Source organism: Callithrix jacchus, chromosome 3 (assembly GCF_049354715.1).
Source record: "Callithrix jacchus isolate 240 chromosome 3, calJac240_pri, whole genome shotgun sequence".
NCBI lineage: Eukaryota > Metazoa > Chordata > Mammalia > Primates > Cebidae > Callithrix > Callithrix jacchus.
In genome coordinates this window covers 63,956,107-64,100,285 of record NC_133504.1, presented here as the reverse complement: position 1 = coordinate 64,100,285, position 144,179 = coordinate 63,956,107, and the positions used below count along the sequence as shown (strand labels likewise).

At 33.9% G+C, this 144,179-nt stretch overlaps 1 protein-coding gene and 3 long non-coding RNA genes across 5 annotated transcripts; 1 reads left to right on the top strand and 3 right to left on the bottom strand.

Moving 5' to 3' along the window:
• Positions 1-16,727: 16,727 nt before the first annotated feature.
• LOC144581930 (uncharacterized) lies at positions 16,728-53,463 on the bottom strand. The gene is made up of 2 exons (XR_013533380.1): positions 53,317-53,463; positions 16,728-18,516 (listed from the first exon to the last, which is right to left on the bottom strand). It is a non-coding gene; the product is annotated as an uncharacterized LOC144581930 (long non-coding RNA).
• On the bottom strand, positions 39,695-43,907 carry LOC144581931 (uncharacterized). Its single transcript, XR_013533381.1, has 3 exons — positions 43,863-43,907; positions 40,166-40,180; positions 39,695-39,829 (listed from the first exon to the last, which is right to left on the bottom strand). It is a non-coding gene; the product is annotated as an uncharacterized LOC144581931 (long non-coding RNA).
• A 9,452-nt stretch (positions 53,464-62,915) lies between the features above and the next one.
• Positions 62,916-74,875, bottom strand: LOC103791840 (uncharacterized). Its single transcript, XR_004740646.3, has 7 exons — positions 74,791-74,875; positions 72,942-73,015; positions 71,323-71,464; positions 68,526-68,597; positions 68,140-68,226; positions 66,381-66,454; positions 62,916-64,833 (listed from the first exon to the last, which is right to left on the bottom strand). It is a non-coding gene; the product is annotated as an uncharacterized LOC103791840 (long non-coding RNA).
• Positions 74,876-75,054: 179 nt separating this feature from the next.
• On the top strand, positions 75,055-132,761 carry PCDH10 (protocadherin 10). Of its 2 annotated transcripts, none has more exons than XM_035292938.3 (5): positions 75,055-78,542; positions 80,126-80,184; positions 80,722-80,828; positions 88,913-89,218; positions 132,233-132,761. In XM_035292938.3, the coding sequence occupies exons 1-5, from the start codon at positions 75,909-75,911 to the stop codon at positions 132,301-132,303; spliced, it is 3,177 nt and encodes a 1,058-aa protein (XP_035148829.2). In that variant the 5' UTR covers positions 75,055-75,908; the 3' UTR covers positions 132,304-132,761. The 2 variants fall into 2 exon arrangements, with proteins under 2 accessions (XP_035148829.2, XP_035148830.2); XM_035292939.3 differs by lacking the exon at positions 132,233-132,761 and adding an exon at positions 115,189-119,702.
• The last annotated feature ends 11,418 nt before the right edge of the window (positions 132,762-144,179 follow it).

Here is a 144,179-nt window from a genome sequence, read left to right as displayed (position 1 = left end):
GCATGCACATTTTCAGCCATTCTTCATGATGTTTTGATGGATACAATGTGTGAAACCAAATGTGTCCCTTTTTTCTTCTTTATGGAAAATAATAGGCCTATTATTTTCTTCATATTGGAATGAGTGAAAGGTGTGTAAAACTTTTTGCCAAAGAAAACCAAAAGTATACTATAAAAATAGCACAAAAAATAGAAAGAAGTGGTTTAATATAAATAACATTTCCAAATTGGATAGACAATACTAAAATTTAAGATCATGATGATAAAAATAATGTTTTCAAATATCTCTAGTTTTTCTAGCCACAAAAGTTTCATTTCATAGGCTAACAAATTATGCCAATAAACATATATTTACAAAAAGGTTAGCTAATAAATCTGGTGTTAGGTTTCATACAATTAAAAGAAACATAAAAAAAGAGAAGTTAATAATTTTATCTGTAAGGAAATTATAACATCATTATGCTAACATATAAATCCTAAATAAATTTTTCATTGAAATCAACATGACCTACAATGTATTAAATCCATAGCATGGCAAATTAAAATGTCCTCACTTCCCCAAAACAGGCTGTATTAGCCTATTCTCAAATTCCCATAAAGAACTACTTAAGACTGAATAATTTATAAAGAAAAGAGGTTTAATTGACTCAGTTCTGTGGACTGTACAGGAAGCATGGCTGGGGAGGCCTCAAGAAACTTATAATCATGTTAGAAGGCAAAGGGGAAGCAGGCACATCTTACATGGCTGGAGAAGGAAAAGAGGGAGATATGGGGGAAATGCTACACACTTTGAAACCACCAGATCTCATGAGAACTCACTCAGTATGCAGAGAACAACAAGGGGGAAGTCTGCCCCCATGATTCAACCACCTTTTGCCTTGCCCCTCCTCCAACACTGAGGATTACAATTCAATATGAGATTTGGGTAGAGACACAGAGCTGACATATTCTGTCCCTGGCCTCTCTCAAATCTTATTTTTTTCTCATACTTCAGAACACTATCATGCCTTCTGGACAGCCCCCAAAGTCTTAACTAATTCAAGCATTAACTGAAAATTCCAGATCCAAAGTCTTATCTGAGGAAAGGCAAGTCTCTTCTGCTTATGAGTCTGTAAAATAAATTAATTAATTTCAAGATACAATAGAAGTACAGGTATTGAGTAAATGATCCCATTGCAAAATGGAGAAATTGGCCAAATGAAAGGAGCTACAGGTCTCATACAAGTTTGAAACCCAGAAGGGAAGTCATTAAATCTCAAAGCTCCAAAATAATTTCTTTTGACTCCATATCTCACATCTAGTCCACACTAATGCAAGTGGTGGGCTCCCAAAGACTTTGGCAGCTCCACTCCTGAGGCTCTGCAGGGTACATCCCTCAGCTGCTTTCACAAACTGTTAATGAGTGCCTGCAGCTTTTCCAGGTGCATGGTGGAAGCCGTCTGTGGATATATACCGTTCTGGGTCTGAAAGATGGTGGCCCTCTTCTCACAGCTCCACTAGGCAGTGCCCCAGTGCAGATTCTGTGTGGGGACTCCAACCCCACATTTTCCTTCTACACTGTCCTAGTAGACATTCTCTATGAAGGCTCTGTCCCTCCAGCAGACTTCTTCCTGGACATCCACACATTTTCATACATCCTCTGAAATCTAGGCAGAAGTTCCCAAGCTCTCTCAACTCTCCCTTGGCACACTTGCAGGCTTAGCCACAGGTGGAAGCTTACAAGGCTATGACTTGTACCCTCTGGAGCAGCAGCCTGAGGCATATCTTGGGCCATATTAGCCAAGGCTAGAGCTGGAGCATCTGGAATGTAGCGAGCAGTGCTTCAGGACAGCAGGGCAGCAGGACGCTGGGCCTGGTCCACAAAAACCATTCTTCTCTCCTAGATTTCCAGGCCTGTGATGGGAGGGCTGCTGTGAAGGTCTTTCAACTTCCTTCCAGGCCTTTTACCCACTGTCTTGGTTATTAACATTTGGCTCCTCTTTACTTAAGCAAATGTCAACAACTGGCTTAGATTCCTCCCTAGAAAATGGGTTTTTCTTTTTTACCACTTGGCCAGGCTGCAAATTTTTCAATTTTTATGCTCTGTTTTCCTTTTAAATATAAGTTCCAGTTTCAGATCATCTCTTTGCTCACTTATATGAGTTTATATAGTTCAAAGGAGCCAGGTCACATCTTGAATGCTTTGCTGCTTAGGAATTTCTTCCACCAGATATCCTAAATCATCTCTCTCAAGTGCAAAGTTCCACAGATACCTAGAGTCGGGGCACAATGCCTCCATTCTCTTTGCTAAAGCATAACAAGACTTATCTTTGCTCCAGTTCCCAATAAGTTCCTCATGGCTATCTGAGACCACCTTAGCCTAGATGTAATTGTCCATATCACCATGAGCATTTTGGTTGCAACAATTCAACAAGACTCTATGAAGTTCCAAACTTTCCCTCAATTTCCTATCTTCTTCTGTGCCCTCCAAACTATTCTAATCTCTGTGCATTACCCAGTTACAAAGCTGTCCCCACATTTTCATTTATCTCTATAGCAATGCCCCACTTCGCAATACTAATTTTCTGTATTAGTCAGTTCTCACATTGCTAAGAAGAACTACCTAAGACTGGGTAATTTATAAAGAAAAGAGGTTTAATTTACCCACAGTCGGTACAGGAAGCACAGCTGTGGTGGCCTCAGGAAACTTATAATCATGGTGAAAGGCAAAGGGGAAGCAGGCACATCTTACATGGCCAGAGATGAAGAAAGGGAGAGATGAAAAGGAAGTGCTACACACTTTTATACAACCAGATCTCATGAGAACTCACTCAGTATCAGGAGAACAGCAAGGGGGATGTCTGTACCCATGATCCAATCACCTCCCACCAGGGCCCTCCTCCAACACTGTGGATTATAATTTGACATGAGAATTTGTTCTGTCACAGAGCCAAACTGTATCAGAAGTCATTTGCTTCCTTTCCCTTTGATTCTGGACAGGAGCCACAACTTTCTTGGACCACTAGAACACAACAGAAGTGATATTATATAACTTATGAGGTTGAGCCATAAGAGATTTGCCATTTTTGCTTTGACTTGTTTAGAAAGCTCCTTCTTGGAACTCATTCATTATGCAAAGAGAACATAGGAAAGCTATATGAAGGACATCCATAGTGCTCCTATTGACAGTCCCAGCTAAGCATTCAGTCAACCGCTGGTGCCAACAACCAGCCATGTTCTGTGAGCCAGCTTCTGTGTTCCCTTCTTTGAAACTCCTACTGACTAGAGCCTCAGGAAGTACTATGTGAAGCAGAAGACCCACTCAGTTGAGTGCAGTCAACTCTACCAACAATAAGAGATACCAAATGTGATTGCTTTTTAGAGCAAATCAAATTTTTAATGGTTTGCTATACAGAAGCAGAAACTGAAATAGAAATCAAGGTTCAACTCTGACTTTGGAGTCAGACTGCTTTTGATCCCTGGAATGGCAGGAGTTGTATGACCTTGGCCAGTTCACAATTCATTCCATTTCTCTGAGACTCAGTTTCAATAGAAATCACATCATAGGATTGTTATGAGAAGTGGAAAGAAGAGTTCCGGCAAAACACTTACACTGTGTCCAGAACTTAATAAAAAGTTCTATAAATGTTGGCTGTTGCCGTGTTGTTGCTATTGATGTTGATGGTAAATTTTTCTTTAGAAAGTATCATATATGAAGTTTTAGTCTGCTGAGGACTTCTCAGTGTTAAGCAGGGGATGAAGAAATAAAAAAAGCATAGGATCAGAAGGACTTGGTCTCGAAACATATTTCAAAGGGTATCTTTTAAATAAAAGCAATATTTTGCATGTAAAGGCAATTTGGAAATTGCGTCTATAAAGCTATGACTTATTTTTCATAAATTACATTTTTACACAAAGTATATTACTCTATGCCTCCTTTTCCAGAACTATTGAAAAACAAACATTTATTATGATGTTTCTGTGAAGCCTGAATACCTAAAGGTAGTCAATTATCTATAGTTTGGAATGATAACAGAATTGACATTTCTACTTACCTAATGTAAATAATTGTTTTAATTATGTAACATAAAACTGAAGTTATCTCAGAAATATGTTGTAAATCATAGAATTCATACATAATGTTTCATGATATGCTCCTTCATTCTTCATTTCTCAGATTAAATTTTACTTTCTGACAAAGACTCTCATTTGTACTGGACAGTCATAAAATGCTTTTCCTTCTTATTTATACCTTACAAATTTCCCAGTGGTATTCTCTAATTAGCTCTAAATATTGACTTCACATTCAAAATGTTTCTTTTTTTTTTTGTCCATAAGGGAAAATTGCTATTGGATTGGTACCAATACATGGTATATATTTGTGTATCCAAACAAGTATATTTATCATTATCTTTGACCAACTGCATATTGTAAACCACTAATTTCACTTGCAATAGTCAAACTCTTAATTTTCTCCACATCAACCCTTTATAGCTCAGCAGGACATGTCTCTTCTCTCAAGACCATTACAGATTTAATTTACCCAGTAAGGAAGGGCAGTCATTCTGATACATGAATAACAAAAATTCTGCTACTGCTTCCTACTGATCTTTCCACAAAACCACATGGTCATCTCCTTCAATATTATTTCCTTAAACCTCTCTTATACTTAACTAGTTTCTATAGGGTTCATAATGTTAACATAAACTTAGCATGGATCCAACATATCATGAAAAAATGCAAAAGGAAGTAAATTAAGCAAAATTAAATCATATTTATAAAAATGACTAAGAGAACACACATATTAAAATTTATCCAGCAGTTCCTAAAGACACTACTTTATTTAGTGCAGACTAAAGGTGGCTAAAACTCAAGCTTGGCCAACCCAATTTGTTCAGTTCTTTCTCTTAGAATTGGCCTACTCAGAAACCCTTTGATCAGTATAAAAGCTGCCTTTGAATTCTGATTTTCTCTAATTACATGAATCAACAGGAAAAAATATCTGTTGTTTAATGACAGTAAACATCTTAGTGTTTGCTGCAATATGTTTCAATCATTAAATAGGAAATCCTCACAACCTCAGAAATATAAGGAAATTCACTTTAATGATAAGGATTCAAGGATAAGATAATTGGCCAATGCCACCTATCAAATTAATAATTAATGACTAAAACGAAATGTATGCTTTTAGATTCTCAATCACTAGACATGTGGTTAGGTCTCTTAATATTACTTTTTAAATTTTAAATGGCATATACGAGTTATGTCATTTGGAAAGCATTATGAGGATACTAGAAGAGAATTTCTTCAGTTTGTCCAGGCTGTGAAGGAGGAAAACTCACAACTCAATCTTACTGATAATTTTACAGTGAATATCTTTACAAGAATAAAATGCTTTCCATGCAAGACAGATTCATAGTAAGTGTAACTTAGATGTCAGAGAAAAGCCACAGCCTCACGGCAAATAAATAATTCTGATTGCATTTCCAGCAGAGAGTCAACCAAGGACTACATAAGCTAAGTTGTCCATCATCAGTTAGGTGTCATAAGATTTATCAACCATAAAGATAGACATGACCAGTGATGAGCTTCAGGACATGCTACCCCAAAATATGACATTTTGGTATATTAAGTATTTTAAGTGGAAGGAATTTGAGAAATTGAATGTGAAAAGGTCTCTGTGACTTTCCCCTACCTTTCCTCCCTGAAAGATCATAAAACCTAGGAAGATTTTTCTGACTTTCCCCTGAGGCCAGTCACAAGATTCTCAAGTTAAAGGTACCCTTTTTATATCCAGAGGAAAGGAGTATTTTTATCTCTGGAGAAAGAGGGACACAGAAAGCTAAATTAACAAGCCTTGCTAAATGTCTTCCTTGCTTCGTTTCTTACCTTTAGCTCATACCAGCTTCCTCCCATATTTCTCCATGATGCTCTACTTTTCATCAAACACTATAAAAAAGCCACCAACATTTAACTCTTTATTCAGTCTTCATTTCTTTATGACGGATACAGTGTCACATAAAATTTATATTAAGTAAATTTGTATGGTTTCCTTTTGTTAATCTGCATTGTCTTAAAGGGGCCTCACTCAATGAACCTAAGATGGGAAGAAGGAAAAGATACATTCCCTCTCCTATACCAGCAATACTTCAATACCAAGTGGAGGTAGTATATAAAGAATAGAAACCAAGAATTTCCTGCAGGCACAGCTAAGTTGCATGAGGAACAGGCTCATGTTCTCAGTTCCATCTATTCTTGCTGCATTGCCTCTCCCTCAGATCACAACTATGGCCCCCTGACTCTCCAAATTCAAACCTAGCTCAAGGATGGTGCCACAGGTTGATACCATCCAGATACAGACAGCAGTCCCATCATATTTAGGTGGCATTAAAGGACAGTGGAGAAGGAAATGTTTTCCTATAGCCAGAATTTCAAACAATACATTTAGTTGTCCATTTTACCTGAAGGAGAGATGACCTGAGACACAGATTGAAGGAGGAAAGGTGGTCCTCTTTTTCTTGCCTTGGTGGGTAGAAATTGGGGAAGTGGCCCGTGAATGAACACTAAGATTCTGCATGCCTAGGATCCAAAATGTGAAATATGAGAAAGCTATGCAAAGATACAAAGTCCAGCTAGAAATTATTTGCGCCATCTGTCAAATTATTTGCGCGGGAGTCAAATATAACAAGGACAGTGGCAGCAGCAATAAGAGTCAGCTGAAGGTAGAGCCAGTGGTAACATTCCAACTAGGCAATTTCTCTGGATTGTTCTCACATTGGTCTTGCCCAAGTCTTGTTCTACAGAGTCCTCTTAAATTTCGTGATCTTGCAGAATCCTTTCTAAAACTTATTACTTTATTCGAAACAACCAGAGGTAATGTTTTGAAATTAAGATGTATGGTACATTGTCCTTTGCCTCTGTGTATAAATAATATAATTTTTTTAAATTCATCAAGTCCCAGATTCTGTTTAAGTGAAGGTTAGTTTTTCCTATGCCCATAGGCGCAATTCTTTGTAAAATCCAATTTTAGCTCAATATTTGGTAAGTCATTTTAGCAAGAATCCCCAACTGCTGATTTCTTATCACCCTAGACATCTGATCTGCTTCCTTAACCTCTACCATCTCCAGGTAATGTCTGATCATTGTGGTCTATGTCCAAAAAGAACCATTCTAGGTAAGTTTAGCTAGATTCTCCTCTTACCCACATGTTTCTTTTTAGTAATTTTTCATCCACCAACAACAACCTAACTACTTAGCTAGAAATTGCCATTTGGTCATGCTATATTTGGAATAGAGCCCAATTTCCGTTGGCCCCTAAAAAAATCCCATTGCAATTGTCCCCATACCTATCATAATAGTCCTCCCTTCCCATAGACACATCTTGAATAATGTCTGCCTTATCATCTTTAAAAAGCATCTTAATCTTATTTTAACAAAATAAATAGGTTTTATGGGTTTATCTTTAAAAAGCATCATAATTTTATTTAAATATAAGAAATATGTTTTATGAGTTTAATGCTGGGTCTATTAAAAAAGGAAAAATCACTTCTAATATATGAATACCTATGTACAGAGATTTGTGTTTCAGAGCTAAATTGATATTCTATAATTACATTTTATGCATAAGATAGCCGCAATAGTTAATAACAAATTTACATACATGAAAATGCACTAAATTACTATTTGCATGTTTTTGTTTATAATGTAAAAAAAAATTGATAAGTGATTAGATTTCTAAAATGTTGAAAGAATCATATACTAATTGGTACTTGGTGGCTGAGTTTGATATGTTTTTTCCTAAAAGGAAATATAAAGATTTTTCAGAACACGTGAAATAGAATGCAAATTAAAATATAATCCATACATTTTAATTGGTTTTAACACAAGAAGTAGTTTAAAGTCTGCTAATGTGGCATGACTGAAATAATCAGTAAGTAATAAAATAAATTTTTAAAATGCCTAATTGAAAAGTAATAATAAATAATGTTTACTTTGTTTTGAATGGTCTATGAACCATTATTGCTGCTTCTGTTTATTCATCTCTGGCTCAAAAATATAAACCAACTTAAGGCCAAGTAGGCTGCTTTCTTCTTCTTTTGACCTTTTGAGGAGATTTTTCATATTTTTTGTTTTTGAATTTTTGCAGGGGGCAGAATTTCTGCTTCACTCCTAAACTGAAAGAAGACTCTGCTAAACCTATAAATGAAAAACGTAATTTAAAACTTAAGTGCATCATTTAAATTTGCCATTTGACTTATTATAATTAAGCATGTTAGATGGTCCATTGCTTCAATGTCTGAGATTTTCTGTGTTCAGAGTACTCGAATATGAATACTGAAGATATTTTTTACCACTGAGCCAATAAAGAAAGTATCATCAAAGGGAGCATGTGACCGAAAGGAACTGTGGCCACTACAAATGTCAATGAAGCCAGAAATAGTCCTTTAAAAGTCAGCTATGCTGCCAATGAATGCAGAAATGGCAGAGCTTATGAGTCATTGACATAATCAACATAATAGTATAATACTAATCAATTAATACCACAGCTAGGATGTTCCAGCATTTTAATTCATTTTGACATGTTCAATTTAAAAGACCACATTATTTTATGTCTATGCAGATAAAATATTTGTATTACCAAAATAATTTATATTTACCTTTAAAAAATAATAAAAGGGATTTAACACAGTCTTTTGAACTTTACTCTGTTCTTAAAGGAGGAGAGGGGATCAGGGAAGCATTAGAAATAATAAAGAACATTCTTTTTCCAATCTCCAAACACATATTTAATCGGAATAATGTAACTGATGGATGTCCTCCACAAAAACATCTAGGGGTGATGGACGATGCCCAAATTGCTCACAAGGCTCTTAATAAATGAGGACAAGAGAGAGAAAGAAACAGAGACAGAATAAGAGAGCACTTCAGATGGAGGAACTTCCAGCTTTTTTAAAGTATAGACATAAAAATGTCAGGATTATTTTAAACTCTTTGATATATAAATAGGTAATAATGTCTCAGTATCTCAAAAGAAATAATGCAACTTAAAAACATTCTTCGGTCTGAATGTATGTACTGATTTTTTTCTAATTCAGAATCTAAATTAAAACAAGCCTTGACTCTGATTACATACTGATGCCATTTAGTTTGCCAGAGTTATCATGATAAAATATATGCTTATACAAATCCATAGGCACACATTGATACTACCTAACACGGTACCCCAGTTGGTATTTTGTGAAATATATTCAATTTACAATTAAAATGATAACAAGACAATAGCTTCTGCCAGGCTCTCTCCAGTTCACACTAAATACCTATGAAAAAATATTTTAAAAATCACAAAAGCTTACTTTTTTGAAAGTAAAACTATTGCTGCTTTGGAAGTAGTTTACCTTAATTATAATGTCTAAAAAATTTCATGAAGAAAAAAATATCCAACTGCTCTTTTACATCTTACATGGATCAGCTTCACAAACAGCAAAGAAAGTAGAAAGATGTTTTTCCCTTTGTTAACTGCATGTTTAGAAACCAGAAACCCTTAAACTATAACAGCCACACTTTAAAAGCTGGCAGTGTTCTATTACTGTAGATTGGTAATTGCTAAGAAATACTATCTCTTATTAATCCTCTGTTTTCCATGTCATGAAGATATATTACTGCTTTGACATTCAAAATATTTTAGGTTAAAACAGAATTTGGGGATTGGCAGTGTATGTTTTCTATTACTGCTGTAACAAATTACCATCAACTTAGTGCCTTAAAACACAATTTTAATATCATACAGTTCTAGAATTCAGAAGTCTGTAAAAAGTCTCACTGGACTAACATTGAGGAGTTGGCAAAGCAACATTCCTTTATGGATGCTCTAGGAAAAAAATCTATTTCATGGCCAGTTCCAGCTTTTAAAGTTTGCCTGTATTCCGTGTTTTGTGGTTTACCTCTATCAACAAAGTGAGTAATGGCAGGCTGAGTGTTTGCACTGTATTACTTTAACCTTGCTTCAATCATTGCATCTATTTTTCTGACTCAGGCTCTGACACTTTTACCTACTACTTCCACATTTAAATGACCCTTTGATCCCATTTGACACATTAGTATAATCAAGAAAATCCTATTTGAAGGCCAAAAGATTAGCAACTATAATTCCATCTACAATGTCAATTCTCCCTTGCCATGTAACCTAACACATCCACAGATTACAGAAATTCAGACACAGACATCTTTGCAGGTAAGGGTTGGGCAGGTAGGGGCACAAGGGGGAATTACTATACCCACCAAGCACTGTAATATTGTTTGATGGAAACTATTAAGAAATTATGTAGTTTGAAGTCAGGTAGCGTGATGCCTCCAGCTTTGTTCTTTTTGCTTAGAATTGTCTTGGCTATACAGGCTTTTTTTTGGTTCCATATGAAATTTAAAGTAGTTTTTTCTAATTCCATGAAGAAAGTAAATGGTAGCTTGATGGTGATAGCATTGAATCTATAAATTAGTTTGGGCAGTATGGCCATTTTCATGATATTAATTCTTTCCATCTATGAGCATGGAATGTTTCTCCATTAGTCTATGTCCTCTCCTATTTCTTTGAGCAGTGGTTTGTAGTTCTCCTTGAAAAGGTCCCTCATAGCTCTTGTAAGTTGTATTCTTAGGTATTTTATCCTCTTTGTAGCAGTTGTAAATTGGAGTTCGCTAATGATTTAGCTGTTTGTCTGTTACTGGTGCATAGAAATGCTTGTGATTTTTACACATTGATTTTGTGTCCTGAGACTTTGATGAAGTTGCTTATCAGCTTAAGGAGATTTTGGGCTGAGATGTTGGGGTTCTCTAAATATACAATGATGTCATATGCAAGCAGAGACAATTTGACTTCCTCTCCTCCTATATGAATATCCTTTATTTCTTTCTTCCTATTTGAATATGTTTTAATTCTTTCTCTTGCCTGATTTCCCTGGCAAGAACTTCCAATACTATGTTGAATAGAAGTGGTGAGAGAGGGTATCCTTTTCTTGTGTTGGTTTTCAAAGGAAATCCTTCCTGTTTTTGCTCATTCAGAATGATATTGGCTGTGGGTTTGTCATAACTAGCTTTTTATTTTGAGATATGTCCATCAATACCTACTTTATTGAGAGTTCTAGCATGAAGGCGTGTTAAATTATATTGAAGACCTTTTCTGCATCTATTGTGATAATCGTGTGGTTTTTGTCATTGGTTCTGTTTTTGTGATGGATTACACTTATGGATTTGTGTATGATGAACCAGCCTTGCCTCCCAGGGATAAAGCCAACTTTATCATGGTGGATACGCTTTTTGATGTGCTGCAGGATTTGGTTTGCCAGTATTTTATTGAGGATTTTAGCACTGATGTTCATCAGGGATATTAGTCTGAAATTTTCTTTTTTTGTGTCTCTCTGCCAGGTTTTGATATCAGGATGATGCTGGCCTCACAAAATGAGTTAGGGAGGAGTCCCTCTATTTTTATTCTTTGGAATAGTTTCAGAAGGAATGATATCAACTCCTTTTGGTACCTCTGGTAGATTTCAACTGTGAATCCTTCTGGGCCTAGGCTTCTTTTGGCTGGTAGGCTATTAATTACTGCCTCAATTTCAGAACTTATTATTGGTCTATTCAGGGATTCGAGTTCTTACTGGTTTAGTCTTAGGAGGGTGTATGTATCCAGGAATTTATCTATTTCTTCTAGATTTTCTAGTTTATTTGTGTAGCCATTATGGTACCTGACTTAAAACTATACTACAAGGTTACTGTAACAAAAATAGCATGGTACTGGTACCAAAACAGATATATAGAACAATGGAACAGAACAGAGGCCTCAGAAATAAGCCCACACATCTTTAACCATCTGTACTTCAATGAACCTGACAAAAACAAGCAATAGGGAAAGGATTCCCTATTTAATAAATGGTGTTGGGAAAACTGGCTACCCATATGAAGAAAACTGAAACTGGAACCCTTCCTTACACCTTATACAAATATTGACTCAAGATGTATTAAAGACTTAAACATGAGACCTAAAGCCATAAAAACCCTAGAACAAAACCTAGGCACTACCACTCAGGACATAGGCATGGGCAAAGACTTCATGACTGATAGACCAAAAGCAATGGCAACAAAAGCTAAAATTGACAAATGTGATCTATTAGACTAAAGAGCTTCTGCACAGCAAAAGAAACTATCATCAGAATGAACAGGCAATGTACAGAATGGAAGAATATTTTTGCAATCTAGCCATCTGACAAAGAGCTACTGTCCAGAATCCACAAAGAACTTAAACATACTTATGAGACAAAAATAAAAAAAAACAACACCATAAAAAGGTGGGCAAAGGATATGAACATACAATTCCCAAAAGAAGACATTTATGCAGCCAACAAATATATGAAAAAAAGATCATCATTACTGGTCATTAGAGAAATGCAAATCTAAACCACAATGAAATACCATCTCATGCTATTTAGCATGGCAATCATTAAAAAGTCAGGAAACAACAGATGCTGGAGAGGATGTGGAGAAATAAGAACGCTTTTACACTGTTGGTGAGAGTGTAAATTAGCCCAACTATTGTGGAAGACAGTGTGGCCATTCCTCAAGGATCTAGAACTAGAAATACCATTTGACCCAGCAATCCCATCATTGGGTATATACCTAAAGGATTGTAAATCATTCTACTATAAAAACACATGCACATGTATGTTTATTGCAGCACTATTCAAAATAGCAGAGACTTGGAACCAACCCAAATGGCCATCAATAATAGACCATATAAAGAAAATGTGGTACATATACACCACGGAATACTATGCAGCCTTAAAAAAGGATGAATTGATGTCCTTTGCAGGGACATGAATGAAGCTGGAAACCATAATTCTCAGCAAACTAACACAGGAACAGAAAACTAAAAACCTCATGTTCTCACTGAAAAGTGGGAGTTGAACAATGAGAACACATAGACACAGGGAGGGGAACATCACACACCAGGACCTGTCAGGCATTGGGGGTCTAGGGAAGGGATAGCATTAGAAGAAATACCTAATGTAGATGACAAGTTGATAGATGTAGCAAACCACTACCATGGCACATGTATGCCTATGTAACAAACCTGCATGTTCTGCACATGTATCCCAGAACTTATAATTTTAAAAAGAAAAAAAAATTAATAATGGACATAAACTGAAATGCTGGGAGGAGTAAAATCTTCAGATTATATTTTAAAGGTACTCTAACAAGTTATTATAGAAGCAATACATGGGATGCAGTTAATTTGCCTCAGGCTAGCAAAGTCATAAGAGATATATGACAATGTAAGAGTGAAATGAAGTTGTGAACAAAACGTCCATCAGCATGGTATGCTAAGCTAATTAGAAAAGTACTCCCAGGGTCCTAATGCAAACATATAGGTATTGTGGATAAAATTTATTATCAAAATGTTTTAAAATACATAGCTGATTTCAAAATGAGAAAAGAAAAAGGGAAAGAATTTTTTTTTAAAATAAGTAAAGAAGTAAGAGGGGGAAACAATTAGCAAAGGCCAGAAGTACAGGAGAAATGGAAAGCCTTTGCTGTGAAAGGGAGCTGATATAATGGTCTAAGAAGATCTGAGTTCATGCATATGCCTTAGAAGTCCCTGAATTGTGTTTTAATGTGCTCATAAAGATGAGGAGCACTACCTTGAGCTAGCATGAGGTGGTAGGCTGAATCTGACAGACGTAGGCTCCAAAGTAATATTTTCCTGATTTAAAAAAATTGTAAAAATGAAAAAACTACTTCGATGCCTTCTCCTACCTCTTACTTGGGCTAGTAGGTGTTTAAAAATATACCTGAAAAAATCACATCTTGATCCACTCATAGTGTGAAGTCTGAATTTGAAATATATTTTTGATGCTGAAATATTAATTTACGAAATTAAAATAAAATCATCCTTGGAAAGGTGAGACAACTAAGGACTTCCGCAAAAAGATTATAAAAAAAAAAGAAAAAAATTTTACCAAAGTTTTTGCAATCCAAAGAACAAAGGGCTACCTAAAGTAAAACATTCAAATGAAAAGGATACAAAAAAAAAAAATCATCATCTCCTTTAAGGAATGAAACCCTAGTAAAGTTTGTCATAAGACATAGCCATCATGTTATTTAGAGATCCCATGACTCTAAATGGTAAAAATCATGAGATTATGAAATTAATATGTTTTAAGTAAATAGTAAGAAATAGATACCTTAAAGAAAAAGGACACTATAAGAAAGTGATTTTTAAAATATATAACTTCAAAAATGAAATCAATATATTTTTATCACAAATAAAATTCAATAGATAATTAAAATAATAGATTTATTTTTTTAAAGAAAAAAATAGTGACCTGACTGTTTCAAAAGACATAATCACCCAGAATAAATTACAGAAGGTTATACAGAAATACAGCACTATAGAGACTGAAGTAACATCATCTTTAGCAGATTAAGGGGAAATAAATCCACAACCAATATATTCTGAACAGAATGTAATAGCTTTCAGTACTATTATTACCGAAAAACAAAAGGAAAAGCCAAGCAAAATGGAAAAAAACATTTTCTAAAGAAAATCAAAAAGCTTCAGAAGCTTGAAGGACCAGAGAGGCCAACATTCTGGATAGAAGTATGTCATAGAAAATTGAGCTGACATTCTACATATACATTTTTCCAAGAGGTATTTACCAAAAGTGTGCACCACAAAAGAGATTGAAAATCCAGGCTTAGCTGAGACAGAACAACTGCTGAGGAATGAAAAGACATCAGAAGAACTTTAAGCAGTCTCCAGTGCTAGAGATAAAATTGGAGATTTGAGCAGCATTAAACAAGCTGTCAGATTTACGTTTATTCCTCAGAATCTGATGTGACAAGAGCTAGAAGGTTACAAAGCTAAGTTGAATGTATATTGAAAGAAGGGAGTTTTCTATCATCAATTAACACTGAAGAGTCAAAGATTTATGGTTAGGGTGCAGCTAAGCAAAGGGTCCAGCTAAGCAAAGGTCCCAGGGAACATTCCAGAACTTTGTTGCAATTTATTGCAATTCCTGACTAGCTACACCCAAGGAAAATGGCTAAAGGGAGAGAAGGGAACTCTTAAAAAATATAACCTTACCTCAACCAGGCTCAACCCTGATTAAGGTCAAATTTCTTAAAACGTCATCTGCATATATGAAATATCTTTTCATCATAATATTAAGATGCCATTTACCTTTTCCATTGTGTTGACATCTGCAATGCAATAGCAATGGTGGTTAAAAGTGTTGGTGCGGTAACACAAATTAAAGCAGTGGCATTAAGCTGTACTTAGCTTCACACTTGCACTCTGCTTCACAGCTTGGACCCACAATTAAAATTCCCACATAGTTTTTATTTTTTAAATACCATTTTCACTTATGAAAAAGCAGTAAAAAGTATTAATTTTATTAAATCTTGACTATTAAGAATATAATTCTTTATGATGATAATGCAATTACGAATAAAGCAATTCTGCCCTTTTCTAAAAGTAGGGTATTAACTTCAGAAAAAAACAGTCATGTATGTTTTTGAATTGGATACACTTTTTTCATGGGACATAAACGTTTAATATTTGAAGAGATAATGACCAAATTATTTCCTAAATTGGATGTAATAAGGAATCCATCACTGGAAAGAATAATAAAATATTAAAAATGTAATTCACCCAAAAGAAAGACAGAACAAAGAAAGACAAAAGCGGAATAAGTAGAAGACATACAATAAAGCGATAGATATACATTTAAATGTATCACCTCTTTAATACAAAGCAAATAAGTACTCCAAATAAATACAATCTTATCAAACTGAGATAAAAATTCCCATATATCTGCTGCTTTTAACAGACATGACTTAAAACTAAGAAAACAAACAGATTGAATATAAAATGATGTTAAAAATAAAACTATAAACAAGCACAAAAAGATGATGTGAAACAAAAAGAACAGAAAATGTAAAATCTGAGATTTAAATCACTAGTACATACAAAGAGGGCCATATCCTAATAATATAGTCCATAGGAAGACATAAGAGTTATAATTATATTATGCCTTGTAATATAGCTTTAAAAATGCTGAACCAGTAATTGGGCAGTAATAAATGAAGAAATGAGTAAATTTATAATCAAAGGATTCATAGTAATATACGATTGTCATATATATTGGCAAATGATAAATAACATCAACACATTGACTTAAATAGAAAGCTGTACCCTACAATGACAGACTTTAATTATTTTCAAGTGTATATAAAATAATTACCAAAATTGATAATTTTCTTGATTTTTTAGCAAAGCTTAACATGTTTCAAAAGATTATAATTATTTAGAGAATATCCTCTGACAAGAGTGAAATTAAGCCAGAAATCAGCAAAAAAAAAAAAAAACTAACTAGAATATCCCCAAATCCTCGAAATTACATTTCAAAAGAATGCATAGGTTGAACAAGAAATCATTATAGAAAGTTGAAAGTATTTTAACTGAAAGCTAATTGAAATAGACGTTTTCAGTTTTGTAAAAGGCAGTTAAAGCAGAATTTAAAGGAACACTCAGAGCTTTAAACACGTATTGTAAAAGAATGCAAACTGAAAATAAATTATTTTTCTATGCTTACATCTCAAGATGACAAAAAAAGCACAAAATCTTACCAAAAAAAAGGAGGAATTACTAAACATAAAAGTAAAATCAAGGAAATAGAAAATAAATGTACAGTAGAGAAAGTCATCTAAGATGAAAGATCTTTTATTTGAAAATATGAATTTTTAACAATTTTAACTTGAACTCAGAACAATTTTAATAAGTTATTTGCAGAACTAGTCCAGAAAATAGAAACAGAGACAATATCAATTTAAATGATGAGAACACTAAACATCCTGTAAACATTAAAATATAATTAAAGAATATTTTCAAAGTTACACTATTAAATTTTAAAATATAAGTGAAATGGTTCTATGTCTTGGAAAACACAACTTAGAAAAGAAAAACTGGAATATTCTAACATGGTTAAAGAAATTGAACCAATTTTTAACACTTTCTACAAATAAAACTTCATGTACAAAAAGCTCCGCTAGTCAAATTCAAAATTTAAGAAGCAAATAGCATCAATTTTATATCAACTTTTCCAGAAGACAATGAAAGAAAGAAATGTTTCCAACATGTTCCAAATTGCAAACACAAACCTGAGAAGGGCTTTATAAGAAAGAAAAATTACAGAACCACCTCTCTCATTAGGTAAATGATAATACTCTAAATAAATTATTTTTAAATGGCATCAAACAATGTAAGAGGAAAATAACATCACAACCAAGTGGGTACTATCTATCTATGCTAAGTTTGTGTAACATTTGAAAATTATAGATTTTGGTACATCATCCATGAAAATATTATCTCAACAGATTTTTAAATGATTTGATACTATTCAAAAATCTTTATTTATTAAAAAGAAAACTCCTTTTGCAAAATAAATCTTATTCTTAATAATGAATTTTTTAAAGATTTAATCCTGAGATCAGAAGGAATATAAAGATACCCACTGTCCAAAATTTGTTCAGCACTACACAAGAGGTGGTAGACAACTGCAATCAGACAGGAGAGGTTTAAACAGTGGCTGAAGTTGAAAATTTAAAAAATATGTATTATAACTTTCATTATTTACATGTGACATGACTATAATTGCAGAATCTCTAAAAATATTTTCAAAATATTAAAATTAATAAGTGAAGCCAAACACGGTGGCTGACACCTGTAATCCCAACATTTCGGGAGGCTGAGGCAGGTGAATCACTAGAGTCTATGAGTTTGAGACCAGCACAGGCAACATAGCAAGACCCTGTCTAAAAGAAAAAAAAAATAGTGAATAAGTGCATTTAGCTAGGTTTCAGAATACAAAGGCAATATATTACAACCAATAGTGATTTTCTATATAGCATAAGAAATTGTAAAAAGATAAAAATTTAAAATATAATACAATTTTAAAAACAAAAATCAAGTATCTAAAAGTCAATGTGCAAACTAGTACACTGAAAACTTCATGAAGTTAATGATCTGTATCTATCAAAATCTTAACTAGAAGAATATAGCACATTCATGAATTGGAAGCACACTTGATTGTTGGGAAAAGCTGCAAAGGAGAAAGGACTTACAGAGTGCCTACATAAATTGGTTATGAGTAACATATGAACAAGGAACAACAAACTGCGAAAGGCCATAGGAGGCCTCTGAGGAGGAAGTCCTCTCCATGCCTCATGTTCCACTGCAGGGCAACCTAGGCTCTGTTACCATAAACATTGTGCTCAAGGACATAAAACCCCTTTGTAGCACTATGACACAGCCAGACTTGTAAGGTCCATGTTCCACAAGCTGTACATAGATAATAAGCTGAAGAAAATCACATGTTCTTGTTCTGTGAAACTCCCAAATCGTCGCTGTTATCAATCCTTAGGGTGACACACCAGTTCAGGCTCACTGATTTACTTCCAGCTCACTGATTCATTCCACCATCACTCCGTCCTTACCCTGTAGATCAAAGTGATTGTAATCAATAAATAGTGTGGATGATCAGAGCTCAGGACCTTCACTGTCACCTCCAGAGTAATAAAGTGATGGCCCCCAGTCCCAGTCCCACCTTTTCTCTTAATTTGTCCTTTTCTCATTCCTTTGTCGCCACTGAACTTGGGGTACCCATGGGTGATGTAGGTCTGGCTCCCTACATTCTGGTGCCCAATGTGGGGCTCATAGATCCCTATATTCTGGAGCACCAATGTATGGGGCTCATGGATTCCCTACATTTGAACACACAAATTTCTCCAAATTTATGTATAGCTTTAATGCCATCCTAATCAGGATCCAAGCTGGTGCCTGTGTGGGTTCTTGTGTGTCTACATAAAACTTGGCAAACTGTTTCTAAAGTATATATGGGAATGTAAAGAGCAAAGAGTAAAAAGACGATCTCAGAGGAGAAAGCTGGGTAAGCTACATTACCAAGTATCAAGACTTATTATTAACTACCACAACCTACAAACTGTTTTATCAAGCCTAAAAAATATTTTTTAAGTATTTATATAGGGTCTAGAAACAGATACATGCAAGGTCACATAAAAATAAATCAATGATGCGATACATTAGGTAAGAAAGATAATTCTAAAAATGGCACCAAATCAACTAGACAGTTACATTAAAAATGAATCTTAATACCTGAAATCATAAACACAACTCAGCTGCAGAGTTGCAGATGGTCTATAGATCTAAGTATGGAAGGTAAAACAACAAGGGTTTTATTAGAAAATATAGGCAACTATCCTTCTGATCTTGGGTATTAAAGATTTCTTGTGAAAGAAAAAGAAGAATAGTATAAAAAATAGTACCTTGGGTTACATTAACATTTATTTGGTTGAAATACACTATTGAGAATGAATAAAAAGACTGCGCATGGTGGCTCACAACTGTAATCCCAGCACTTTGGGAGGATTGCTCGGGTCTAGGAATTTGAGAACAGCCTGAGCAACATAATGAGACCTCCGATTCTACAAAACCTTAAAAAATTAGCCAGGAGTGATGGCGCATGCTTGTAGCCCGACCACTTGAGAGGCCAAGACAGACAATCACTTGAGCCCAGGAAGTTGAGGCTGCAGTGAGACGTGATTGCACCACTGCTATCCAGTCTAGGCAAGAGAGCAAGATCCTGTCTCAAAAAAAAAAAAGAAAAAATTATTTAATATGTGCATATTAAAATCAGTATCTTCAATATTTATGTCAAATATTTAATTTTGTTGAATATATGTTATATCCAACCAAAACATAAATAAAATAAAGACAAACTCTTAAAAGTCAATATGAAAAAGTAGAAAACAAAAGAAAAAAATACTTAGACTCTTCAAAAAAATCCAAGTGACAAATTTTTATATATGAAAAATACTGAAATTCATAATAGTTATTAGAGAGATGCAAAATAAAATAGGTTGTAATAGCATATTACAACCATGTATATCCACCATGATATTAAAATGAAAACTAATTTCAAGTGTTAGCAGGTGTATAATATATAGAGAAATTTGACCTCTCTTATACTGCTGATGGAAGTTTGAACTGTATTATTCATAAAATTTTTAGGCTGTAGTTCCACAGCTTAACCCACACATACCCTGTGACTCCATTGTTACCATTCTACATATAAAGGTAGAAAACAAAAGGGAAAAATATTTAGACTTTTCAAAAAAAATCCAAGTGACAAATTTATTTATATGAAAAATGCTGAAATTCATTAGTTATAGTTATTAGAGAGAAGCAAAGAAAAATAGGTGCAATACCACTGTATATCCACCATTTTTTATTTTATTAAAATAAAAAAATGAAACTAACTTCAAGTGTTAGCAGGTGTATAGAGAAATTTGACCTCTCATATGCTGCTGATGAAAGTTCAAACTGGTACTATTCATAAAATTGTTAGCCTGTAGTTCCACAGCTTAACCCACACATGCACTGTGATTCCATATTACCATTCTACATATATATATATCTACAGAAATTTCAAAACATATTTGTCAAAATATATACAATGTATATTCATAGCAGTAACATTTAATATGAATTAGGAAAATAACTCTAATGTTCATTAATAACACAGTTAAGAAATAGTGATATATTCATGCAATGGATTGCTGTATGGCAAGGAAAATGAACTGTTAAATCTTTGTGCTACAACATGAATATATCTCACAAACATACTGCTGAGGGAAAGAATCAAGACACGCAAAAAAGACAGGCTGTAGAGTTTCATACATATAAAGGAGCAGCAGCAGCAGCAATAGTTAACTTCTGGTGTAAGACATCAGGATAAAGATTATCCTTTGGAACTGACAGTGACTCCAAAAGGGTCAGCATAATGTGGAACACTTCTGGAATGCTGGTGAAGTTCTGTTTCTACATCAGATGGTAGTTCCACAGATGTGCTTTTTTGTGTGTGAAAATTTGAGCCTAACATTTAAATTTAGTGTACTTTTTATCAAAGTATGTCATAGTTCAGTAAACATTTATACAAAATAGCTTACAGTACAAGTTGCAATTAATAAATATCAAAGTTTGAAATGCTTATTTCAATACATGTAATTTATGCATTTGTTTTTACATTTTAATTGAATATTAATGTGTATTTTATAAAATAATGCTATTTGAGATTTAAATGTTCAACGGTCATTTCATTGTCAATGAAGATTTTACATGTCATATACGTCCTGTGTAGAGACACAATTTCAAGACAATTTCAACTATTGAGAGTTGCAAAATGTTTCTTTTTTGCTCTGCGGAACTTCTGTGAATACCACATTAATGAATGTGTAACTCCAAACCATGAATTGCAACACTGAAAACTTTCTGCACTATGTAACTTGATATGCCATTGTGCAAAACCTCTTGCTCTGGTCCTTTCTAAAGAAAATATTTGTCAAGTTAATGTGTCTTCTATCTTTCCTTTGCACTTCAGCTGCTCAAATCCTCCTTGTGCTCAATAGCAAAGTCCATCTCCAACAAAGGGAGCAGCCCAATCTATACATTTCATAATGAATGTGGTCACCTTTTTGGTTTAAAACATAAGCCAAGAGATGTGGAGAGTGCTTTCCTGTAACCTGGAAGGTGTGGCAAATGCATGTTTAGTACTATGAGTTGTCATATGGCAGCAGTGAGTCCTGCATTCTGCCAGCAGATGTGCCAGGGATGTAAGTGTTAGAGTGTGTTCACACAGGCTCTAAAGACCTGCTAAATTTTCAAAAGTTTTGCAAACCAACTTTTAACATAGATACTACTAGAAGTTAAACTTTATAAACTTGTATTTAAATAAATTATATTAAAAGTAAAGAAATATTCCAAATTCACCAATTCCTAATAACTTTAATACAGTTTGCTGTTTTATATGCTCTTGAGATTATATATCTCCATCTAATCTGTAATACCATACAGTGTTGTGCTATTGTGCATCTCTTCCCACACTGGAAGCTTGAAATTAGCCATGCTGGAAGAATTTACATAAAATCAGAGCAAATACTATAAATCAGTGTTTGATTTATTGCTTTTGTTTTCTAAACTTTAGAAAGTCACAAACAAAATGTTAATCACATGCATTAAGCCTAAAAGTGTGTCTTGTCTATAGCCATTACCTTGCTAAGAGAAAAAAAAATGAGAAAATATTACTCCATTATTCTAAACCTATTATCTGATTCAGCAAAGAAGTTGCTCACATCTCTGATGAACAAGTGAAGTTCAAATACATGTCTGTGTTATTTCACTGTCCTGTTAATGTAAATAAAAACATCAAGCAACATTCACATCAGGACTACACTTATTAGTTAGTGAATACACTTGCAAGTTGGCTCCATATACAGGAGTTCCTCAAGTCATTGAAAACATTCTGTGAAAAGCAATTGGCTATACAGACTTTATAATAGATAATATTGAGTATTTTATTATTATTTATAAGTTGTGTGTTAAACAACCTTTATATCAATAAAATTTATGATAAATATATCTGCATATATATACACATATTTATGTGTATATGTAACTATATAAACATACATATGCATTTATGAGAGTCTATTAAACATTCACCACCATAACAATTAGAGAAACCTGAGGAGTGTTATCCAATGAATTAGATCTAATAATACCTTTTTGTGATTGTCATGCAAAGGACCTTCCAAAGGCTTGGCCTAGAGAAGGATCCCTATTGCCAGGATCTAAGATTGGTACCCATTATGAAGGTTCAGTAACTCTCCTAAGACCCATAGTTATTAAGGGGCCATAGGGAGGTCCTAAAATCCAAAAGTCTTAACTCCAGAGGCTACTTTTTGACTCTGCAATCTTTCATGAGAACATAGCATTCATCTCAGAAAAGCAAAAATCTTTTCATACTAGAAAATAAAAGCAAATAAGACATTTTTTAATTGCACATGCATTTATAAGAAGAAACTCTTAAAAATAGAAAAGAAATAACTTTGTAGTGTTTACTTACTAAAACTTAGAGCAAGCATCTCATTGACATTTAATACCAATATTTAGAAACTTTTTTTTAAATATTAGGTACTAATCAACACTTTTAGAGAAGTTGCATGTGCATTTAAAATAAAAAGTTCTTGAAAATAGACAAGAAATAACTTTACAGTGTTTAACTACTAGAACTTACAGCAAGCATCTCGCTTATATTTAGTAGCATTTTATTTAATATTAGGTATAAAACAAGATGTACCACTGTCACCCACAGCAATCAACATTTTGTTGAAATTAGCTAAGGCTTTATGAAAGCAAGTACAACTGAGTAGTTTAAAAATTTTAATGTATTTGCCTTATGCACACATGATATTATTGTTTACTAGAAAATCCAAAATACTAAGCCAAGAGTAGAATCACTAAGAAGTTGGGCAAAGTTCTTAGGGAGACAGTATCAGATACTGGTAACGATTTCAAGCTCTGGAGACAAAATGCATGGATTCAAATAAAGCTTCAAATTCAAATTAGCATGTGTTACTTAAGCTCTCTGTGCCTTGGTTTTCTTATTTGTATAATGGAGTAATAATGCTCCGTTTCCCATAAGAATATGTAATAAGTTGATATATGGATGGAACATTGACATCTGTCACATAGTAACCACCATGTAACTAATTGTTATTGTTATTTTTATTACTAAAACCCCACAATAATATTCAAAAGTGAAAATAAATAACATGCCCATGGTTATAAGAATGTGGAAATTCATATCATGCCATAAGAATGTCAATTTTCTACAAGTTAGTCTATAAATTTCATGCAATTCAAATTCAATTCCCAAAAGTGATTTTCAAAGCTGATAACTGAACCACAAATCTATATGGAAGAATAAAAAGAAAAGCACAAGGAAGACAAATTTAAAGCTACAGCATTAGAAGGAGTACTTCATCCTCTCAATATCAGAATACTATATTAGTACCAATTATATGATACTGGCACAGGAATAGACAAACAAATAATGAACAGATTAGAGAGCCATGATTCGTATTCTCATATATAAATATTTGTATCTAGTATCAGTGCCTTTAGAAATAATTAGGGAAATGCCAAGATATCTTTTCAATGAATTATGCTGGAACAATTGATTACATAATTACATGAAAAGAATAAGTAAATCTGTTCTCTATATGATATCATATAAAATAAATTTTATTTACAATAAAACTCCTGAATGACAGCATTTAGAGATAGAACGCTGTATCAGGTCAAACTCAATCCTACATTAGTGCCTGAAAAAGGTCTATAAATGAAAAAGTAATTCTCCTGCTGCTAAAATATTCTCATTTTGAGGTAAGGAGAGATTAAACAGAAAGTTGAGAGAGGTAATTAGGGTATTACCTTATGATTCCTTGCATGTTTTTAAATTCATGATACTCTGGGAGAACTGCAAATCTACTTTTGAGCATTTGTAGTTAGAGATGAAATTCAGATAGGACCCCATTAGTGAACATCTTCTTTGTTTTTACAAATTTTTCCCTTTCATCTGAGAGATGAACCTCTATTTCCTAAATAGGACTGACTCATTGTGTGGTTCTGATGTGTACTCTACCACAAAATTAGGAGTGTATCATGAAATTTTCCACACTCATCCCTTTGGACATAGGCATATCACTCAGCATAGACCAATTACAGTCCTCTCTAGACTTAGTTGGAAGAGGTATTGGAGAAGCAGAACTCTACTTGCTGGAATACATGGATTTAAGGCATTCTGAAACTGAGTCAGCAAGTTGCCATCTTTACCACAGAGAACATGCAGAAATGAAATCAACATAGAGAAAAATCTAAGCAAAGGGAATGAGGACAGATTCCTGATAAAATGCACTTTAATAGATCCTGACAGAAGCCAGCAATATTCCTATAATGTAGCACTTTTCATGTTGAATTTAATTATTTGAGTTAAAACTTACTGTTTTCACCATAAAAAATAATTTGGGTGATTTAAACATTGAAATAGGGCCACATAGTTATACAAGTATTATTGTAAAATTGATTACAAATAATACTGTCATGCAAGAAGTAAATGATGTTTCATTCAGGATGAATTTATTAATACATGTCTTTACTGTTCTTTCTTCAATAATCTTGTTTTTATTAGGCAAGATCCACTAGCTACTGTCAACAAATTGACTCAAAATATGAAATAGCACATATTGGAAATTTATTTCTTGTTTACAAGAGTAAACAGATCAGAGAACAATACTCCTCTAAATGGTCAACAGATACTCTGCCATCTTCACCCTATGCCATCCAAGACTTCCCTGGAAGTCTTCTCCATTCCACTAGACAGGAAGCAAATAAAGCTTAAAGGAGCATTCATGGGAATTTTTAATAAGTCAAGTCTAGAATGATATATGTAAACTGTGCTCATACTTCATTGGCTAGAACTCAGGAAATGCCCACACAAAAAAGCAAGAGAAGCTAGGAAATGTCTATTTCTATGATTAATAAGAGGAGAATAAGGGTGTTGGTGAGCAGTAAGCAAGTTCTGCACAAACTGTTTTAACAAAGTTATTTGATGATAATCAGGTGTACCTGGTCCCTCAGGTAGTACACACTCACTCCCTAGACAAAAAGATCCTGAATTTTGAGCTGATTATATTAAATAGCTAAGACTCAGGTGAGTATTGAACACTCCTCTCCATCATGACTGGAAGTGGTTGTTGTGGTCCTGCAAAGCATGATATAAAAACAGTAAGTCATACGTATGCCATCAATGGTAGAGCAAGGATAAGATAAATGTAATAGAAAAATTACATTTAAGAAAAGAAAAAAAGAACACAGAACACATGCCTGATAATAATATCCACACAATTATGCTGGGTAGGTCTTACAAAGCAGTCCTACTGAGACACACACATAATTTGTCCTACTGTAGGGAAAGTTCCTTAATGAGACCCACATTCCTGGCCAAAAACTACTTCCTTGTTTATTGTTCTCTTTGACCTCAGGTTCTGCTCCCTGGGAAACACTTGCTAGCTCTTTACCCTTGGGGACTATCCATCTTACACTAGTCGTTTCTTTCTTATGAAAATGTGGGGGGCTGGAGGATTGGTTTGAGTGTATTTTTCCTAGCTCAGGATTTCTTTGACAAAACAATTTCTTCAAAAACTTAATAGACTTTGGATGTATTTCTTTCAAACCAATTTCATGTGCTAATAAGCCAATCACAAAGATACTTCATCGACAAAACTCTAGAATCTGACTTATTTTTTTTCTCTTTCACCCCTTTCAGTAGATCATTATTTCAAATTACCAGGGATACTTATTAGAAAATAGGCTTAAGTAGGAATATCATACACTGAATCTGATAGTTATTTTAATGCTTTTACAAATTATCTGAGAAATTTTAAGACCTCCATTATGTAAATCTCTTTTCAATTTGATTTCATAGTTTTTAAAATCTAGAAATATGTGTTCCAATCATATATAGTTACTACTTTTTCTCTATTCACTTTTATTTTTCTGTACATTGGCCAATGTTTTCCTAAGATTTTGCTTTTCTTATAGCTCCCTGCTAAAAGAAAGAATACAACATATGTTCTTTAAACAATAACAAACATACACAAAATAATGACTAAAAGAGATAAATTTTTGCTGGACTAATAAAAAAATAAAGCATGACAACTTATATTAAGTGAATGGAAAGACACGTACATAAGACACAGTCGAGATGTGAATATAATCAAATTGTATGATATAAAAATTTTATGTCAACAGTTTTGAAAAGTTAAATAAAATTGAGCATATACTTTTTAAATATCAAACTTATTTAAAAAAAATAAAGCCTCCCTTGTACTATAATAACTTAAAGAAACTAGCACAGTAATTAAAAAAAAAAAATCCAACGAATCAACAGGTCTACAATTTTTTAAAGCCAATTCAAACAGATTTTCAAGGATTAGGTATTTCAATATATAGACCAATTTAGAGAATAGATAATGAGTGCATATACCTTACTTTGAAATTGTTACAAAAATTAAACGTGTCTCATTTATGAACATACCGACAATAATACTAAAAATAGTAACAGCACATCAAACCAAGAGTAGCATAAAGAAAGGCAACATGATCAAGTTGAGTTTATTTTACAAATATAAGTGTACATTAATATATTAAAAGAAAAAATGGAAAATCATCCCAATAAATGTAGAAAAGTTCTTTGCTGAAATTTATACATATTAATATTGTTAAAAAGGGAAAATTCAGTGCACTAGAAATAGAAGGCACTTACACAGACTGACAAAAGCGATGTTCATGTAATCACCTAAAGCAAACCTTATTCTTAATGAGAAACAGTACCATTAACTTCAAAGTAATATAAAATACAAGTATGCCTGTTATCATAACTTTTATTCAAAATCTTACAGAGGTCTGTCACAAAAAAGGGGAGAATCATCAGTGATGTTGAGCTTTCTCTCATTATTGTTGGCAGCATGTATGTCTTCTTTTGAGAAGTGTCTGTTCATGTCCTTTGGCCCCTTTTAATGGGGTTGTTTGTTTTTTCCTTGTAAATTTGCTTAAGTTCCTCATAGATTCTGGATATTAGATCTTTGTCAGATGCAGTTTGCAAAAATTTTCTCCCATTTTGAAGGTTGTCTATTTACTTTTTTGATAGTTTCTTTGCTGTGCAGAAGTGCTTTAGTATAATTAGATCTCATTTGTCAACTTTTGCCTTTGTTGCAATTGCTTTTGGCATCTTGGTCATGAAATATTTGCTCGTGTCTATGTACTAAATGGTATTCCCTACGTTGTCTTCCAGGGTTTTTATAGTTTAGGGTTTTACATTTAAGTATTTAATCCATAAGCTAGTCTTGAACAAGCAAAATGATAGAGATGGGGTCATGGTCGGTTAGCTATAAAGGGTTTTTATTTTAAGAAGTCAGGTTGGGCACGGTGGATCATGCCTGTAATCACAGCACTTCGGGAGGCTAAGGTGGGTCAAGAGATCAAGACCATCCTGGTCAACATGGTGAAACCACATCTCTACCAAAAAATACAAAAATTAGCTGGGTGTGGTGGCACGCATCTGTAGTCCCAGCTACTAGGGAGGCTGAGGCAGGAGAATTGCTTGCACCCGGGAGGCAGAGGTTGCAGTGAGACAAGATTATGCCACTGCACTCCAGCCTGGTGCCTGGCAACAGAACAAGACTCTTGACCAAAAAAAAAAAAAAAAAAAAAAAAAAAGACAAGATTAAGAGATTCTTGATGAAAGATGATCAATGAAACAGAAAAGAACACAGAAGCATATGTCCTTAATATATGGTAAGAAACAGTCACTAGAGTGGATCGGCAACCAACAGAATGGGAAAAATTTTATGCAGTTTACCCATCTGACAAAGGGCTGATATCCAGAATTTACAAAGAACTCAAACGGATTTACAGGAAAAAAACAAACAAGCCCATTCAAAAGTGGGCAAAGGATATGAACAGACACTTTACGAAAGAAGACATATATGAGGCCAACAATCATATGAAAAAATGCTCATCGTCACTGGTCATCAGAGAGATGCAAATCAAAACCACATTGAGATACCATCTCACGCCAGTTAGAATGGCGATCATTAAAAAATCTGGAGACAACAGATGCTGGAGAGGATGTGGAGAAAAAGGAACACTTTTACACTGTTGGTGGGAGTGTAAATTAGTTCAACCATTGTGGAAGACAGTGTGGCGATTCCTCAAGGCCTTAGAAATAGAAATTCCATTGGACCCAGTAATCCCATTACTGGGTATATATCCAAAAGACTATAAATCGTTCTACTATAAGGACACATGTACACGAATGTTCATTGCAGCACTGTTTACAATAGCAAAGACCTGGAATCAACCCAAATACCCATTGATAATAGACTGGATTGGAAAAATGTGGCACATATACACCATGGAATATTATGCAGCAATCAGAAATGATGAGTTCGTGTCGTTTGTAGGGACATGGATGAATCTGGAGAACGTCATCCTCAGCAAACTGACACAAGAACAGAAAATGAAACACCGCATATTCTCACTCATAGGCGGGTGATGAAAAATGAGAACACATGGACACAGAAAGGGGAGTACTAAACAGTGGGGTCTATTGGGGGGAAAAGGGGAGGGCCAGTGGGAGGGGAAGGTGGGGAGGGATAGCCTGGGGAGAAATGCCAAATGTGGGTGAAGGGGAGAAGGAAAGAAAAGCACACTGCCATGTGTGTTCCTACGCAACTGTCTTGCATGCTCTGCTCATGTACCCCAAAACCTAAAATCCAATAAAAAATTAAAAAAAAAAAGAAATGAGCTACCAAGCCACAAAAAGAAAAAAAATATATATATGGTAAGAAAATGACATTTTACATCAGTGGAAAATTTAGGTTCCATTTTACAACTAGTACTAAAACAACTATTTTCTCTATGATTTTGGGGATGTTTTCACAGTTGTTGAAATCACATACATATATATACATGTACACATAATTATTAATTGATGGTTATAGTAATATACAGAAAATAAGAAATTAAAAGAAAAGTAGAAAGTAAATGTCAGTTATTAGCATAAACTTGAAATTAAAAACTAATGAAAACATCACAAGAAAGACTAAGTCAAAATTCATGGTGAAATTTAGGTACAAAAACTGTAAGCAAAACATAGACGAACTGAAGTCAATCAAGGTTAATAAACGATTATAATAAAATAGCTATGCCGAAGTTGGGTTCATTCCAGGAGTGCAAGTATGGTTATTTATTTTTAAAAATCAATTAATATAATGTATCACATCACATAAACATATTAATGAAAGGAAATTATAAGGTCCTCTCAATGATTTCTCTCAATAGAAATGGAGATAAAATTAAAGATCCATACATAACTTAAAAAAAATCTACTGGCAAATTAGAAAAATAAATTAACTTTATAAACTCAATAAAGAGCATGCAAAAAGAAATAACTTGCAGATAAAAACATAATTAAGACATTCTCTCTAAGATCAAAGACAAGACAAGGTAGCTGGTGATTGCCATTCCTATTCAGAAGAGTATAGGAGTACAAGCTATTCAGGCAGGCAAGAAAAATAGACAGAATGCTTAAGAACTGGAAGAAAAAAACAGACTGTTATTAAAAAATAAGAAGATACGCTATACAAGATTTTATAAAGGTTGTAAGGTACAAATCAACATATAATGAATAGCATTCCTAGAACAAAATGACTTCTCACAAAGAAATAATTTTTTTAAAATAAGAAAATGAGCAGTGTGTAAACAGACTATTTACAGAGAAAGAAATATAAAGGGACAGGATATATATGTGTGTGTGTGTGAATGTGTGTGTATGTATGTGTATACATATATACATATAAAATATATAACTGCTCAAATTTACAAATCATCAAAGATATACAAATTAAATCAATAGAAATATTTTTCACACACTGACTGATAATACAACTAAGATCATGTATTGGTAAGAATTTATGGAAATGTGAATTCTCATATATATTTGATGAAAATGTCTATTAGTAAAATCCATTTGAAGGATAATTAGGTGGGACATCATAAAATTACAATGTACCTAACTTTGACAAAGCAATTTAAATTTCTGGAAATCTATCCGACATTAACATTTACACAGGAGCACACATGCATATTCATGCATGCATGCATGCATATATTCCTTACTAAGTGCCTCCATATATTAGAATCTATCCTAGGCACTGCAGAATTAAAAGAGAGTAAGACAGAGAAGTACTTACCCTAACATGTTAGAAATTTACATACTAGAAAAATATGGATGATGACAAATCAATAAAAAGCATAATAATTAATAGGATCATAAAAAATTAAAAGAAATAATGAATAAGAGTTTTCCTTTTCTGAGGCATTAATAAATGTATACATGAGCAGGGGACACCATCATTCCTGAACAGATGGATGGCAGTTGTCTAATGAGGTGTATGTAATGGAATAAGTTCATTGTTTATAATGGAAAAAATGAAGCCCCAGCAGAGGCCAGGTAAGTAAGGAATATGGAATTAACACGAATGATGCAGGAAAATAGGTCATTAGAGTATACTGACTTGCAGGTATTTGTGGCACCCTCTCTCCCCGTCTCAGTCTATTTACATGTACCAGCTCCCTGCTGTCCAGACTGTAATATTCCTAAAAACAAGAGTCATGTCTGTCTCTCGTTTCTCTAAACCCACTACTTGGCATATCTAAGTAATACATAACTTCATGTATTTATATAATTATTAGATCATATAGGGTTTACTGAGTGTTCTGGCCATAATTTCTAATGTTTTAAAAACAGGAAATGAAAACTAATTCATTTGTGCCTCATAACAACTTGATGAGGTTGCTTCATTTTTATCCCCTTTCACAATTGAGGAAACAAAAGCATAGGGAGGTAAAGCAACTTAATCAAGGTCCCATGTGGTAGAGACAGGACTATACACTCAAACCATCTAGCTATAAAGAACATGCTTTTAATCATTATTCTATGCTGATTAATAGATTGCTGTACTCACTGTCTTGCAAAGAGTTAAACTTCCTGGAACTGCATTGACAGAAACCTTTCATTCTAGAAGAGAGTCTCTGCTTAATTTAAAGACTCATTCAAGAGATTTCCCTCTCCATCAAGTGGTAGGGGTTAGGAAGAGGCTTGCCCCCATGGTACATTTATATTGCAACCTCTAGAGAAATTATTTGCTGATTTTAAATGGAAACAAACAAAGGCAGCCTAAAACCTCTTGACTTGAGATTTTAAAAAAAAATGCTGTATTCATTTAGCCTAAGAAAGAACAACACGATAGTTAACTTTAAGTATATCCAAAGGAAACACCAGTTAAATTACACTGGTGGAAATTTTAATGATCATCCCACTAAATTTTTTGGATATAACATTCTTCACTAGCCAATAAAATATTTTTCATTCAGAGGTGTTGAGTAAACTGTCTTTTGAATAATAGTAAATACAGCTCACATTTATTTTAGAATGTCAGAAGACAGCTGAGTTGACAATATTAATAGAGTGGAAAATCCATGATCGCAGAAGATTTCATGTCAAATATGACAACCTTCTAAATTACTTGTCAAAGTTGACCTGCACACAAGCTTAGATGAACTAAGTTAACAGTGAGTGTAGAAGTGAAATACATCTTAGAATTTCAGTGATAGTGATCACTGAACAAACCCTGGAATTGAAAGAACTACCATTTTGTTTTAAAGAAAATAGAGGAAAAGCTCATCTATTCCTGTAACTATTTAAGAATGAAAAGCATTTCTAGATCCAGTTCAGAGACAAGAGAGCTTTATATCATATTTAATGCAACCATGCACATAAACACAATGAGTTTGTTTTGATTTATCATCAGGTAAAACAAATTATTTTCAATAGTGATGCCATATATAAAATCTTTATGGTAAAAATCAAAATTAAAGATGATACTTAAAATTAGGAATATTAACTCATTTCCTAAATTCAAAGAAATTTTTGAAATCTAGGACAGTTTTATGAGATAATCCATCAAAGACTACTGGCAGCAGCAGGTACTGGTACTCCTCACAGCTGCACAATAGCTAGCTGTGCTATACAGCCACAAGGGCTATAGTTAGAAATAAAAAAGTAAAGTAAATAGCTGCCATTTATTGAACAGAACCTAACAGCCCTGACATACTCTACTGGCTATTTTAAAATATCATTTCATTTAATGCTCAGAAGAAACTCCAGTAGACAAATAGATTAGTGTGCATATTTCAGTATGCTAGTTCACTATAATTTTCCACCACTGGCAAGGTAATTTTACTTTATAAACAATTCTGGGTGAGAAAACATATTCTCTACCTATTGCATACTTCCTATCAGTACCTCAATAAAGAGCCCGATATTCAGTAAACTGATATTCAGTAAATGTTCTTAGTATCTTAAAACTTGAGTTTATTAAAATCCTTAAGGATATCAGTATTTTATATGTGGTCTTTTAGTCCTTCAATTTCCGAATTCAAATAATAACGAACAAGTTATAGCTTACATCCTTTTTCAAAGAGAATTAAGAAACAAAGCTGATATGGCAGTACATGGCTGTAATCCCCAACACTCAAGAAGCTGAAGCAGGGCAATGCTTGAGTCTAGGAGTTCGAAGCTATAACACTGTGATAGCACCTCTTAAGAGCCATGGCACTATAGCCTGGGTGACATAATGAGAACGTATCTCTTAAAAACAAAAAAGGAAAAAGAATTCAGATATAAACAATGTATTTGTAGTTAAAAATACCTTAGTTATATTTTTCTAGATTACTTTAACACACATGTTCACAGGTACTATTATATAAATGCTGGTCATTATGCTTGGTACCAGAATCTACCTACATCAGGATTTCACATCTAGTATTGGCATGTGTGTCCCTCCATGCATGAATATATATATATTTTGGGGAAAGGGATACAAAGTTAATATTCACCAAATAAAATAACATCTCTAATATATGTATGGCCAGATGAACTTTAGTATATTAATTATCTCTCTTTGCCCTCTCCCAGAATTTTACCTTTTTTCTGCCTCTTCATCAAGAAAGTAGTAAGCCTTAAGCCTCATGTACCTGAGGTATATAACTAAAAATAACTTAAAATTAGCTTGTCAGAATTCAGAGCACTTGTTTTGTAAATCTACTGAGCTTATAATACTTTTTGTGGCAAGATAATAAGGGTCTTGGAAAAGCAGGAAGCAAACTTAAACAATAGTTTGGTGGGGCCCCAAAGTACAGACCCAAATAGTAATGGGACACTGCTTCAAGACCTCAAAAAAGAATGGCTGTGATCTGGGTCACCAGGCACAGGAGAGAACTGACACCTCAAGCATGGCATGGGAGCAGCTAAAAAGTCTTAGTCAAATAGACCACTGTAAGCACAGGCAGAGAGAATGTCAGTATGGATCATCACCAGTCATCAGAAACTTCTGTCCCATTCTCTGAAAACAAATCAGACATCTCAGATTCTGAATGGATATTAGGTTGGGGAAGGAGAACCTACCACACTGGAGATATAATTTTCTGTGAATTTAGAAAGGTAGAGTATAATAGTAAAAATCAACTTTATTTAAAGAAAAATAAGTAATATTTTAAATACATCTTGCATTGCAGACTGTAATTAATACCTGATTGTTTGTGACATAATAAAAGTATTGGCAAAGTACATAAAAAGAAAAGGACAAGCAAGTGAGTAATGTATCACAGGGAAAGTGACATCTGAGTAATGATTGGAAGATTAGTAAAAGCTTTCTTAGTATGAGGAATAACACATGCAAAGTTAGAAATCTCTCTAACACCATATTTTGACCTAAATATCATCAGAAATCTATTAGTCTAGCACTGGAATATAAAAATTCACAGGCTGTAATCCCAGCAATTTGGGAGGCCAAGGTGGGTAGATCACGAGGCCAAGAGATCGAGACCATCCTGGTCAACATGGTGAAACCCCATCTCTACTAAAAATACAAAAAATTAGCTGGGCATGGTGGTGCATGCCTGTAATCCCAGTTACTCAGGAGGCTGAGGCAGGAGAATTGCCTGCACCCAGGAGGCAGAGGTTGCGGAGAGCCGAGATAGCAAGAGAGAAACTCCGTCTCAAAAAAAAAAAAAAAAAAAAAAAATCACAAGCAACTGGTTATAAGAGATGTGAAGTTAAGAGAAAAAACAAAATGTATTGAATAAGCAGGACAATATTTTTCAGTAGCAGTGGTTCTCATGGTATGGCCAAAGGACTCCAAGTGATTTCAACACTTTTTCAAGGGATCCACAAAGTTAGAAGTTTGTTTTTTTTTTTTATAATAGTAAGGCATTATTTGCTTTTTACACACTTTTTGTCACACAAGAATGCAGGGGAAGTTTCTAAAGCCTACATGACATATGACATCACAACAGATAGATGCAGAAGCAGATATAGAAATCCATGTACCTCATATTAAGGCAGACATTAAAGAAATTTGAATAGCTGTAAAACAATGCCACTTTTCTCACTTTTTTGTTTCAAAATTAACATTATTTTCCATAATATTTATGTTAATATGCAGTAAAATATTTTGGAAATGTTTGTTTCAATTTCTAATATAGTAAACACTGTTAGATAAAAGTGAGAAAAACAAGTCTTAAAAAGTATTTGGGGTTGGTCTCAACGACTTCTAATAATATAATTTCAGACCAAAAAGTGTGAGGACCCATGCTGAAACTTACTGTATAGGTTTCATATTTCTTAATGCTAAAATAACTAGTATAATAAAAGGGATAACGTAAATAGTCATCCCGGTTATTATACTTGTCTGTTGAGTTGGTATGAGTAAAGGGTGCAAATATGTTGATAGTCAAGACAGCTATGACTGTAGGTGATAAAAATATAAAATGGAGCTGAAAAGTAGTGTAAGTAATATTTTTATAAAAAGTGATCAAGTGTTGATCAAATACATCATTTTTATTAAAATGGGTTGTCATGGCTGTTTTCTCACTGCAATTACTACTGTGAAAGAGAGACAAATGACAACAAAGAGGAGGAGGATGGGAAAGTAGAAGAGGAGGAAAAAATTAAGCTTTGCAGGCTGATTAGAACTTTAAGTGCAAATGTTAGATTGATCATCATAAAGAATAAAGAGTAAGAAGAAAACACTTGCTTTTAGTGTTGAAAATAAATATTCTCTAGGATTAATTGAGCCAAAACAGCTTGCTCCAAAAGTTTATGTTGGAAAATACTACATGAGGGCAAGAAATGTCTGAATATTTGATATCTGATATGGTTTGGCTCTGTGTCCACACTCAAATCTCATCTCCAATTGCAATCCCCACATGTTGAGGGAGGGACATGGTAGGAGGTGATTGGATCATGGGAGTGGTTCCCCCCATGCTGTTCTCTGGTGATAGTAAGTTCTCAGGAGCTCTGATGGCTGTGGCTCATGCCTGCAATTCCCGCACTTTGGGAGGCCAAGGTGGGTGGATCACGAGGTCAGGAGTTCAAGACCAGCCTGGCCAACATAGTAAAACCTTGTCTCTACTAAAAATACAAAAATTAGCTAGCCACGGTGGTGCATGCCTATAGTCCCAGCTACTTGGGAGTCTGAGGCAGGAAAATTGCTTGAACCTGGGAGGTGGAAGTTGCAGTGAGCTGAGATTCGGCACTGCATTCCAGCCTGGATGACACAGTGAGATTCCATCTCTAAAAGAAAAACAAAACAAAACAAAACAGTGTGGCACTTACTTCTTCACTCTTTCTCTCCTGACACTATGTAATATGTGCCTGGCTTCCTCTTTGCCTTCAGCCATGACTGTAAGCTTCCTGAGGCCTCTCCAACCATGTGGAACTGTGAGTCAATTAAACCTCTTTTGTTGATATATTACCCAGTCTCATCTTTATAGCAGAGTACAAAACCAAAACAAAATAATATAGATGTTTAATTTTATAAAAAGTTTTTCATTACTGAATATGACTACAATTAGGTTAGCAGTTTTATAAATATTTCTAACACTATTACTCTAAAGAGTGGGCATATTGGTTTTTGGCTTAATAACTCAAGGACTATTTTACTAATCCAGATATCCAGGAATCAAACTAAGAGTTAAGTTGATTTGAAACAAATATGGTTAACTGTAATAATTTTACAACATAATAGACAACAAAAACTGCTCAGTTCAAACAAAAACTAGGACAGAGAATATACAATCTTGGTTAATTTTTTCATTGTTTTGTAGAAATGCTCATAAGTAAGTCTATAAATTATATATCTGTAAATAAATCCACAAAAACAGCAATGCAATACCACCACTTAGGAAATGCCACACACCTATTAGAACAACCACAATCCAGAACACTAACAACACTAAATGCTGTTTACTATGTGGAACAATAGAAATTCTCATTAATTGCTATTGTGAATACAAAATGATACACCACATTGAAAAACAGTTTGGTGGTTTCTCATAAAACTAAACACACTCTTACCACCCAATCCGGAAGTCATGCTCCCTTGGTATTTATAAAAAAGGTTTAAAACATATGTCCACACAAAAATATACACAAAGGTGCTTATATTAGCTTTGTGCATAATTGCCAAAACTTAGAAGCAACCAAGATTTCAGTTAGTAGGTGAATGGATGAGTAAGTGGTAGCACATATAGGCAAAGCAGTGCTATTCTGTACTAAAAAGAAATGAGCTATTAAGCCTTAAAAAATGATGGAAACATAAAAGCATTTACTAAGTAGTAAAAGAAGACCATCTAAAAAGGCTATTTACTTTTTAATTCTAATTATTTGACTTTCTGGAATAAAAAGCAAAACTATGGAGACAGTAAAAAGATCAGTAGCTACCAAGGGTTACTAGACAGGCGGAAGATGAACAGGTAGAGTACAAAGGATGTTTAGGGCAGTAAAACCTCCCTGTATAATACTATAATGGAGTTTATATGCCATTATAAATATATCCAAACCCACAGAATGTACAAAATCAAGTATAAACCCTACTGTCAATTATGGGCTACAGATTATGGATCACGATGTCACTGTATGTTCATCAATCATTACAGCTTATTTGGACAATATTGATAATGGGGAGGCTACACATGTGTGGTGCAGGAAGTATAAAGGAAATCTCTGTACTTTCCACTCCATTTTGCTGTAAACCTAAAACTGCTCAAAAAATTAAAGTTTATTACACAAATAAATAACTGCAAATAAAATTTCTGTACTTTCTACTCAGTTTTGCCATAAACCTAAAACTGCTAAAAAATTAAAATTTATTAAAATAAATAAATAACTACAAATAAAGAGTTTATCTTGGTCTTATTTACTAAGTTAGCAATTGTGGTAATTTCTTGTAAGATTTATAAACACTAGGAGTAAACTCAATACTCTCCTTTTCCTATTAAAAAAAATTACAAGAAGGCTAAGAGAAAGGATGATGAACATTTTTTACTTATGATCAATGTTTCAGGAAAGAGGGTAAAAATTAGGCAAAAATTATCATATAATACATTGTTGAAACAAACCCCTTCTAAGAACCATATTGGATTAGGTTAAGTGAAGAAAACAGAATTCCCATTGTTGCAGTGTACCCAAAATTTAAGTCTAATTTGGTGATGAATATATCTAAAAGAGTAAAGCATTAAAATAAGTATGGTGCTTTGATAACAATGAGAAGAGAATATGATGACACAGTGTTGATTTTTGTTGTTTTAATTTAACAATTTTGTGTGCCAACAGTGTCTCACCCAGTACAAAATCTGCAAAGAAACTTAGAGAGTACTTTCTTTAGATGTACTTTACAGAATACAAATGAACATATTAAATATTGATGTTTCCTTTTCTGCAAGGTATTTTTACTTTTATAATGTCTTTTATCTAGTTTCTATTTTATTCATATTCTGTCAGATTAGTCTTACCTCATTAGAACACAGTAATGCATCCGTGAAAATAGAGATCAGAAATAATAAACAAGAACAACCACCATCTAAAAACTCTCAATTGACTTAACATTTGTGAAGAACAATTTCACCAATAAATAAAAGTTTCCTGAGTATTGAAAACCTTGCTACTGTCACCACATAGAGAGAACCTAGTGATGAAATGGCTGGTATTCACATCAAAACCAAGAGTACATACAAGACTTGAAAGCAAATTGGAAACATATAATGATTTATACATTGCAAAATGACATATTTACTAAGACATACAACTGGTAGGAGTTTTGGTATTTTTAACTGTGAAACATTGTTCTACTTATAAGCATATCATATTATAAATCTTTAGTGCCATAGAAAACTGCTAGAAGTATTGCAAAATTCATTTCTAAGAATTTATTAATTTTTTTCATTTTCTGATATACAAACTAACTTTAAACAAGGACTGGCAGTAAAGCTGAGACTATGAATTGTTTATCAAAAAATAAATTCTGTTGTTTTCAATAATAGAAGTACTACATCCCTGTCCAACTATACTGCATGTGTCTCTTGAGGTTAGATGTAGCCATTTAAATAAATTGTTTCAATGGTATCACATACAAAAGTGATGTTTCCTACTTCCAATCTGGGCTCTCAAGATCACTTTCTTTTTTATCTTTCTATAAAATTAAGCAACAATATATACATACTACAGACTTAGATAAATAAATTACAATCTTCTCTTAACCATTATTGTTTTGGCCTCTTTGCCATAGCCACTAACAATCGTCAGTGCTAATGTAGCAGAGCAAGTGTCTCAGCCTAGTCCCAGTGCACTTTCAAACTGGCTCAGGTAAAGATATGACATTATTCCTTAAAACATTGCATGCTCATTCTCCACTGATTCTACAGCATCCTAACTAGGCTTAAAAACGAAAATCATTCCTCAGATATCAAGTCACATTATGTAAATAAATTACAACCAACATTTAAAAAAAAGAACCACTATTTTGCAAGCAATCAGGAAAAGTAATCAGGACATTTCCATCTACAAGGGGTCGGGATTTCAACTCCAATCAGTTTAAGGAACAAATAAACTAACTCCCTTTTTTCCTCCTTTCTCTTTTCTTTCTACGTTAGACAATGTTGATTGTCCAGCTAAATCCAGTCCTAACCTCCAATCTTTATTGCTGGCTTAGTTGTTCAAGTGTTCACACTTCAATAGTAAAGTCATCAAAAAGGAAGAAAAACTCCATCACCTAAAAACAAATCAAGGTAATTACATTACCCTTAACCATAATTGATTAAGGGCTTGTAAGAAGAAATTCTGGCAAATTAAACACAGAATGGAAAAGTCTTCTGGGTGCTGGGACTTCTTTGGATATTATTTTTCTCTTAAAAAAAGACAGATGACCTGTAGACATCACAAAATGATAGTTAATTATGAATAAAAAATTCCAATATATTTGAAAGTTTACCAAAAACGGACAAATCCTTAGACAATTACATGTGCACAAAACTATTTCAAAAACATGCAAAATCTAAATTTCCCACACCATTAACATTTATCTCTATTTGAGTCAAGTAATTACAACAATCAATTAATTAAATAATTGTATTAAATTTAAAAAATCTTCCTGGAAATAAGACAGCAGGCTTGAATGTCTTTATTAGAGATTTTTATTAAAATCTCAAAAACAATTTAAAAACATACAAACCATTTAAGAGAACTGAAAAAGAGGATACGTACCTTCTATACCACAACCTGACAAGGACAAAAACAAAAAGAAAAGGTATAGTTTTATCTCACCTATGAACCCATGTACCAAAATAATTAGCAGTTTTTAAAATTTACTAATACTTAAATAATTTTATAAGCATTAATAAATTTGCTGAATTACATAAAAAGATAATATAGCATGCCTAAGTCAGATTTATACCAAAAAAGGAAAGTGGTCTTAACATTAGTAAATCCATATTTGTATTTTTCCATCTTAAGATTTTTTAAAATAATATGAAATTCTCAATACAGACAGACAAAGCATTATACTACTCAATATTAATTCATTAAAAAATGTAACCAGATTCTAAGGGAGAAATTCCTTAGAGTTAGAAGATCTAAAGAGCTTTACAAAAATGGATTTAATTATAAAAGTTTTCCCTTTGAGATTGGGAAAAAGATTAAGAACCAGAAAATATATATTCTAATGAACACTTTGCTGGAATCTGCCATCACTGTAGTAAGGCAAGAGGAGAAAATAAAATTTATACAAATTTTAGGACAGATAATAAGACTATATATATCAATAAAATCCCAGTAAGGAATAAATTATTTGAATTAGCAAGTATTTAGCAATGCTGTAGTATACGTACCAATAATAAACCAATGAAAATAATTTTGAATGTCATTAATATTATCAAGTTATCAGTAAGAAATCCACAAATAAGGAAGATTTTAAAAAATTTTATCGATGAATTTTAAAGAATTAAATAAATCCAGACATATAGTATTACATGGATTGAAAAAGTCAGTACTGTGGAGATATGAATTATCTTCCTAATTTGTAGACTAGTTTAATATAACCATAAACCAAACTTTTATTAGGGTATATGTGTAGAATTTGACCAGTTAATTCAAATGTTAATGGGGAAATCAAAGGTCAAGATCTTTTAAAATAATCACAGGATTAAAGTAAGTACTCTGCAAGATACTCAGGCTTGTTATAAAGATACAATAATTCAGACAATTTGGTACTGACATGAAGACAGACAATGGAACAAGGAAACAGAATGGAGAGCTTAAACCCAGACACATGCATTATAGATATTTTACTTATGAAAAAGAAGCAATGTAGATTTGTCAGAAAAGAATTGTATGGAAATAGCAGACTTCTCAAGAAATAGGATAATTAGGTATCTACATAAAAAAAAATTAAACTGGACCAAACCAATCAAACCAAGCAAAAATAACACCAAGTAGATTATAGACATATATGTTAAAAAAAAACTATAAAAAGCAAACGCAAACAGAAAACTCTGCAAAGGCTTAAGAGGATAACAGTAAAACAAGATGGTATCTTTATACTCTTGGGGGGAAAACTTAGACAAAACACCAAAAGTGCTTTAAAGTAAGTTTGTTTTTTTTCTTTAAAGTGTTCACCAAAAAAGATGAGGAAAGTGAAAGGATGTCACAGCACAGAAAAAGATAATTGCAGCACATAACACTGACAAAGGATTTATAAGTGGAATATGAAAGGAACTCCAAAAAAATCAGTAAGAAAACCATGGTAAACAATTTTTTAAATGATCAAAAGACTTGAAGAGAATCTAAGAATAGAGAAAATTTAAATGCCCTATAAACACAAATGGTGTTCAAGCTTATTAGAAAGCAAGGAATTACAAGTTAAAATAACAATACCACTAAACAGCCACCAGTTTGCAACAATATAAAGCCTGAAAACATCGGTTGATTCTTACTGTATGGAGCACCCAAAATCATTAAAACTGCAGATGAGGACAAGAGGCAGTGGCTCATGCCTGCAATCCCAGCACTTTGGGAGGTTGAGGTGGACAGATCAGGAGGTCAAGAGATTGAGACCATCCTGGCCAACATGGTGAAACCTCATCTCTACTAAAAATACAAAAATTAGCTGGGCATTGCATTGTGGTGTGCACCTGTAATCCCAGCTACTCAGGAGGCTGAGGCAAGAGAATCACTTGGGCTCAGAAGGTGGAGGTTGCAGTGAGCCAAGATCTAGTCACTGCACTCCAGCCTGGTGACAGTATAAGACTCCATTTAAAAAAAAAAAAACAAAAGTGGATGAAAGCATATATTGCATATATTGCTATAATAACTTTTGAATGCATACATTTGACTCAATGGCTCTGCTTCATATATATAATAATGTTCGTGAATGTATACTAGAAAATATGTAGAAATGATCATAGCAGCACTATTAATACCTGCCATCAAACAACCAAATACTCAGTCAAATGGATTAATAAATTGTTTATAAGCATATAATGGAATACTATACAGCATAAAAGGGGGAAATCCAAAGCCACATGCAACAACATGGGTGAATTTTATATATAAACATATTCAGTGAAAATAACACCATAGGATACTGCATACTACAAAATTTGCTTATATAATGTTCAAAACAGGGCAACATTAAACTATATTAGTTAGGATTCCACACACAGATTTCAAGATTCTAAAGCAAGAAAATTCTTCCCACTTTCTGGAGGAATCTCAAAAATCAGTAACCAAATAAATGCAGGTAACTCTCTCACTTTCAGAAATAAAAAGCCAGGGCATCACTGCCTCCATGATCCTAGGTACTTAATGTACCTAAGATTATCCTTGAGAGCATTGTCTATAAAATAAATTTATAGTTTGTGGCATATTTTTTACTGTGTGCTATAATTTTAAAAATTGTTATTTTCTGAAACAAATACCAAGACATTCATGAGTGCATGCTATATTTTTTCTACACACACAAAAATTACCGCAAAGCTTCCTACATTCATTACTCTCAAGCAAATCAAAATGTTAATTGGTATTTGAAATGAACTAAAAGGACTATGTGCTTCACAGATACAGTCATCTTAAAACCTTTTAAACATTTCTACCGGTGATTTGAATTTGATGGTTTTACTAATGCTGAAATGAAAAGATTCTTTATGACTTTTCAAAGAAATGTCATACAGTATGATATAGAAAACAGCAACAACAAAAGAATCATGTCTATTGGCAACCTCAAGGAGATCTGAGTTGCCAGATAACATAGTATTAAAAATTTAAAAACCATTTTTTAAAACTAAAAGTATATGCAAGATCATGGCTACCTGGAATTCAAGGAAGAGTCCTGTTAGTCAAACACTTTAATTTGAGCATCACTTAAGCATAGTATTCACTAGAACACTAATAGCATTATTACATTCTTTACTTCTGCACCCTCCATAGTAACTATCCAAATGGCTCCTTGGAGTAATAAAACCTGAATCTGGATTGTCACTGTTAAGATAAAAACTTTGTGACTGTTAAGCCGCTCTCACAGGGAACACATTTTCTTCTGTGATGGCAATAGGATTGATTATATTAAAAGAAGACTTACTTTCTTCTTTCTGCCTGTTCCATAAATTTTTAGGACTATAAGCATGTAGACAGACACAAAAGCAAAGGAAGGTGTGTGTTGTTCACAGTCATAATACAACTGATTTCTCTGGTGCCTCTAACTCTCCTCGTTAAAAACCAAGACCCACAGCTTAGGCCTGGAATTTTCGTGTTCCAAATCTGTCCTTTCCTCATCCCCACATTTTTCAGTCACTGTCTACAAGGCTAACTTTGTGCCTATTTTACCACTGGGAACTTTATATTTAGTAAATACAGACTAGATGTTGATTTTGATTCTCAAAAAGTTTAAAAATAAAAGAAAAATTACCTTGGAAATAACCTTGTAAAGGTACTTCAGATCTTTCTTTTAGCTGAAAAAAAGAAAAGAAAAGAAAAGAAAAAAAATCCCATAAAAAGCCAAAAACAGAATGTAATATTCTTTTCTTGTCTGGTTTCAGTCAGACCTTATAAAAAGTAAATAGAGAAAGAAAAATTGCTAAAAGTGATGATTTTTTTTGTCAGCTAGGAAAATACAAAGTCTCTAGGGAATTCTCTTTCTCTTTCCTAGGTTCTTCTGACAAATTTTATAATAAAAATCAAACACAAATGTGAAAAAGAACATATATTTTGTTTCTTCTAAAGAAATACCTTAACTTTATGTGGTGCTTTGAGAATTACCTAGCCCATATAATTTCTTTGATATTAAGAAAAATATACTAAAGTCCTATTATGAGATGAGTTGGATTGTAATAGCACAGAATTTGACTTAATTTGATTTTAGATTTTGTTCAAGGGAGCTTAGTAACCAAAAGGATTCCAGCAATCACCAGGAGTAAAAGCTTTGATCCGAAAGCTTTTTTTTTTGCACTCTTTTCTTTTCTGCTATTCAATATAATTATATTTTCTATTTGTACTCCTTCATTTGCCTATAGTTTCCCATAGTCTCTCCATTTTTAAAAAAACACTTTTCACTTTCTTTCCTCTTTAGTTCCCATAGGAAACATTTTAAAAATGCTTAAAAAACACAGATTAGGGTTAAGAAAGAGTTCATGTGTTTTTCATTTTTCTACTTTGCTATAAGAAAACTAAAACACTTTTTGAAAGCACTACTTTGGTATATGATTGATTTTTCTTTTTTTATATAATACATGATATGTTCGTAAATTCCATAATATGAGAGCTCATTCTAAAACTGACCTTTAATTTTGGCATTCTGTTGGTAATCTTCTGCTTGCAAAAATAAAGATTTTCCTTTTAGATTGTATATATTTTAATATACTCTATAGCTAAATTTTATTTTCCTCTGGAGCTTAAGAGTACAATCAGGCTTGTCAAGAAGATTGCCATTAGCCTGAGAATGGCAGAAAGGACACATGGTACAAAATTAGGACACTCCAATATATTTCACCTGTGGGTAAAATGGTTGCTGATCATTTTTGGTGTAAATAATGGTATATATTTTCCTTAATAAAAGACTGTTTTACACTGACACTGTGCTATCATTCGCTTATAGGTATTTCCCTCCTAGAAACTTAATTATATATTTCACCATATCTTCAACTGCAATAAATAGTCTACTGATACTCAATTTCCTTATGGATATACTACAATTAAGGCACAAACACTGAATGAATCAGGAACATACCACACCCAAAAGAAAAACATGAAAAGCAGATTCTGGAATCATACAATGTATTTAAGAAGTTTTGACAAATCATTCTGTATATTTTCAAACGGAATATTTTATTCTTTTAAGACATTTAATCATGGACATATGAAAGAGAAATGGATATTTATTATATGGAAAGGATATATGTAAAATAAAGCTTTATTAATATAGCAAGAAAATAATCTCTTTTCCTAAAATTATAGAGCATAATGTATAATTTTCTATCTATTCTCAACAGCGAAGTTAAGTGCTTGAAATGTTTTTAAAATTATTCAGTAAAGATGTACCTTATGCGATTACTATGCCTTGACAATATAGTGACTGCAATAAAATTATACTACTAAGCTATTAACCTTGAGGAATGTGTCATGAACTTGAACCCCACAAAAGAGAGGAATCTGAGCCCTCGCTTAACATAGAATATTTTTAAGACTTCTTAAGATCTTCTAGAAAACATATCATAAGGCCACCTTCTCTGGGTTCTTAAAGCAATGCCTCAGGATTCCATTGGGGGAATAAAGCCATAATTCAATTAAAAGTCATGACTTTATGCTATTTAAAACTACACACAAAGAAATTTTAGTGTTTTGTGAATACACTGTGAATACAAAGGCAGAATATAAAATTGATATTTGAGTTATAACAAATACACATATATCCACCATGCACATGCATATAAACATATGTGTGTATCATGTTTATAATGTGAAAAATGTTTTATAGTATTGGGAAAGTAAAATTTAAAAGACAACCACATGTGTATTTCATTGTAAATATGTCTTCCAAATGACCATATGGACTCTCAGTGTAAAGAGAAAAACAAATGTTTCAGATGAATATCAACATCAACAAGTTTCTGAAGAAAATAAAAATAAAGTATTAAATAAATATTACATTTTTTAAAAATCTTAAAAGGTTCAAGATGTCATCTCTATCTGGATCTCTTTATTCAGAAAACTCAGTCCTATTCAGAAAATACTAAGAGCAAGGAGACCAGGGTTCTAATTGTCATTTACCATTATTTCACTTGGTTACTTAAAACAAATCAATTACCCTATCTAAATCATAGGTACATCCTTTTTAAAATTACAAAATGGATTAGATAATTTCTATAGATGCCTCTAGCTTAAATAGTCTATGATTCTGATTACATTTTGGCTTGAAACCAAAAATCTTTGGAGCAAGATAAGAGGCTACCATTTAATAACGCTATGACCTTTATTAATATTTCCACAAAGCTATGAGTAGCAAAAAGCTTAAAGGCAGTAGAATGAATAGCTTACACCTACCCCAGAGAGCTGTATGTTTCATTTCCTCATTTTATTCAGGCCTCTGCTGAAATATGCCTTCATCAAAAAGGCCTTTCCAGACAACCCCATCTAACCACCCACTCAACATTCTCTACATATTACTAGATTTTATTTTTCTTTCTAGCACAGTTTGCCACATGACATTTTACATTTTAATCATTTTGGATGTTTATAATTCCCACTGAAATAAACTCCATGACAGCAGTTTGCTTTTGATTTGTTTTGTTTTTAATTCACAGTGGTGCTTCCAATAGATTGGTGCCTAGCACATAGAAGGAACTCAGTGAAGTCTGTTGATTGAATGACTGACATTTTCAACAATAAGTAGACCAATATGACTAGATCACAGAGGTATGTTAACACTGTGTAGAGAACAATGAGACTGGAAAAATAAGGTGGAACATGGTTAAAAATAAGTTGGAAGGGTTGTCATAACTTTCTACGCAGGGTTGTCCAATAGAAACTTTAGTGATGAGAGAAATATCTTAGAACAGTTCTGTTCAATTCAGTAATCTCTAGCCACATGTGACTTCTGAGTATTAGAAACTAGGCTACTGTGATTGAGAAATTCAATTTCTTTTATTTATTTTTAATTAAGTTTATATTTAAATTTAAATAGCTGCATATGGCTAGTGGCCGCTGTATTGAACTGAGCAGATCCTAAGGAATTTGAAACTTACTCCAAATGCAAGAGGAGAAGACACGGGAGGTTCTGTAGTAGATAAATGTGTGATAAGACTATATTTCTGAAAAATGATACTGTTGAAAGTAATGTTTAGAATGAACTGGAATGGAGAGCAATTGGAAAGCAAAATGGCGAAATAGAAACTTGCAAAAGTTTGATTTAAGGAACTAAGGACCTGACTTAGAGCAGTGATAGAACGAAGGAAAGGGATGGAAGTGATAGGGAAGCATCATGAAGGCAAAATCAATAGGATTTTTTATTTTAACTATGATCCTATAGTTACTGCTACAGATGATTAGATAGATAAGAATTCCACCTACAAAAAGAACTTAGGTAGTAGAGCAAAACCATACTAAGCGTAACAGCTAGAGAAATTCACTGACTAAAAATTCAGCTCATTTTAAATATTTCAAAATCCAGACACATAAATCACAACTACAAGTCAAAAAATAGAAGACTTAATTTAAGAAAAACAAAAAGTTTTCTTTGCATTTCAAGTTGGTTAAAAATCAAGTCGAAGTATGTTTGTAAGCAATTCAAAGTTGACATTGAATTGGGCTTATTTCTAAGGCCAAACATCATACATATATGGGGGGTATTTGTGTATGTGTATATAAATATAATGTATGTATGTGTATACATACACACAATCTGAAAAACGAGTGAAGATATTATCAAATAAGTCTACTCTGTTTCTCATTCTTATAGAAAGCCACCTGGGACAAGCAGGCACATGGTCCTATTTTAATGAGGGGAATATATTTTTATTTTAAGTTTACTTTTAAACAGTGAAATCCTTTCTATCACAACACAAGGAAGACTTCTCCCATATTGGCAACTGTTTTTATATGGTTGGCAGGTTTCAATGAGTCTGAACATGAATAAAATCCAACTACATCACTGGATGAAAAGCTCATGGACTTCCGCTTTTAAAGATGAAATAGAAAATAACTGTCAGATACAAGAAAGCCAAAGGGTGATTTAATATTTCATCAACAAAGAAGGCTTGACCCTTATTTGCACTATTAAAATCTTATTATAACAAAGTCATATAATGGGACTGTTAGGATTTAAAAGCAAATAAAATTCCTTGGCAGACTAAGGATTTTTGCCATCTGTATCTTAAAGCAGGAGGAAACATATTCTGTGTTCAGGCTCTGTAAGAAGCATATTAAAGTCAAAGGTGCAGCTAAATATCCCAAGCTAAATAAAAATGAAAAGAAATGCCTGCAGGGCTCATGTTCTGAATTTTAAAAACTGTCTATATTTTGACAAATTCCACTCTCTATGGACTTTTGCTAATGTAACAGTAGGGAATGGAGCCAAAGAGACTCCAAGTAAATTGAAAAGCATGATTTTAAGAGAAACCCCCAAACACCCAGTAGAATGATAAAGATTTACTCAGACTTCAATCTATATCAACTACTAAGACACATATTTGGACAACAAATGTATGTCCTGAAAGCATGATATGGTATAACTCAGTGGAGAAACTGACAGACAAAAGCTACCATCTCTATTGCTCTTCTTCTAAAAAAGATGTGATTATAATTAAAAACAAAACAAATTTTTTTAAAGAAGTATATTTATACTAGAATTTCTAATATAGGAACTCCTGAATTTTTTCAAAATGAGAAATAATATTAAAAATAAACCATGGATAGAAACATATGTAAATGATGGCTTACAATTTCGTGATTAATATTAGTCTGACATGTTAGATGCTATTTTAAATACCCAAATTTACTTTACAATGTATTATTACACAAATACTACAATTTTAAAGAATTACATGATAAATCATCCATGGTCCTAAGCTACAAGGCGAAGAGGATTAGAAAAATCACACAACTGCACAACTATGAGCATTTTTATCCAAAAGTGCTATATTAATCTAGACATTGCATTTTTAAATATTTTTTTGCTTAAAATCTGATCTGCTCATTATGATACTCCAACTCTTTTTGCAAATAGAGTCAAAAGATCAGTATGCCCACTATTTCTACTTCCCTACCCCATCCATAACCTCACAGATAACTATGTATCTTCATCATTAGTATGAGGCTATAAAAATTCAGATCACTGAATCTGCTCTTTAAAAATAACTTCTGAGGCGGAAAGTTATACATTGCCTATTACAAATATAAAAATCTGATTTTAAGACTTTAAAGCACTGTCATTTATATTTTCTAAAACTGTATAAGCTTAACTAGAATTTTTTTAGAAAGCAACCATAGTCAAATGGTATTGTGGACAAATAGTAAATTAACTTCCCAAATTGAATGGTTTTTCTTTTTCTTGCCCATACTCCCTTTATTTCACTCATCTAATACACACGCTAAAAGGCAAACAAGAGGCTGGATGTGGTGGCTCACTCCTGTAATTCCAGCACTTTGGGAGGCCAAGCGGGTGCAGATCACCTGAGGTCAGGAATTCGAGATCACCTAGACCAACATGGCAAAACCCCGTCTTTATTAAAAATACAAAAATTGGCAGGGCCGGGTGGCTCATGCCTGTAATTCCAGAACTTTGGGAGGCGGAGGCAGGTGGATCACGAGGTCAAGAGGTCGATACTATCCTGGCCAACATGGTGAAACTCCATCTCTACTAAAAATACAAAAATTAGCCTGGCGTGGTGGCACGCGCCTGTGGTCCCAGCTACTTGGGAGGCTGAGACGGAAGAATCGCTTGAACCCAGGAGGCGGAGGTTGCAGTGAGCTGAGACTGCGCCACTGCACTCCAGCCTGGCTACAGAGCAAGACTCTGTCTCAAAAAAAAAAAATAAATAAATAAATAAAATAAAATAATTAGCTGGGCATGGTGTTACACGCCTGTAATCCCAGCTACTCGAGAGGCTGAGGCATGAGAATGGCTTGAACCTGGGAGGTGGAGGTTTCAGTGAGCCTAGATTGTACCACTGCACTCCAGTCTGGGCAATAGAGCAAGACTCTGTGTCAAAAAAAAAGAAAAAAAAAACAAAGGGGAAAGGAGGGGAGGGGAGGGGAGGGGAGGGGAGGGGAGGGGAGGGGAGGCAAGGCCAAAAAGAAAGAAATAAAATCAATTTGTTTAAGCAGGTTTTATCACACAAAGGCTTCCTATATCTCATCCTAAACTTCCCAAAGAGAAAGATAATACATTGCATTTAACTAACATGTAAGACAACAGAAATAACTTTCAACAGGATCATAAAAGTGAATACCTCTACATGAATCTGGATAGAGAAAGAATGCTCATAAGGAGAAATCTGGACATAGTTTAATGGCATGGCTCTTTTATTTATCTTAAAACTGGTGATATAATTTAAAATAAGTGAATTTGTCACTCCAAAGTTTAAAACTTTAAGGGAAGAACTGAAAAAAATCAGACTTGACTTCCTATTTCAGCACTTAACTTCCTAGCTTCCCCTTTATTATGTAATTTAATGAGTCTGAGAGTCTGCAATAAAATTATAGTTATATGTATTTATAGCTTTCACTAAATAATTCACTGAAATATCATATGTAAAATATGTGATAAACAGTAAACTTTTTCATGTAGTCAAATACCTAACTAATATAAAGGATGATCAACTCTGAAATCAGTCTGGGAGATTCATTATCTACAAGCACTATCAGAGCAAACCAATTTCAAAGGAAACCCTCTTTTATCATAAACACTGATAGTTAAGGCCCACCATAAGAAATCTCCTAAGAAGATGAAAATGAGCAAATTAAGACTAGCTTCCAAGTTAAGTTGGAAAAATCATGTACAAGAATTATACAACACATCTTAAAGTGACAGAATTGCTCCCACTAAGCAAGACTTGATTACAACCTAAATATATTACCATCTCTGGAAAAAGAATATGTCAATCAGCAAAGGGTTTAGCTGGTGATAGATGCACAGAAAAAGAAAAATTAAAATTAGAAGCATTGGTAAGAAAGGATAAAAAAGATTTTTTTAAGTACCAAAAACTAACCATAAATAAAAGATGAATAAATTTGACTACATTATAAAAAGAGCTTCTGCTCATAAAAACACACAACAAAAAGAGAGTAAAGACAATTACTACATGAAGGGAAACATTTATAGTATGAGTGATTAACAAATGGACTTCGATCCAGAATCATACCATAAGAAGAAAGACAAATAACAAGAAAAGGCAATCAAATTGAAAAATTGGAAAAACAGTTGAACCAGCAAAAATTTTATGAAAGTATAAATTCAGTAGCCTATGAAAATATACCCAATTTTATTGGTGATTAGAGAGATTTAAATTAAAATTACCATAAACCTGGCATGGTAGCACGCATCTGTAATCTCAGTTACTTGGGAGTTCAAGACCAGCATGGGCAACATAGCAAAACCCTGTCTCAACAAAAAAAAAAAGAAAAAAATTCAAACTACCATGGAATATAACTGCACATCTATGAAATTACAGAAAACTAAAATTTCAGCCAATACTGTGAGCTATTAAATATACAAGAACATTGGGAATTCACATAAGCTGCTAATGAAAGGTATATTGCTGTAACTGCTCTGAAAAACTGTCATCTAGTGAGCATACATCTCATATAAAACTGTGCAGTTACACCAGAATAAATGAAAAAATGTTTATAATATGTGTTTGTGATAGCCAAAAATAGAATGTGACAAACTTATGCAACAAATATAAAATGCATAGCTAAGTTGTAAAGAAAATAAATTTGCTACAGCCACCCTCAATGATATATGGTTCTTATATGTATCATTAATTAAAAGAAGCATAACACAAAGTAAAACACATAATAGTCTTTCATCTGTTTAAAATTGAAAAATATGTAAAACTGTCTTATTTTACAATATGAGTAGTAAGATTTTAAAGAAAAGCAAAAAATTAATTCCCATAAAGTCATAATAATTCCATTGAATAGGAATGAGGTGATCCTTAAAGGAAACTGTATTTTAGAGTTCTAGGAATGTTCTATGTCTTGATATGGGTAGTAGGTACACAGGTGATCACTTCATAATTTTTAATTATATCATATATTATGTATTATATATTTTTCTGTTTATTATATTTCCCAATTTAAAAACATGTTTTAAAAATTTTGATCATGCTCATTTTAGTGAGCCGGATAGTGGCCCTCAACAGATATGTCCACCTGTAACTTCAGACTGCAGTCATATTTAGAAGAGTTTCTGCAGATGTAATGAAGATAAGGATCTCCAGGCATGATCATCCTGGGGGATCCTAAATCACCCAGGGGTCCCAGTGGGTCCTAAATCCAATGACAAGGGTCCCTCACTCCTTATTCCTCTATTTCTTTACCATCCCAAGCTCCCTTTTCTTTTTTTGGAATTTGTGAATATATTAGTAGGACAAAATTAAGAAAAATAAAATGTTTTTTCCTTTTCTCTTACTTCCTCCATCTTCTCTCCCCAAACACTGCAGAGTTAAAACTTGGGCTTCTTCAAGTCCCCAGAACACTATTATACTGTATAAGGTTCACACTGCAGTAATAGACAGTGTTTAGTCGCACATACAGATGCTGGTTGGGTATAACTCACTGTGAATATTATTTAATCTAGTTTTTTGTTTGTTTGGGGGTTATTTGGAGGAAAGTTAGTTATGTTTTTAAATATAAAAAAAATTCTGTCACTGAAAAAAAAGATATAGTAATAGGCTTTGCTCACTTTGGAAATGTAATTAGAATGTGTACCTTCAGCACATGATCCAATTTCCTAAATAAACTGTTTTGAAATTTGTCACCATTAAAAAGTTTGTTCCACTGACAGCACACTTACATTGTTCTTTCTAACACCATCTCACCTTCACTGAGCTCTTTAACTTCCTAATTTAAAGAAAAAAAGTAAATTAAGTATGCCTAAGAGTTAAGACACCTCCTAATTAAGAAATAGCGGGATAGATTGAAATTACGAGTTGAGATTGGGGCATTGGTTAAATTCACAGCTCTGTGTCTCAATTTAAGTTATTTAACTTTTCAGGCCTACATTTATGCACTTCTATAAAAAAGATGATAATACCTACAGGAAAGGGTTAGTGCACATACATTGATTAGGTAGAGTCACTACACAGCATCGTTTAAAAATCTGACTTGGACATCAGCCTCATCATGCCCTCCGTTTTTTGACTTACCTCCTTCTGATTTCACTTTACTCTCTCACAAACCCTACATTTCTGAGATACTGTCCCATCTCTCATTTTTCTTCCAAGTTTCTTGCAGGGTTTGTCTCAACTTCTCTTTAGTTCCTCATCTGCATTCATTGTGCAAACTGCAGAAATCTGATTTAAAAATAAGATTTTTAACATACTTACTCCAGTTCATATATAGCTACATTTCAAATGCAATCTATGTGCCAGTAACTTAATTCATAACTGTCAGGTACATACTCCTTCCTCCATTCTCTTATTTTTATAAAAATACAGAAAGCTGGTTTTTAGCCTGTCAAGTTACCATACAGATTAAAAGATTCTATTCCCAGGACTTCTTTGTAGTCTCTTGAGATACAACTAAATTCTGGTCAAAGAGATGTAAACAGAATGGTGTTGGAGGTTGACTAAGTGTCATTAAAAGAGAAGGGTGATGTCTTCTTTCTTTATTCCCTTTAGCTATTGGGGACATCATAGTGATGTATATACATGCAAAATTTTGGATCTCATAGGAGGGCAAAAATTTGGATCTCATCTTGGGATGGCAGAGTGGACATCTGAAAAAAGCCTGGATAACTTTGTTGAGATCAAGTTAGCCTAAGTTCCCTCCACAGTCTTCTTCTACTAGAGTGAAATAAATTTTTATTTTGCTTAAACACTTGTGATAAGGGAATATTTCTGTTCTGTTGTAGCTAAGCTAATCCGATCAATTCTACGTATTTGACCCAGACATCTCTGATGAGCTGCAGTACTGTATTATAGGCTGCTGTTTAATATTTTAAAAGAACCTCAAGCTTAACCTGTCTGAAACCAAATGCAACATTTCTCACCCAAATTTCTCTTTTTCCTGTATTTCATATCTCAATCATCAATGCCAGTATCTAGCCACTAATTCAAAAACAACATTAAACTAGATGTTTCATCTTTCCTTTGTAATAGATAATAGCCAAAAATACTATCACCATATAATTTTTGAATTCATTTTCTCCTTGAATTTCCCCCATTTCAATAGTTTATTCATTTTATCACTTCATCAGTTACAGCAATTTAATAGTAGTTATCAATATGCTCACTGAATCTTATATATTTGGGTAAGACATTTTATGATATTGGTCAATTTTATTAATATTTTATTAGCAATCACCAATAGTGATGTCTAAAACTCATGGACAGTAACAGTAGCAATTATTATAGGAATAAGCTAAACAAAGATTGTAATACTACTGATAGGCTGTCTCATTCATTAACATTGTTTTTTGTATTTGGAATTGAGTACTACAGAAAATCAATTAAACACTCTGGCATGTTGTAGGAATATTTCTTTATTGACTGAAGAATTCAATCAGTATATAGATATATTCATTTTCAAATAAATTTTCTCCTAGTGGTGTGCGGACCAGATTTGAATTCCATAGCTAGCAAGTAACCATTTCCTCACAAGAACATTTTGCTATCTCAGCTAATGCAAAGTGTTATTAATGTGAAGTCACTAAAATAAAATTTAAAAATTATTGAATTGGCCGGGCGCGGTGGCACAAGCCTGTAATCCCAGCACTTTGGGAGGCGGAGACGGGTGGATCACGAGGTCGAGAGATCGAGACCATCCTGGTCAACATGGTGAAACCCCGTCTCTACTAAAAATACAAAAAATTAGCTGGGTATGGTGGCACATGCCTGTAATCCCAGCTACTCGGGAGGCTGAGGCAGGAGAATTGCCTGAACCCAGGAGGCAGAGGTTGTGGTGAGCCGAGATCGCGCCATTGCACTCCAACCTGGGTAACAAGAGTGAAACTAGGTCTCAAAAATAAATAAATAAATAAATAAATAAATAAATAAATAAATAAATAAAATAAAAATTATTGAATTACAGAATAATTTTACAAAATTGAAGTTGCATTAAGTTCTGGTTGAGCATGGATTTTTTTCTCAATTGCATTCATGTGACAAGCGAATGAATGCGAAACATACACAAACACAAGAAAAGGAGAAGAAACTATAGTAGATGAGAGGTGTCAAAAAAATTGGTAAAAGAAAAGTAGATGGATACATGGTAACTTATACAATAAAGGAAGCCAATGCCAAAGTTCCCTCAAGGGAAAAAAACAAAGGAAGCAAGCCAAGGCCCTCCTTGCAAAGCACTGAATCACTCAGAAATGAGAAATACCAATGACTTGTAAATAACTACTAACGTTTGTGGGATAGGACTGAAAATAGGTTTGTTGAAGACAGGAAAGATGACTTCTCTAAAAAAAATTTTAACTTTCCTACCAATCCTTGGAGTACCCTTCTCTCCTCAACACACATTAACTTTATGCAGATGTTAGGCAAAAGAGAGTTTTATCTTTGGGTCACTAGACACAGCTGACAGGAGTAGAGAGAAATAAGGGAACCAAATAAAAACAATAGGCTTAATATGAAAGTCTACATCATCAAAAGTGGAACTCCCCAGCAAATTTCATATGCTCACCTGCCGGAGATTAGAAAATTCTGCTCTATGAACATTAGACCAGGATAAATGGACCCTAAACATATATACTTAAAAATACTCAATTAAGTGACTCTCCTTACTGTGAGGTATACTAGCTATTTGCAAGCTGACTCATGCACACTAAGCATCCAATCAACTTTTATTCTGAGCAGTAAATCAACATTTTGCCTAACATTGAAAACTGAATGCATGGTCAATGAGAACCACATATAAACCAATGCTCTAAATAAAAAATAGTGAACAAAATCAATAAATAGAAAATAAGATGTTGGATAAAAAAGAAAAATACATAGAAGGATAATAATTCAAAAATATATTAATTTTTCCAGAGACATAATAGAAGATAATGTATCCATAAGAGCACACTAAGATTATTAAAAAATGAAACTCAGAGTAAAAGAAATAACTCTTAAAAATTACTGCATATAATAACAGACATAAAAATATCCACAGAAGGGTGGGATGGTCCAGTTAAGAATACATTTTAGAAAGCAGAAAAATCACAAAGATATGGAAAAACAGACAATAAAAGGTAATACATTTAGAGCACTAATTTAAATTTTAAGAAAGAAATACAACAAGGTAAAGAGAAACTCTAAAGTCATCAAAGAAATAATATCAAAATATTTTCAAAGACTGAAACATATTTGTCTTTCAGGATGTAAAAAGGCCTGCTGAGTACTCAACCCCGCGTAATGTATTGTTTTGTTTGTTTTGTGTTTTTATGGGGAGTGGCACACAATTTTGAAATACCAAAGATAAAGAGATAATCACAAAATCTTCTGAAGAGATTAACAAGCACAATAGTTCACATTACACAAATTTAGATTTAGAATCAGAACATCATAAGATTTTTCGAAAGAAACACTAGAAACTAGAAAATATAAGTTCAACATTTGGAAAAATACTAATTTCTATGCCAGAATTCCATCTTCAGTCAAATGCCATGTTCAATAATGTTTTTCATAATTGTAGAATCTCAAAAATGTAATACCCATAATTCCTTTCTCATAAATTTCTGGAGGAAATGTTTGCCTAAAATGAAAAAATAACAGAAAGAGGATAAGCAAAAGGAATGTCTGGGATGCTGGTGAAAGGAAGTCTGGGGGTTAGCAGCTTTGTAGCTTGCCCTAGAGATAAGCTGTTGCAGAAGCTGGCTTAAAAAAAGGGGGAGGGAGAAGAACCCAGGAGATTACATGATGTGTTTGTATAGACAGGATTTATAGCGTTTCTGGCATGTTGGAGTGATAAGTATGTGCAAATTAAACACATGATAAAACAAGTTATAAACTACAATAAAAACAGTTGCTCAAGAAACCATGTGTATTCAAAGTATAATACTAAGCTCAGATAAAAGCAAATTTATATACTCATAATAATAGAAACATTGAATAATATTTTAACCAAAAATTATAATAAAACTCTTTAAGGATAATGGAGAGAGATGAAGCATGTTTTTATATGTATAAGCTGATAGTTAAAAGAAATTTCACTGTGGGACATTAATAGAAACAGATAGTCTAAAGTGGAAAATCAAGAAACAGAAATATCAGAATACGATTTAGACACAAATACTGGTAGAAACCGCTTAAAGGTTTACAGTTCTTGCTCCTGGTGATTGGGTATCTTGGATAGGGAGATTGGAGCAATAGATCTCTGTTTGTTCATTGTACTGTAAAATTCTAATTTATTACATTGAAAACATTTTTTAAAGTATTTTTAAGAAACCATAATAATGTGAAATATGTTAAGCTCTAGAACAACCAAATATTTCCTTGGAAGATAATTATAAATGACATAATTAGTAAGTTGTAACCATGACATAAAGTTATTGAAACATAATGCTTTGAACATCTTCAATTATTCTTAAAATTTTGAAACCTTCTGATTTCTAAAAATGTATACTTTCATTAGTATATACATACTGAGTATATATACTTTTTCCACTATTTGTTTAGCATACCCTGTTTTTCACTGTCATTCATTCTGGACTCAAATTTTCAGAAATTCTAAATTAATGAAGTATAAATTAATGTATCATACCTACTAGACAGCAAAATCCAAAATACTGGCATGAATTCTGCATTTGAATAAATCTCAACTGAAAAGTAACAAAACTGAAAGAATCTCTGTGCAAGTTTAATATTTTACAGCATAAAAATGTCACTATTAAAATTTTTTTAAAAAAGAAAAGTCTCCATTAGCTATCCGAAGTTGAGAAAACACATAAACAAAAATGTTCCCCATTCTATTACTTGTGCATTATCAGGAGACTTCATTTCTGCAATTTTTATTCCCACCATCCATGTTAATTTTATGAAGAGTTAGTCTGTTGCCTTTTTACTAAAGTGAGAGGGCAATGGAAACATTAAGGGATTGGACTATAATGCATTTGTGAAGGTGAAATCTTAAAGTGAAATCAAATGGGACATAGGAAATCAAATGAGCTTAAGGATTTAACTATAACCATGGAATAAAAGGTTATTCAGTTTTGCAAATTCAAAGCAGTCTCTGACGAGTCTAATTAATGAATAAAATTCTTGTTTCTTTTACAATAGACCTTTAAACTATTTCTATTCAGCAGTCTTAAAATGATTTCACTAGGAGGTACTGGAGTTATTGAGCTGAAATAGCAGCTGCTGTTTTTCTTAGTTTCCTTTATTCCATAAAAGGATTTGTAACTTAATATCTGGCTTCAAAACACTTCACTGGCAACTCCTCTCTGCTTTTGTTTCTCCCTCAAAATCTAATCTAATTTAGAGTTTTCGAAGGAGATGCACTGGGTTCTTTTTAAAAGTAATTAAAAGCATGATACCTTTCATTCACTAATTTCTAAGCTGGGACTTACCTTTCAAAGAATTATTAAAGTAAAATAGGTAAAGTTTATCTAGAAAATACGATTATCTGGAGAAGGGAGGATCCATATATAAACTAAGCTCTCTGTACCTGTGGTTTAGCAAAATCCACAGGAAAAATAAAGTAGCTCTCAAATTGCGTTTTGAAATGTTCAGTGGGTGTCAACACATTAAATCCCTTAAAGATCTAGGTGATATATTTTTATGTTTGAATATGTATCTATTGTAAAAATATATTCAGTGCCTTTCTGGTAACAAAGAAGGGCTGAAACTGGCCCTGTATTTGACCACAGATTTACACAAGTTTCAACAAAATATTACTTAGACAAAAGTTTATGGTCTGGAATCTTTTGGTGAGTCATTTTAGAGTGAACAAAACTAAACCAAATGAGTAGGGAGAAATGTAAATGACTTTAAAAACCCTCTGATTCAATTAACTAAGGGCAAGCTCCCTCATACTTTTCACAACTAAGGATTCTTCTGAGGATACAAATAGGCTAATTAAATAGGTAACATTGTGCCTCTTAATTACTCTCATTTCTCCCAGAAAAATATTATATAAATTTAACAATCTACAGAAACTAAGACATATAGTTTCAACTTTATGTGATGAAATTAAGTTAGAAACACATTTACAGGTAAATTTGTATAATTCCATATGTCTTCCCCTAAAATGGAGTTCATTTATACAGAAGGAAGAATGGTTTAAATGGGATTGAAAAGATTTTTAAGATATTATAATTGTAAATATATTAATTCATTGAATTGTAAGCCTATAAATAATAGGAAATTCATTAAGAAACAGGTTTGCAGCTAATGAGACACGGCAAATCAGTATGTTAAATATATATGGAGCAGTTTTTAAAAAACAGATTGAATACAATCTGTAACGATTTAATGTATCCACCAAAATCTAAAAATAGATAATACATACAAAAGAATTTTATTCATCAAAGCACTTTTAAAATAAATAATCAAGGACTTTTCACCTACTGTAATCACTTTCATTAATGTGATTTGTAATTTTCTGTATATAAATATGGATCATTTAATAGAAATCTTTCTGAAATGGATTAAAAATATCTCTGCCTTATTAAAAGGCATGTGGGTGACAACATTTAACTTTTTCTTATGGACTGTTATCATTATGAACATCCCATATGTAGAACTTGGAGGTTTCTAATTCTCTGATATTATCATGTCTAATGATATTGCCACCTTTATCCTGTGATGAATCCCTTATTTTCTAGTCTACATACATATGTGACCAAGAAATAACTAAATGGTGATTTAAAAATTGGGTACTCACAGTGGCCTTATCATCTTGCCACTTTTCATATGAGAATATTTTTATCCGGATTAGTACTTGTAAGCACCTAGCACAAAGTTCCAACCTATAAAGTATTTATTTCATGTTTTTCTAAAATAAGTAAGTACATGAAGACAGTAAGCAAATAAATAAGTAACTTTGGGTGATAGATACACTGGTAGAATAAAACTATGAAACTTCAGCAGGACAAAATCTTCCTGAGAACTACAAGAAGTGAGCATTTTGTAACTACAGATTTTGCATGCAGAGGAAATAACATTTTCTATAACTAGAGCACATCTAATAATATAACTGAATGAACTGAGAGAAATCTTATAAAATGTATATTGGAAGCACACCTGAACACATGGTACATTCTAAAAGTGCCCATTATATTGACTTTCAGCATCTTTAAGCATTTTCATTACTTCTTGACTACAAATCAGAATCAAATTTTTGCAAAGGCCAATCAAAGGAGGCACACAGTCAGAGTGGTCAATTTTGACACTCTCATCAGTTTCTATGTGAAATGTAGTTGTTCAAATAACAGAAACTAGATATTTCTTTGCTTTTTATTTCCTTGCTTGTATTTTACTGTTAGCTACTCCCCATGAATGATAATGGTTTTATTAAGGTAAACAAGAAATTCCTCCAAGGGTTCCTGCTGGGTCCGCAACATCCTGAACCAGTGTTTTATCTCCACTAACATTTTTTTAAAATACTACCTCATATTTCTGCAAAAAAGACAACTATCAAAAAATGGAAACTTATTCTACATCTCTTTAAAAGCCATCTTGCCATTAGAATGACAAGTTATTTCAGTGCTTCTGCCACTAATTTAATGTTTGGGGCAAATTAACTAGTGGGTAAACATTCAATTTGGTGGCTAGTGAGAAATCAGCTTTAAATCAACTCCTGAAGGAAACCTTAAAAAAGAACAACCAAATTTCTGTTTTTGGGTTTTCTCTTCTCATGGCTTAACAACCATATTCACTTAATATCCCATTCAACCAAATATCTGTATTCTATAACCTCCACAAATTTCATAGGAAACAAGTACTTAATTTTCAGTTAAGAGATTCCTTTAACTTGCTCTGCTTTTTCTGTTTTCTATGGCACTTTTAATGTCTTAGTATTCTAGATGATTTATTCATTTAATATACTTATTTAATATTGTTTGCCTATACACACACACAAATGAAGACAAGAACCATCTTCACTAATGTGTCCAAGCATCTTGGCATATACAGATGCTCAATATATATTTGTTGAATGAATAAATGAATTAAGCAAGTAATCAAAATTTCTTGCCATTTTTCATTTCAAAGTGAAATTACATAGAGCATTACAAGTTATTAATTTCTGGAAGGCTCTATATTATGTAAATGTGAGTTCACAAATTTAAAGTTTCGAATATCTAGATGATCATATAAGTCCATGTAGGCACAATCTATATAAAGGATTTTTCCTAGGTCTTAGCTAAATATGCAAAATAAGTCAGATATATGGCAACATCCATATCTTGAAGATGTTTATTTTATTATCTTAATTTAACCTAGGCAAGAGTAATGGAAAGTATTGAAATTTCAACAATACTACTAAGAGAGACATACATTACGGGAATGTGGTAGTTTTAGGTCTAGTATTAGTTTCAGGCGAAAAGTTGCTCATTCTCAATACACTACTATCTGACTCAGGGGCTAACAAGGCGAGGAAATTATTCTAAAAGGGAAGATGAAACCTGAGACCCATTGCATGTCTCCAACCCAAAAGAGACTCTTCGGTTGGTCTCCCATTTTAGCAGATTTTCATGGCTTCACTTTTTAAAATGAACTTAGTTCAATACAGTTAACCAAAATCTCCTCGGGTTTCTATAGATGTATTCCTATTTTTAGCACCAAATGCTGGCGTGTTCAGACTTTCAAATGCTGAAGAACTATATCTTATCAAAAAGCAATAAAAATTCATTGAAAGGTACTTAAGAAACATACAAGTTTTGAGACTCTATCTGTAGGACTTTGAAAAAGAACATGGAAATAATATGAAGAAATAGTTTCAATCTGGATTTATTTTAATCTGCTTATTTCATATGAGAATAAATAATCTTGCTATATCTGCTTGTGTTAAATGGTGCAAAACAATCAGCCAGCATGATTGTGAGCATATGCAAATAAGAATACCTACTGAAAAATTACAAATTGGTTATGAGTCAAGAACTAATAGTAATTGACTATATTAAAATGAATAAACAAATTATGGTAAGGGAAGGAACATACAAATAAAACAAATAAAAATCCCACAGCCAAGAAAACACAAATAGGCCAGATGTGGCAGCTCATGCCTGTAATCCCAGCACTTTGGAAGGCTGAAGTGGGAAGATCTCTTCAGCTAAGGATTTAGAGACCAGCCTGGGTAACATAAACAGACCTCGTCTCTACTAAAAATAATGATATTAAAATTAGGGGGGCATGGTGTTGTGCTCCTATAGTGCGAGCTACTTGGGAGGCTGAGGTGGGAGGATTGCTTGAGCCTAGGGAGTTTGAGCCTACAGTGAGTAAGACCTGTCTCAAAAAGGAAGAAAAAAAGAAAGTAAAAACAAATAAAGATGAAGTAATGTTTACTTATCAGAGGTTGTATTCTGTAATGTCAGCCCTGTACTGAGACTATCACATTCTCAATTTCCTCCTCTATACATGAGAAATTTTCATTAGATAAAATGATTTCAGTTTAAAATGAAAAGGGGTGTCACATGTTACAAGGTTCAATATGTAAAACAAAGCAACAGGAAAAGCATGCAGGGCACCAGAGTTTGACCTGTTTACCTCTCTGACTCTAATTCCTACCACCCCATATGTCCCTTAATAATTGTCATTAAAACCTTTAGATACATTTTGCAAAAGTTTCTGGAAGGAAAGAAGTTGATAGACTGCTCTAATTCTGAACATTTTTATTCTCTATGAGATGCCACAGTATAGCTATTGATCATCAATTTAAGATTTATTCTCTTTCTTCATACCATATATAATTTTCTTATCATTCTTGTGAATATAATACTTTCAGGGTATATATCAGACATAAAGAACAGCAATTTTGTACTTAACTTTCTCAAAGATAGATATCATACTTCAGGGTAATAAGTCAGAAAAGTATTGCATTTTCACAACTTAGCAGTCAAAGCATATTTGCTTGTAACTTTTAAAACAGAAAATAAAAGAGACAGAATAAAAAATTCTCTGTCATTGGCTTGATATGTAATTCTAAGAGTTAATTTAGTTTTAAATTCTCATTTTAATATTAAATCAAGTGGTCAATGAGTATTATACACTTTCTAATGTATCCTTATTTAGCAAATTTTTAAAATGAATCTTAACTAATATTCAGAATAAACTTGAGATTCAAAATACTTCTCACGAGCATTCTCTCATCAGAGGAAGTTTATTTGGTGTTCTTACATTAACACCAAAAACAGGAGGTGGTTAACAAATGGGGATAGAATGACAATAAGCATAAATATAAAATTGTTAAACGATTGGAAAATCTTCTATCGACCTGCAGTAACACACGGAATTTAGCTGTGTATACTGCCACCTATAATTCGCTGAAATATAACACCTTCTTAGATAGAAGAACATTCACAAATATTCCTGAATGCAATGAAATTCTGCAAGGACAGTGTGAACATCAACAATTTAAGACAAAAGCACCATATTAAATAGAAATCCTTAGATATCATGGCATTTATCTTTTTAATTAATTTTAAAAATTAAATAAAAGCTTAAGATGTATTACATTTATGCTTTTACCATGTAAAATTCTTCTTTGCATACAACAGATCTGATTTTGAAACAGAGAAATAATTAGGAGTTATTGTTATAGTCCCTAACTTAATAATCAATCAGATCTTAGGCTCCCAAGCATACCCTTATTTTAAACATAAAAACACTCTATCAATTATGAGAATGCCAGCTAAACACAAACTACTAATTTGAAAAAGAAAAAAAAATATTTTTACTTAGAGAAGCATTTGTTTTAAAATTATAAATGAATTTTTCCATCTCAGCCTAGCCTACTTCTGATATGTTGTTAAAAAGAATAATGATAAAGATCAATAGACTTTTAAAATAAACAAATCATGTGTTCTGGGTTAAATATTTACTCATTCTTTGCCTTTCTAAGATAAACATAATCTTATTTTAATTCTAGGAAAAAGTATAATTAATCAGCTAAGAACCAATATACCAAAACAAATAAAGACATAAAAAAACCTTTAGGAAAATTCCAATGTGAATTGCAATAAGAAATAAATAACTACCAAAAACATCAGTGACTTATTTTCAATCTGGACTGAATTTGTCAGTGCTATATGTGCATGTTAGAAATAACAGACCTCAGGATTCCAAAAAATACTGTCTACTTGGGCCCTGAAAATCAGCTTACTATTTAATATCTTTCCAACTGAAATAAGCCGCCTTCCTGAGTGTCTTAAATTTTAACACCAAAACTTGGGTTTTTAAAAAATCCTCTTAATGAGGAATATTTTAAAAGCCTAACAATCCTACTTACCCACTCTTCCTACTCCAATGTCAAGAGACTTACATTTTAATAACAGCATGTCCAAAGTCCACCCTGAAAGTATATATATTTTCAAGCCTCAGTTTCCCCTTCCAGCATCTTTATCCGTTGCTACCATCAGTGATTTCACATGACTGGGGCTACCTAGGTGTAGCTCACAAAAGAAGGTCACTTTCCATTGATTGCCTTGCATCATGGAAAGAACTTCCCATTTCTGCTGTCCTTCAGAAACTTCTGGTTTTTGTTGTTGTTGTTTGTTTTTGCCTTGGGGAGTAGACCTGAAAGGTACAATGTTAAGCCCGGTTTTAAAACACATATCTGAGTGACATAAATATTCAGTACTCTATAGGTTTAGTTATCCCATAGTTTTATACTTTTAGTGAATGCTTAAACCCATCTGGAATTCATATTCGTACATTGTATAAAATGAAAAAACTAAACTTTCCTTTTCACAACAGTTGTGAAAATTCTCCATTTTAATCCATGTATACTCCATGTGTCCTGTCATCTGATTTAGTGTGATCATGTCTGTTTCACAGATCTGTTTCTACTTTATTATGACAAAAACAAAGGTTTAACTACAATTGCCATTTTTCCCTCACGTGTGTACACAAGTGTTCACGTGCATGTGTTTTACATTTCCACTTAAATTCTTGCATTCTGGACAACCAACCTCTGCTTTATTAGCTGGCCAAAATACAGAGTTAAGTATTTATAAACTCCATAATATCTAAATGACAAACAATATGAGCGTGTCAGTTATGAAATAAAGAAGACTGGGGCTAGCCATCAACCCAAGAGAAGAAAAAATATGTATATTATGGAGACCAACATAACATATTTGCATTGAAATATCTTCATTTCAGGAGGTTGAAGAGCAGAGAAACTAGAAGTGTCCCCCCTGGCTTGAAAATCAAGACATTGTTTTGAATCTAACAGGTCAATAAACCTTTCTTTTTAACTTAGCCCTGCAACATGCTTTGAAATTAAAGTACCTTCCGATTCTACCTAGGGCAGCAAATGTTTTTCTGTCTAAGCCATATCTTCTCTTAACATCTAACATTCTCATCTCAGGGGTTTCCTATTAGTATGACATCATGACTTTATAAAATGAACAAAACAATTCGGAATACGGGCCATTGTACTTACTCTATACATATTTATATATTCAATATAGTATTATGAAATGAAAAGAAAATCCAAATACAAAAGAAAATTATAAGAAGAGATATGACTTTTGAATAGCAGTAGTTTGGATAAATGCACTGTGTTAATTGGGAGACATCAAGCATTGTAACAGACTTGTGATTAGGTATGGTAAATTTTTCATTTTAGGTAAGTTTTCTAAAAATAACTAATTTTAAAAGACTTGTTACAAATACAGATTATTAAAAACATAGCTTGTAATATTGAGTACAATATCTTAGAAATATATTTTAAAATTTAAAACAGAAAGTTAAAAAGTCAAGCATTCATTCATCCAGTCAGCACAACTTCATTAAGTACTAGTTATACAGCCAACAAATCCATCCAAAACTGTGAAAAACTGAATGATTATCAGGTTCCTTGGGCTTAAGCAATACTTTTACCACTTGTATTGTCCAGCAAAATGTAAATATGTTATTGTTAAATTAGATACTTGGTTAGGTAGTCTGACTAGGTGTGGTTAAAAAAAAGAAGTTTTGAGAAAATCAGCAATCAGCACTTTACCATTAAATTAAACCAGCAGCCAAGGTTCTCAAATATATATGCTAATGAACAAGCAATAATATTAGGCTTTATCATAATTCTGAGACTGAACACTGGCTATTAGCCCAAGACATACCAAAAGCATTTCTCAGGTGTGAATGCTGAATAAGGATCTCATGCATTTCTATTGACATCAAATTGGCCAAGTTTCTGGTGGAGATGGGGAAAACATAAATCAAGTGAAACAAAATTGAGGACTGGTGGAATTATACATTTAAGCAACTAGGTCCAAATTCAGCATATTGGCCCATAATTTAAAACATTCATTTGCTGTTTCTACGATCTTTATAGAAAAGTGTTTTACCATCCCTGCCTTCATTTCTTTACTGTTCAAATCTCTCTAACCCTCTCCCGATATTTCTTTCTACCCATCTGACCCACTGTTGCCCTTAAAATCATAAAAGCTGTCCTTCTATAGAAATCTTTGCTTAATTTATTTTATTCAGGTGTTTTCTTTTTCCTCCAAGCCTTTAGCACTCGTAGGCATTATATGTTTTAATATTTTTCATACTGTTAAGGAAGTTATTTAAACATACACACACACACACACACACACACACACACACACACACACACTCCTTTATCAAATTGATTGCAAAATCAAGGATTATAAAATCCTTGAGAAACATGTATCATAATTTACATTTATTTTCCATTCTCTCACTATTCCTATGGCTGGGCTCCAATGCAGCACCAATGCGTGTTTTTGAGAGTTTTTACTTCTCAAACTGTAATAATTGCTAAAGAAAATGTTAATAAAAGCTATCACAGGCAGAAAATAGCATGGAGGCAAACGCTCAAAAGAAAGTTCAAATACAATTGAGGCTTAAGGTTTAGAATTGAATATTCTAATGAATTCATTCTATTTTAGGAGGTTTATTTTTTACCAATCTGTTTTTAATTTTCAGAATTTTAGCACTCATTGGCATGAATAGAGTAGAAGGTATTAATATGTTGCACTAAAGAATTGGAAAAAAACTAAATGACTATCAAATTAGAGCCCTTTAATCATAAAACTTTGACAAATATTTAAATAAGATAACTTTTAAAATAAATGAGCTATCTGGTTATCAAAATACTTTTTCTAATATATATGCCTATTAGTTTTATTATATAAATTTTAACTTACAGAAAATATAAGTTTATCTAAAAGAAAGCAAATAAAATTGCTATATGATTATGGAAAAAGCTTATAGTTGACTTTTACGTTTTTGAAGCTTAACTAAAATTTAATTAGTTGTCTTCTTCATTTATCATTTGCATCTATTTTTCAAAATCCTTCAAAATACGGACATGGTAAATTTTTGGTACCTGCTTAGTAAATAATACATATTTGATTAAGGAAATAAAACCCCCAAGAAAATTTTTCAACAAGTATCTATTTACAGACTACCTCATCCAAAACATCTTACCATACACATAGTTAACATTTACTGAGAATCAACTATAGAATAAGAATTTTACCTATATATCATTTCAGTTGAAGCCTCAAAATAACAAGGTCAATGTACCATCATAGTGTAATAAATGTTTCAAATGTTTGACACACTTAATAGGGCTTCAAAGTTATTTGGCCAAGTTCAAATACTTTGAGAAGCAAGAATATGAACCCAAATTTGGTTTCATTCTCAAGGCTATGTTCTTCACAAATTTACAGTATCATCTCCTGTCATAGTTGGGTATCTTCAGAAATGAGTAAAGGAGATGTACAACCTAACCTATAGAGTCCACATTACATATACTCTGAATTACCACTGATTATACTTGTAAAATAAACATAATATTTTTTCTTCTGTCAGTTCTTAGACCAAAATATTAATACAAATTCTACTTACAGTAGTAAATATGCTGCCACAATCATCTTTGTTTGATTATGTCTTTAGAAATTTGAAGATACTTTTAAGTTCTTATCCATTTTTCTCCTGGCAGGAATAAATTTAATTGTTTAATTTTGAAAAATGTATAATTAAAACCATTTTAAAGCAACACTGAAGAAGAAATTAGCATGAAGTGATACTTGAAATTCATTTAACGAAACACATATCCCCTTTTAAAGATGGATTCAGAAATGTGTACTAAATAAACACCAATATCTGCACCATGTAAACTGGGTACATTTCTTGATTTTCCTTTGCTTTCAATCTCTGATGAGTTAAGAGAACATGGCATACTTCTGGGATCATTGATCAGTGTTCTTTAGGAATGAATGAAGCACAGGTACCTTTCTTTTGAACTTGTTTCATCAGTTTTCTTGTTCCTTCGTTAAAATCTATAATTTCCACGTTGGGCACTTCTGCACAAGAAAGAGATAGCTGCTTATAATATCACTCTCTTGTAAGAAAATATATTCAAGCTTTGTTTCACTGATAAAAAGTCTTAAAAAAAAGAAAACCCTCAAACATGTTTATGGATTCCTCCATCACCCAAGTCAATGTTGTACTAGCCAATTTGACTAGGATAAAATCAGCATTTCTGTCTGTCCAAAATCTTGATTAACTCCACTTCTAAGTTAATTTGAATTTTTTGTTTGTTTTACCTCCTAAGTAAATTCAATTCAGATAGACTGAAGAAAGCCCATGGGTAATAAAATGAGCCTGTATAAGCAGCAAAAGATCTGGATTTGAATTCTGTAATAATCTGGTGAGTTACTTAAAATTCTGAGCATCTTATTAGCCTTAATTATAATGTCGGGATAATGAAACTTATATAGATGGGGAATATCAAATATAACTTATGTAACAATTCTAGGTACAGATTAATCTGTTTAAAAACCATTTGTAACTTTCACCTAAAAAGAATAGATGAAATTGCAATAAAATAGAACAATAAAGTACAGCATTTGCTAAGTCCATTTAAATAACATGTCATGGAAATAAAGTTTCTTATACAGTTATACTAACCACATAGGGAAACTGAGAGAAATACTTTTTTTTCATTGAATTATCTCTTTTACTGTTTGTTCTGATTTACTGTTAATTCTAATGTAATTCTAATTATTCATGTAATTCTCAAGCTGTGTGTTATATTCTTTTGATAAGGTATTTCCCCAATAATGCTTTAAAACTCTTCTGAATATAGCTTTATGATTTGCAACCCTATTCACAATTTGAGGAATCTTATTGTGTATTTTAAAAATCAAGGGGTTTCCTTTTAAGACAATCGTTTACACTTCCCAGACAAACAGTAATACATTCTGGTTTTGTATCACTATCAAATAAGAAGTAAAACTATTGGGTAAGAAAAAAAAAGAATTCTTCCTTGACAACTTCTCTCTTAGTCATATAAACTCAATTGGGACTCACAATTAATTTTTGAAATTGTTATATGTTGACCTCCATATTTGAAGCTTCATTTTTCTGCCTCTGGACCACATCGGTAAAACCCACACATCTCCCCATTAGGCAAATCAGCTGGGTTTTTAAATATGATATCTTATAGTTCTTATTTACAATCCTAATCACATCATTGATTTCAGTAAAAGTAGTTATTAATACTGTAAAAAGCAGAAACAGGGATTCAATGACGTTTTCTCTGTTCTTTTTTTTTAATAAACTTGGATAATTAAGATTAAACCTAATAATGTGACTTTAGAGGCCTCTGGGTGATTAGAAGTTTCCTGTGGTTGAGGATGCAACACAGCACAGACACCACCTTCACTTAAAATTCAACATACTTCCCAAAAAATAGCCACTTATACAAACCACAAATGGTTAAATAAAAATGTTAGGCATCGTCAATAATCATAACACAAAGGAAACTAGATTTTTGTGTTTTTCAGACTCAAAACACAAACAGCACATAAAATTTTATTTAATTGATTTTTTTCTGTAATTTAAGACAACCCCTAGGGTATATTTTGTCTACTAAGGCTAGAAAACTAAGGCGCCTGACCTTTTTGCTAGCCCAGGTATGTTTCTAATGCTGTAAAGAAAAAAACATTTTTTTATCTGAAAAAGATAGGATAAAACAAATATGAAGAGGCTAAGAGACATTTTGGAGAAATAAGGTTTTTTAATATCCAAAGCAATGGAAGAAAAGGCTAAGAAGAGGTAATGCATTTTGATTTTTAGAAAAAGAATTCATGAGGCAATAAAGACTGTCATTCTGAATGAGATCTATTTATTTGCATTCTGAATGATGGTATGGAACAAACAAAAGTTTGCAAAGGACTATTTACTATCAAAAGACACAATATGTGAAGAATCTGACAAGAACGCATGTTCAATGTTTCTCATCAACCCACCTCCCCAAAAACCCAAAGAAAATATTTGCATATATATGTATAGGTAAACACACACACACACACACACACACACACACACACACACACACTTGGAATCAGCATCACAAACCAGTGCCCAATTTAAAAACATTCCCGGACCTCTTATTGATCAATTTCTCTTATAGAAAGAAGCAGAGTATAGTATCTGAACTGAAACATTATTATTAGAAAATGATATTGTGAGCATTAGGATGTATAATTCATGTTGCTTTCATTTGCTCAGACCATTGTAAAAATCCATAAATCATTTTTTGTTCATGTATTGCTTAAGTGCAATTTGTCATTTTGCATTAGAGGGTGGCTTCAGCTCATTCAGTGCTTTTAATTCACTGTTTAGAGTTTAACAAAATGCTGGCCCTGTTGGATAACTGAAAAGGCACTGAAATGTGAAGCCACAGCAATATTAACTAGGTTAAAGAAAATGGAGAAGCACATTTCCACTTTAAATATCAAGATAATGGTGCTTGATGGCATATCCAGTATTTTCAGACCCAAGAACAAGGATTGGGTTGTTCTCTGATGGGTTTGAAGGATTAAAACACGGTAACTAAAGAGTTACCTAAATACTTAAAATAACATATGCTATGAATCTTTCCCAGAAATTTTAGTCAACATTCACTTTTTACTATAGATGAACAAAAACTAACACAACATCTGTGGCTTTGGCTCTAAAGCCTTGCCTTCCCATCTCTTAAGTTAGGTTACACTACCACAAATAAACCTATTTCATGCTTACCCATAAAAGATGCAACGCAATTTGGGCCTTTTGTATTTGCTCTAGGGGCTGTGATTGCTGGGAATGACAAGTGCCAGGAACAAGCATCTAGTTCAATCCTGGTGGAGCCTGGTTATTGATGAATTAATTTTTTTTTCCAATTCTAAAAAAAAGAAAAAAGAAAAAAAACTTCCCTCAAAGCTCTAGGCACGCAGCAATAATAAGAGGATTTAGAAACAAATTGCTTTCGAGTCATGTTAAATCATTGCAAACACTCATTTATCCAAAGGCTGGATAACAAACTTGTTTCTGACCCACCCTTTGCAGCAAAGGGCAGAAAAGAAAGCAACCCCTTAACCCAGTTTCAAAGTTTGTAAAACACACTTGTGGGATCCTTAGCGCCCCCCTATTTCTGCTGCACTTAAAGCCCAATGAAATAAAAAATATGCACTATCATTGTAATATATAAACCAGGACTTTTATGAAAATTGATTTTGATAACTTCCCTCAAAATAATAAAACTGCTTTTCCTCTGCTTCTTAGGGTGCCCTTTGTCCTGGCTCAAACAGTTTGTAACTCTTGGAGGGTAGACAGGGGAGGGTGAAGAAGGGAGGGTTATTATGTTCACTAGATTTCCTCCTCCTTTTCCGCTCCAGTAATGGGGGGATTCAAGAACACAGAATGTACATGACACTTTAAAGAGGTAGTCAGCCTCATTACTGAGGCTGCCGTATATGTAAGCATCACCTCACTAAATTCTGGGGTCCACGGTAGTAAGAACGAAAAAGAAAAATGCAGGGATCTGTTTGATTGACACAGCAAAGGAAAAAGTAAACCTGTTACATTTAAGAGGCATTTTAAAAGGAAAATTTTAAGTGTTGTTTTGTTTTCTGGGTGACGGGGTGTGGTTGTTTTAATGGCTCTAGGGAAGGAGACACAGAACGCTATTAATGTCAATATTTGATCTTGGCTCCAAACAAAATGCTCTTGGAATTGCCCTTGGCTGGAGCTATCTAACGGGAGGCGGAGGACGAGGCTCTGTTCTGTTCTGCCGGGAAGAAGACCCCACCGTCACCCCGCCGGTCCTTGGCTGGCGCCACCGAGACTACAAGTCGGAGAGGCGAGACCTCTAGGGGGTCTGGGCTCAGCGATGCTGGTGCAGACACAGACCCTTGCGACCCAAGAAATCCCGTAGAGCCCCCAAAAGGCGAGCTCTGACCAACAAGGGCTCCAAAGCAAAATTCTCTAGCCTGCCCTATGCTGATTTCGCCGCTAGGAGACGCCTGTAACCCACGTTTGCGGAAAGAGTTCCATTCAAACACATCTGCCACCAAAAAAAAAAAAAAAAAAAAAAAAAAAAGCAGCTCAAGCTCAAGTGCTACAGTGGATGTAGTGATTATTTACAGGCAAATCTGGCCATCTCTCCATGTTTTCATCTCCACCTCTGGAAGCACTCTGGCTTTCAGCATACGACCCAAGTCAGCTCAAACTTCTACATTTCGGGGACAGAAACCCTCTTACCCAGTTACTGGATCTGCGTTGTCATTCAGCTGCACGTCTCTCACATGCAAACACGCGCGCATTCGCGCGCACACACACAAGTGTTTCCATGCTCACAAATGAACACATTAGAAAATTACCGTTATTTTTTTAAAGGCTCCAGGATTCTGACGAGTCAGCTTGAAGACCTCAAAACATTTCATTTCCTGCAGATCTGAAGAAAAAGAAAGGGGGAGGGGGTGGGGTGGGAAGTACAGATGCAATACCGTATTAATATTCAGATACACTATAATCTCCTTTTCATTGATCCACAGGTCCCTTTATACACTGCCGCTCCATTCTCAGCCGCAGACGTGATGCTAAAATCATTTTAACTGCAGCGGTTTTCGCTTGGCTTTGGCCAGTCTTCAATTTACTGCAGCTGGTAAAGGATTAGCCATTTTTGCTGCCATCCTTTCCTTCTAAGAGCTCAAAGGCAGGACCCATCTTCATGAAAGAGCCAAGTGCGGGGACCAGGGGGACGGGTCGTTGGCCCCGGGGGGAAGCGCAGAAAGCAGGGCAGTAGACGTGCATTCGCGGGACTCTCAGAAGCATGTCTCCGGCTACAATCACGCCCATGGACACTTGCCCTCCTCAATTCCCTGCCAGAAGGGAATGGCAATGTACCTCTGGGTCGGGAAAAGGACTCTACTTCTCCCGCAGGTTGTGGTGGTGGTATTCTCGGATCATTCATTATCAGAAAGCAGCAAAGGACCTTCCTATCTCTTTGCATAAGAAGAAGATTGAATAGGGGGCTTCTGTAGTGAATAAACAAAATTCCTTGCTAGTAGCCCGTTAATTAAAATATATATATTTCTATATCTTTTTTTTGAGAATTGGCATTCTATCCACTCTCCAGCATTAAGGAGTTCGCGCTGTTTTAACTTCACAAGAACTAGCTGTGTGGATGTGTCGCGTTGCCCCTGTGCCTCCGGAATAGGCACTCACAGCTGGTCAAGCGCGTTCTTCAGAACTCAGGGAGGCTCCGTGGGGGCTTAAACAGAGCTGAGCTCTGGGCCAGAGAGGATGGATGCAAGTACCGTGCATGTGCAAACGTGTTCGCAGATACCCGCAGCGGTGCACACTTGGGTCCCGCGTATGCACGGCTCCTGCCCACCACCCCTCCCGTGTTCGCCGCCGCCCCACTGTCCTCATCCAGCGGGCTGACCCCAGGCTCCGCAGAAATCAGTGGTCTAGTGGTCTAGTCTAGCCTGGTGGGGAAGAGGGTTCGATCTCCAATTGAAAAAAAAAAAAAAAAAATTAGAAAATAGCCGGCGTTCCCAGCCGCTGCGTGGCACTTGACTGCACAAGGCGCAGGGATATCAGAGACTCTTTGCAGCGCCTGGCGGTGCTGAGTGCCGGGTGCCCGAGAGCCCAGCGTTAGGATGGCGGGCTCGAAGGAAGCGGCTCAAAGCAAACTCCTCATCACTGATGAACGCGTTCACAGGTCAAAGCTAGGTCCTCAAGTGAGTTAATCTATTTGGTAAGGTATTTTGTGAATATATATTTAGGGAGGAAAGAGGCGCGTCGAACGGGTTTGCACGTCTATAAGCGCTGTCATCCCACACCCTATAGCGTGAATTCCTCCGCTTTTTAGGACCCACCTCCACCCCCCTACTCCGACTGCTTCTCCGCTTTCCACACGGCCACTTCAGACCCCTCACGCTTAGATTGACACATGCCGTATAATACCTACTTTTTAAATGCCCTGCGAGTCTGTTAGGATCTCTTAATTAGGTAACCCTTGCCAATTAGTGGCCCCTGCTCTACTTTTTCCCCTTCTCGATGATTTATTTCCATGATCTGTTTTAGGGAAAATACCTTAAAGGAAAAAAAAATGTTAGCATCATTGGAAATCCCGCTCCTCAGAGAGGATACCGCAGCTGTTGCTATTATGTTTTCACATTTGCTGATGCAAACAGGGGAACCTCTCTATTCCCTCCCCATTACCTGCGACTGGGGACTGGGAACTTTCCGCGGCAGTGTCCCCAGTCAGCGCCTCGGGACCTGCGGGGCTGTTCTCGCTCTCACACTCACACTCACCCCGGCCGCCCGGGCGAGAGTTCTGTCCCGCCCCTCCCGGCTGCCGCGTGACGTTCTGTTTGACGGCCGGCTTGGCCAATCACCGGTAGCCCGGTGGGTGGTGCTCCTCTGCTATTTGTTGGCAGAATGAGGGCGCTGCGCAAAAACAGAGAAGCCGAGCGCTCGGAGCTCAGAAACTGCCAGCCCAGACCACAGGCTCAGAGGCTGAAGCAGGAGGAAGGAAGGACTGGAAGGAAAAAGAGACAGGTTAGAGGGAAAGAGGCTTGGGAAGGAAACAGCAGAAAAGAAACTGCTCAATACACTTGCAGAGAGGCGAGTAACGGTGGAGATGAGAACAGAGGGGGCCAAGACGATGAAAGACAAAAAATACATATAGAGCGAAAGAGGAAAAAAATGTCAAGAAGAACATCCATCCGGAGAAATGAAGAGAATGAAAGTTTTAAGCTGCAGAGCCTTTCTGTGCTTTTCCGGCACAAAATTCTCTCGCTGATTTTAAGCCCTTTTGCGTTTGCCAGCCGTTGACATTAAGAGGCATGTTTAACGGTGCCAACAGCATCTCCTTTTCCTTCTCCTCTTCCTCTTCTTCTTCTTCCTCCTCCTACTCCTCTTTTTCCTCCTCCTCATTCTCCTCCCATCAGCAAGAAGACAAACCGAGGACAGTCTTGAAATATCGAAATTTCCTCTTTGGGATTTGCCAGCGCCGCGTTGCGCCAAGACTGTCGGAATAAAGGACGCTGACTGTTGTATTATCATTATTTTATTAATTGGTCAGTGGAAAGATTACAGATGAGGAAAGGGGACGCCTGCCACCCTTCCTGTGCTAAGATTAAAAAAAATGAGGCTGGATTGCGGGAAGCTCTAAAATGAAGCAAAAGGAGTAAGATATTTAAAGACAGAAAGCCACAGGAGCCCCCACGTAGCGCACTTTTATTTGTATTTTTCAGATTTTTTTTTTTTTCGTAGTGGTGGGGGAGGTGATTGGGTGGCTGACTGGCTGCGGGAAGCTACTTCCTTTCCTTTTGGAGATGATTGTGCTATTATTCTTTGCCTTGCTCTGGATGGTGGAAGGAGTCTTTTCCCAGCTTCACTACACGGTACAGGAGGAGCAGGAACATGGCACTTTCGTGGGGAATATCGCTGAAGATTTGGGTCTGGACATTACAAAACTTTCGGCTCGCGGGTTTCAGACGGTGCCCAACTCAAGGACCCCTTACTTAGACCTCAACCTGGAGACTGGGGTGCTGTACGTGAACGAGAAAATAGACCGCGAGCAAATCTGCAAACAGAGCCCCTCCTGTGTCCTGCACCTGGAGGTCTTTCTGGAGAACCCCCTGGAGCTGTTCCAGGTGGAGATCGAAGTGCTGGACATTAATGACAACCCCCCTTCTTTCCCGGAGCCGGACCTGACGGTGGAAATCTCTGAGAGCGCCACGCCAGGCACTCGCTTCCCCTTGGAGAGCGCATTCGACCCAGACGTGGGCACCAACTCCTTGCGCGACTACGAGATCACCCCCAACAGCTACTTCTCCCTGGACGTGCAGACCCAGGGGGATGGCAACCGATTCGCTGAGCTGGTGCTGGAGAAGCCACTGGACCGAGAGCAGCAAGCGGTGCACCGCTACGTGCTGACCGCGGTGGACGGGGGAGGAGGGGGAGGAGGAGGAGGAGAAGGAGGGGGAGGTGGCGGGGGAGCGGGCCTGCCACCCCAGCAGCAGCGCACCGGCACGGCCCTACTCACCATCCGAGTGCTGGACTCCAACGACAATGTGCCCGCTTTCGACCAACCCGTCTACACTGTGTCCCTACCAGAGAACTCGCCCCCAGGCACTCTCGTGATCCAGCTCAATGCCACGGACCCGGACGAGGGCCAGAACGGTGAGGTCGTGTACTCCTTCAGCAGCCACATTTCGCCCCGGGCACGGGAGCTTTTCGGACTCTCGCCGCGCACTGGCCGACTGGAGGTAAGCGGCGAGTTGGACTATGAAGAGAGCCCGGTGTACCAAGTGTACGTGCAAGCCAAGGACTTGGGCCCCAACGCCGTGCCTGCGCACTGCAAGGTGCTAGTGCGAGTACTGGATGCTAACGACAACGCGCCAGAAATCAGCTTCAGCACGGTGAAGGAGGCGGTGAGCGAGGGCGCGGCGCCCGGCACTGTGGTGGCCCTTTTCAGCGTGACCGACCGCGACTCAGAGGAGAACGGGCAGGTGCAGTGCGAGCTGCTGGGAGATGTTCCGTTCCGCCTCAAGTCTTCCTTTAAGAATTACTACACCATCGTTACCGAAGCCCCCCTGGACCGAGAGGCGGGGGACTCCTACACCTTGACCGTGGTGGCCCGGGACCGAGGCGAGCCTGCGCTCTCCACCAGTAAGTCGATCCAGGTGCAAGTGTCGGATGTGAACGACAACGCGCCGCGCTTCAGCCAGCCGGTCTACGACGTGTATGTGACTGAGAACAACGTGCCTGGAGCCTACATCTACGCGGTGAGCGCCACCGACCGCGATGAGGGCGCCAACGCCCAGCTTGCCTACTCTATCCTCGAGTGCCAGATCCAGGGCATGAGCGTCTTCACCTACGTGTCCATCAACTCTGAGAACGGCTACTTGTACGCCCTGCGCTCCTTCGACTACGAGCAGCTCAAGGACTTCAGCTTTCAGGTGGAAGCCCGGGACGCTGGCAGTCCCCAGGCGCTGGCGGGAAACGCCACTGTCAACATCCTCATAGTGGATCAAAATGACAACGCCCCTGCCATCGTGGCGCCTCTACCAGGGCGCAACGGGACGCCAGCGCGTGAGGTGCTGCCCCGCTCGGCAGAGCCGGGCTACCTGCTCACCCGTGTCGCCGCGGTAGACGCGGATGACGGCGAGAACGCTCGGCTCACTTACAGCATCATGCGTGGCAACGAAATGAACCTCTTTCGCATGGACTGGCGCACCGGGGAGCTGCGCACAGCGCGCCGAGTCCCGGCCAAGCGCGACCCCCAGCGGCCTTATGAGCTGGTGATCGAGGTGCGTGACCATGGGCAGCCGCCCCTGTCCTCTACCGCCACCCTGGTGGTTCAGCTGGTGGATGGTGCCGTGGAGCCTCAGGGCGGAGGCGGGAGCGGAGGCGGAGGGTCAGGGGAGCACCAGCGCCCCAGCCGCTCCGGCGGCGGGGAAACCTCGCTAGACCTCACCCTCATCCTGATCATCGCGCTGGGCTCGGTGTCCTTCATCTTCCTGCTGGCCATGATTGTGCTGGCCGTGCGTTGCCAAAAAGAGAAGAAGCTCAACATCTACACTTGTCTGGCCAGTGATTGCTGCCTCTGCTGCTGCTGCTGCGGTGGCGGAGGTTCGACCTGCTGTGGCCGCCAAGCCCGGGCGCGCAAGAAGAAACTCAGCAAGTCGGACATCATGCTGGTGCAGAGCTCCAATGTACCCAGTAACCCGGCGCAGGTGCCCGTGGAGGAGTCCGGGGGCTTTGGCTCCCACCACCACAACCAGAATTACTGCTACCAGGTCTGCCTGACCCCTGAGTCAGCCAAGACCGACCTGATGTTTCTTAAGCCCTGCAGCCCTTCGCGGAGTACGGACACTGAGCACAACCCCTGCGGGGCCATCGTCACGGGTTATACCGACCAGCAACCCGATATCATCTCCAACGGAAGCATTTTGTCCAACGAGGTAAGGCTGAAGCGAAAGGACCACCATCTCTCATCTCCTCCATCAGAAAGCCTCCTCTAGCCTGGCCCTTGTATCTCTGGTGCACTGTGTATCTATTTTTAGGATGTTAGCTTATTTGTATCGTTGTGAGTGCGCAGATGGGCGGTCGGTCACCTTCTCCCACGCCGCGTGTAACCTAACTTTCGCCTTGTTTCACCCTTTCACATTTATTTTCATTCCGTTCCCCTTGGTACTTTGCCACCTTGGAGCTCCCTCCTTTGCTCTCCCATCTTTCCTCTAAAACCTTAATTCCCCTCAGTCCTTTCCCTTCTCAGTAACCTGAGGATAAAAGGAAAGTGCCTGAAGGGAGAGGGAAATGTGGAGGAGGGAATTTTCAGCAGTGGCAACGGTCTTTTTGCTTTGCATCTGTCCCAGGCGTTAATAAAGTTGGTTCTATTTTCCTTTGTTTAACGATGCTTTCAGTCGCGTGTACAAGTAAGCTATAGATTGTTGAACTTTACACAATTGTCTAACCTCGAATGCATGTTTTAGTGAACAAGTTATCAGACCCTTGTCCTCTGAACTCGGGTTGAGAAAAAAAGCCTTCAGTTCGGCTCTGGACAGCATTTACAGACGCTCTTGAAGCCGAGCGCCCACACAGTGTGAATTCAAATGAAGTTGCTTTGGCACAAACCCCTGTTAAGAGTAACCTAACGAAAGGCTTAAACAATTGTTGTCTTAAATATATCTTTTTAGCTAATAATCACCTTCTTGCCTCTGTTTGGATAAATCAATACTGTTGGCTTTCTTCATAAAAGAATTTGGCTTGTCAATTCTGACTTCTTTTTAAAAGGATGGAGAAGTGACAAAGTTGGAGGGCGGGGGTTGGGGAGAGAACAAAGTTGGTTTATGTAAAAGAAAGTTTGGACGGGAAAGGTGTGTGGGTGGTAGAGGTGGGGAGGAGAATGCAGAGGGCCTTTGGAGAGGAAAAGAATGGGGGTGTATGGGGGGGCGGGCAGGATTATGAACTCCTTTCCTAGCAGGTTATTTTATTTGAGTCTCAGATATTATTAATTGACTTTCATGAATATTTGTACAGCTCATTTGTATCTTAAGCACATTTTGAAAATAAACAACAACATAATTCCTTAAAATATCCAAACTTTTTGCTTATTGAGCGTGCTGTTTTTCTTGTGTCAACCAGTATGCACATAAACACATTTTTAGGTCGCTGAAAAAAAGACTGCAGAATATAAACAGGTTGACTGTTAGAGACAACAGTATATGAGCTCTTGCTATGAGGTCATTTTATTTTCTCTTTAAACACACACACACACACACACACACACACACACACACACATTTAAAGTTAGCCAGTTTTATTTTTTTAACCTCTACAACTGACTAAAATGTGGATTCAAGTGTCTCTGCATATCTCCCCTGCCCTTACACAGCAAACACTGGGCTCAGGTCTTAAGAGAGCTTGGAAATTCATAAAAATGCATACAGTTACTGAAACTAGGTATAGTTTCTAACCTCAAAAGTAGACTACTAGTTCACCCCATAGCATTCAAATGCTCTTGATTTATTTATTTTTTTCCTAGACTAAACACCAGCGAGCAGAGCTCAGCTATCTAGTTGACAGACCTCGCCGAGTTAACAGGTATGGACTTTTTTTTCTCCCTAGCAGTTATGGACAATTTACAACTGAGTAAAAGTAGGAAATAGGTATATTATTCTAAATTAACATATAAAATGTATGAAGTAGTTTCAATTAGGGCAGGACATAAATATGGACTATATTGTGTTTCCTAGACAATATATGAAAAAATTCCATTATATTTTATTTATATACAACATATATATTTGAATATTTTGTCAATTTACACTCCTACACAGCTTCTGATAGTCATACTGTTCCAAATACATATCTATTTTATGAAAACTGTATATACATGTATTTAGCTCCAATTATAAACTAATGCTTAACCTTTACATGACTTATATGCTCAAATTGACTCTTAATTGTTAACTTTTAAAGAGTTGCACTTAGGTTATAAAAACTAGCCTTATGCAGAAACAAAGCCAACTAAAAGGTCTGTGAGTCTGCAGCACCATCTGTGACCATGTGGTGGCAGAAGAATGTTTCCTGTGTTTCTTCACCTTTTTAATTCTAATATTCACATTTTTGTACTTCTAGTTCTGCATTCCAGGAAGCCGACATAGTAAGCTCTAAGGACAGTGGTCATGGAGACAGTGAACAGGGAGATAGTGATCATGATGCCACCAACCGTGCCCAGTCGGCTGGTAAGTGTGATCAAAGGGCAATCTAAATGCTAACTTTTATAATTTTTATTTTAAAAAATAAATTCAGGAAGGATGATGTCCTAGGCATTTTTCTGCATGTTTCCTGCTGGTAACTCCACAGATAAATAGTGTCAGTCTATTTTCATAATTGCAAACTTAAAGAGAATTGTAAAAATGCAATGTTCCTTTGGAAAGTTAAAGTTAGGAATTGTGGAGTATATCAGACTATGAAATATATCTTGCTTATGTAATGTTCTTTAATGTACCCATTACATACAGAAAGCCATAGCTCTCTCACCTGGTGCAGTCACCAGTCTTCAGTCAATTAAGGTATTCTTAAACTAGTTTATGGATGAGGTAACTGAAGATGGATAAAACTGGTTGACTTGCACAAGGTCACTAGAGAATAAATGGATGACTGAAGACTAGAATCCATATTTCTTGTTTTCCAGGGCAATGCATTTTATACACAACCAAGTATTGAATGAGAAAATAATGGTGATTAAAAGTCATTAATGGATTGAAAACAGGGTTTCTAATCTTGAGTCTTAGGCTTCAGAACAGTAGTAATACGTGATAATGTGTATTTTCTGAAGTGTCCTTGGTTTCTTCATATTTTCAACAGGGTCCATGACATTATCAAAAGATAAACTCTGAGCGTAATTTTTATGTGAGTTTGATGGTAGTCACTGATGGGGTTTCAATGTGATAAATATTTATTTTATTTTACTTTTCTTTTTATAAAGTCGAGTTTTATGAGATCCTGGTAACTCTTACTACTAATACTAAAAGGAAACTCTTACATGAAATAAAATATGTATGTTAAAATGAAAATGATTTAATAAACTTCCAGTGTCCTTCCTAATTATTTGATTTTCATCTTTGAAGGGTGTTTATTAAATATTTTAGTTTTTCTATCTAGTTTTGTGTTTGTACCACACATGAAGAAACAGAAAGGCTAGTCAAGTTTTCTAACTTCTGAAAATGTCGATCTTAGACTGTCTCTGGGTTCAACTTGGCTCTCTTGAGATTGGACCTTTATTTTAGCTAATAGTATAAATATAGAGTGATAGGTTCTTACTTTCAAGGTGGTATTAGTCCTCGAGAGCACCCATTCCTTAACACACTAGGTGGACCTCTGGATGGTGCTGAGGCAGTGTGTCAAAGGGCAGTGTACACCCCACGGTGGCCTGGCAGCAGTGGTTGCTACAAGCCTCTCACTTGGCTAATGTGTGCTGTGTCTGTGGCTGCCTTAGCCTTGGGAAACCCAGGCAGGAGGAAGGGAAAAAAGGCTGCTCAAGGGTCTCTTTATATTGCTGTGAGTCATTAATATGCAGACCTAATGAGACTTGAGAACTGCCAAGAATCCCCGGAGGTCCCTGCCCCTTGCGGGCCTTCACGCTAAGTGAACAGAGCATCTATTTAGTGTCTGGGAACCTGACAACAAACCAGATCTTGCCAGAAGTTTATATGTGAGTACAAAGTCCCTTTCATTTTTGCCCTATATATGGCATATGATTTATTGTTATCTTTAAAAACTGTACATTTAAAATTGCTCATTCCTGTTCTTTTTTTCAGAGTTTTCTAATTTAATTGTCAGCCTTTTAAAACTTTTAAAACAAAATGATTAATGTTTAAAAAAGAGTATCTGTTGCATGCTTCTTTGGATGGATTTTACTCCTTTCCCACCCCACACTCTCCTCTTTGTTTTTTCTGTAGCACTTCAATCTCAATGAACATTTCAATTAGTTTAGTCCCTCAGACATAATGACCCATAATAACGTAACTGAAGAAAGAGAAATGAATAAACATCTGCAAAAGGAGCCAAATTTGGAAAATAGCTGAGAACATATTCTTATCTGTGCTTCTTCCCAGTAGCTACTTTATTTCACAGTCGCTCAGTGTTGCCATTTCAGTAGTGTTCCTTTCAAATTATTGGAGAGGTCAAAGCATTTAAAGGAATGCTAAAATGTTAAAATGTGTTCCAAAAGATTTTGGCAAGGCAATTTTTACTTTTCTTTACCAAAATGTTACAATTTTTCCCCTATCTTTAAGTTCTTAAACATTAAAAATATTACAGAATTAGCAATCTGTTTATGTATCTCATTAGTAGTTACAGGGCAGCCACAACATACTGGGCACAATAATAGCTATTTTAGGATTGTAATAAAGCACTTATGTTAAGAAGTGATTGCACCTTTGTGTGCTGAATTGCAATCAGATATAATGTCTAATTTTATTGTAAGAATGATTTTGAAGTGCTTTCTTTTTTAAGTATAAAACCTCAAATGCAGAGAATTAAAATGTATTTACTCAAAGACTTTTTTCAATCCACACTGCTGTTATGTACTGTAAACCTCACATGAGGCAGTTAGACTATTTCCAAATATTTAAGCCTATTTCAGATAAATCTGTTTTATTTAATTGTAAAGCCAGACATTAATGTTCTTCCAATTTTGCAAAATTAGGTCATACTGCTCATAGCAAAGCTTTCGAAGTTCAGTATAGGGAAAAAAAAAAAAAACTATACAATAAGCAAATCTCACTTAACTAGGATTTAGTAGGGAAAAGTTAGATTATCAGGAAAAAATAACATTGGAAAGATAAAGACTCCAAATTATCTCTTTCAATTTGTACTCCATTGCACACTATAGGATACAGACTATTTGGCTTAGTGCTTCACCTGTTTAAACTTCTAAACTTCTTCTTTATTCCTATTTCTTTTTCTACATTGACATTATTTTGTATTATTTATTTAGATATGCTTTCTATTTATTCTTTTATGAATAGTTTTCTTTTTTTGTTCTATTTTCCACCCCCTCCTTCTTGCTTTTCTTTTTTTCTAAGCCATTTGCTGTCACCAATCTTGTTCATAGAAGGGCTTTAAACACGAAGGCAGCTGCACAGAGAATCACATAAGCTTTTTCAGTTTTCTACTGCACCTGGCTCCATGTGTGAAATTCTTCGCCTTGACCACTGCTCTGTGGCACTTTCTTTGTATAGCCTTGTCAAGGTGCTTTCCGTCTTTTTCAGTGCACTATTGATGTATTGGTTAGATATGGCAGAAGTCCAAGGAGAAGTAGTAAATGCATAGATAAACCATCACAAGAGGAAAAACTGATTAATCACAGCTCAAATAGCCAAAGACTTGGACTTCAAATAAATATATTTTCAACTTATTATGTCATTAGATTAAAACATAATTATTTTTTTCTATTTTAGGGTACAGATGGAATATTTTAAATTATATATTTTTAAACATTTTAATACTATTTGAGGTTTACCAAAAGTGATCTGTTTAGTAGTGAGAAGTTGCTTTTCCCATTACAAAATACCTGCACTGTCAATAATGCCAAGTTAATTTTAACTTTATAATTTATAAATATTAAATTTTTTACTTTATGTTTTTTATTTTTAATATCTTGTGCCTTTAAAAAAATATGTCGAAGAGGGAACCCTAATAAGTGATTGAATTACTTGTTAGATGTTCTCCGAAAATTGTCAAATTTCTCTTCAATAATTTTATCTCAGTTATAGGAGAACTTATTTCCAACTATGTTTAATTTTTAACTAATTATAGATATATGGATACAGATATAATGCATGGTCAAAATTTGGCTATGAATTTTAAAAATAAGGTGATGTGATTGGTCAAATATTCCAAATTAGTAGATAAAGTATATCATTGAAATGCATTAAGCCATTGCATTACTACAATATCAGCAATAGAATTCTTAGTTTATTATAAACACAAATGTCTATTTCCCAACTCCACTAAGAATTTAGATAATTGCCAAATTTGTTTTTGGGTTCATATATAAAATGAACTTATACCATTATTTATAAAACCTCCCTCACCGGTGCATCTTTGAGCTACAACTTGAAAACGTGGAGAGATTTATAACTGCAAGCAATATATAAGACAAAATATTGAGAGGAAATAGTAAAAAATTTATATATTATGAAAGATTACAGGTAGGGAGAAAATTTCGATAGACGTATTTTGATTTTTTCATCAGGGAGTATGTCAATAAATATCTGCTGCAAAACTGTGTTTTCCTAAAACATATTGCAATTTGTGTGGTTACAATTAATATATCTTAAGGAGTTAAAAGAAGACTAGACATCTTCTCAAAAAATGAAAAGTTTTTTTATTTTCTTTAAAATTAATTTATCATATTTGGGAAAAAAAATAAACTTTTTGAATGAAAGCTTGTTGCACAAAAAGAAACATTCACACAATATTGTATTATCACATTCACAAAAAAACCCAGCAGAAATTGAATACAATTCTAATATTTCTGAAATTACAATTTGGTCTCAGTGGAAATATTCACTGCCTCTGAGTATACAGGACAAGTTACTTGCCAGTTGAAAACCATGTACTTTAAAATTTGTCTGAACATATCTTCACATAACAGGCAGTCTATCGCATCAGTTGTCATCCCTTTTGGAACAGATTATTTCTGAAAAGTGGAAAAAATAAATAACTAGAAAAAGGGATTGCAAGTAAAAATATTTGTTGAAACGTTTATTAGAAATTACCAAAATTTCAAAACTGAGGTTTGGAGTAATAGATATTAGAGACTCTGAAAGGTGGAGGACTGAAGCCAGGGATGCGAAATTATCTAATTAGTACAATTTACACTATTCAGGTGATGGTTATGCTAAAAATCCAGACTACACCACTACACAATAAATTCATGTAACAAAATCGCTCTTGTGTCACTAACATCTATCTATTTAATTTTTTAAATTAAATTGAGGTTTGGCCTGTAATTTTCTGTGGTAAAAATCTCACAGTTTCCATAGTAAGGGCATTTGAATAAAGAAAATTAAAATTAAGTTAAACTTATTAACCTTTGAGCCATCAATTTGAGTTCTTAAAAAATTGTAAGATCAGTGTTAAAGTTATGCATTTTAATATATCATAGCTACTGTAATATCTGGCATCCTTGTGCATCATGAAGTCATTTATCATAACAAAACTTAAATATACCTCTGGTTATTTGGTAAAGTACTATATTTAATGGGACTAGGAATAGATGATGAAACTTAAAATAATGTGAATTATACAGTGTCTTTTTGAGGTAAGGAATGGTAAAGGAATCAATTTATGTGGCTCTCAAACTGAATAAATACACAACAAATGAAAAAATCAATTTTCAATTATTTTTTTCTGTTACTAATTTGAAGTTTATTGATTTAATATTTATGTCATGTTTTAAATGTTTGTTTCTATGTCTGATTTTCTTTCTGAGAAATAGGTACACTTATCAAAAAAACTGGTGAAACATTTATGTACAATTTGAAACACTTTACCTTTTCTTCTAGTTATATAAAGCTGTGTATTATTGCTAAAAGACTTCCACTTTAAAAGGATTGATTCACAAATTTACTAAGCACATTATTTACCTGTTTTTTTGCCTCTGCAGATTAATACTGTTTTTTTTTTAAAAAAAAACTTTTCTATCTCCCTCAATTTTTTTGCCATGCACATGCTATACTTTATTTTTAATAATAGATTCTCAACTCATGTGAATTTTGTTATGTAATCTATAGAAATTTCAAACAAACACAAATAATTAAAAGAGACAGAAGAACAACATACTTGCCAAATAAGAAAATGGGCACTTTAGGGTATAAACTACATAAAAGTAATTTCTACCAAAATCAAGCAATATCCTAGCATATGTTGACGTACCAGTTTATTAAAATTTTGTGTGGAATTGTCATATTCACAATTAGAAGAAAAGTTGGGCCTAGGTGCAAAAAAAAAAAATGTGAAAGGTCATATATTGTCTTATTTAGCATATTTAAAATGATATTTAACCCTCATGTGAAGAAAAATGGTATTAGCTCAAATTTTGCATTAGCGTTTATCTTTATCAGGATACAATGGAACAATTCTATCTTTATATTTGAATGTAATTATATTGGCTATTCAAATTGAGTATATCTTAAGTGTATTTTAAAAATAAATAATTGCTCATAATACTTTTGCTCTCAAAGATAATTTCTACAATAAAACAAGTCGATGTTCCCCATCATTCTGTTACTTAATAGGCAGCATTTACATGTCAGAATATAAATCTTCTCTCTGGTTCTGTAGCTTCTACCTAGTTAGTATGTAAACGTGTATCAGGGACATTCTATTTCCCTTTCTCTTTTTCTTTTTATGTATCTTCTTGCAAAAATAGGATAAAGGAGTGAGCTTCTCTGGTGTCTAGTGAAACATTTACATGTTTTACATGCTGTTCTCAGTCAGATTCCTTAATCCCAGCTTCAGCTCACGTTTCTGTTCCTCAACAGTTCACTGATCAGTAATTTATTTCCAGACTTATACAGGAAAATTATCAGTGAAATATTATAATCAAAGTCAGACTTAGCATTCTACGTAGTTTCATAAAAAATTTTTAAAAAGTCATTACGCAGTGAGATTAATATATGATAAAAAGCTTGTTATTTTCTTTTTTTTTAAATTTATGTAATTAGCTTTACCTAACTCCAAAATACTTGTGGATAATCTAGAGTATTCATTTTTTAAAAAATTATTTTGTTCATTTTATATATGCAGATAACATATAGAAAAACACACATTAATCAGTAGATAACCAAATATTATCGGGAATTTAAAAACCAAAACTTGCTCAAGATCTCAAATCACTTGTGATATTAATAGAATTAACAATCAAGTATGTTTGTTAAATAAATATTACTTTTTGATTTAAAAAATGTTTTCACAGACTATGCTTGGATTCAAGTTTCTTCTCTACATACTAATAATATACTTTTGTTTTTCAAATATATTCTGTTTAAAATTTTTAAATTATTTTTAAATTATTTTTAATATTATTTTAAAAACTAAAGTGGCCCACTAGATACTCTCATTCCACATCCAGCTCCACACCAGTGAGCCAGGGAACTTCTTACCCATTTAAAGTTTGAGAATAGATTGAGACTGTTTCGGCCCTGTTTTGGTTGATAGATATGTTACTATGTTTAGAAAAACATTAAAATGCTATTTTTCTTTAAGTGTTTTTCTGTGTAGTGCTATATATCAGCATTAATATCAAATAGTATTCTGTAGTGATTGAAAATTCTTATGCTTTAAGAAACTGAATGACGTTTCTTGATCATAATCAGATAATATTTCTAATCTTGTCGAAAGGAAGACAATGAAATTTGAAGTTGTCATTTTAAATCTTGGTATTAGTAAGCAAACAACTCTTTGTTGACTAGGACAAGTGTGCTCCAATATAGAGCATGTAATAAGGTATTTGTCAATAGTACCTGCAGTTGATTTACACTGCATTTGGTTTCCGTGGTTTCACTAATTACAGTCATTTGTTCTGGATTTGTCTAAGGGGGTAAATGATAAGTGGTTTTTTAGTAATATGGACTACCAGAGTGTCATTGAGAAATACCTATAGGAAGTCATTTCCTAGGAACCTCAGAAAGCATGCTTTTGGCTACTAATGAGATTGTGTTTTATTCTTGTTATTTACTGATTTTCCTCTGTGTATGCCACAGTTCTGTTCAATTTCACTATCTGTTTCATATTCAAATTTCATAATCTAAATGTCATTTTTTAATGCTTGGCATATTTCTCGTATTTATTTGTTTTTAAGAAAAAAAAAGTCAGGTATTTATTATTATCAGGGATTATGGACTTTAAAGCTTGTTTTTTTTGTTTGTTTGTTTTCTGTTTTTTGTTTTGTCTGCTATGAACTTCCCAAGAGATTCGTATAAAGATGTCTACTTATTTGACTCACCATTACTCAGTTATTTAAATTGTTTAGAGCTAATACTTTTTCCCAATACCCTAAGTAGTTTAGAAACATTTATCTCAAAGGCCTCTTTGCCAGAAGTCTTATCTTTTACATTTGCAGATCATTTTCTGTTTTTAAAGTGATGAACAAAAATGAGACAAGATGATATTTGATTCCTGTCAGATTAAGACAAGAAAAATTTGTTAAGACACCTTCACTTGTCACCCTTTATGCTACCTGTAATCTTATACCACTAAGTATCTGGTCATGTTGGTGAGGACTACATCCGTACTTTCTTTTTTCTGCTTACAGGTATGGATCTCTTCTCCAACTGCACTGAGGAATGTAAAGCTCTTGGCCACTCAGATCGGTGCTGGATGCCTTCTTTTGTCCCTTCTGATGGACGCCAGGCTGCTGATTATCGCAGCAATCTGCATGTTCCCGGCATGGACTCTGTTCCAGACACTGAGGTGTTTGAAACTCCAGAAGCCCAGCCTGGGGCAGAGCGGTCCTTCTCCACCTTTGGCAAGGAGAAGGCCCTTCACAGCACTCTGGAGAGGAAGGAGCTGGATGGACTGCTGTCTAATACGCGAGCGCCTTACAAACCACCATATTTGAGTAAGTATTACACAGAGGGCTCTGTAAAAATGTTCTCTTTGAGGAGATAAAGTTCAACATTCCAGCCTTTTTGGTAAAAATGGAGTTTAGGTTTTTTTAAGAAACAAGGATAAAAGTAACGGGATGCAGGCGGCAATTTGGTGCACTATTCTTCATTTATTTAAAATAATAGGTTCCTCTAACATTGAGACATTAGTAATTGCACTCAACTCTTTCAAAATATGGGACTATATTCTTCAAATGGTTTATTTTATATAATCCTTGTGAAAAATAAAAATGCTTTGAGATTCTATATTTCCTTTGAGGATCTTGGTAATGAAATTATCTCATTCTCTGCCACATAGAAATATTTTCCTTTTCGTTAATGAAAAAATATTACTGACAATTCAGTATCTTGGTCAAACTACATAAATAATGTTTGATAAAGATAAAACTCATAATAACTCAATCAAAAGATGACCTATCTTGTATAGAAAATCCATCCTACATAATGTTTTATTTCATCTGCTGTGGAACTATAAGTTAGAAACAAAAGATGAGACAGATTGTAGATATATCATTTCTTTTGTGACTGATGAAATGGAAAAGTAAAAGTGTTTTTAAAAACTTAAAGGAAAAAGAAAAGTAGAAGAATATTTTAGCCCTTATGATGTATAATGCAAAAAGCATAGATTGAATGCATTGAGGTTGTCGCTACTAACCTGGACATGGATAATACAAACAGACAAGTCTTACATGCTTAAAGGAGTGAGTGGTCTTTAGTTAGATAGCATACATTATGATGACAAAGATAGTCAGGTGATGTTTTATGAAGGATTGTTTTCAGCTTTTCAAATTACTCAGAACCACAAATACCCCAGCATGATGTACCTACCACTTTAGCACTTCAGAATTAACACATCATTTGTTTTGCTTTATTTCTGAAGTTATACAAAGAAAGAACAAATACTTAAAAACAGAAAATACTGGGATGTCTAAAATGCAATTTGGATGCTAATGTCTTAAGTGTAACTCACAAATTCACACATGCTAGAATTAAAGTAGCCTAAAATCTAATTTTAATAAGTGAAGAATATGATGTAATCTCTGTCTCTGAAATTTAATTCTGGATTTAAAATTAATATTTATTATTAAAAGTAAAATTTTCTAAATTTTAAACAGTGTATTTAACAGCTGTTTCACTTAAACTAAGAATATATACTATAGAAATGCATTATTAATAATTTCAAGGCAAAAGTGTACGGGTATATAATTCAGAGTAATAAAAATTTGTATTTCTAAATACAAATATTTGCTTTTACCATATAATAACTTCAAATATAGTGGGTAAATCTACTTCAAATATAGTGGGAAAATCAACTTGCCCTCTTTTGCGTTTAGTGAGTACTTATCTTGGTGAAATTACACTTACATATGGACGTGAAATTTTAAACATCTATAAATGTTATTACATTACAGACTAGATTTTTTATTAATAAGACTAATGGAAACAGTTTTTATTATTAAAATATTAATGCTGCATATATTTTACTGCAAATTTTTCTATTTCTTAAGAATCTGACATTTCATTTAAAAATCTGATTCAGGGATTATGAAATTTATTAATGTTTATGTGTGTTGCTAAAAAGTCAGAAGAATGCATTGTTATTTCACCCAAAAAATTATTATTTGCACATTATTCATATATATTCATTTTCATATATATGAGATGTATATTCATATATATATATATATATATATATATATATATATACACACATATACATATGGGAATGAATTAGTTCTTCATAGCAGTTTTTTTCCCCTGATCTGTTTTAGCCAGTTCATACTGTTCAAAATTTAGGGTTTGGGTTGAAGTGTGATCTGAGTGGAAAATTTGCAGAAGAATAGCTATTCTGTTGTTTTCATTTATACTCTTCTTAGTTCTTCATACAGCTTTAATCATGTCTAGATTTGTTTTCTTTTTATTCAACTTTTAGTATTTAGTGTCATCTTAGAGTCATACAATTATATTTAAAATTACATCATGGCTCTGATTTAATAAGCATAAAACATTTATGGTTAGTCTAATAACACAAACTGTAAAACAAAACTATTCCTGACCATTTTGCCCCCCAAATTCATATGGTGATAGTTTATGATACTTGTGTCCTTTTTCATTCAGAATAGAAATAGTGTCATCTTCTAAATCTAAAGCAAGTCTCTTACATAATTTTTTAGAAATCAAAAAATTGACACTAATTACTTTCTTTGAATCAGAAGTTTTAATAATAATTGAAGTTGTAGGGTTTTTTTTTTGCTAAATATGCAGTTAGTTTCATAATGAACATAATGTACATTTTGATAGTAAGAAAAATAGTGTATATTTAGTTATGTTTTTGTAAGGTTCTAAAAAGCCTAATGAGACTGCCACTGTAATTTATACAAAGATGACAATGAAATGGTGATACACTTAAAAATACAAAAGAGATCATTGTCAATACCAAGAACTTTTTAATTCTATACCTCTGAATGCTAAAGTTAAAACTAAAAAATGCAAGGAACCAGCTTTTACAAAAAAATAGGTGAATGCAAACATTGAATAATATACTTCATGTTCTTAAAAATATGCTTCCAGTTATTTTTCTTTTTATTATTTTTATTTTAATGCATTAACAAAAGATCCTTTAAAGTATACCTGATGTATTTAGCAAAAGGAGACTGTTTAAAAAATGAGGAATAATTTTGAACACATCATTCAGTACTTGATAAGTTATTCATGAGCAGTTTCTGGGCTTGCTTTCTCTTACTTTTGTTATAATGCTACAGTTTGCTAAGTTGATATGAAGCAAAGGGAGGCACTGAAAGACGGAGTAAATGCATGCAAACATGTAGGAGGTGGCCATATACTCAGAAATGCCATATTTAGATTTACCTTAAAATGTTAAGGGATATCAGTTTTACTTCACCTTTAGTTTTTATTAGCACAATTAAAAACACTAAAATACCATTTTCAATTTTAATTAAAATTAATAATTGCCTACAGCATTTTAAATAATCATGTTAAAATGAACGAAAATATTTTCTGGAGTTTCAAAATAACATTGCATTTTTATCATGAAAATTTTAAAGATTTGTTTGGAATCATAGACATCTTATTTAAAATAATCTAGTCTTTCAAATGAGACAATAAGTTATATGTAAAACAATCTGGATCTTCTCAGCAAATAAAAAATGTAAGATTAATTAATAAAGTCAAGAATGTAATTGATAAAAGTTATATTGCTATTATAATTTCAGAAAATTTTACTAGTCAAAACACTTTAGCATTTTTATAGTCATTCTGGCTTATGATTTTGGCTTCATATTTTGAGCACCATCTCTTAAGATTTTTGTCAGTAAATAAACACGTAATTCAGTTCCAATCAGCCTAAGCAATACAGTAATAAAGGCATAAGTATTTGTTATTTCGATACTTGTTGATTTCTTGCCAATAAACATAGTCAATTCCTAAAGATTGAAGATAATCATAAGATACTCAATAAAATGGCATTAAACTATACTTGTGAAAATATTTCTTTAAGTGTCATAAAGTGATAAATTGGACTGAAAAAAGCTGCATTATAATAACTAAATTTCTAAATCAATGGAGCTTTCCAGTCTAAAGGAAACCATTTATTTTCATGGCCCATACTGCCTTCATATTATACAATATTTAGACTAGGCCAAGTATACCAAAAATCCTTCTGGCTGTTTCCTGACCTAATTTTATTTTTGCCAACTTGTTAACCTTCTTGAAATTTTAAATCAATTCATCCATGTCATAATTTAAAAAATAAATTTCTAAAACAGTGCATTCAAAATACTGCTAAAACTTTATCCAGTCCTTTTATCAACAAACTTTATCTGGGGGAAATTTTTTAGGCATCTATATTATGTCTGTGTGCACTTCAAGTTTTTAAGTTGATTGAAATTGTAGAACATGTTTTGTTTAGTAACATTTCTTTCAATCCCTTCATTATCGCAGCCTGCCTTCTGTGAGTTTTCATAATTTGTTGAACTCAGTAATGCAGTAAGAGCATACATAGAATTCAAAATAAAATGAATTTTCTTATTGATACACATTACCCTCATACTTATATACCTCTGTGTAGTGTTTTCTCTAGGATTGTAGTTTCCTCTAATGTCATAAATATAGCTTCATTATCCAACGTTAAAATCCAAAAAGAAGTACTTTTCTAGAAGGCCTTTTTAACATTTTTTTCATATAGGTCCATACACCACTAAATAAGCAAACCTCTCATAGGATTTTTTTCTTTTTTACTTGATATGTTAATTTCTGATTAGTTGTCCTCCATGTTGTACTACTATGTGTAATTTGTTTCTGGGGGTGGGATGTTTTTTGTTATTTTATTCTTTGATATACACAGAGGCTTGTGAACCTAATTTTCTCACTCTTTCAGTTTATTTCTTTGTGACAGTTTTCTGGTCTTAGAATTACAGTAGTCATCCATTTTTTTAGTTAAATTCCTTTATTCATGAATTATGAATTTATCTGTCATTATCAAAAAAAGTTTACTTCAACTCTATGAATAGGAAACAAATAATAACTTAGCATCAGAAAAAAAATTCAACCCTGTTTGTTTTCTCTATCTGAATTTTATTATATTTTATGCTATTTATTTAAAAATATTATTTATTCTACTGTATTTACTGAATTGTATTATATTCTACTTCTCTGAAAAATAGTCATCTATTCATAGTTTGTAGAATTCCTCCGGTTAACTAACTGATGCAGCAGTTGATTGAACTTCTCTGTAACACAACATAGATGTTACAATATTTTTTTTTGTTTATAAGTTGTTGTATAGTGTTCTGTCTCAGCTAGTAAAATTTAAAGTGAATGCTATAAAAATCCTTCTGAGGTGCAGATATGAAACACAGCAGTTGTTTTATATATATAAACATCTGGTCATTTCTGTAAGGAATTCTTTTTTACCTACTCAGACATCATCAGTACTTCTCTGTGACTTATTTCAAGCCATTTAAAATTTGTGACTTTGGGTAATTTGGAACTAGTTAGCATCCAAGAAATTCCTATTTCCTTAAAGAACAATTTTATAGTTTATTTTATCAATATATTTATCTTTATAATTATCTGCAATATTTAAAAGTGTCATTTTAATGACGTCAAATTGAATTGACTTTATTTTGGTAATTTGATCTGTGGTTCACCCCAACCTTTATATTCCAAATATTCAAAACTTACAGTTAGAAGAACTATGTTTTGCAACTGCTTTCTCACTATTTATTAACTTTGCTAAAATCCACTTCAGCTCCACTATGTTTTTTCTTCCTAATACAATTACTCCCTTGGCATATGTAGACTCATTATCCAGCTATACATATTATAAATGCTAAATAATTATATGATAAAAAGTGAATTAATGGGCATTTTTAAATTATGTAAATTTTCATTAATGTTGTCCTTATTCATTCATTTATGCTCACATGCAGGAGCAAACTTTATTCTTTTCTTCCAGTATAAAAAATATGTTTTGAATTAGTTATATTGTTTTGTAGCTACACCTACAGATTTTTACATAGGGAAGTAGAATTTAAATTCAAGATATTGAAATGCACCCAACTAGGGCATTTGTGTAAAGTATCATAGAGTGTTTCAGGACTTTGAGATTTTAAACTTCTTTCTATTTGTTCTGAGAACTTATTTCATATCCTAAGGCACCCTTTTTAAAATTGTTTCATATTTCTTAAATTGTTAAATTGTTTCATATTTCTTAACCCTTGTAGAATTTTAATTACTCTCCTACTCTCCCTTCTTTATCATCTGCAATATCATGTATCTTTTATTTACTAGCAGCTTCAATGTTAGCTCTCATCTTTTATCATTTTGTAAAGCTAATAGGTTTATATTTTCCTCTAATCACTTTTTTCTTAATTTCCATGTCAAATTTATTTATTTACATTTTAAAATTACATTTTTGAGTTCACAGATACATGGTTAAGTAACATATTGTCATTTAAGGTCACATAGGGAAAACTTAATTGATAAAAATTAATTATGCTTTTATTCAATATTTCATAGTTATTTAGTATGATTATCTGTTTTTCAAAGCAGTTTGTCTCATGTATATTTAGGATTTCATAGAGTTAACATTTGGCATAATGATATTATTTAAATATCTCATTTTATATTATAGATTTTTTCATCTTCTTTCTTATTTTATACACTGGAAGTAAAACTGTGTAAGCATTTGCCCATCATGTGAGCTTAACAAAATAAGGCTGTCAATTAAAATATAAATAGAATTATTCAATGAAAAGAAATATCTACTTGATAATGTTTTCCTGCTTCATCATACTGAAGATTTATGAGTCAAAATGTAAATGTGTTAAGTTATAAAGATATTGTAAAGTCTGGATTCTACAAATTTATTTGCCTACAAATATTGCTAAACATTATTGAATATTCAATGTGCCAGATATTTTTTGGGTGAGTCTTCCTAGTCTTCAATCCTTTTAATAGGAATTAGATAGTGTCATTTAGATAATATAGATTAGAAACTGTTTGGAACTCAGATTCACTGTTCAAGTTTAAATAATATTACTGAATTTAGAGTAAATTCAGCATAATGTGAGTCATTTTAATGTTTCCTGGAGTAGAACAAAATATTTTAGGTTTTGTATTTGGTTTCAATAAGACTTCCTAGTCACTGTAAGCTTTACCTACTTCAATTTAAGTGATGAGAACGTAGGAGATTCAAAAATCTTGATTCCCAAACTGTAATTACATACCAAAAGACATGGATAAAAACAAATTATAAGCTACAAATTTTGCAGATAAATATCAGGATTTTATTTCTGATTCTATAATTCACGCCTTCTATGACATCATATATTACATTATATATGGTAACAGCAAGGCACTTACCAATATTCTTTCTCTTAGAGATATAATTCTTTTAACTGTATGGATTGAAGAGACAATATTTGAAATTAACTTTGATAAAGTATCTATATGTATACAATACACTGTTAGTCTAAATTATCAATGACAAGTTTAAGTTGTTCAACAAGAGATTATAAATACATTTTATACATTCTGGTTTCATAATTCAGTTGTATGGATACACACACATACATTTACATACCATAGAGTATTATAACATTTTTAATCAATTAAATTTAATTTTAAATTGTATCTCTCGAACAGACTGATTATGTGCAACATAAGAGTCAATTTATTTAACTAATGGCTACTTTAATATCAGAAGCTGTTAACATGACAATATGATGCTTGTTGAGAAAGATACCTGATTCAATTCATTTTAGTCTTTGTTGTGGTTGAGATGAAGTCTTGCTCTGTCACCCAGGCTGGAGTGTAGTGGTGTGATCTTGGCTCACTGCAACCTCCACCTCCCCTGTTCAAGCGACTCTCTTGCCTCAGCCTCTGGAGTAGGTAGGAACTATAGTCATGTGCCACCACGCCAGGCTAATGTTTTGCATTTTTAGTAGAGACAGAGTTTCATGGTGTTAGCCCACATGATCTCTATCTCCTGACCTCTTAATCTACCGGCGTTGGCTTTCCAAAGTGCTGGGATTGCAGGTATAAGCCACTGAGCTCCACTATTCTATTCTATTTTTTTTTAAGGTACTGGTTGTTAAGTTTACAATATTTAAGTAGAGCAAAATAAGCTATGACACTGTAGAAGAAACAGGTTTTTGGTTCTAGTGGTTATGTATTATGAGAAAGACAGTATTTTTAACTGCCAGTCAAAATTTTGTAGTCAGTAGGACCTATCCCCACTTTAAGATTGGCCTGAATCTTACACTAGATTCCAAAATTACCTGTATTTGATAGTAGTTGTATATTTTACAAAAACTAGAAAATTGGCTATCACCAAGTGTTTTAAGGATCATCTATGTCAGTCACTATATTTGGGCTGAAAATTAGATAGTTACCACTTTATTCCATGAAAACATATTTTAAAATGTTTTTATTGTATTTTTCAACTAACTGTCTTTAAACAAGACCTAAGTGTAGAAGTAACACATAACTAAAATCAATATCAATATATATTTTCTGGATTAAATTCTGAATCACCCTGTATACAGAAATAGGCAAGATAGAGGAGCTCTCCTCTTCTCTCTAACAAAACATATCATTGGGTTTATTTCTTAAAGTGCAACACACAGTAGAAAGTTCCGAGTCAACAATGGCAACAGTAGACAAAATAGATGTAATAATTTTTTCTTGACGATACACACCTGATGGTGTATGTATTAAATCACATGTAGATTTAATCTGAATGGTAGAAATAAGTCTATAAATATGAGAGTTCATGTACAACTTGACAGTTGCCAGACATTGTATTCTTAGAAAATGTATAGAAAACTTGAGGCTGACCTGAAAAATTAGTACAACATTCTTGTACATTATTTTCACCATTAATAAGCCTAGTTCTAATTCCAGAATTAATTGTCTTGTTAATCACTAATAGTACAGATTTTAAGTTTGTTTTCTTTAGAAATGCACATCAGAAATCTAGAGTTCTCATAAGTAATGTTTTTAAATATTTTTTAAATGATGAATAATTTCAAGCATATACAATAGTAGAGAGAATAGTGTACTAAATCTTCCCCGTTTTCCATCATTCAGTTTAAAGAATCAACTCTTGGCCAAATTTGTTTCATCCCAAAAATGATACAACTGCTCCTTCATTCAGATGTTTTAAAGCATCCAAAAACATTCTACTGATGAATCCACTAAAGTTTACACTATGCTTATAAAAGATGACATTTTTAACATAACCACAAGAGCAATATTTCTTTTTAAAAATAAATGTTCTATCATTATCTACCTATTATTTGTTTCCATAATTTTCTCATAAATATTACTTATATTTCCAATTGATTTGATTCACGACTGAAATCAGCTTTACAGGTAGCAGATTTTTTATTTTAAAATGTTTTTATTAAAGAATAATATGCATACAGAAAAGTAGAAATATCATAAATATAGAACTCAAGAAATTTTTACAAAATGCATACCCCTGTATAATCAGTTACCAAAACATTTCCACAAAATATGTTCAGTAGCAAAAATATTACTACTATAGTATCTCAAGAACTCCATTCTTCTGCCCACTCTCGGTTACTACCACCCAAAACATTACTGCTATCCTAGTCTTTAACCAAAGATTAGTTTTTCTGGGGTTTAAACTTCATATAATTGGAGAAATGATGGAGTATGTTTGAGTTCCACTAAAATTAATAGCCAATTATTTTCTTGATAATATAGGGAAAACCATCTGCTGAGCCTAATATACATGAGTGTGTGAGCAAAGAAGATAAATAGTTAGTAATAATCATCCAAAGTCACATTGTCTCCTACCCTTAAACCTAAAAGTAATATACGCTTTCTTCAGCATTTAGGAAGATAATAGTGTTCTCCTTGAATATAATTTCTCTAACTTTGGAGTTCTCATTACGGCTAGTCTATCAGATATAAATGCTTTATACTTGTCTTCATATTTTTCTTGTTGATTGAAACATAATGCTCTGTTAACTTGGTGGCCTTTATAGAAACAAATATTTAAATATATGAACTTGAATACCAGCTACTAGCAAAAGAGTAGAAAAATTGCGATGTCTGTATTTCATTTTTCTTTGAATGCAGATTAGAAGATTGTGACAAATTGTAGGCTATGATGCTTAAAGGAGATTTTAAATAGAGTAGAGAGATTAACATTTTGGGAATGGCATATCTGAAGACAGTTTAAATGGCTTGAGGAATTGTGAGTTGCGAGGAAAAGTAAAGAGGTGACATAATAAATGTTAAGTATTTAAACAAATGCTACACAGATAAGATGGTAATCAGTTAATCTGTCTTTATAGAGAGCGAAAAAGCGGAAATGGATCTATATTGCTCCTGTGAGATTTAAATTACACATTACAGGATATATTCTAAACCTGACATTGGTTCTTGCTCCTGAGGGATATGGAACATTTTACCTAGAAAGCTTTACAAACTATATATGTATGCATATGCCATCTGTGATTTGGTGAAATGTCACCTTCTAGCCCTGCATTGTATTTTCCCACAAAAATCCCTTTCCTCTCTGCATCTGGCAAAAGAGGGATGGTTTAATTTACTTGAAGATAAAAAAGAGACTATTGAAAAAGTCTTGGTTTGAATTCTCTCCTTTCCTGTTTCTCTGTGGATGACTTTTTATTTGTCTTTCTTTGGAATTTTTTAGAGGAAAAAAATTTAGTTTCTTAAAGTCTTTTTTGTTTTTGTTTTCTCATCTCACATGTGGAATTGCAATGAAGAATTGAAGAATGAAATGTGTAGGAATAAAAATTAAGAAATCATAGTTTCAGAAAGATATTTGGGGAGATGCATAGAGTATAAATGCCAAGTATGAAAATGTCAACTATATACAAATGCAATAAATACCATAGATTGTGTATATTAAAAAGTATACATCATTACTCACAGATTTAAAACTTCATATTATATGTATTAATAGCTTACACATTAAGATATTATTGTACAGCAAAGTCAGTTAACTCTAGATAAAAAAAACTTAACCTTGTCTAATACTGAATCTTCTCTTCACTACATTGGCTTATTTCTCTTATAATGAGAATTTTTCACTTTTGGTGTCGCATCATCCTCTACTGAATTTTAAGACAATTCATGGTGGAAGTTACTATAGAATGACTGACAATTAAATAAAAATAAAACACCCATTATTAATCATCCAAAGGCATATTGCCTACTACCCTTAAACCTAGAAGTAGTACATGCTTCCTTCGTCATTTTGGAAGATATAGCAAGCAGATCATATGTGCCATATATATAAGTTTTCTATCTTGAGTTGATATTTGGAGATTATAATATAGCCTGGCTTGGTAATGTGGAAGCCTGGATTAATCATATACATCAGAAAAATGAAATAAAAGAGAAAACAATTAAATAGAAATGTGTTTTGGCTAAACATTAATACTAAATTTAATAATAGTAGTAGCTACCTACTGAGCTCCATTTTATAGGCACGAGTAAATGAAATAAGACAAAACAAAGACATCAATTTTGTAAATTGTCACAAGGTGACAGTTCTCTTTAGTCAAGGATCATGAAGTAAGTCCTGTGAAACAGGCTATAGTTTATAAATATTTTACATTATTATATAAATACACATAATTTTATATAGGCTAAATGACCAGTATTAGACAATGTAGAAATGCCTTTTTTGATGGATTGGAGTGAATGCTACCTACCTAGAGCTTAAATTAAGCTAATGGTCGAGGAAATCTATACTTTTAAGTTTTATTATGGAGTGGTGTGAAGATAATTATTTCTCAAGTTATAACAACATAATATTGACTCCTATTGAAATTATTACAAAAACTCAAAATTCAGGCTTACATTAGAATTGGTTTTAGGAAATACTTAACATTGAATAATTTAATATTTGCCTCACAATTAAATGTGAGCTTGAGATCTAGTAACATATTTCTTGATAATATAAATCACTCCCTTTGTGATAATTTTCATAGAAATTGTTTTCATAGTGTTTATAAAAAGTGTGATCGTGTGTCTAGTATAGAGAAAGATTACCTTTATCGTTTTCAAGGAAACATCTAAAGTAGTTACAAAGGCATATCAGATTATTTTGAAGTTAATTTTAAGTCTGTGTTCTTTTTTCTAATCCTTTAAGATTTTTCTCATTTAACTTACTTTCCTCTCTAATTTCAGAGGGATATCAACTGGCACTATTATTTTCAGTATTATTATTTGTTGTCAAGAAGCACCGTAACAACTTAAAACTGTAAAAACTTTTTAACTAGCTGCTTTAAGCAAGTCTTCCCAAACTACTGACAAGAACAGTGTGACCCATATTCAAGAAAACTCATTGCTGGGCACAACTGTATTCCAAGCACAGTGGTCTTCAGTGTTGTGTGGCCTAGAACTAGATTAAATAAATGTTCTCATGGCCTGGAGTATGGAAAAATGCTTATGACTCATGAACTCATCACAGGCTGATATATGTAAATAAGATTAATATCTTAATTTAAAATACCAATATAATAGCCAAATAAACTGAAATACTCTTAAGAGATCACTATAGGAAAAATAAAAAATACTATCAGAACCATGGTTGATAATGTAAAGGGAATTAGATCAACTTAATTGCCAGTGACCGTACATAGCCCAATGCATCCTCTTTTGATGTTAAATGACCTGTACCTACTGCACAAATCAAAATATTCCAATCAGGTTATCTCAGTGTGATCTGCTCTGGGTCATCCTAGAATCACTGAAAAATACTAAACATGGAAAAATGCAAAAGTATTTCGAATTATTATATCCTCCCAAACCTCATGCAAATCAAGTCTTCCTTTGAGACTTTTAGCAATGAATAAGCCAACCTTGGACATACTGGATTACTCTTAAAAAGTTTTCAGCTTCCTTTAAAATGTGCCTGAAGCACAAACTGCTCACCTGGTTGAATATGGCATACTTAGTAAATACGTGCTTGAAACATACCCTGTTCATATTGCTTTCAGAACAGGTTTTCCCCAAGCATCACTAATTTTATCCATTTTGACTTTATTGTAACTTGAAACTTTTAATTTTAGAAGAGATCATTTTTTTTTTGTTCTCCAAGTATGCCTTTACTTCCTTTGAACTTATAGCCTACTACCGATTTATGAGTCACCTTTGTACATGTTCTCACATCAGAGAAGCAATGTGGTGGAGAGCACCAGTATGGGGTCAGTCAGCCAGTTTTCAACTATGGATCCAGCCATATACTGGCTGTGGGACCTCTGTAATTTTTTTAACCTTCCTATAATTCCTTTTCCCCATCAGTGACATAGATCCTCCAAAGCTCATTATGGAAATTAAATTATTTAACATATTTAAAGCAGTGAGTGCCTGCCCAAAAGAAGCACTCATTAAGTGTTTAAGGCAACCATATATTCAGATAAAATTGGAACAATGACATAAGGCCGAGTATGGACAAAATTACAATTCTGGGCTTAAATAGAACTAATTATGCTCTCTTTTACTTCCAGAGAAAAATCAGACTCCAAATGTTCTTTTCACCATATATCACTATTTTACATCTGCAGTATATATATTCTTTCACATAATACATGTTTTAAAAGTACAGTCTCCCTCTTTTTCTTTTTGCTCCAAAAAACTAATGGAACAGATATTATAGAACCAAATGCATAATTCCTAACAAAGATCAAGCTGTATTTGTTTCATGTTAATCACAAAGCATGATTAGAACTTTTAAAAGTTCATATTTTCATTACTTTCCTTAACTTTTATATTTACAATAAGTAAAGATACTTGGTAATGTACAACAGTGAAAATCAGCTGAAGAATACTCATTTTTGAAGCAACAGATTTTGATTTCAGTATGGGAAGTAGCATATTATATTTGGTAATTGTAGAAAAATAAAGGATTTCTATTTGCTCAGGTAAAAAAATAAAAATGATGAAGGTCAATGTTCATACAGAATTTGACTCATCTCAGTTTAAGGATTTGTACTGGCACATTGTTGCAAATGCTAACCTTATTCAAGATATTGTTATCCTAGACAGTTCTGATAGCCCTGTGTGAAAGATACAGAGGCCCTAAAATCATCAAAGTAAATGAACACTGTCTGTTAGTTTGGAAAATTGTGTCTTTCTCTAACATAAACCAAATATATCTATATATGCCACATATCAATATTTGAACACATAAAAGCCTAGAAATACTTTTGCCTCCTTTTTTCTTTACTAAAATCTTGTTGTCGGATAAACCTGATTATCTCACTCAGCTTTCTATTTATATTTTTGTACCTCTGTCTTTCTAAGTGATCAGATAGGATGACAAATCCCTTTGAAAAAACACCTAAAAAACCATTCAAACTTTAGTTTCAGCTTACAGTTTATTCACTGGGCTCTCTGTATAATTCTCATGTTTTTTGATTCTATGTGTTTCTGTCTTCCAACTTCTACATCAGTTTTGCATATATATCACTATTTTGCCCAATTAACAAGAGACCTAACAACTAAGTTTTAGTGCCCGATTTCATTTCAGAATAATTCTCATTTATGTTTGTTTCTCTTATGAAAGCCAGTGTGCTTGCTTGCCCTCCCTTCCTTCCCTCCCTCTCTTTCTCTCTCTCTTTCTTCTTTTTTGAGATGGAGTTTCCCTCTTTCTGCCCAGGCTAGAGTGTAACGGGGAGATCTCAGCTCACCACAATCTCCACCTCTCAGGTTCAAGAGAGTCTCCTGCCTCAGTCTCCCGAGTAACTGGGATTACAGGCACCCACCATCATGCCTGGCTAATTTTGTATTTTTACTGAAGATGGTGTTTCTCCATGTTGGTGAGGCTGCTCTTGAACTCCTGACCTCAGGTGATCTGCCAGCCTCAGTCTCCCAACGTGCTGGGATTACAGGCATGAACCACCTTGTCTGGCCTTCTTCTTTTTTTTTTTTCAATTAAAATGTTTGGAAGCAAATATAGACATGAGGAAAGATGATAACTTAAAATACTGGTAGATTGAAATGTAACATGGGTTATTTTTGCATAGGAAAGATTTAATCAAATATATGTGACTTTTAATCACTAGAAATATGTTATTTGAAATACTGTAATTCAAATTGTCCATGTGCCTTGCAGACTAGATCTTCCGAGGGTAAGATTTACTTGTGAGTGTCTCTCTGTGAAAGAAGAAACCTAGAAGCAATTATTTATTTAAAAAGTTTTAGTTTCACAGTTATAAAGTGAATTTAATATTAGTCTGTAATCATTATGTGCCTTATGTTTTCTTCATTAAATGTTATGGAAAAAAATCCTGTACTCTTCTCTCAGCTGCTAGCTTTTGTTGCTGTGGACACTACCTGAGGCTTGAGATAGTAGCATGAAACCCCTACTTGGAGCATCTCATTTCACTAAATTTTTCCTTTCACAGTCACCCTTAGAACTGAGTTGGCCACAGAGTATCCAGGCAGGATTTTTGAATGCAGTGTTTTGTTACATTATGAAGATTTTGAGTAGTGGAATGCAAACTGCTTCCCGAGATGGAAAGTATTAACCGTGGGTTCTCCCACTGGGCTCTGTGAGAAGGCAGGTGTATACTTTTTTGTGTGTTCCTCAAATCCAGTCCTTTCTGACTAGCCTTACAAAATCAGTGAGGACTCCTCTCCTTTACTATCTAGCCTTTAATATTAACTAACTAGACTATTTCTCCAAAACATTCAACTCATGTTTTCCTCTTTATACATTTTTTGAGGCTCTCTGTTGCAGCCATAATAATATTCATACTTATTCTAGTTTTTAAAGACTTTTATACTTAAGCTCTGCCTGTTTCACATCATATAATGATTTTTCAGCTTCTTCATGCAGACTTTTTCTTAAGCCCTTTTATGTGTTTATACATTCTATTCTCTGGCATCCTCTCATCTGAAAAACCACTTTTCTCTGCATGGCCATCCCTTACTCATCAACCAAGATTCAAATTATTTTACTTTTAATGAGAAGACTTCTCAGATACTGAGATACAGACACTCTAACTGTAACTTCTCATAGATTCTTATACATAATTGCTGTCTTTAGAATATTTTGTGAAACAATTGTTGGTCCATTGGACTGTAAAATCTTTTAGAGCTGAATTATGTGCTTCATTTAAGAGTCCCATGTTCCAGAACTGTGTCCAACAAAGTAGATGCCCATAAGTGTTTATAGACTACATCAATGAATCAATAAATGAAATATCCTGAAAGGAAATGAGGTGCATTTCTTTTTTCTTCTGGATAGTTGTCTCAGCCTCTACTCTGATTTAAAGAAATAATAAAATTATGGTAGTCTCTCAATAAAATTTTTTAAAAGCCAAATAAAACAACATAAAAAATATTAACCATTTCCAGTCCTCAATAATCTCCCCTGGATTTTATCATCTTTCAAATTTTCATGATTTTATTCTGGCCTTAACTATACTAGTTCTTTTATTCTTTCTTCTGGTACATCACTTTCTCTTTCACAGCTTCCTTAACCTCCCGTTTCACTATCACTCCCTGCTACTTTCACTAAGCTATTTTCTTTTCAATTATCTGCCATGTATCATTTGCAAGCATAGATATGTAAACACATATATGTAAACACTAAATAAATATAAGGTAATCTTAAATATAACCAAAAGGGGGAGCCATTGTGGATATTTAATATTTATGAACAGGAGATTGGTGATAGTACTGGATATCTGTGACTGGAGGCAATTAATCTGACTTTTCCTTCAGGTTTCTGAAGCTTTTATGTAACAGTTTGTACATATATGGTATCTTACTTATTGTCATTATTGCATAAATTATATTTGTTTGTTTCACAGCATTGTAGTAATGAATGGGTATATCAGATGCTGTTTTTCTTTAAATAATGTTGAAGAATTTTGCTTTCCTTATATGAGAACATTATGAGATATGTAGGCAGTGTCGTACACTTGTTATAGTTTAATAATAATACAAATATTTTATATATAAGTATACGTTTTCAAAAGTGTTTTACCAGAATTCTTTACTGGCCCCAACAAAGATTAACTAAAATTTGAACTTTTATCTTGAAGTTTATTGTCATACTTTGTATAGAAAGTTAATATATAATGCATCATTTTTACTTTGCTAGGTAATTAAATGTTTATAATAATTAAGTTGATTTCTAATTGAACACCAAATTTAAAGTTTCCAAAAGTAATATAATGATTTAAGGATCTAAATCTTGGCATCCAATTAGAATGCAATTAAATTAATTTTAACCTTTAAGAAGCATGAGATAGTCTTATTTCAATAGTTTAGCATTTATGTGATTTTTTTAAAGCTAAGTTTAATTCACCTCTTATCAGTTTTCAAATCTCTAATTATCTGATGACAGGTTAAATTGAAAGGAAGAAAATGAGGTGGTTTAATGAGTTTCTAGAGTATAACTAAAACTAAAGTATGTACCCAGGCTTTAATTTTAGGATAGGCAGTTAAAAATTATATCTGCTATGCAAAGAAGAAACAATATTTTATTTAATATGGTATATCCATCTCACAAAAACAAAAATTTTATGCAAAAAACAGGGATAAAATTTAATCATAAAACAAAGAAATAATTTAAAAAGTTAAGATTATGCAATGTATGACAATTGGAAAAATAAGTCAATAACTAAAAATATTTTATCTATACAATTTTGTTTCTTTATCTCTTTTTGAACTGAGATGCCTTAATTTTAAATTATTTTGATGGAAATACGTAGAAAACTTATTATATAAACTAGTCCTATATTATAATTTTTGGCTTTTCTGCAGCATTTTTTTTTTTTTTTTTTTTTTTTTTTTTTGGCTTTAGTGGTAAGTAGTGACAACTGTGCTATCATGAAGTAGAGGCTTTGAGGACGACATTGCCAGACTTAACCGATAAAAAATACTTGGCACCCAAATAACGTATGAGACATACATCTACTAAGAATTATTCATTATCTGAAATGCAAGTGTTATTGGGCACTCTTTATTTTTTCTGGCAACCCAACTCAAGGGGTCATCAGAACATATAGTCTTGGGGTTCCTAACATGCTTTAATTCAGGGTTGTTTTTGCTGCTTCTCTTCTCTGTGGGCAGTTTTCGGTGTATGAGCATTTTTAGCCCCCTTCTAAGTCGGCCCTTCCTGCTTTTAACCTTCTATTTGCCTTGACATAGAAGTAACTGAATTATGTTAGGGGAAATCCCATCATCGAGCATGTTAAATAGCCATACATTTACACACTATTTCTAAGTGTGTGTGTGTATCTTCTTTGAACATATGTTTGAATAAGCTGTTTAAAAATATTTTCAACCCAGATATTCCACTTGTTTACATTTCTCAAATCTGTTGGGTTGTGGTTAAATTATTTTGAAACTTTACCTTTTTTAAATAAGTTATTGATGGTTAATAAATTAGCTATATGACTATATATATTTTTAATGAAGGTCTTATTATATACTTGTATTTTTTTTCTCATCTTACATTGTTGGAATTTTTACTTGGTTTTCATATAAAAGATGAAGTTGTGCACATCACAAGTAATTGAAGTAAATATTGTGATGCAGTAGCTAATAGGCTTATACAGGCACAACAGTCCTGTTGTTACAGAAATGACCAATCCCATTCAGCATTTTCTTGCCTTCTGTTTTGAAAATCAATGCTAATTTCAACCTCACAGGAAAGGTGCTAATTTAGTCTTTTTATAATGTTGTTTTGAAGGAAAACACTTGAAAAATAAGTGTCTAAATGTCAGTAAATATTATCACCTCTGTACTTCTCATAAAAAAGAACTGTGTACATTTTTAAGTATGGGTATTTTGTTGGAACTTCAGTACACACAATACTGATACAATAAATTAAATGAAAGTATCCGTTTTTGTTATTAAATAAGATATGACTGAGTGAATTGCCTTCAAAATAAATTTTAAGGATAATTCATTGCTAATGTAAGCAATACTATTTTCAAATATTTCTGAGAACACATCACAATTTCTTTATTTTAGTGGACTGCAATGAGGGATTCCAAAAAATGTTTTAATGACATTAAAAATATTCAGAGAAAGATATTTTATATTTGCATTTCCTAAATATACACCAATGTAGGGTCAGAACATGTGAAAAATAATTCACCTTCCAAACTTTACTCTGAGATACTAATTGGTCAATGATGTTCTGTTTGTCAAATAGAGCCTGGAGGGGTGGCCAGAGTGCCCAGCTTAGGGTCATATCCTACTATTTTTCTCCTGAGGAAATATGTATTAAGCTTCTAAAACATTATTTTTCACATTTTTAGAGAAACTTGGACTAAATTCAAGAACATTTACAAAATTCTATAAAAATACTTTGGGCTTTTTTAAAACAAATATTTTAACTTAAAAGTTTAATGTTTTTAGAGTTTCACAAACATCTTTAGAATAGTGACAATTCTTTCTAAATGGAAAAGTTAAAAATGATTACTGTTTTTAGATATCTTCCTCAAATCAATTCAAATAATAATATTCAAAGTATTTTGTCTATAGGAGTTAATACACTATTACTAGTTTTTGTCATAGTTAAAAGCACCCTTCATTAATATAATTAATTAGAAGTATTAAATATTTTTTACTATAACTGCATCTATTCTCTTAATAATATGAGAGATAGTTGACATAGTTTTAGTAATCCACTGGGTAGATATTTCCTGGTGAAATGGTTGCAAATGTACTATTGCCTTGTGAGAAGAGAGTTTTGATTTACACATACACAAATATGCATGCAAACACATACATATATAGATATTTCTAAGTACCTACTGATTCTCTATCAAGAAAAAAATATGTAATGTTTCAGTGGATTCACTTTGTCATATAAAGCTATGTGAGGGTAATTGTATACCATTGTATTTGTGAAGTACACTTTTGGACAAATAAAAGCTCCTATTTTTAAAGCTGTTAAGTCCTTTGCATAGCAATGAAATTTGGTTTAAAAATAAACACTGATCAATACTAATTTCTGAAATTCTCATTGGTTGTAAATTGGTAGTAAATTCTGACTTGATTTAGAAGGTACCCCACAGATTATGAAATAAATTTATTCATTGCACACACTCTGCTAGGTGAGAAAATTGGGCTGGATCCATTTTTAATTCATAGCTTGAAGTGGTAAATAGTCTCTTTCACAATGGTAACATTAAAATTTTAGGAGAGATAGCCAACTATTTAAGGGTTCCAGAGTTGCCAGAATGCAAATGTCTATGAGACAATTATTATGCTCAACATACTTCTCTCTTCTATTTGAAATTATACATTTTATTCATTCATTGATGTATATTTCCATTTCACAAAACTGTATTTGCCAATTTTCTTATTTTTAAATACCTCTAGATTTAAATTTTAATTTAATAACTATTAACTGCAAACTACATTGTAAGTAGGTGATATACATATGAACTTTATAAAAATAAATATCTGGCTTTACTATGTATTTCTCACATGAATGGTCCAAAGGATTGTTTGAGTCATTTATTTTACAAGATTTGCTTTTTGAAAGACTAATCAGGTTTACATATAGGACATATTGTAATATTACTGTCTCCAAACTCCTATTTTCCACCTATGTTCTATAATCCCTTATCTCCAACTACATAGAAGAAAAGGGCATTCTGTTTGATGAAAGGAAAACAGTAAATTTAGTGTAAGAGAGTATGAACCTTATGAATTAAAATTAAGAACTACAGTTTGACCAGGCATGGTAGCTCATGCCCATAATCCCAGCAGTTTTGGAGGCCGAGGTGAGCAGATCACTTGAGGCCAGAAGTTCGAGACCAGCCTGGCCAACATGGTGAAACCCTGTCTCTACTAAAAATAGAAAACTTAGACAAGTGTGGTGGCAGGCACCTGTAATCCCACCTACTTGGTAGGCTGAGACAGAAGAATTGCCTGAACCTGGGAAGCTGGGTTTGCAGTTAGTTGGGATCACACAGAGCAAGGCTTTGTTTAAAAAATAAGTAAGTAAATAACCAAAGTAACCAGGGTTTTATAAATATATAGATATATATGATAAACATATATATAATTATATATAAATAAATGTATTTTATATATTTAAATCTATTTTTATGTATTTAAATTTAAAATCTAATCTATTTATAATTTCTGGGGAGAAAAAGATGTGATTTAAAATCCAAACAATTTACAATTATATTTTCAAAAATTAAAGCAAATATGAGTGTTCAAATGGAAGGTAAATGGAAAATCAAGCAGTTACCCTTTTTTAACCATTAACACTACTGTGCTCATTTCTGGATATAAGGTTAAACAGAAACTAAAACTCAAAAAGATTTTAAAGGGAACCCTTAAAGGTGGCTGAAGAACAAGACAGAGGAAAGTTAAAGTAATGGATTATTTAACCTTACAAATTTCTAGTGGAGGCTCACTTTAAAACTATCCTAAAGAGTGTGGGCCGGGCGCGGTGGCTCAAGCCTGTAATCCCAGCACTTTGGGAGGCTGAGGTGGGTGGATCACGAGGTCAAGAGATCGAGACCATCCTGGTCAACATGGTAAAACCCCGTCTCTACTAAAAATTACAAAAAATTAGCTGGGCACGGTGGCGCGTGCCTGTAATCCCAGCTACTCAGGAGGCTGAGGCAGGAGAATTGCCTGAACCCAGGGGGCGTAGGTTGCGGTGAGCCGAGATCGCTCCATTGCACTCCAGCCTGGGTAACAAGAGCGAAACTCCGTCTCAAAAACAAAAAAAAGAGTGTGATGTGCTTTTACAGAGAGCAGATGTTTCTACTTGCACAGGGGGTAATGGGTTTAAATTCTGTATGTTAGATGCATTTATATGTAAAGAAGTGTCCTGATGATAAGAATTATTGAACACTTGAATAAGCTCCGGAGTAAGTTACTGATCTCAGCCTCTGGAAATTTTTCACAGTACCAGACAGTCTCAAGCCTCAGAGATATTCGAAGAGTGTCTTTTCTTTAAATTGCAGAAATAGATTAGATTATTTCATAAACTTAATGTATTGCTCTAGTTTCTGTGGTTTATGCAATCATAAAGTATAAAGAGTATTTTCTTTCCTCTTTTGCAAGTTTGACAATGTGAATATTCCATTCATTAAACTTTTATTTTAATATATTATATAAAATAATTTTTACCAGGCGATTAAATGCAATAAATAGTATGTCAGTACGGACAATTTTATAATTATTTTTGCAACATACATGTGACAGTCTTTTGTCTTAAGTCTTTAGTCAATTTAATACCTTAAAATTTTAATTTTTTTAAGTATTTAATTTTTTTCTCATAGCTTAATATCAGTTGCAAATTATAAAAGGCAAAAATGGGATTTCACAATATAAAGAAAAATATACACCATTGAAATTTTATTAAAAATTATATCTATGCTAATTTATGAGAAGGTAGACATTTGTGATTGTCTTTTATGTTAAGGATAAGCTGTCACCTATAGTTTAGATATTAAGATAAGCGTCTTAATCTAGCATTTATGACCCACTATGAAGAATAAATGCACTGAATGAATGAAATTTAAATGGAACACAGTCCTTTTCTTATCACTTCTGATTTTATTTGACTGAAAATGAAACCTTCATTCCTATAGAGTGAACAATTCCCTACAAGCTGATGCATAAAAGAAAAAAAATGCTTTTATGAAATAAAAAGAAAAAGAAATTCTCCAAGTATGATTTGATAATTCCAAAACATACATGGACCATATTAGAAAGCATAGAGATTCTGTTTGTATTTGACTCATTCTGTCAAACCTGGAATGCATCATCAAATGTGTAGCCATGTTACTTAACACTGGAATAATTGTCCTGGTACTGACTCTAAAACGTAATCAATTAATATTTTTTTTCCGGGGGGAAGGGTCAGATAATATTTGCTTGTTACTTGTCCAACATTAGCCCATGCAACCCTAAAAGAACAATAAGTTTTGTTTGTTTTATGAGGCAGAGTCTTGCTCTGTCTCCCAGGCTGGAATGCAGTGGTGGGATCTGAACTCACTACAACCTCCACTTCAGGGGTTCAAGCAATTCTTGTTCAGAATAGCTGGATTACAGGCCTGAGCCATTAAACCCTGCTAACTTTTGTATTTTTAGTAAAGATGGACTTTCTACATGTTGGTCAGGCTGGTCCCAAACTCCTAGGATCATGTGATCCACCCGCTGCAGCTTCCCAAAGTGTTGGAATTACAGGCATGAGCCACTGTGCCCCACCAAGAATAATAGTTATTCAGTATTTAAACTCAACTCTTAAAAGGTTTGAAATAAAGCGGATGTGACCAAAAAATTAGTAATAGTATAAACTATTTCTAGTTTGGCAGGACAGTTGGCTCCTCTGTATCCTTGGGCTCCTTGTCTGTGGATTTAATCAACTGTAGCTTAAAAATATTTGGCAAACAATTTTCACAATGTTTCAAAAAGCAAAACTTGAATTTGCCATGCACGGACTACTGCCTTGAATAAATATGAATGAAGAGATGTGCCTTGTGTTAGGCATTATATTTGATGTTTTAAGTAATCTAAAGATGATTTAACATATTTCAGAGGACATGCATAGGACATATACATATATCACAGGTCATTTTATAAGAGACTTGAGCATCCTTGGATTCTGGGGCACCCTGGAACCAGGCCTTCACAGATACTGAGGGAGGACTCTTCACACTCTTCACATATGTAAAGATTAGCTTCTAACATGAAGGAAATCTTCCTCAATCTAAATAGTTCTGACCTTTAACCTCAGATCTTATATTCGTCCTATTCAAATTTGCATGACTGAATTAATGCATAGGTGGGAGGAAGTAAATCTAATGAAAGTGATTTTATTATTCAGACAACAACTAGAATGGGTGGACTTTAAATAAGTAAACCTGTAACTCTAACCAGCATTAAAATGTCTTTTAAGCTTATGTTTATATTTAAGATATTTAGTATAACATGTGTTAAGCTTCTGTGTTCTTCTAACTCGAACCATTTAAATAATTTCTTTTGTTAAAAAGAAACAATTTCTTTTTGTATCCTAACTAAATCTAGAGGACATATAATATCTATGTTAGTGGCTTTTAAACCATAAGTAATCTTTTAAGTGAAATAGAAATGATATTTTATTACTCTAAACATGTGCTAGGTTGACTGCTTTCTGAATTTTTATTAAGATGTCGGTTTTTTTCACTATATTAGTTTTTTTCACATAATGAATTAGTTTATAGGTTGAGTATAGGTCACTCCTGAATTTCTTTTGTCCTTGAACTAAGAAAAGAATGTTTCCTCTAAATCAGCATTTTCGAAGTTTTACTATTTTTAGAAAAGGCCCCAACCCAGCTTATTTGGCAAAAAGTAATATTGTTTGTAGGTGACCATATTTCCTGGATTGTCCAGAAAAGCACAAAATCTGATGTAATTAATAATAGCACTTCTTTTCACTCACCAGTGAGTCCAGTTTGGACAATAAATTATTTGATGACTATAATGATTTCCTCTGATTCATTTGATCAGTTCGGACTTCAATGGTTTCACTATTCTAATTTATTGAATAATTTCCAATTCTGATTGGTGTAAACAAATTTATTTGAATTATTTCACATATAAGTTTCTCATGAAACAGTTTGAACTCGATACAGAAAATAGGATTTCATTCTATTAAAATAATAATTTCATTTACTTGTAGAAAATCCTCTGAAATATTATGACCTGGTTATAATGGCTACCATGTGGTACAATATTGTCACTAATTCACTTTATAAATCTTGATATTATATAATATAAAATATGCTCTGATTACTTTCAATACTAGTTATTATGCCACACAATAAATTTAGTTATTATGCTACACAATAAATTTACACAAATAAATATTCACTTTCATTTCTGTTGATGGTGACGATGGTGCCTGACTGCTATGGGTTTTTTGTTTTGTTTTGTTTTGTTTTTTTTGAGACAGAGTTTTGCTCTTGTCACATAGGCTGGAGTGCAATGGCACAATCTGGGCTCACTGCAATCTCTGCCTCCTAGGTTCAAGTGATTCTCCTGCCTCAGCCTCCCTAGTAGCTGGAATTACAGGCACCCACCACCATGCCCAGCTAATTTATTGTATTTTTTAGTAGAGACAGGGATTCTCCACGTTGGCCAGGTTGGTTTCAAACTCCTGATCTCAGGTGATCCATCCACCCGTCTCAGCCTCCCAAAGTGCTGGGATTACAGGCTTGAGCCACCTCACCAGGACGATTGCTATGGTTTTAGTTGATGTGGCTGCTAAATGTGGACTAGTGAAGAACTGTTTCATGGTCAAAAACTGAACTTCTGAGGAAAAATAAATAAGTAGGGAAAAATAAATTCAGATAAATAGATAATTTTGAAACGAGTTGAAATACCAGAGAATAAGATTGAGAAGATCAATATGTTATCTTTGTTTAAAAAAAAAGCAACTATTTATGAGATTAAAATAATTCAGTTTTGCTATTTGAGGTACTTTGTAATTTTTAATGAGATATATGAAACTTTTATCTAAATTCAACCATCTTTATTTTCAGCACGTTATATGTTTGTTATGTGCCAGATACTTATTTATATGACACAACTTCTGCTCTCATTGTGCTTTTGGTCAAATATTACTAAGTTTATGGATAAGGGAAGAAGTACTATTTATCATACAAGTAAACAAAATACTTAAAATTATGAAACTGGAGCAATCAAATCTGGGCATTCTGCTTTGTTATTTTATATATTTTATACAAATGGACCGACTTTGAAAATATCTTTTCCCCCTTTGTCTTTATTAATTCCTTTATGAGAAAATGAATTATTATAAATAGTGCTTTAAAAAAATGTATGGGCCATAAAAAGACTTGGTTTTATGGTTTTATGAATGAGATTTAATAAACCTAGAAAAGTGGGTCATCTATAAATTGTTTAACTACATTAACAATTCCTGGTACACTTTTCTGTAATATATATTGGTTTAATACATACAATTTATAGTTTATAAAATTAAATGTAAAACAAATTACTTGTTGATTTTGCTAGAGACTATTTCTAGAAATGTAAGGGTCACACATTTTTTTTTTAATACTCTGTGCATAAATAGTGAAGTGTAGGGATTGTTTTAGATAACTTTAAAAAGTTAGTGTTCACAAATTTGGTCTTTGGTATATAAAATATACATTTCCCATGCAAAACTAATTTATAAGAATATAAAAATTATCATTTTCAGGAAACGAAACAACAAAATGGCTGTGACTACTAGCAGTGAGAAAGTATGACACTATGACACTACATGTGTTTGGTATGAGGGTGCAACTAGTTTCTAATGGTATTTCTTTCTTTTACAATAACATGTAATTCTAAACTCCAAAAGTCAACCTCTTTTTCTTAGAGTATTTTTCTTTCTTTTTCACAGCACGGAAAAGGATATGCTAGTCAATTCTACAGGACTTACCTGAAGCAGCATGATTTGCACAAAGTCGACCAACAAAAGCATCAACTTTTCAACTTCATTATCTTGGCCATCCAGTTAGTCATGTGTAACTGAGTATTAGATTTCGGGAGGAGTCATCATGGCCAATTATAGGACCTATTTGCTCTCAGCAGGCCTGAGAAATGAGTTGAAATGTGCAGAACTGTAGAAACTTTAGAGGCAACTGATTTTGCCTCTCCGATCAGTGTGTGCCTGTTTACAGCACTATATATCTTTCTCTCTCCAAATGTCACTGAGCCCTTTAGATGTTTATATTCACCACGAGAAGCCAGTCATAAAGATAAAGGAAATTTGTGCATTATAAATGCAATATCACTGTTTTAAACTTGACTGTTTTATATTATTTTTGTGTGATCAAGTGTTCCCCAAGCTATTCCAACTTTACAAGAGAAATTGTGATTATGTTCTTTTCACCTGTGGGTTATAAAAAATGTTGTATTCTGAAGACCCACAAAATATCAAAGACATTCTGTAGTTTATACACCGTGTTGCAAAGTGTTTACTGTACTATTTCAAAGCTTCTAAATAAATATAAAATATATATATTATATTATATAATTTTCCTAAAATGTGGTACAACTCAGTTGGTTTTTAAATGGATACATACAGTCCACATCATACAATAAAATAAAAGGTAATTCAGGGTCCCAAAGACAAACTTACTAAGAAAAAAATCATTAATTGTTTTCGCCCAATTTTCATATCTTACTCAACCCTGTTTTTCCTTGTTTAAAAGAAAATGATGCTCTAAGCTACAAAATTTTGTCAAGAACTCATACTGAATTTTCAATGCCAAAGATGTAGCTGTTGATGTGATCAGACAGAGCACTGACTATGTACTATGAAAATACCTAACAATCTACATGAGTCTGATTCTATTTATATGGCTTTGAACTTAGAATCACTTAAACCTTTTATAAAGAATCGATAAATTCACCTGTGTTTGTTGTTAGAAAAAAAAAAACTGGGTGTCTGTACATTTTGTGGTGTCAAATATGTAACTGAAGATTACTATTTTAAGAAGTCATCAGTCATGTAACTTACATAGAATTTTATTTTACGTAGTTTTACATAGTTTTGTGTCTAAATTACACACAAATATAAAATCTATTTATAACTCTATATGAATATATAGAGATACATAAACATCTGAACTGGTAAAGAATAACTATAAAATATGGAAGATCTCTAAATTTAAAATAAACTAAATAAATTCTGAGATAGAAACATGGTACATTATTGTTTTCAGTATTACATGTGAAAATTTTATAGCTTAAATGTAGTCAGTGTTTTATTAATGAAAAAATTCTTGAGTCAGCCTTCAAACGTTAAGCTTGTCTTTTACTTTTATGTCAACAAGATTAATTATTAAATTTAGTAAGGTACACTTTCCTTTTCTTTAGATATTTTTTCTATTGTTGTTTATGGCTCATTAGAACACACTCAAGAGAGGAAAAAAAAATCAGAGGGAATGTGCTATAATCTTTCAAGCAAAAACAGAATTGTAACAGCGCCCCTAACCCTCTGAAACATTATATCAAACCTTCAACATTATATCAAAATGTTTGCCCAGTCCAAATTAGAGACCTGTTTTGAAATACTTCCCTTAATTTTAAACTAATCTTATATTCAATGACAGTTTGAGCTGCACTGTGTTATTAAAGAATAGACTAAAACTTAACACTTAACAAATGTTCTTCATCCAATTTAATGTAACTTAAGTGGAATTTTTTCCTTAGATTTAACATTAAAATGCACATATATATACATGTATATATACACGCACACATATATTCATAGATCCTTGATGTGTACATTTAGAGTGATAGATTGGTATCACTCATTTGACTGTTATCAAATTAGATATTAATATATCATATTCCAATCAGTTCATATATCCAAATAATGTATATAATGTTCCAGTCTTTTGAAGTCTCTTTAAACATATATGAAGCTAACTGATCACATGTAATACAAAAAGCACATCAATTCACTAAGTGCAGCAGTAACATTTTCTCAAACTTTTGACATTACTACATTAATATTTTGAATGATAGACTATTTTAGTAAGAAAATGTTTATATATAATTTAACTGGGAAAAAAGTCTGTTTGCTCCAATTCTTTTTTTTAACAAGAAAATGATTTTCTTGTTGAGTCACTCTGCTTTAATTAAAATATTTCATGCATCATTTTGCAATCACGGGTGAATATCCACATCCATCTTCCTTATTGCATGCATTGAAAATAAGATTATACTTACTTCATATGTAGTAATTATATTAAGTATTTTACTTCAAAGACATTTTCTTTAATTATTTAACCTTTTATATCATTGTATATAATCTCCCTTGAACCAACTTTTTATATCATATCTTTATTTATTTGTTATTTTTGTATGTCCTAGTAACTAGTTATACTAACTTACATTTTAGTTCTTAAATTATATCATCAATCTGCAAAACCAAAACCAGAGCTTCTTCCTAATTTGGGAGACAAATATAACTGTTTAAGGATAAAGTGCTAAATTATTAAGTCATTAGTCAACTATCTGTTGCAACCAAAGTAAATTAGAAGTTACAACAGAGTAAGGATATAATTTTAATAAGTTGGTTAAAATGGTTTCTTCCAATAAGGGGGACTATAAAACGAAAAGAGCAACCAACAAATAATGAAGGTTTCTAATTAAACATTTGCTAGATTAGTATATCAAGGAATTTTAGAATAGGCTTTCTATTTAATCTGGTCATTCTAATATCCAATCTTACATAATTTTATACACATCAAAAAAAATAATATCCATCTTATTAGACAGTATTTCATCAATAAATTATTTCAGAAAAAAACATAATCATGTCATTTACTCCTTGTTAACATGGTTAGTTTTAGAGCAGTCAAAGTAAAAAAAAAAATTTCCTGTGGAAACAGTGTCTTAATGTTTCAAAGGTATGTCAAACGACAATTTTTAGAAATATTTTACCCACGTGTAGAATTCTAATTTTTAACGTGTGAACGTAGTTTGGTGAAATCATCTTAAATCAAATTTAAATATCACATCAGAATTAGTTCACAGATATAATGTCAATGATATGTGTATCATCTTTTTTTGGCAGATATTAAGAAAATGTATTTATTTTATTTTATTTTACAAAGATATTAAATGCAATGCCTTTATCAAACATTGCAAATTAAGAACTATAGTAGAATATTTAAATATTTTAATTTCTCACTGTTTTAGTCATTAATTGGGTTGTCATTTGCCATCAGATGCTCTGTATTGCAGAAGCTATCTTGCTTCTTCAGCAAGAGGAGGAAAAAGAATCTCACAATTCTCAACATAAATGTTTAACAACTGTACATTAATTGTATCATTTTACCTTCTAAACATTATTTACTGGATTTCAGTTAATCTTGAAAACAATTACTCAGGCACAGTGTGGCAAAAGTTCAGCAAGATCAAGAAGAGTATTTATGTTATTTACTGATCATAGCAGTGTCATTTGTCATTGGATGTGTTTTTCCCCTCCTATTTTTATGTGTGCTATTGATATCCAAGGAACTCAAAAATACTTAAAATATTGGTATACTTGATAATTTTTCTGGAAATCTTATATTTTTCATATTACAACTTCTTGGGTTCTTTAACTTTTTCAAGTCTAATTTTGTAGTGGTAAAGGCTTTGCACTTAACATCCTTTTATGTTCCTTTTTAACAAGGAAAAACAGAAAATGACAAAATTCCATATTTTTTACACCATGAAGTAGTAAAATTATTTTATATATTGTTGTTACTTCAAGAAACATCCCTCTGCTAAGTCAGACAAAATCGTTATACAGTAATTTGTGAAACTGTTCAGTAGAGTATTTTTTTTTTTTTCAAATCTTGGCATAGGTTTTAGATTATAGCATTCTGTAAGAATGCGGGTAGATGGGTGTCGCCAGAGTATTGCAGGCAATAATACGACGAAAATTCTAATACTTTTAGTGTGCATGCATGTATTTCTAATCACTGTTATTTTTTAAGTATTTGTAAAAATAGAAAAATTGCTTTTAATTCTTGAAAACTTGTCACATGCTTAGTTTGAAGTTTTACTCTCCAGATGTTTTTGAGTTGCATAAAAATCTTGCATTCATCATGCAAAATATATTAAATTTCACATGAGACTCAAAAATTTCTGAATGATAGAACTCAGATTTCCAATACATTCATACATGCTTGAGCTGAAAGTAAGCAGGGAATTTCAGCTCTAAACACATTTTTGAGACAGTTATCTGTGAGTGAAAACAGGGTATTATAACAGAAGATGAGTTTCAATCTTAAATATAGTGTTTGTTACTGTGAATGCTATAATAATACATAAGTAAAATGAGTGTAAATGTAATAAATTATTTTATACTGCTGTATACATATGAAATAAATAAAACTAGGATACATATTATGCCATTTTTCCATGCATGGATCTTCCACTGACGCCTGTGGGAGCTTTGAATAAAAATCAGTGGCAATATATGGCTCTAAGTTTAAAAACATCTAATGCTGATTTAGTAATTTTAGTCTTAATATAACAGGTCTAAGGGGACATCTGTTCATAACTGAGTCTCACTTGAGGCAGCATATGCTAAGTTTTAAAGGATTTCATTATAGTTTTGAAAGTAGACATTTAGTTCTATGTGATTCTCATTATACCCAAAATGAATCAAAGAAGTATGTATTTTTCCACCTAATGCTGTATTTACTTTTTAACTTTTTTTGATGTGTAGTAATACCAAGGGTCCATGAACATTAACATAGCGATTGTACATAAGACATGAGTGCCTTCTAGCAACAAAAGAAAAGTATTTTATCTAAAATTTTAGAAACACAGCATTTCATATTAAAAGTTGATAGAAGTGTAAGGAAAAATAAAATCCATATGGGTATCATTTTCCAAGAAGAAAATATTAATTAAGGGGTAGATACTTTTTACAATATTAAAATAATCTGAATCCTAGAGAAATTTAGGTCTCAGTTAACTACAAGGTAATAGAAGAAATGTGCTTCTTAATCTCATGTGTGTTCTCTGTAACTGATTTACTTGAGTTCAAACTGCATGTATCTGGACCCAGGTTCACTTTATAAGGCAACAAGTTGGCAGGGGCAGAGTGTGGCTAGGTGTTTCTTTTGCTTTGAACATCTAATAAACCAATTTAGTGGAAAAGAACTGAAAACACAGAAGGATAGTCCTCAATGAAATCTTATCGACTATGACTAGAATTTGCCTTGGTTCCCCCCATACATCACTACCTTTTATGCCTTACTTTCACTCTTTCTGGTAAATATATCATAGACTCTTTAACTAAGATTATGAATTTTCAGTGGTAAAATTACATTGTATTAGATTACAGACATATACTGAGGCCTGACAGTGAGAGACTGCAAGAATACATGGTACTATCTGCCTTTAGGAAAATTCTAATTTCCAAAGATATTGGAGGAAAATATTAAATAATCAAATAATTAAGTGGTAAAAATTTGTGGTTGAGAGTTATCAATGGTTATTAGATCAACTGACTGGATAGAGATTATAACATAAAAACATAAATAGGTAAATAGAATTAAAAAAAGATTAGAAAAGCATCAATATATATTATTTATGTAAAAACAAATGGTTCTTTATGAAACTTTTTTCAGATATATGTATAAAATAGGTCACAATGTAAAATATGTTTCTTACTGTGAATCACTCCCCAAAATATTTGAAAAGCACTGCACCATATGATCTGTATTTCAAATTTAAACTTATTTAATGCTGTGGAAAAAGAAAAGATATTTTTGAAGTTATGTCACATCTGAATCTTAATATTTAACCATTTGTAAAATGATAAGTACACTTAATTGTAGAATTTCTGTGAGGATTAGATGAACAATGAAGCTGAAATGCCTAACACAATGCTAACACACAATTATAACTGCCCAACAGGTTCACTTTGCCCACTGCTTAGACAGATCCAATTTATCAAGACAGGGAAATTGCAATAGAGTAAGTTATTCATGCAGAGACTGCTGTTAAGGACACCAGAGTTTTATTATCACATGAATCCGTCTACCCAAGTATTTGGGTAATCAGAGTTTTTAAGGATAATTTAATGGGTGGGGGGACCAGTGCATCAGGAGTATGATTGGTTCAAAGATGAAATCATAGCATGTAGAAGCTGTTAAGCTGCCGTGTGGCACTGTTAGTTCCCAGGTGGGAGTCACAAGACCAGATGCACTAGTTTATCAATCTGGGTGGTGCCAGTTGATTAAGTGCAGGGTCTCCAAAATATCTCAAGCAGTGATCTTAGGTATTACAATAGTAATGTTATACCCAGGAGCAATTTAGAAAGGCTCAGAATCTTGTAGCTTCCAGTTGCATAACTCCTAAACCATAATCTCTGATCTTGTGGCTAATTTGTTAGTTGTACAAAGGCAGTCTAGTCCCAAGACAGGAAGGCAGTTTGTTTTGGGAAAGGGTGGTTATCAGCTGTTTCAAAGTTAAACTATAAACCAAGTTCCTCCCAAAGTTCTTGGCCTATGCCTAGGAGTGAAGAAGGACAGCTTGGAGGTTAAAACTAAGATGGAGATGGTTAGATCTCTTTCACTGTAACGATTTTCTCAGTTCTAATTTAGCAATGGCAATTTCACAATGAAAGTAGTATATGTTATTAAATTTTCATCAACATTTAACCACTGATCTTCGTTACCGAAAGTATAGAATACAGTCTACAAACAAAGAAATTCTTTTCTTAAAATTTCAACCTGCTACAGGGTTGTGTCTAAGCAGTGCAAATTTCAAAACCTCAAGATTACAGTAGAGTTGCCGTTGGTATCCACTTATCAGCTCAGTTCATGTTTGCCTCTCCATTTATGAGTGGCATGGAGTACAGGAAATAAAACTCACATCTGGCTGGATGTCTTTTCTTCCTCCATTTCCTTTTACAACTCTCAAATAGTCCTCTCTCTGCACTATTGAAAAATACAGGTGTATGTTTGCACTAGGACATAGTCATCTAACCCCAATGTCCTTTCTGAACATGTATTTCCATACAAATAAATGCTTGATGGGAATACTGCATATTTGACAGCATCATTTTGTTTGCATATGATTTTCATAAAAATAAATTCAGGCAGTATTCAGTTTCTACTCAATAGAATTGAATTTTAAAAGCTGCTCTACTAGTAGACTTCTTGAAGTTGTCATTACTTAGCTTGGTAGGCCCTGTTCTCTACAGCTGTCCTTTGCCTGTTCAGAATATATCTAAAATTCCCTCTTTGCTTTTTTTCTTTTGAATCAATTAAAAGTTTTATCTCCTCATCATAAAAGCTAGGTTTCAAATTTCCCAGTTAAGATAAGGTAGTTCAAATTAATCTGTAACTTGATTGATAATTAAGGGAGGTATTCATATTATAAAGGAAAGATATTGATCCATAATGAAAATTTTGTGTGGATGGAGATATTTTTGTTTTGACTTGCTTCTTTATTTTTCATAGAAAACATCTAAGATGTCTGGGCAATTACTCAATCAACCTGTCTGAATGATGGGAACATTTAGATAACATTGAAATCACCTAATCTGAGACACAATCCCCACCTCCCTTTCTCCCTATCATTGTGAATAACTCTTCTCTTGATCATGAAAAAATGAAGAAAAGAAGTAGTGGCATAGTGAATTGTGTAAGCTGACAACTGTACATTTTTTTTTTCAAAAATGTGAGAATTCTCTTATTCCCAGTTGTGTTTTCTAATTAATAATAGAGGAATAGCCAATGTCAGACTTCTCTGGCAATGTATTTCTCTCAAAATTGTGTGTGTGTGTGTGTTTGTGTGCGCATGTGGATAGGTGTGGGTGGGTGTGTTTGGGAAGGGTAATAACAGGCTTATATGAAAGAATACATGAATACGAACATTGTATTGTAGGTAAAACAACTCCCTTTTGTCCCCCTATAATACTTTAAAGTATCAAAATGCCTGGTTGAAAAGCAATTGTATTTGTTCATCAACAAACTGGCATAGAATATACCAAACAAAACTGAATTAAAGACAGAGAGAATGAGAGATGTGTGTGAGAGTTACATTTTAACATACATAAGTGAAAACAAGAAAAAACATAATGAAAATAAATGATAAGTAATTCTAGTTAAAATCTGACAAAGACTGAAATAAAGTGGTACAATACTCTTTAGGTAAGAAGCAACATTAAGAGGTATATTAAACCTTATTTAAAAATGAAGTAATATTAAACCGCCTCATTGAATATCTCCATAGATGCTTACATTCTTTCTTTTGCCTCTTTGACAATGATGTATGGTCTTCACATGACAGTGTTTACAAATACTACTCAGTTTAAAAGTGCCTTCCTGATTCTAAGATGATGTACTTATAACTTCAGAAACCAAATAGTGGAAAATTGGTGATACCACTAACATCATGCAAAAATATGTAATACTGACATAGCTTTTTAACAAGTTTTACGATAAGGATACAACACTGTGGTTATTGGTTATAGATGTTGCTACTGAGGTGGGAAGCAAGTTTCTAACTGCAAATCAGTTATGTGGAGCGAAAAGGATACATTCGGTGATTTTTACAATTTATATATTAGCAAAGAGTTTAGTTTCAGAAGTATTTTTGTGTGTGAGAGAAAGCATTTTTAAAGACTGTATAGAAGAGTCTATCCCAGTCCTAGATATAACAACAGCAAAAGATAAATATAAATTATACAAATAACTAAGAATTGCCTAAATTATATTTAGCAAGACAGCATACCTGGCTGATGGGTCACACTTGTAATCCCAGCACTTTAGGAGAACAAGGCAGACAGATGGCTTGAGCTCAGGAGTCAGAGACCTGCCTGGGTGACATGGAGAGACCCTGTCTCTAGAACAAAAAAAACAAAAAAAATAGGCAGGAGTGATGTATGCACCTGTAGTCCTAGCTACTTGGAAGGCTGAAGTGAGAGGATGGTTTGAGCTGGAGAGATGGCAGGTGCAGTGAGCCAAGACTGTGCCACTACACTCCTGCCTGGGTGACAGAGTGAAACCCCTGTCTCCAAAAAAAAAAAAAAAAAATTACATAAATAGGAGGATAATTTGTAATACCGGAAAAAGAGAAAAATAGACATTGGGGTAAGAGACTGCTGTAAATTTCTAGGTAAGGAACAAATAAGCACAATTGACTTAGAATGGACTGATAAAAATGGAGGGGAGAGGATAGAATTGAGAGGCATTTCAGAGGACAAATAGACTGTACTTCTTTGCTATCTTGATGGTCAGTAGGCTGATGAAGGTAAGGGAGAGAAATGATGATGGAGGCTTTCTTCTTTGCCAGAGAGGATCATGCTGCCATTAGACAATTGATGTAAAGGAAAAAAATTATGCAGGAAGATATCTTATTGGTAGCAAGGCTTTCTAATTATCATTTAAGTTTTAGAATGGGGGCTACCCATGAGGGGCCTAAGCTACATTATATTTAAACAATATCACAGTATTTTAAAGTTTTTATTCTAGTATTAAATGGTACCATCCAGGCTGCATTCTGCTTTATTCTCTGTATAATAACTGATGATTTTTAATACTATTAAAATTATATCTATTTAAGTAAAAACATTTTCATTCATAATGTTTATAAATAATTTTATAAATATATCATATGTAAATTTAAAAGTTTTAAAGTTTTTTTTTTATATGTATAACTTTGGCTAGTGTATGTACCAAAATTAGGCCTGACCCATGTAAAAAGGGCACAGGTTAAGTCAAACCTTCTGGCATTTTCTTTCTTTTTTTTGTAACACACACATAACAATACTTAATAAACATAAAGAAATGTTGATTAAAAAATTTTAAAGATTTAACAATTGTAAAAGACACTTTAAAATATTTCCTTTGCATCTGAGTTCAACTAATGTTTCAGCAAATATTTTTGAAAAAGTCTTAATACCTTCAAGGTTTTAAGTCTGTATTCACCAACTGTCTTCTAATCTCTACTAGTAATTAATCTTATTATTTTTTATTTTTTAAGTGGGTCCCACAGAATAATAGAATTTTAATGTAGAACAGAGTCTTACAAACGTTTTGGTCTGAATCCCACCCATGAAGAAGATGACTAACAAATGTAAGTCTACTCATGGAAGTACCTAACAATAACCCTAACAACTTACCCTCATCCTTTCTCTTGATGCTGAACTCTTCACCTGTGCTATGTTTCCATTCCTGTGTCTAATTTTAAATTGAAATCTTGGGAGTAGTTATACTTGAAAATATACAAATAAATTACAGCATCTAGAACCTCACTTTATATTTAAAAATTTTCAGTTCTTCTGATCTTCACCCATAAGGATGATTCTCTCATATGGGGCACCATTAAATTTGGCCTAAGAAACTAAAGGCAGTTCTTACTATTCTTTTATGCATTTATTTTAAAATGAGATGTATGCATTTTTGTTCCTCTTAAGAACATGTTATATTGGTAGTGAATAAGCACAACTAGAGCCAAATATGAGTACGTGTCCCAGAGAAATCAAATTGAACTGCTTCATCACCAAGAGTAAATCTGACTAACCTGATTTACAAAATCATTATCTCACCTAATAATTCCACCCATGTTAGCTCAACTTACTTCAACTAATTTAGTGAAACATTGAAAGAAAAATCAGAAGGCATGTAAAGGGTGGTTTGATCACTTACAATTCACCCCCTTGAAGGAGGCATTCTCACCATAGGGTTATGGGGATGGAGACACACACACACCTAACAGAGGACAGAGGAATAAGAATGACAGCAATTTGTTAGTCAAATAGTCTCACAGCCTGGCGGAAGACCATACACAACAAAAAAAGATCACACTGAGGTTGAACTCGGGGACAGAGCCAACGACCTCCCACATTGAATAGTCTGAGTACTTCTATGGGGCTGGGCCTGGAACTGAAATCTCACTGCTTAGGGATAATAAGGAACAGGGCCTGGGATCCCTGATAAGGACAACTCTTTTGCTAAGGGAATTTTATCTTTGGGAGCAGAGTAAAGAAGGCTTAGGCCATTGGAGGACCTCTTGGTTATACCAGATATCAAGGTAGCACATAATATTGGGCCTTAATTTTAGATCCCCATTAGCTCCGTGAAGCCTGGGCATCAGTTCATATCTTTGTGATAAGTAGATTGCTATGCAGTGGAAGACATATCCAGCATGTAAAGCAGGCAGTTGACAGGTTAAAGACGCTATGCATGAAGTAATATTCAAAAACATAAACTTTAGTGGTGTCCCATTTATGGCCAAAAAAGAAAAGTGAGGGACCTGTGTGGCATTATTGCAGAGAACACAAAAGGATGTGGATTTGAATGAATCCAGACCTATAGCAATAGCAGGGGGCCTACTTGCCAGTTAGTAGCCTAAATAGGAATTCTTCAAGGATGGCACTGTGCCTCTTACTCAAACTGGCTGCTCAGAGTCTTGAAGGGTACGTGGAAGTTGCACTGAATACCTTATTCAAGAGCGCAACATTGTCTATTTTAAGAAGTAAAGTAAATTCCTAAGTCACTATCAATAATGTTTATAACTTTAAAGGAATAAGGAATGTTCTGGTGAGGCCTTGTATTATGATCCTAGTACATGGAGTGACATCTGTTGCCTTGATTTTTATATCGTGTCTCTGTGGGGCAAGAGATTCTCAGAGATGTCTATCTCGAAGGGGTCAACTTTTAGACAACAGAGTTAGAGATTGTGAAAATGTATAGAAGAAGCCGTTTCCTATTTTGGGCTTTTGGCACAAAACTGACCATCTTATGTTTTGCCAGTTTTGCTGACCCTTTCGTCCTGTTGTTTATCAGGCACATCCTGATTAAGGGATGACAAGTCGTAAATTCCACTGATCTCCATCATATATAATGGTGGTAGTTAATCCATAAAGTGTATCAACATGTTCCCTCAGTCGTTCCCAAGAGGCACTCCAGGTTGTCAAGAGTTGCATAAGTGAATTGATCTCTTCTAGAATTGAGGCATCAGTCAAGGGGCTGAGGAGAGGTGAGGCAACTTGCTCTTGCAGGGGGGATATATTAGAGGGTCCAGTTTAGTGCCATTCTTTTGAAGGAAGCCCTAGGTAGCTGTGCAGAGCTTATGGAATACTGATTTCATGACCCAAGGCATAATGACCAGCTTGGTATGGAGGATCAGAAGCTCAATGTCTGTGAAACTTCTCTATTTCCAGAAAAGCCCAGTATGTGGCCAAAACTTGCCATTCTAAAGATGTATGGTGTAGGGCCAGGGAGAAGTCCACCATCAGCTTATGGCCATGGTACAGAGATAGTATAGAGATTCCAGGAGCAATGGGAAGTGGTCAAATTGTATACCTTTATTTCAATTTTGTTCTCTCTCCCCATATCCAAGATGCCTTCCTCCTTTTTCTTTCTTTTTTAATTTTTCCCCTCTATAAGCTGCTCATATTTATAAACTTTTTACTTTAGAAAGCCTCAAGTGACTACCATTATGGTTAGGGGCCTTTTCCAAGGAATGGTTGCATCATAGGGTTTAAGGACCCCAGACTTAAGTTGGGTTTTAAATAACACCTATGCTATGCCATAGGGGTGTCATGGGTATTTTACCCTGTCAAACTGAGAATCATGATCTTTGTTGTAACAGAGAAACAGAAAACATTTTGGCACAATGGAAGAGTTCTGGGATCACAACCCAGAGGTCATTCTAAAAGCCATTGTCTACTATAGGCATGCAGTCTTCCTCCTTTTTTTAATCTCTCTTTTCTCTCCATACAAATTTCCTCAGAATATTTTGAATTCCATGTAAAGTTTAGTAGTCACAGATTTCAGTTTGTTTCCTGATCTCTCTTGGTGCAGACCTTCTGCATGGTTGAAGATAAAAATGTTGGGAGCCTAGCAATCCACCTGTAGACAGCTAGGGAATACCAGTCGATCTCCTCAGTGCTGGGGGCTGCAACTAGTAAGGTCATTTTGACTGTGAGGCAGTGATGGCAGTCAAGTATTTTGCATCCTGGTAAACAGCAACACTAAGAAAAGCCTAGGCACTTTTGGGTAGGGTTTTTCATTGGGAGAGCAGTTACGTTACCTCTCCAATGTTTTAAGAGGGGTTGGTAACACATGCTCCTAAACTCTCTTTCATGATTTTTCCATCAGGTCCTTGACAATGGGCTGCCATGGATGTTTACCTTTTACCCCTGGGAGTCAGGAGGATGCATGGGATGCACTGAGGGAACAGTTACACAAGAAATGGGCAAGGTAGCTACTCTTGCCTGAATGGCAACTCTTGTTAGGTAACCTGGGAGCCATGCTTAATTCTTTCTATATCGGTCTCCTTCTTTTCTACAAACCTGACAATGTGTCATCCCATGTTCCTCATGGGGATATGCAGTCACAGTTAATATCCACATGGCTGCCCTAAGCAGCTAGTAATTGTCACTACATTAGGTGCTGTAACCAGAGGGCTCTAGCTTACCCTTGGTAGGTAGGACTCAAGCACCAGACTATCTTTAAGGTGCTATGTTGTCACTACTTTTATGGGCAGGAGACTCAGACAAACTTACCAAAAACACAGACCAAACCTAACAGTCAGTCAAGTCATGCCCAGGTATTGTCAATTAACAAGAATTTTTCTTTTGGGGAACAACAAGAGCTTCCTAGAAAGCAAAGAGAGGGAACAAGATGGCACTGGAAGCAATTAGTGGTTTGTTCCCACCTGGTCTTCTAGTATCATGAAACCACTTAGTTATCCAAAAGCAGTGACTGAAAATTGACCAGGTGTCCTTGGTCATGGTTGGACCGTCCTTTAAGAGGTTATTTTACTTACCTACCATTCAGTGTACTGAAGATGGAGGGATATCTGCCCTAATGTTATTGGGATGAAGAACCTGCTACTGGACACTAGAAAAATGGCATCTGCAGCAATTTATTACTCACAACCTGGGAGAGGTGGACACTGCACTCTGCACAGAACCACATGGAAGTTGCACTTGGAAACAGAGGGAACAACCATGGACTGTGGGAGAAAAGCTTTTTGTTTCAAGAAGTGCACCCTGGTTCCAAGGGGATGATATGATTAGCTTATTTGAATAATTCCATGTGATAACAAGGAACTGAAGCCAGGGAACTGAAGCAGGACCTGTGCCTGTTCTCCTAACCTGGTCTGGTTAGGAGACCTCATCTTCTGGAGCAGAGTGGGAAGGGAACTTGAAGTTGGGCTTTTTGAGACCTTCCAAGTAATGCCAACACGTAACAATGGGCCTTAATTTTAGGCCTCATACATTGACGGTGAAGAAACCAAAACTCTTTGTGAATGCTTGAAGAATTTAGTTCTTGGTCAGGCTTAACTCATGCCAAATTTTCTGTTGTTAAGGTTTGATTCTTTGAAAGAGTTTCCATATTATCTTCTAAAGTAAGTGGATTATTTTTGTAAATAAACTTTCCAATCTTTAACTCCAAGCCTTTCAAGTATAAGTTTTTTTGAATTATTACTTTCATCATTTCTTCCTTCTTTTTCTTTCTTTTTTCTTTTTTTTTTGGATCCTTTGTTGTTCGGTTGCTGAACCTCCTCTACTGGTCTGTCAATTTTCATTACTTTTTCTTTTTTATTTTCTATATTTTAAAAATATACTTTCTGGATATTTTGTTACATATCTATTCCAAACCTCTACTGAGCTTTTTATTATTATTATTATTATTATTATTGTTACTTTACTTCTAAGAGTTATTTTTGTTTTGAAATGTTTCTCTTTTAAAAGATTGTTAACTCTTTGTATGTGTGATACTTTGTTTTATTCGTCTGAATACATTGATGATAGTTTATTATACATTTTATTTTTTCTGAATAGTGTTTCCTGGGATTATGGTAGAGACTCTTTGTGATGTCTTATGATATTTGATTGTCAGCTCATAATTAAAACGGTAGGTACTCTGAAATGCTGAGGGTAAACTCTGTCCCTGTGTGGAAGGCTTGTTGAGTATGTTTGTCTGTAGGTCGATCTGGCTAACATTTAGTTGCAGAACTCCTGACCAGTATCTTTCAGCATATTTTTCTTCTTGGTCTTGTTAGATAATCAAGATAAATATTTTCAGATCTTCTTCCTGGAGGTATAAGCCTGGGTACTTGAATTATGAAAACTAATTGGGAAAAAAAATCTAGAAGACCCAAGATCCAAACTTCTTCGTATGACGATTGCACATTAAACTGTGCCTGCTGTCTTCTAATCTAGGAGCTCTCTGTTTCAACCTCCTAAGAGAATAATAAATCTGCTGTCTTCTAACCAGAGGGAATACTTATCACCTACATGTACACAGTTAATGAGGATGTCAGGGATATCTAACTGCTTCTTAACATTTTTAGTCTTCTTTATTAGGCTTATTTTTACCCCTACTTCAGAACTAATTTGTGCTATCGATTACTGAACCTTTGGAGTTTTCTATGGGATAAACCAGGTTTCTTCTTTACACTCTTAACTTCCAGCTAAGGTTTTAAAACTTTCGTAGTTAATATGTCAATTATGACATTTTATCTCTTTCCAAATGTTCAGAATGTTGTCGTAGTTATTTCCTCAATAGTTTGTCTTTTATTTGTCATTGTAGCTTTTTCGTTAAATATTTTTTCACGTTCATGACGTTTTAGGAAGAAGAAAGGTTAGTGAATTAACTGACCTCTCCCCTCTCTGTAACTGGGAGCTTGAAAATGAACTATTAACATAATAAGAAACATCTTCTAAGCATAACACAGAATGTCATGAGGAAATTTGATCTTACATTATTGAGAGTTTGAATGTGGGAATCTCTTTAGTATATTTTTCATTGCTGTTAGAGAAGCACTGATATGTTTGAAATTAAATCACATTTTGGAATTAATAATTAAAAATTTAAATATACATAGTTTCTTTATTTTATTACATATCAATAAATAACAAAATACTTTTTCCATATGCCAGTATTAGAATAACTTATTTTTACCTTTTTGTAATATCATTATCTTGAAATCTAAAGTAATTTTAAATCAATAATGTTAAAACCAAAGGGGTAATATGCATAGTTATATTTGTTATAGATTAGAACAGTGATTGTTTATTCAGTTGTCTTTAAGGCTATTACATTAAATTACAATATAAAACTCAGTATAGCTTTTTTCTCATTGCATTGGTTTATTTATCATATTACTCTATTTTGAATAGTGGCCTGAAATTAGTGTCCAAACAGTATCAGACAACTAGCAAGCTTCAGTACTTGAGGTCAATTTAATTACACTGTGCATGACAGAAACTAGGCCATTTGGGCATTGCCTTTGCCACCAGCAATTGACACCTGAGTGTTAATGAGCTGATAATTAAGAGCTGGCACATACAGACACATTTTACTGTTTGGGACTAGGATAACCATATGCTGCATAACTTCTGTGCTAAGTACTTTGTTAGCTTCAGAATTTACACAATTATATTCGTGAGTTGCTTTTTTTAATCTCAATTTTTTATGCTAAAAAAAGATAAAAACTGTTATTTAAAAAATGCAAGTAATGATACTCATCAATTTCAAGTTAAGAAACTTTCTAAAACTAGCAAGATTATATTTGGAGAGCAATATATTTGGGAAAAAGGAAGACTGCAGAATTTGTATAGCAGAATTACTTTTGGTTTAAAACCACACTGACAGAACTTGCATTTTGAAATGTCTTTTGTAATATGAAAAACTACCTAAGGCAATTTAACATGACTGTGTATATTTATGGTTGGCAGCCTCTATGATGGCCTACAATGATTTTCACAGCCTAACACTGACGGCCTTGAGTAATATCTCTTCCCTGAATGTACATGTGATATAGTAAACCACCTCTAAAAAGTCAATGTGATAAAAGTGAAGTGATTTCACACTTTGCATTAGGGTATCAAAAAGCTATTGTTTCCATTTTGAGGAACTTCTTACATACTGTCTCATTCTTTTTTGGATTGCTTGCAGAGCTATTGTGGAGGCAGCTACGTGGAGAGACCAATGTGGCACAAGATCAAGGGCTACCACCAACCACATGAGTGAGCTTGGAAACAGACTCCCAGGTTGAGCATTCAGATGAGACCACAGCCTCTGCTGACAGTTTGACTGCAACCTTCTGAGAGTCCTTATCCAGTGGCACTAGCTAAGCTGAAATAAATTTTTGAACCACACTGATTGTGAGATAATAAATATTTGTGGTTTTATGTTGCTATGTTTTGGGGTATATTGCCATGCAGCCATAGATATTTAATACATTATGTAGGTGAGAATCCTATTGTCTGATACAGGAATATGAAGTATTGATTTTTCTGGTGTGATGTGGCCATTTTAGAAAACAATATATATAATGTACACACTGTTCCTTTACTTTCCTCTTCAAATTTCAGTTCTTGCTTGTTCTCTTTTCCTGACCTCGTACACAAAAAATAATCCCCACCATTTTTGGGATTAATCTATTGGCTTAAAAAAAATAAAACTGTTCTCATCAGATGAAAAATGTATTAACTTTAGTGATTTTTAGTTGTGGGAATTACTTCTAATTTTCTTCTTTGAAACAGTTTGCTTTTCCATAGAATCCTCTGTAGGACATATAGCCTTTTATATGCAGATTCATATACTTATGCTTTGAAATAGCTCTGAATTCCCTGTAGCTTAAACTGAGAACATGAAAGGCCAAATGTTATGTCGAACTGAAGGATATAAAAGTGCACGTACATGAATCCAAAATGAGATATAGAAATGAGCGGCTTTTCACACAGTGATGTCAGTTTTAGACAGATTATTGAAGGGTCTTTATAACTGCAGAGATTGCCATGAAAACTCTGCCTGGGGATAGTCTCATCAGGTTGCATTTTGTGTTTCTTCAATACCAAAAGGTGAGTAGATGTTAAGTGAAACAAGAGAAATACTCTGTGACAAAAGTGTTAACTCTCTTCCCAAAAATGACATCTGGTTTCACATAGCAAACACAGTGCGATCTAGTGATGGAATCATCTACCCAATCTGTCACTCTAGAGATGGCAGCCTAGATGAGATGCTTACATTTTAAGAAGTTGATAGAAAACACACACGGCAATCTTTATCTTCACAATGATTCCATTGACAGACAAAGGCCTCTTCTGCACAGGAGGGGAGATTATTGTGCCAGTGACAGACACATCGAGAGTATTTAAAGCACCCACATTCTCTCTTACCACCAGCAGTGAGATAAAAGAAAAAGAATTGTTTTTTGTATGTTCACAACTTGAAATTAATACTATACTTATTTAAAAACAGATTATAAAAAAACTCAACTTTATATTGGAAGAGTACGTAGTGTTAACTTGTAATATCCCATAATTATCATGCTTATTTTGAATTAAGTAAAAATATATCTTAGAATTGTTCTCTTGCATCAGCTATTCATAGAGAAACCATTTTTTTTTCTATTTACAGTGCATATCCTCTCCTGAAATTATATCTAAACAAAGGAATAGAATATCCACATTATCTGGCCTTGTTAGTAAAAAGAAATGTATTTTAAAATTTAAGACAAAAATCTCCTTAATTCTGGTGTTTCTAGAATGTGCAGATATTAAGTAGGTACAATTGAAATCAGTACAAACTGAGGACAACAATTTTTTGAACAAAGTATATACTTTGCAAGTAATACTTATTCAAAGGGAATTGGGTATGTGTTGAAAACAACACTTAGGTATTCACTCTAAGCCAGAAAATTCTGCCATATTTTGCACTTTGCAAACTTTACCACTTATAATCTATAAAGTATGTATTGGAAGAAAATGATGATAGCTCAAGCAAAAACATAATTGTTAATTAGCTCTGACACAGCAACAAAAAAATCTAATCTATGAAAGTGTTTTTTCCTGAAATAATTAACATAAATTTAAAAAAATCAAAGGTTTCAAACATATGCTATAATGTTTACATTGTTCATGCCACTTCATTAATTTATACTTTAGGAAATACACAATGTATAATAGATAGCATGATGACTCTAAAATTATTACAAATAATTTTAGACTCTCCTCTCACTTTACTACTTAAAAATGTAAACTTGGTAAAGTTTTGCTAGCTAATTCAGAAACACGTATTAGTTCTTATACCTGAATTAGGGTCATGAATTGAATTTTAATCAGAATGATGTTTGACAAAATAATTTCCATTTTATAGGGACAATCTTTTATGATCTGGGGGGTATACTCATTGTATATATTCATGTGAAGTCCTCTGTTCAGTGGAAGTTCTGGGTAGAAATAAAAAAGCAAAAGAAATATGTAAAATTTTATACTACTCTCAATGACTTATTAAAATTGTTTCGGTCATAGATTTTATCAGTCAGCATGACAAGTCATCTCTTCTTGATAAAGGGAATGAAAGAACATCTCTACCATGACTTTTTATATAACGCCATACCAAGATATGCATCAAAAGTAACAGAAATTTTGTAAGGAAATGCAACTCCAAACGGTGGCACAAACCATAATAAGCATATAAAATTCATTTAAAAATAAAAACTGAGATAATTCTAAAGTTACAGGAAAACTAATATTGATTGAGTGCTCTTTCTGTGACAAGTATTATGCCTGTCATCACCACACTCAAATGAGAAAGGTACTATCTTTAATATATTTAAAATGATAAAGATGTGAAAATCATGTAAACTTCACTTCTTAATTATAAGGCTAGTGTACATTGGAGCTTAGAAGTGACCTCTGACCAAATGACACCTGCTTTTAGTTCCCTTAATTGGTATGGGGAAAAAAGACAAAATAAAATGAAGCAACTCATCACTTAATCTTCATTAAACTAGTCTAAAATAGATATTTTGTGGATTTAATTTTAAAGAGAAACGATTTTAGATACATAAATTCCCCCTATATTTAAACCAAATAGCTCTGTTGTTTAAACAAAGTTCATGGTGGAAATAATGGAAATGATCAACGGACTTTAAGGTTTAAGTTGTAGGTTGTGTGCTTTTTCCCACATCTCCAAATTATGACAGTATATCTCACATTATTTTAAGTGTGTGTGTGTGTGTATGTCTGTGTGTGTGTGTGTGTGTGTGCGTGTTTGAGAGAGAGAGAGAGAGAGAGAGAGAGAAGAAATGAGGTAAGAATAGATGATGACATTATTGGTAATGAATATAATATTATAGAATGAAGCACAGTAGAATACATTGGAATAAAATAAGATCTAGAGATCTTGTTTAAAATTCCCAAATGCATGCTCCCTAATCTTCAGTTCCACTAGATTGAGGGTGGGGGAGGATGTGAAGTAATGAAATGTTTATTTCCGAATTGATGTCACATACTATATCAATTTTTGAAAGATTTACAATTCTTTAGCATGTTAAAAGTCTCTGAATGGTTCTTTAAAAAAATTGTTATTTATCATTTTTTAGCCTATGCTTTCTAACCACTGATCATAAAAGTATTTTTCATAAAATTAGCAGCCACAAATAAGAGTTTTGAGGGAAATGCATTGGGGAAGGTTGATTTATCATTCCACCTATTTCACAGAAGTGGAAAATCAGGCCCTGAGGAGTGTGACTTAAAGTCCTGTGACAACTAGTAGCAGAATTGGAATTAAAATGCATAAAGCTGATAACGTTTTATGCACACATCAAACTCAGGATGTGGAAGTAGAGGGCCTGGGCTAAGAATCATCTTCTAATACTTTAAATCTGTGTGACTTTTGAAAAATCACTTAACGAAACTGTGCCTCAGTTTTCTATTTTATAATTTGTGACTAATTATTTAACTTTTCTAACTGGATTATCAGCACATCTTATGAATAATGCATATACAATTTATTTGGATCATGGTTACAATAAATGTTGTGGTATGTTATGTATGTTTAGATAGATTATAGAAGAAGTGAGAAGAATTACTACAAGGTAAAAAATGTTATACATATTTCCTTTTCATTAAGTTTGCCAACAGAGCTCTAGGATTTTGTGTATTGCTGGGAAGCTAGAGTCGGTCTTGTGAGACTTTATATTGAGAAAAACAAATCTTTGGACATCATCATTAAATAATTGCATATCGAATAGGTGATAAATAATTAAAATTGTGACATGGTTTTGGAATGTATTTATGTGGGTTCAGATCCTGGCTAAATCACTTACTAGGTCATTGATGGAAATAGCAACAACCATACTCATGAAATTGTTGGAGGATTATTGTGTTAGTCCATTTTCATTCTGTTAAGAAGAACTAAATGAGACTGGTAATTTATAAAGGAAAGGTGTTTAATTGACTCGCAGTTCCACATGGCTAGGAAGGCCAGAGGAAACTTACAATCATGGCAGAAGGGAAAGCAAACCTGTCCTTCTTCACATAGCAGCAGGAGAGGTAAGTGCAGAGCAAAGTGGGGAAAGCCCCTTATAAAACAATCAGCTCTCATGAGAACTCGCTCACTATCATCAGAACATCATGGGGGAACTGCCCCTATGATTTAATCATCTCTCAAGAGGTCCTTGCCTCAACATGTGGGGATTACAATTCGGATTACAATTCAAGGTGAGATTTGGGTGGGGACACAGAGCCAGACTATACTGATTATATAGGTCTCTCTGTAAATTATAACTTGTAATAAATTGATAAAAATCTCATTTCTTTGTTCCTATTACCATACTTAACAATGATTTATCCTTTAGAAGTCAAATGTAGTCAAATCACCTACCAGAAACTTAATGATGTCAGTGTTTTTGCATTTTCTATTTCAAGACTTTTTAAGAGAATAGTATTTGAGGGAAGGAGATAGATTGTTAACAGTACATGAAGATATTACAAGTTGCTTATCAATTTAATATTTGACTTTAGAAAATAATCTAAAAAGATCATAATTGTAAGAATATTAAAACACCTTTAAAACCTGTTTTTAATAACATCATGTTTTTCTTTCAGAAAAATGTTGCTTATTTTCACCTGCTCTTTCTTTTCTCTACATCAAATAAAATTTAGCACAAATTTGATATCAACTGTGTACACTTTACTAAAAGCGAGTGTCATACTTGAAGTTTACCTAACTATGCCTTGAATATCTATAAAGGAGGAGCTTTAGCTAAATATTCTAAAAATTTGTAATTGCATTGACTTTTGTAAAATTATTTTCTATTATTAATATATACAGTTTTATCTACTTGTGGAATGGTCTTTATGTGGGAGACAGGTGACCTGGGAACACATCAATAACATATGTCTATGAAAATTAATTTCATGCTCTAAAAATTCATCTTATAGATTAACTTTTAGCAAAGGAATTGTAAGTTGGGCATTGTCAAACATAATGTTTTTTAGTCATATGTTTTGAATAGCACAGATGAAAATAAAATTAATGCCTTATTCATCTTTCTCCATATAAGGATGAAAGATAAAACACATTTTATTGATTTTACTGTTCTAGAACAGTCTTTCTTTAGATAACTTATGTAGAAGTCCTATGAATGCAAACAGAGAATTTATTTTTATTTCACACTTCAGTATATTTTAACTCTCTCGATTTATGAAATCAGACAGTGAGATTTTTAAATTAATATGCTTTTGTAAACTTGGGTTCAGGAAATACATGCTCATGTACTGTACAGTCAGCCTTCTGTATCCAGGGGTTCCAGATCTGTAGATTCAATCAACTGTGATGGAAAATATTTTTAAAAACCTAAATAATAAAAACAACAATACAACAACATAAAATACAAATTGAAAAATACAGCATAACAACAATTTATGTAGTATTTAAATTGTATTATGGATTATAAGTAATCCAGAGATGATTTAGAGTGTGAGAGGATGTACATAAGTTATACACAAATACAACACCTTTTATATATGAGACAGGATCATCCTTGAATTTTGCTATCTAAGGGGGTCCTGGAACCAACTGCCCACAAATACTAAGAGATGACTGTATATACTGTGTGTGTGATTGTATACACACATATTTTATGCACACATATATTTTACTTTTGTATGTATATACACACACACATATTTGTCATTTAATGACATTTTACCTAATTATGTAAAAGTATATCTATCAATCTTCAGAAATAAGGTGAAAAATAATATTATTTGTTTAAAAACAGATTATTAGTAAGTAACTGATTTGCATGTAATCAAGACCTATAAGGAGCTTTTGAAGACACTGATAAATTATATTCATCACTTATTCTTAATTAAAAAGGAGATTGAAATAACACTTTGATGAAGAGAAAGGAATTAATGTAAGCACTGTAAGACATTGTGATTTTTTTTCTTTTATTACAGAAAGGCTTTCTAACATGATTTACCTGACTAATATTTGAGGTGTGCAATTATCAGTAATAGCAGGTCATGTAATAACTTTTTCAAGCTTAAGTAGCTCTAATACGCATATATTCTAAATTCAAGAGACAAGAGGTTTTAAGCAAATATGATAATCTGACTGATATTCTCTTAGTAACCCTATAGTTAGTTGCATTTCCTTGTTGATTATCACATATACTTTTCTGCTTTCTTTACATTGTTACAATGTTTCCATCACTACTTTCGGGTCTGCCTCACCCACACCATTCAACAGATAATCTTGCTTTCTAGCTCAGAGAAACAATTTAGGCATCAGAAAAGATTCTGCATCCTTTACAACACTCATAATCTTACAGTCATATGCACCCATCCTTCCATTTTAAGAGAAGCATTTTTTTGGAAATTATTTATATTGGTCAGGTTACAAGCAACAGAACATCTAGATTAAGAGAAAAGGACAACATTGGCTCAGGTAACTGGAAGACTCCTGCATGAGTTTGTTCAAGGTTCCAAATGAGAAGACTAATATCTAAATTCCAAGATTCATCTATGCATTAGTGCTTGAATCCCATTTGTTCCCGCTTGCCTCCTTAGACATCCATCAATTATGCCCTTCTTTTCTTTATCCCTTTCAATGTATTTTCCCTCAGTATATAAACACAGTCAGTCTATCCAAACTTATACATCCTTCCACAACATCTAGATTCATTGCTATATGTAATCTCTCCCTTTGTCTTAAGATACCCTAGCGCAAACACTCAGGTGCCCTTTCACTTCAAATCTTGTTTTAAAGCCAACTCCTCAAACTTAATATATCTGAAACTTAGAACTTCACTTTGAATCCCCCACAGAACTTGCCCTCTTTGCTTGAGATTTATCTGTCATAGAAGTGAAACAGGTCCCCTCTGAAGCTAGGACACACATTAATTCAATTGCTAACTATATTTGGCTTTTAGTTCTTCTGCCCACATTTTAAGAGCTGATGAATCTTCTCTTCCAACTCAAATGAGTCAAGTGCTCACCTTAGGGAAGGCATTATTTGCATGAACATGAAACCATGATCTTAATACAAATATTCTTAAACTTAGAAGATAGAGCCACTTGTGTTGAACATGGGGTTGTGACAAGAAACTATTTGGGTTACTATTCCAACTACTAGCATTCCACTTTCATATCTAAGATATCAAATAGTATTTTAAAAGATTTTTACTGCTAATATTACTTGAACACCACACTGCCTTACTGGTTAAAACATAAACAGCTTCATTGTGTGTAAATCATACTCAATATCTTTTTGCCCAAAGAACCCCTATTAATCCTTCACTCCTTAATGGGTCATATGCTAATTTTCCAGAAATATCTTCCACTTAATCTAGATTCAATGAAAACTATCATGATTTGAAAATGAATCAATAAATCACTTTTGGCTTCAGGGAGTTTATTATCTAGTAACATCTAAGAACCATATACAGGCCAGTGCAGTTGTTCATGCCTGTAATCCCAGCACTTTTGGAGGCTGAAGCAGGTGAATCATCTGAGGTCAGGAGTTCAAGAACAGCCAAGCCAACATGGTGAAACCCCATCTCTACTACTAATACAAAAAAAATTAGCTGGGTGTAGTGGTGCACGCCTGTAATCCCAGCTCTTTGAGCAGCTGAGGCAGGAGAATTGCTAGATCCTGGGAAGTGGAGGTTGCAGTGAGCTGAGACAGCACTATTGCACTCCAGCCTGAGTGATGAGCAAAACTCTGTATCAAAAACAAAACAAAACAAACAAACAACAAAAAAACCAAGAAAACCATATACAAAATATACAGGATATTCAGAAATGAGAAAGATAATATAAGAATTGTCTAAGATGTACTTATGAGGTAAGAGATTTTGGATTGATAGCAGATAGAGGAGAATTTATTTATGAAGGTTACATTTAAGTAGAGATTGTAGAAGACAAAACTCAATTATTTGTGAGTAGATTACCTCTATTACAATTTATAGGAACCTGGAGGACTCAAGATGGTGCTATGAGAACAACCCAGGATTGGAGCTCTCGTTGAATCCGCAAAGAGGTGAGTCGGAGTTGCATTTCCAGACTGATCTTTGTTGCCCACAGAACGGGGAAACTTCCAAGTGTAAGGGAGACACGGGATGCCTGGCGAAGCTGGCAGCCGGGGCGGCGGCGGCCGGCCCTACCCAGCAATCCCCACAGGGCGCACTTGTCCGGGTGCCCTGTTGAACCGGCAACCTGAGACTTGAGAGGACTGGACTTGAGACTGAACGAGACTTGGACAGTAGGCCAGCCCAGGGGATTGCAGGGACAGAGCATTCAGGGTACCCAGTGGGACGAACAAAACCGCGATTTCAAACTATCCCGAGCAGACGGTCCGAGATGCTCTGTGGGGGAGGGGCGTCCACCACTACCAAGGCAACCCGCTCCAACAGAGATACACGCCCACTGCTGACGCAGCCAGCCGTTGCTGAGGCAACCCGTCCCTACTGAGATACACGCCCACTGCTGGCGCAGCCTGTCATTGCCGAGGCAACACGCTACAACAAAGAGACTCTGCCGCAGAGTGTGGCGGAGAACACAGCAGAGCCTGCAGGAATAGGGCGAATCACACAACAGCAGGGCGGGGACTCGGCAGGCAAACAGTGGCTAGTCTGCCTCCTAGCTGGGCAGGACACCTCAAAGGACATCGAAAAATAAAGCCCGAACCCCCCAACACAAAGCATTTGAAAAAAAAAGGGTTTTTTTAATGAGCTCTGTTGCAGCAGAATCAAACATAGCAGCCTAACAGCCCTGAATGAACAACAGAGCTCACAGCTCAGAAATTGAGCTCCTAAAAAGAGCAGACTGTCTCCTCAAGCAGCTCCCTGACCCCTCTATATCCAAAAGACTGACATTTGGCAGGCATCATCCTGGGACAAAGATAGTAGAAAAAGAAACGGGTAGCATCCCTCACTGTGCCACAGCTGCCACCCCAGACAAGCAGGGTCTGGAGCGGACCTCAGCAGTCGTACAGAGAAGGGGCTAGGCTGGTAGAAGGAAAACCAAGTAACAGAAATACTTCATCATCAACAATCTGGGTGTCCACTCAGAGATCCAATCGAAAAGTCAGCAACTACACAAACGACAAGCGGATAAACCCACAAAGATGGGAAGAAACCAGCGAAAAAAGGAGGAAAACACCCGAAACCAGAACACCTCACCTCCTAGAAAGGACCAAAACTCCTCACCAGCAGGGGAACAAAGCTGGACGGAGAATGACTGTGACGAAATGACAGAATTAGACTTCAGAAGGTGGATAATGAGAAACTTTTGTGAGCTAAAAGAACATGTATTAAATCAATGCAAAGAAACTAAGGAACTTAAAAAAAGATATGAGGAAATGATAACAAGAATGGATAACTTAGAGAGGAATATGAATGAATTAAAGGAGCTGAAAAACACAATACAAGAACTTTGCGAAGCATGCACAAGTTTCAATAGCCGAATTGACCAAGCAGAAGAAAGAATATCTGAAGTCGAAGACCAACTCAATGAAATTAAATGAGAAACCAAGATTAGAGAAAAAAGTGCAAAAAGGAATGAACAAAGTCTCCAAGAAATGTGGGACTATGTGAAAAGACCTAACCTACGTTTGATAGGTGTACCAGAAGGGGACGAAGAGAATGAATCCAAGCTGGAAAATACTCTTCAGGACATCATCCAGGAAAACTTCCCCCACTTAGCAAGACAGGCCAACACTCAAATGCAGAAAATACAGAGAACACCACAAAGATATTCTGCCAGAAGAGCAACCCCAAGGCACATAAACGTCAGATTCAACAAGGTTGAAATAAAGGAGAAAATACTAAGGGCAGCCAGAGAGAAAGGTCGAGTTACCCATAAAGGGAAGCCCATCAGACTCACAGCAGATCTCTCGGCAGAAACACTACAAGCCAGAAGAGAGTGGGGGCCAATATTCAACATTCTTAAAGAAAAGTACTTTCAACCCCGAATTTCATATCCAGCCAAACTGAGCTTCAGAAGTTAAGGAAAAATAAAATCCTTTGTGAACAAGCAAGTACTCAGAGATTTTGTCACCACCAGGCCTGCTTTACGAGAGCTCCTAAAAGAGGCACTACACATAGAAAGGAACAACCAGTACCAGCCATTCCAAAATCACACTAAATGCTAAAGAGCATCAACATAATGAAGAATCTACAACAACTAACAGGCAAAAGGAGCCACTTAGCATCAAAATGGCAGTATCAAATTCACACATAACAATATTAACCCTAAATGTAAATGGACGAAATGCACCAATCAAAAGACACAGACTGGCAAATTGGACAAAAATCCAAAACCCATCAGTGTGCTGTATCCAGGAAACCCATCTCACATGCAAGGATACACAAAGGCTCAAAATAATGGGATGGAGGAAGATTTAACAAGCAAATGGAGAGCAATAAAAGCAGGAGTTGCATTTCTCATCTCTGATAAAATACACTTTAAAGCAACAAAGATCAAAAGAGACAAAGAAGGCCATTACATAATGGTAAAAGGATCGATAAAACAAGAAGAGCTAACGATCCTAACCATATATGGACCCAATGCAGGAGCACCCAGATACATAAGGCAAGTTCTTAATGACTTACAAAGAGACTTAGACTCCCAAACAATAATAGTGGGAGACTTTAACACTCCACTGTCACTATTAGACAGATCAACCAGACAGAAAATCAACAAGGATATCTAGGGCTTGAACTCAGACCTGGAGCAAGCAAACCTGATAGATATTTACAGAACTCTCCACCCCAAATCCACAGAATATACATTCTTCTCAGCACCACATCACACCTACTCAAAAATTGACCACATAATTGGAAGTAAAGCACTGCTCAACAAATGCAAAACAACTGAAATCATAACAAACAGCCTCTCAGACCATAGTGCAATCAAGTTAGAACTCAGAATACAGAAACCAACCCAGAGCTGCACAGCTTCATGGAAACTGAACAACTAGCTCTTGAATGTTGACTGGGAAAACAATGAAATGAAGTCAGAAATAAAGAAATTCTTCAAAACCAATGAGAACGAAGACACAACATGCCAGAACCTCTGGGACACATTTAAAGCAGTCTCTAGAGGAAAGTATACAGCAATAAGTGCCCATATGAGGAGAAAGGAGAGATCCAAAATTGACACCCTATCATCAAAATTGAAAGAGCTAGAGAAGCAAGATCAAAAAAACTCAAAACCCAGCAGAAGGCAAGAAATAACTAAGATTGGAGCTGAACTGAAGGAGATTGAGACACGAAAAACCTTTCAAAAAATCAATAAATCCAAGAGCTGGTTTTTTGAAAAGATCAACAAAATAGACAGACCACTAGCCAGATTGAATAAAAAGAAAAGAAAGAACAACCAAATAGATGCAATAAAAAATGATAAAGGGGAAATCACAGATTCCACAGAAATTCAAACCATCATCAGAGAACATTACAAACAACTCTATGCACATAAACTAGTAAACCTGGAAGAAATGGATAAATTCCTGGACTCCTGCATCCTCCCAAGCCTAAACCAGGAGGAAGCTGGAACTATGAATAGACCAGTAACAAGGGCAGAAGTCGAGGCAGCAATTAAGA

Excerpts from the sequence above, each read along its gene's own strand:
- PCDH10 (XM_035292938.3), top strand. The coding sequence starts at position 75,909 with ATGATTGTGCTATTATTCTTTGCCTTGCTCTGGATGGTGGAAGGAGTC. Across the intron at positions 80,185-80,721 it reads AGACCTCGCCGAGTTAACAG|TTCTGCATTCCAGGAAGCCG; the intron begins GTATGGACTTTT and ends TTGTACTTCTAG. Across the intron at positions 80,829-88,912 it reads CAACCGTGCCCAGTCGGCTG|GTATGGATCTCTTCTCCAAC; the intron begins GTAAGTGTGATC and ends TTCTGCTTACAG.